This window comes from Cyprinus carpio, chromosome A6 (genome assembly GCF_018340385.1).
Source record: "Cyprinus carpio isolate SPL01 chromosome A6, ASM1834038v1, whole genome shotgun sequence".
Classification (NCBI taxonomy): Eukaryota; Metazoa; Chordata; class Actinopteri; order Cypriniformes; family Cyprinidae; genus Cyprinus; species Cyprinus carpio.
In genome coordinates this window covers 22,070,936-22,215,114 of record NC_056577.1, presented here as the reverse complement: position 1 = coordinate 22,215,114, position 144,179 = coordinate 22,070,936, and the positions used below count along the sequence as shown (strand labels likewise).

Here is a 144,179-nt window from a genome sequence, read left to right as displayed (position 1 = left end):
ATTAATGGCAAATAAATTTTCAACATTTGTGCTGAGTGCATATATTAGATTAGATTAGATTCAACTTTATTGTCATTGCACATGTAAGGAACAAGGCAACGAAATGCAGTTAGCATCTAACCAGAAGTGCAATAAGCAGTAAGTACAGAATATACAGTGTCTACAATATGTTACAAATGTACAATAAATATACAAATAAGGCAGTATTATGGACATAATTTACAGATTTTAAATACTATCAGCATGATATACAGATAGGTGAACTATGAACATACTATACAGATGGAATATGTATAAGTGTATGTACACTATAAGCAGAAACTATGAACATATGAACATCATTTACACTAGTGCAATGGACAGTAAAAGTGCATAGAAAATATTTCAGTGTGCAAATGGATTACTCAGTATTCTGGATGAACAGACAGTAGTAGTAACAAGTTAATAACAAGTTTACTGTTTTTTGCTTGTTTGTAAATATATGTCTGTCTATTGTATAAAATTTCAAACATTCAAAAACATATTCCTTTATTGTCATTAAAATGTATAATAAATGATGAGAGGGTTAAACATACTGTAATGTAATTACTGGAACTTTTTAATTGTTTTGTTTTCAAGGACTTTAAAGCGTTTTGTGTCTGATTTGAGCTGAGGATTGAAGAATGAAGATCCCTTTTACATTTTTCCAAAATAATGCTCTAATATCATAGTTTAATGATTACATTAATAATACATGATTGATATATCATTATAAATGAGTATTTACATTACATTTTTATATTTGAAACAGTATCCGATTATCGAAAGCAACTTACATTGCACTCAAAAAGTACATTTTGTCAGTTCACTTATTGCCTGGGAATTGAACACTTGATCGTGGCTATATTTCTGCATTATGATCTACAGGTTGTGCTTTTGGAATATTTAAAGAACACCTTTTTAAATTCAAATCGACAAAAACACAGTTTAACTAAAACAAATACAGAACATATAAAAATAAAATCTGATTCAAAATAGTTATAAAAACTATAATCTTATCTCAATTAGACAAAAATAATACTGTCTCATTCGCTCATATAAAAACAGTATTCAACTCCATTTTGAGATATTATAACAACACATTGCATACCTCAGGTTAAAATGAAGAGCAATGTTTTGCCATCATTAGAATGCCTCTAGAATAGTTTACTTTAATAAATAATACTATTTTAAGAAATGTGAGGTAAAATGTAATTTAAAATAGAATATGATCATGTGTGATGGAAAAATACAAACTAGGACTTAGGATATGCAACATTCCAGAAAACAAGTATCCTTTGTTCAAGGATGAATCATTCTTATCATGATAGTTCTGTCATTTGGAGGACACAGAATTTATGGTCTGAAAAAGAAGGCTTACAAATGTGAAAAATTTGTTTGCAGCTGCCATTATAGCCTACTTTCCCAGTGTGTTTCTTTAACTCTTATCATGTTAAAATAAATAGAATGGTGCTTTCCATCCTGAGATAATTTCAGAAATCAAAAAGAAATATTCATAATGTGATGAATGTACTTTGATCATTGTGTCGTGTGAAGACTTCTCTTCATTAACATTAAAAAGTTAGCGGTGTCCTGAGGTAAGACTGACTGACTGTGTCATATAAGGTGCTTCCTATGGATTGCACCTTCTCTATTTCCTGTTCTCATGGTGCAGCAGTGGGATACTCACTATCATCTCTATGAAGAGACCCAGCAAAAGGGTTTCATCCTGCCCTACCCATTGGGACATCTCTGTGGTGGTGTAATTGCCCTTATGCGAGGCATATTATCTAGAAAAAAGAAAAAACAAGCAGCTTATTTTCACCTCTGCATGTCTTCCATATTTCTGAAAAATTGCTTCCAGGCATTGGGGTGAAATTGAATGACATCTATCAGAGCAGACGCAGAGATCTCAAGGCCAACTGATGGTGGAAGTTCCCTTGTCCTCATACAACCAGGGTTTTGGTCTTTCATATCCAGAGTGTCATGTTGGGCGAGAGAAAGATCTTTGTGTCTACTGACATCCTAAGTTATTGATCCGAGGTGGGATTCCCTCAGGTACTACATCTTTCTGGGATGTTAAACCTATTCAAATGTTCCTCGTTCTGTGCACAGCTTGAACAAGTTAGGTACAGCTGTCCTGATTCGACTTGTGGATCAATGAAGCGAGACGTTTGACTTCACTGGACTTCACTGGATGAAAGGAAAGGAAAGGAAATGTTTTCTATGTTATGTAACTGTGTTACATCACAGCATGACTATTGTGCAAACAAAATACAAATTGTGCCTATAGTATTAGTAGTAATAATAATAATAATAATGTTAAAATTAGTGCTGTCAAACGATTAATCTAAAAACATAGTGTGTACAACAAAATAATGACCAAATATTTTGTTTTATTATCTTTTTATTTTAATAAGTGCTGTCAAACGATCGCAATTAATCACATCCAAAATAAAAGTTTTTGTTTACATAAAATATGCGTGTGTACTGTGTATATTTATGTATATTATACACAAACATACATGTATATATTTAAAAAATATTTACATGTATATACAGTATATTTATTCATATATAATTGATTTTATATATAAATATAAATATTTTATATATAAACAAATCATTTTTCTTAAATATATACATGCGTGTATGTGTGTGTATTTATATATACATAATATATAAACACAGTACACACGCATATATTATGTAATCAAAAACTTTTATTTTGGATGTGATTAATCACGATTAATAGTTTGACAGCAATAGTTAAAAAAAATAAATAAGGATAATAAAATATATGGTCATTATTTTGTTGTACACTATGTTTTTAGATTAGATTTAGATTAGATTTTTTTCAAATTTTCTCCCTCTATATATTATGCTGTAAGGCACTTTAGCTTACAAATGCTAGTTATATATAAATATATATATATATATATATATATATATATATATATATATATATATATATATATATATATATATATATATAGAATGAATGAATGAATGAATGAATGAATGAATGATACATGCATGCAATATCATGCAGTAAGATACTTTGGCTTATGACTACTAGTTTATTCAGTAAGTATATATATATATATATATATATATATATATATATATATATATTATATATATATATATATATATATATATATATATATATATATATATATATATAACATTAAAGTTATTCATGTTGCTATAGTCTTTAGTCAAGCAGTGATTTAAAAAAGCATGATAGAGAAAAAAAAATAAATAAACAAACAAAAACTGAATTGAATGAATATGCAAATCCAACTTGGCATAAGTATTGCTTATATTTATTTATTTATTTACAATATGAAAGCCTTCAATGAAGGTTACAGGTTGCTAAGATAACTGTGACAGGTGACCACCAAGATCATCCGCAGGAAAATACATTTCTGGTAAGTCACGAACTCTGCTACTCATCATTTGACCAACATCCCTGCAAGATTCAGAGTTGTTTTTATTTATGGTTTTCAAATAATTATGTTTCTGGAACACTGTGTGAGCAGTGTCTAAAATGACCTAAATTTGGGCACTTACAATAACCACACTTGTGAACATTACCATCACTGTGGACTTTCCTGCCTTTTCACATGCTGATTTCACTGTACACATAAATGCACACTACACAGTACATTAGCTGAGATAGAACTGGATCCTTATTGGCTGAGAGGAGAGATGACACTCTGCTTCCTGCTCTATATAAACTCCCTGTTCCCTTACTGCAGACACACTGCTGATAAATTTCACATAGAGATCACACTGCACTATGGATATTTACTTCCCTTCTAGCTTTCCAATGTGTAGAGGAATAACAGGGCTGTCAAACAATTGCCTGGAAAGGTACGATCCTCATATTGACATTTTAAGGGTTTTATGTGCTTTTTGTACTAATAATTTATGCATGTCAAATCATTTGAATCTCTACTCTTTTATATAATACCAGTAAGAAAATATTTTTTAAATCTTGTTACAAAAGACTGTGTATATTACAAAAGTGTACATATGCTGTGTGTTAAATAAATGCTTTTCTAATATCAGGGCCAAAAGATTAAAGGCATGCGTTGGTGGATTTCTGCAGAGACAAGATTTAAGCAGCCTATGTAAATATAGAAAACCAAGGTAAGTACAGTTATTGAATGCACTGGCTTTTGTCTATTTCATAATGTGTTGCTTTTTGTATGATAAAGCGTTTTTAGTTTTCTATGGTTTCTCCTCTGACTGGCTGACATCTTTGCAGGTTGACCTTGGAGGAATGTCTGATGTGGAAAGAGTCTTTTGAGAAGCTTCTGACCAGCAAACGTAAGTTCACACTGATAATTGGTGTAGAAACAATTTTCACTCAGAAATTGCTAGTAAATTCCACAAATAATTACAAAGAATCGACAAGTAACACATTGTAAATGTGAAATTTTGAAGCAGAAAGACTGAAATAGTATGTTCTTGTGAAACGTACTCCAATAATCTTTGTTATTTACAAATTTAAAAAAGATATTTTTACAGCAGTCATATTTTGCATTGTCAAACATGACCCCATTTTATGTTTATTATAATTAAATGATGACTATACTGTAGAAATATTATATAATCAAGTAAAAATCTGCCTCAGTAATGAAAAATTGGGAGATTGATTTACTTCGAAACAATTCCCTTCCATTGCTAATAAATTACACAAATAACTAAGAAATGGCAAGTACATTGAATTAAGTGTGACATTTTGAGGTAGAAAGACTGAAATAGTATTTCCTTGTAAAACATACTCCAATAAGTTTCATTAACAATTTCAAAAAATATTTTTTTTACAGTGCATCATAATATAGCATGAAAAAAATGTCCACGAGACTATGGTTTCAATCCAGATGCTAGAAATAGGACTGCAGTGCACAGATGTGTCTGTCCTGCTGTCTGATCTGTGTGGGGGGGGCTTTAATCTGATGAGACACGTTGCACAACTAATCTCTTCACTAACCCCATTTTTTTCTCTCTATCAGATGGACTATATGCCTTCAAAGCTTTCCTGGTATCTGAGTTTAGTGAAGAAAACATTGCCTTCTACCTGGCCTGTGAGGACTACAAAAGCACAAAGTCTGCAGCTAAGATGCCATCCAAAGCCAAGAGGATCTACGAGGAATTTATCGGAAGTGAAGCTACTAGAGAGGTAAATATGCAAATTAATCACCATATCCCATGGCTTTGTTCCTAAATTGTGGATGTTTGAACTCACTTCCCATTTGCTTTCAGGTTAACATTGACTATGAGACTCGAGACATCACTCAAGCCAACTTGAAAAGCCCTACGGCATCCTGCTTCGATATGGCCCAGTACCGCATATATATTCTCATGGAAAAGGACTGTTACCCACGATTCCTGCGCTCCACTGCCTACAGAAATCTAGTCAACCAGCTCACAGTGAAGAGCGCTAAGGCAAGAAACAAAAAGGCCATTGCAGCCAGACCACCATGTGAAGAAGACGAACCAAAATGAAAAACGGAGGTGCATTTCGGTTCTGTGAAAGATGGAAGCTCGGGCAGGAAGTAGAAAAGACCGGTGCAGATCCTAAAAAGGCTGCTTGAGGCAGTCAGAGTGCCATGAGATGAAGAAAACTGCATAACGGAATCAGAGACACTGCATTCCCAGACCCCTTTAATATTGTCCATGAGAGGGAACAGCAGAGCTACTGGTGAAGAGAGATGCATCAGTACGAACACCTGTACTCAACACAAAGGAGATGCAGACTTTACTGAAGTATGCGTGGGCTAAAAAGCACATAGCATACTTTTCAGAGAGCAAATGATGTATTTTGTAAAGTTTATAAAATGGAGACAAGTGTTTAAATATTTCATGCATTAATTTCTTTAATTTATTTATGCTTTATATATATATATATATATATATACAGTATATAAATAACCCCTTACAAAAAAAAGTATTGTGACCGGTACCATGAAAAAAAAAATGGTGGTATCTTATTAAAATAAATTAATTAATTAATAAAAATAAATGAATAAAATAATATTAGTAAAATCATCATAAAAAAAAAAAAAGAATGGTTTTAAAATGGAACAATTAAAAAAAAAAGATGACAATCTGCTTGGACTGCTAAGAATGTTAAAAGTTGTGTGCTAGCATTTATTTTAATGTTTTTTTATTATTATTATTATTGTTTTATAAATGTTTTTGTTATCTCAATTTTAAATTACAGTTATTACAGTTTGCATTAAAGTAATAATATGCTTTCACGTCTCCTGTGTGTTTTTTTAGACTTACAAGTCAAACTGAAAAAAAAGATGTAATGGTTATAGATTATACATATTAGATGAGATACTGTTATTATTTTCTAATTTAAATTAATTAATGTAATTTTTGCTTTTTATATTTATCTACATAGCTTTTATTCATTTTTATTTCAGTTTTAGTTTTCGTTATTTAAGCACATCAAGTTAAACTAAATTAATATGAGAAATGTTGCCTCAGCAACCAGCTGATATATATATATATATATATATATATATATATATATATATATATATATATATATATATATATATATATATCTAATTGAAAATTTAGTGCATCAAGCTAATTGAAAACTTACTGGTTTGTTCCTATTAAAGTATGTAGCTGTTTTTATTTAATATGAACAGAATGAAAATGTAAGGCCCCAGCGCCCAGATTTATCACAGGCGCTTCACTGTGAGGTAAACAGGCTTGTTATGCACATGACTGGACAGACTGAGCTTGTGTTTCATATTTAACTATCAAGGCCCACGAGCAACGAACAGCCTCAAGTGTAGGTTTACACAGTTGCCAAGGCAACCATTTGGACCCGGTTGCCAAAGCTGTCCACGTTATTCTCTCAGCTCAAGATTAAGCCACATCATTCCTGATGACAGTAATGAGAAGGTTCATCACCCAGTTAGAAAATCAAATACTGCAGGTCAGAAAGAGGAAATACATTTGATAATGTCTTTGCACAAGCAGCTATAAAGATTTGTTAGCTTTTGTATTTGTTTACACATGTAAATGAAGGTTTTGTGAGAGCCATTGATTGATTTGTAAATCATGTCATTGTTGCTTTCACACTAGACTATGCATTAAACTATATTACATCGCCTAGACAATAAACGCATATACATTCTCATTAATCCACAAAAGCAATCACAATTTGTTTCACGGAATATGATTCTACAATGAAACATAAGCAATGGCTGAATATTTTAATTTCATCAGCCAAATGGGGGCTACAAGATAGTCCAGGAGATATAAAGCATATAGTCAACACAACATTAGATACGGGTATCTCATCCTTCAGATGGATGGTCCTGTTGATTAAAGAGGGGATACGTGTACCTGAGTGTTGCACTCTAGTAGTAATTTGATCTCAGACTTTGATTATAAAAAGATTAATGGGCTAAAATGTTATGCAAGAGTGTAGCAACAGTGGGATAGTGGGGTTTACATTCCAACACAAACACCCAATAATATATAACTATATAATAACTATATAATAACTATAATTAAAATAATAACTATAATTATAATAAATAAATAAAAAACATTAAATTTCAACATAGTAACCATAATAAATAAATCACCTCATTTAAGTTTAATTGTATGAATTATTTTATGATTTATTACTTTTATTAATTTTAATAATTATTTATTTTTATATTATTATTTATCATCATTATTATCTTCAACAACAAAAAACAAACAAAAACACACACAACACTAAAAAAAAAAAAAACAAAAAAAAAAAAAAAAATAAAAAATAAAAAAAAATTAAAAAATCATTTTATTTCAGGTAGTTTCCAAGGACTAAACATTTTTCTAATTTCTCATTTTTGTTTAATTTAAAATAGCTAAAGCTAAAAACTAAAACTTAATAAAATCTATACAGACATATTTAATGAATAAACAAAAATTACAAAAAAAAAAAAATGTTTTTACTAAAATTACTACAACTTTAGGTAAAACTAAAATGAAAACAAAATAAACAAATTTAACTTAATCTAATCTAATCTAATTTAAATATTAACAACCACATACACACTATACTGTACATATAGCCTATACACACACACACACACATACACTCTCTTATATAACTGTATATATATATATATATATATATATATATATATATATATATATAATATATATATATATATATATATATATATATATAAAACTAAATAAGTAAATGCACACATAAGGTTAACGCATTCAGATATAGCGTCTTCCTCCGTTGACTTTTACAGCTGCACTTCATAATTGTTGTCCTTTGCAAGCATTGCTGGACGTGTGATAGCCTGATCTACAAACTGAGCCCGGAATTCATTGTGAATGACTGCATGACTATGTATTTAATTCAGTCCGTAAACATGCCACCTTGTTCGTCAGAAGTGAGAGCCAGCGTTAGCAAGCCCATTCATAGACATAAAGTGCATCCGACCTCAAAGCAAATATTATCATGTTTGTCCACCCACGTCTTCAGAAATCTTCAATAAAACAGTGCGCGTGGTGAGTCAGACAGCAGCATCAAGGTCAGTGCATGCATCCCCCACAGCCTGATGCAGCTTTTCTCACATATTTATCAATATATGCATTGCATGTCAACATGACAAACTCTAAAGTTAGCATTTGGCTTAAATATATTTTTAATTTATTTGTACTTACAAGAAGTAGAGGAATTTGAATCCACTTTCTTTCCAGTTTGTAATTAGTTATGAAACATTGCCTCCTAGTGGGCGATCAGCATCAACACACCAACAGAATTGTTGCGTCAACTCCACTGCATAAACACAGATCCACAATGATTTTCTGAGCCCTTTTCCTCACTCTTGATATATACAGTTCTTGAAGGGTGCTCCCTTCAAAGGGCTCAGAAAATCACTCTGGATCCCTCACATCCAAGCCGCTGCTACAGAACACCAAACACCAGGACTTGACAGGCACAAGAAAAGTTTCTTCCCCCAGGCAATCTACCTCATGAACAGTTAAATGTTCTCCCCTACTGTTCCATGAGAAGATGTGCAAAACCACTTTTGTTGTATTTTTTGTTGTTGTATTTTCTAATGTGACAGCTGTAGCTTGTATTATTGTAACATCTTTAATTCACCAACAAGTCTGATTTGAAACATGTATCTTGCATTGTTTGCTACTGAATGAACTTAAGTACTAAACTGAAAGAAAACCAAAATTAAACCAAATGTTCTCATCACATATTAGAAAGTTCTTGAAGGATTTTAAAAATGTACATATTTCATGTGAAAATAGTGGGGGGGGGGGCATGAAATATAGGGTACTTATACACTATAAAATCAAATAATGTAAAAATTGGCTAAATGTATTGTACCAAACTTCCATTTTTATTTATTTTTTATTTTTTATTTTATTTTATTATTATTATTTTATTATTTATTTATTTATTTTTATTTATTTTTTTTTTGTAGCTGTATTTTGAATTTTGCCCTTCTCTGTGTTTTGCAATTAATGGAAATATTAAAAAAAAATAAAAATAAAAATAAGGGATTACGTCCAAAAGGTTTTAAAATGTATGTCAGCAGAGGGCAGCATCTTCCAAAGACAGACAACAGTACCATAGCGCCACAGTAATCTAATAATAATTAGGGGCACTCATGAGCCAACATGCCATGAACACAACATTCAACAGCTGCTGAAGACAGGCAACCCTTAATATTTGGTCAGAAAATATTTGAATTTATTTATTAAATAATTTATTTATTTTTTTACCTTTACTTGTTTCTGTTCCATAATTACACCTGAAATATAAACTGACAGTGTAAAAAAATTGATTGAACATGCCTATGACACTCACTATGAACCTTGTCAAAGGAATGCAGTCACTCTTTTGATACATCCTCAGATGACCCTATTATGAGCAGGATATAGAGGGACACTGTGAACACACGCTGAGAAACACATTCCCTTGGTGCTGATAAAAATGAGAAGCTATTCCAGGAAGATGTTACATGTCAGGCACTGTTCGTCCCATTATGATGCTTGTGTTTATGACAGAGATGCTCAGCTACTGGATCTGGGTCATTTGTTCCTTCTATTCTGTCTACATCATCAAAAATATTCTGGCTGGTTGAGAATATATTGAGCAGTTTATGTTTAATTCTCTATAAAACTCTATATTTATTACCTGGGGCTTGCAAAGATCACTTTTTAAATTAATTCACAGTTCTTGTATATTATAATCAAACTAATATTTAAGGGTCATCCCTCTGTTGATTTAAACTCCAAGCATGGGAAAAGGCTCACTGCTGTTCCCCTGTGAAAAGAAAAAACTGTTCTGTCCACTGACCTTGTTCCTCAGGGCTTTGGAGCTTCTGTCTCCTGTGAATTAGAGCTTTCACAGTCAGCCCTGTGCATCAGCTGCCATTTCTCATTTCTGTTATGTCATATTTGGGTCCTTACTGTTTTCATGGGAATGTTAAATATTTAGATATACAGTATATATATATATATATATATATATATATATATATATATATATATATATATATATATATATATATATATATAGATATATATATATATATACTGTATATGGACTTCTAAACCATTTTTTACATTTTCTTTGGGCAGGGATTTCTTTATTTCCAAAAAAAGTTTAGCAGGGGTATTCCCTTCTTACCCTGCTGGACTCCCCAGTATGGGATAGTGGTGTCCTGATGCCCCAAACAGGCTTTCTTTATTATAAAAAAAAAAAAAAAAAAAACTGCTGGTCCACCAGCATTAAAAATCATATGGGAATTAATGCTGATCTTTTCAGCAGAGTACGATATTCATAGTGACAGCAAGGGGAAATAAATGTAATATTACATCGGTACCCATCCATAACTTTGTGTAAAAATTGATTTCATACTGCCTTTGGAAATTGTGCCCAAAAGAGGGGAAAGGGACTAAAATGTGGTACGGTATACAGATGCATTCAAGATGTTGTTAGCCTTTCAAACCCAGAGGGGTGCAGTTCTGTCTCCATTACTGAATGCATTCTAAATAATGTCATTCTGCACTGCAATTTCCACCTTTAAGTATAGCACGTAGTATTTATTACCTCACCTTTGTTCTTACCTGAAATACAAAAAAAAAAAAAAAAACTCAGTACAACACACAACACACCATATTTGAGCTGAAAGCATGCTGATCTGTTCATCAGAACTGATGCAGAAACTTTGGACAACATGGAATGTTCAACCTGTTTTGGCCTCAGGCAGCATAATTGAGAACACATGCTGTTTGAAAAACAACAGCTTTAAAGACATGCTTCATCATTATAATGGTAGCATGAAAATTGAGTGTTTTCAAGTGGAGCTGTATGAGCAGAAGATGAAATCTCACGTATGCGGGAAATCACATCTTACACTCATATTTAGGTTTTAGACTGCATGATTATAACTGAAGAAAAAAAGTCAACAGAGCATATTATTTCTCTAGCATTAACAGCTGTAGTTTTGTCATTTTCATTTAAAGCAATAGTTCACCCAAAATTAAACAGATGGAAGTTTACTCTCAGGTCATCCAATATGTACCTGTAGATGAGTTTCTTTCTTCATGAAAACAGATTTGGAGAAATTATCATCACATCACTTGCTCACCAATGGATCCTCTGCAGTGAATGGGTGCTGTCAAAATGAGTCCAAACACCTGATAAAAATGTCACAATAATCCACAAGTATTCAACACTTCAAACCGTAGCTAAAATTGAAGTCCTCTATCCATAATATTACTTCCTCCAATAAAACAGTTTTAAAGCAGTTAAGACTCGTCAGAAATATGCACAGATCAAGCAATGATTACAAGCTAGAACAGCCCAAAACAAACATGTCAGTGGATTTTGATGTGATTGTTTTTTTTTTTTAATGAAGCAACAGTTTAAAGTAAAAATGTCTTTTATATATATATATATATATATATAATTTATTTCAGTAATTCAACTCAAATTGTGAAACTTGTGTATTAAATAAATTCAATCCACACAGACTGAAGTAGTTAAAGTCTTTTGTTCTTTTAATTGTGATGATTTTGGCTCACATTTAACAAAAACCCACCAATTCACTATCTCAACAAATTAGAATATGGTGACATGCCAATCAGCTAATCAACTCAATACACCTGCAAAGGTTTCCTGAGCCTTCAAAATGGTCTCTCAGTTTGGATCACTAGGCTACACAATCATGGGGAAGACTGCTGATCTGGCAGTTGTCCAGAAGACAATCAATGACACCCTTCACAAGGAGGGTAAGACACAAACATTCATTGCCAAAGAAGCTGGCTGTTCACAAAGTGCTGTATCCAAGCATGTTAACAGAAAGTTGAGTGGAAGGAAAAAGTGTGGAAGAAAAAGATGCACAACCAGCCGAGAGAACCACAGCCTTATGAGGACTGTCAAGCAAAATCAATTCAAGAATTTGAGTGAACTTCACAAGGAATGGACTGAGGCTGGGGTCAAGGCATCAAGAGCCACCACACACAGACGTGTCAAGGAATTTGGCTACAGTTGTCGTATTCCTCTTGTTAAGCCACTCCTAAGGCGTCTTACCTGGGCTAAGGAGAAGAAGAACTGGACTGTTGCCCAGTGGTCCAAAGTGTTGTATTTCATTTGGAAACGTTGAGTCTGTAAGAAGGGTGGAGAAGCTCATAGCACAAGTTGCTTGAAGTCCAGTGTTAAGTTTCCACAGTCTGTGATGATTTGGGGTGCAATGTCATCTACTGGTGTTGGTCCATTGTGTTTTTTGAAAACCAAAGTGACTGCACCTGTTTACTAAGAAATTTTGAAGCACTTCATGCTTCCTTCTGCTGACCAGCTTTTTGAAGATGCTGATTTCATTTTCCAGCAGGATTTGGCACCTGCCCCCAAAAGTTGGTTAAATGACAGCAAACTCACCAGACCTGAACCCCATAGAGAATCTTGGTGGGTTTTTGTTAAATGTGAGCCAAAATCATCACAATTAAAAGAACCAAAGACTTAAACTACTTCAGTCTGTGTGCACTGAATTTATTTAATACATGAGATGCACCTGTGTGTGTGTGTGTGTGTGTGTGTGTGTGTGTGTGTGTGTGTGTGTGTGTGTGTGTGTGTGTGTGTGTGTGTGTGTATATGAAGCAACAGTTTAAAGTTAAAATGTCTTAAATATTTTTTCTGTATATATTTAGTCCACATAATCAATGTTTAAAAACATCTTTCTAATATTTGATGAGAACATTTGGTTTAAAAAATCTTTCTAATATTTGATGAGAACATTTGGTTTAATTTTGGATTAACAGAACAGTATATGTTTTTTTTTTTTTTTTTACAAACACAATGTTTCACTTTACAAGGTGCTAATTCATAGACTGTAGTCGTGTGGATTACTTGTGGATTATTGGGATGTTTTTATCAGCTGTTGTGGTGGGGAAGTTCTCTAGACATTAATCATAGGTCATATGTGTCCACCAAAATGCCATTTTACAAATAAAAATGACTGGCTAAAACTAGTCTATTCCCCATTTCCTTCCAATTTCAGCCAAAGATCGTAGATTAGAAAGGTCCATAGGGTGGGATATATTTATGGTTCCCACAGTGAGGTTATTACGCAAATATAAGCCTTCCGTTTGCTGGCTATCACTTAAAGATCTAAGAAGTGCTAAACCAGACAGCACAGATTTTCCATGATGGATTAGCTTCAACATCAAGTTTGGTTTGGCATCTCTTTATCATGCAAATTTAAGACTTTTGCTTGCATAGTCACATTATCAGAAGGACATTTGCAGTCTGCATCAACTGCATTGTCAAAAGTGCAGATATATTACAATTCAGTGAGAAATTTCATAACAAGCACTACACTAAATAAATTAGGTAATGTATTTCATGCAGATTTTTTTTGTCTTTCTTGGTAAAGGACTGCTAACATTTGTATAAACATTTAGTTTCAGTCTGACTTTGTTATTTATGCAGCTTTTCTCAGTTGTAAGTAATTTGTTTCTCTAAGGAGGGGACTGGGTTTAAGGCCACATTATTTGTCCTTTTTCCACTGAATATGTCGTTATATAATGACTCATATTAATTCAAAGCAAATATATTAGGCACAGGACTCATCCCTTATTAAGCCAGGGTCCTCCGGAAAAGCCTTAGCAAATAAACGATTTAATGTAATCAATTTATGCTGCTGTGGGAACATTGTTTTAATTTCCTCTCAAGTCACTTGTGCTGGTGTGCTGTGTGAAGACAAACTCTCAGCCTATGCACTGCATCATGTCAAGTTTATAATGATGGAAGCTGCCATAAAGATCAGAGCAAAGCTGTTTGGATGGTTTGCATGTGATGACCCTTTAAGCTGTCTGTCGAAGCATGTTCTGTTTTCCATCCTAAATACAAACCAGAACATGTTTTTCGAAAGGACTAGTTAGACACTTTTCATAAGATTTTCCACTGATTTTCAGTTCTTCTCCAGCTCTGATGTGGCTCACTAGTACAGAGCCTGACACCCACCAATATCTGAAATGATTTTGACCCTGATGCTTTTCAGCTACAATCAGCACCAATGATCACGGCTGGCCAGGTGCTGGCTTTATTACTTGGCCTTGTTTTGCAGCATCCTGTCAGTGGACATTTGTATCAAAGAGTATTATCTTAATAGGGGTCAATTCACTCAACAGATGCACCACTTTTGCATGTGAGCATTATTTATACTGTCATTCTTTTCAGTATACAACCATGCCTTTTCTATGAAAATTAGACTGAGAGACTGCACCTTCTATTCACAATAGTGTGCCTAGAGATGACTGTGTGCATTTTCTAATGATTATGCCAGCTATAACTCATCAGATAATAATCATATGGCAAAAGAGCATTATAACCGCCATATATCTGCCACATTGAGGTTATTGGGCAAACATTTGCTGGCTATCACTTGATCGAAGAATCTCTAAACCAGATATGATGGATTAGCTTTAACGTCATGTTGGGTTTGGCATGTCTTTATCATATTCCATGTTCTGAACATTATCAGAAGATCTTGGCATCATTTTCATTAAAAGGTGCATTAAAAAATGCTCTACTGTTCAAAAAGAGGTCAGTAAGCTTTTTTAAATGTTTTTGAAACAGCCTCTTATGCTCACCAAGACTGCACTAATTAGACAAAAATACATAAACATTTGCAATATTGTGAAGTACTATTACATTATTGTGAAGTACTATTACAATTGCAAATAATGTTTGAATATGTTTTAAAAAGTCATTTATTTCTTTGACGGCAAAGCTGATTTTTTAGCAGCCATTACTCCAGTCTTCAATGTTGCATGATCTTTCAAAAATCATTCTAATATGCTGATTTGATGCTCAAGACACAATTGTTACTATTATTATATGCTGAACACAGTTGTGCAGCTTAATATTTTTGTGGAAACCATGATGCATTTTTCCAGGAATCTGTTATAAACTGAAAATTCAAAAGGACCAAACTTTTCAACATTAGTGTACATATGGCATGATTAAGTATACAGAGCTCCAGATGCTACACACAACTAGGAACAATACAAGGTTCGGAAAACTTTCACATATTTTATCACTAGTACTTCTGGTGATCAGGAATAATAATATCTTATCGTATTCTGTCCTTTTGTGACTGCAGCTTATTTGCAGTAAAAATGGTTTCAAATGCACTTTCTCGCTGTGAAAGATTCTAAAAGTATGTTCTGAACCTTTTAATCTCAAAAGATCAAAGACAGTTTGATGACACCTCAAATGCACAATTTAAGAATTAATTCACTTACAATTTGGAGTACTATGGTTCACATTTCTTTATTAATAATTAGTCCTTAAAAAAAATTGTATGGATATTATGTAACAAGGGTTGTAGCTGTATTAAAACAGTAGTGATTATGGTTCAACCATAATCGTAAAATCATTGTGAGCCAGCTCCTAGAACAATGATATGAATTTATCAGTTCCTTCCGTTGTGTGATTTTGAAGGAAATGACTTGCCAAAGCATTAGCTGCAAGTCTAAACAAACTGTTTGGACTGAGACAAAAACCTGCGATTAGGTGATAATAGTGTTTGCAGAAAATCCTGCTGGCACATTAGAGAAAAGCTTTGCTTGTTTTCCTGTCTGGCAAGCATGTCTATTATAGGTTATAATTGTTTAATTTTGCTGAAGTCAAGAGTAATTGTTGTACACATGCCCAATCATTGGACATAAATGGTATCCGAACATGATACACAGCAAGTTGAGTTTCTGATATGATTTTTGCACAGGGAGAGAGCCCGTATATGGAGTTTTGATCAGTACAATGATTACCCCCCAAAAAAGATCCATTTTTATAGTAAACATGTCAACAACCAAAATAGCTAATTGAAATAGTCACTCTATACTTAATGCACTTATACTTTGTAATATGGAAGCATGCTTCTGCCAAGTAATAAAAAAAAGGTCATTGTAACTTTTGGAATTTTTTAATGCACTGGCCTTTTTTGTTTTTTACAATTCACAGTTTATAGAATTGTGAATTTTTTCCTCGTACATCTGGTAATTCTGACTTTTTTCTCTGAATTCTGAGTTTACATATGCAATTCTGTTTAAGAAAAGGTAACTGAGATTTTTTTATCTTTTAATTCTGACTTTTGTTCTTATAAGTTCTCATAGTTTATATCTCACAATAATAAGCACATATATCTTTTAAACTAAAGGATAATAATATAGAGGTTAGATTACAAAATAGTTTAAACTCAAATTTGATGTCCACTGTGACAATATAAACTCGTCTGAGGGCTTATTTTGGGCATTTATTTTGCACTCCAAACTGACATTTTTATTTACCTTGTATTTAAGGGCGTAGGTTTGATTTTAATATTGGTGAGGACATAACAGCAGACAACAATTATTATTACTGACAACAACAACAACAATAATAAATATAGCTGCAAGCAGCAATTACGGGGCCAAGCACTCCAGCGGCAAATTGAGGAGCTAAACATGGCATGGAGCATCAGACCAAATGCAACAATGAGCAATAAATGCAATTTTAGGATAATTGTAATTGTAATGGTGGAAAAAAATTAAATACAACCTCTAGTAGCATGATTTATTGGCTTATCAAGTGTGACCAATAGGTGGCGCTGTTATCAAATTGATGTGGTGTGTTCTGTGTGAGTTGACAATGACACACACAAAAGTTTAGGGTCAATATGCCAAAGCACTGCAGAGATACAGGTACAAGTGCCATTTTGGCATCATGCCTCAAATTCGTTGCTGTGGTATGCGAAAAACGGTTATGTCTATCGACACAAAATCCATAACTTTTTGTCAGCACAGTCTGAAGATCATCTGGCTTGATTTTTGGTGAAAATTGAACTAACCGTTGATGAGGAGTTCGAAAAAGTAGGTTTTCAACATAAATCAAAATGGCGGAAAGGAAGTTCAGCTTAATCTGGTATATTTGGTATCTTTGTTGTCAACATAAGCCATGGAATATTTTGAGACCAGTTTCATTGCAATAGGCTAATGCAATCAAAAGTTATTAGCATTTTTATAAATGTAATTATTAATGGTTAATGAATGGTTTATTACTCTTGACCAATAGGTGGCGCTGTTACCATATTTATGTGGCATGGTCAGTGTGAGGTGACAATTACACATACAAACTTTGGTGCAAATATGTCAAAGCTTTGCCGAGATATAGCCTCAGAACCATTTTGGCACCGTGCCTAAAATTTGTAACGGTGCTGTATGAAAACAGTTTTGTCAATTGACACGAAATGCATAAGTTTTTGTCAGCACAGTCTTAAGATGATCTGATTCAATTTTGGTGAAAATCGGACCAACAGTTGAGGAGGAGTTAGAATAAGTAGGATTTTAACATAAATCAAAATGGCGGAAAGGGAGTTCAGATTTTCTACTAAAAAATTGATATGTCTGTTGTCGGCACGACCCAACGAATATTTTGAGTCCAGTTTCATTACAATAGCCTAGTGCAAACAAAAGTTATTAGCATTTTTGGAAATTTTACAATTAAAGGTTAATGAATGGTTTATTACTCTTGACCAATAGGTGGCGCTGTTAACAAATTGATGTGCCATGGTCAGTGTGAAGTGACAATGGCACATACAAAGTTTGGTGTAAATATGTCAAACCTTTACAGAGATACAGCTCTCAGATGCAGTTTGGCATCTTTCCAGCAAATTCGTTCATGTGCTAAACGAAAACCGTTGCATGTAGCAACACGAAATCCATAACTTTTTGCCAGCTTTGTCTGAAGATGATCCGAGCCAAATTTGGTGAAAATCAGACCAACTGTCTAGGAGGAGTTCGAAAAAATTATGTTGTCAACATGAATCAAAATGGTGGACAGGAAGTTCAGCAAATATTGGTAAAATTGGTATTGGTGTACTCGTCATGATCCAAGGAATCTATCAACATCAGTCCGGTTACAATAGGCTACTGTAAGCAAAATTTATTAGCATTTTTCTAAATTTCATCATAACTTTTGACCACAAGGTGGCGCTGCCACCAAACTTTTTGAGTAGCTTCAGGGCATGGAGCCAAACATTTTTGTAATTATTTTCATAGCGATACGATAATGCGTTCAAAAAATACATCATTTTGAAACATAATTCAAAATAGCCGACACCTAAAATGGCCGACACGTGAAAATTGGATATCATTCGACTTGACATGACCCACCGAATCTAATGAGACCAGTTTTGTGATTTTTGGCCAAACCATTCAGAAGTTATAAGCAAAAACATCCAGTTTTCATATCTCCTGACCACTAGGTGGCACTGCGTCGAAACACTGCAGCAAGTCTCAAGTCGTGCTTGTAATAACACACACCAAGTTTGGTCTCAATACGCCCAACCGTTGCGGAGTTATAGCCTCACAAGCATTTTTGCGTGCTTTTCGTAGAATTATTTCGCGTGGTAGTCGAGAACGGTTGGACGAATCAACTTGAATTCCATAACTTTTTGCCAGCATTGTCTGAAGATGATCTGAGCAAATTTTCGTAAAAAATCGGACTAACCATCTAGGACGAGTTCGAAAAAGTAGGTTTTTCGAACAATTGAAAATAGCGAAAAAACTAAACCTTGCGATTTTTGAATTTCGGGGTTAATTCGACTTGGCCTGAGCCAAGGATTCAGAGGAAAAAAGAATTTTCGTTTTGTGGCGTACGGTTCAAAAGTTATTAGCATAAAGATATTGAAAATTTGGACAAGTGGTGGCGCTAGAGAGTTGGAGTTAGAGACTCCAAATTTGCTATGGTTAATATTGACACTGTCCTCTATCAATGTGCCAAATTATACAACTTTCCCGCAAGCGGTTCTATGGGCTGCCATAGACTTGCGGCAGAAGAAAAAAATCACGCTAACGGATACAATAGGTGCCTAAGCACCTTCGGTGCTTGGCCCCTAAATACAGCTACAAGCAGCAATTTCGGGGCCAAGCACTACAGAAGCAAGCATCAGACCAACTGCAGAAATTAATAATTTAAGCCATTTTAGGATGATTTTAGTCAAAACACCTGAAAAATCATTGATACAACCTCTAGTAACATGATTTATTAGCCTATCATATTTGACCAATAGGTGGCGCTGTTATCAAATCGATGCGGTGTGTTCTGTGTGAGTTGACAATGGCACACACAAAGTTTTGTGTCAATATGCCAAAGCATTGCAGAGATTTTGGCATTGTGCCTCAAATTCGTAGCTGTGGTATGCGAAAACGGTTTTGTCTATCAATACAAAATCCATATTTTTTTGTCTGCATGGTATGATTCGATTTTGTTGAAATCGGACTAATGGTCTAGTTAGAATTCGAAAAAGTAGGTTTATAAAGAAAATCAAAATGGCGGACAGGAAGTTTGGCTGACTATGGCAATATTGCTATCACTGTTCTCAGCATGAACTAAGAAATCTATTAATACCAGTCTCATTACAATAGGCACAATTCACAGAAAGCTATGAGCATTTATTTGAAATTTCATTATATCTTTTGATCACATGGTGGCACTGTCTCAGAACTTTTTGAGTACTTTCAGGTCATTGTCTCGATGGTACATACAAAGTTTCGTAATGGTATACAAATGCATTCATAAAAAATAATACTCTATTATTCATAATACTCTATTATAGTCAGAGGCAATTTCATGTTTTGTTCAATTATTACGCCACCAAGAGGCACAATCCCACCAAATGTTTTATGTGTCCTTAGAGTGTGCCCATAGATATGTGTGTCAAATTTGGTGAAAATATCTAATTTTGTTTTGTAGTTATAGACATTTTTATATATGAGAAAAGAAAAAATGGCCGATGACTGGTGACTAACATGGGAAAATTGGGTATCATTCAACTAGGCATGATGCACCTAATCTAAAGAGACTAAGAGTTTTGTGACTTTTGGCCAAACCATTCAGAAGTTTTAAGAAAAAATATGCATTTTTCATATCTCCTGACCACTATGTGGCACTCCGCCAAAACACTGCAGGTAGCCTCAAGTCATGCTTGTTATAAAACACACCAAGTTTGGTCTCAATACGCCAAATCGGTGCGGAGATATAGCCTCACATCCATTTTTGCATGCTTTTCGGAAAATTTGTTTGCTTGTTATTTGAGAACGGTTGAATGAATCAACTTGAATTCCATAAATTTTTGCCAGCATGGTCTGAAGATGATCTGAGCCAATTTCTGTGAAAATCAGACAAACCGTCTAGGACAAGTTCGAAAAAGTAGGTTTTTCAAACTATTAAAAATAGCAAAAAAAACCTAAACCTTACAATTTTTACTTTTTGGAGTTCATTCGACTTGGCATGAGCCAAGGATTCAGAAGAAATAATTTTCCTTCTGTGCCTTACAGTTCAACAGTTATTAGCATAAACATGAGTGAAATTTGGACAAGTGGTGGTACTAGAGAGTTTGAGTTAGAGACTCCAAATCTGCTGTGGTTAATGTTGAGACTGTCCTCTATCAGTGTGCCAAATTTCACAACTTTCCTGCAAGCGTTTCTATGGGCTGCCATAGACTCAGTGCAGAAGAAGAAATGGAAGAAGAAGAAAAAAAAGAACGCCAAGGGATACAATAGGTGCCATTGCACATACGGTGCTTGGCCCCTAATAATCTCTTTTCTAGACTGATATGTTTTAGTACAGATAAAAATGCAAAAATACAGTTATATGTGCAAACAAACATGTAAATGATAACATGTAAATACTGTTATGACTTCCTTCCTTCCCTGTGACAAGCAAGTAAGCTGCTCACTGCAGAGCAAATGGGAGGAGATGACAAATGGGAGTAGCTCCCCCTAGCAAGACATCCAGCGAGGAGGAGTGAATGTAATTTGTGCCTAATGGATGGAGCTAGAATATCCAACCACATCCTAACCCTACCCTAACAATACCCACAACTCTATCCCTCCACCTCATTAGACATGCAGAGAGGACGCCCTGATAGCACACATACATCACAGAGATGTTTATTTGACGTCTGCATTTACATCTGCAAGACATGTCTTTTTTAGTGTTTGTGCATCTGCAATATGTCGATAGGAAGTTTTATATGTCAGATGTCAAATAGACTTAAGAAGATATTTAGAAGATGTTTAAGATTTACAATGTATGTAAAACTGACATCTGAAAGATGTCTATCAGATGTTTGTACACAGCAGATGCTTTCCAGATGAAGCGATCTTTAACAGACATCTTGTAGACATTTAACTTAGCAGTGTACCACTTTTTAAAAATTGTACTTGCAGGGCTGGTTTGTGTAGAGGGGTGACCATGGTAACAACTGTATTTCTGCTGTTCCATATGCGCCACCTCCTGTCAGAGAATGAACTTGCATTTCTATTCAGCCTGTCTGCTGATTTTCTTCAGATCAATGTTAAAATAAGAGGGTTAAGGGTAAAGAGGATAAACTTTATCATTCAGCTGAACTGTACACATGTTTTAAACATTTTTGCTACCTTAAATGTTCTTACTCCGCACATGTATTAAATGCATGTCCTTCAAAGCGCACAGTTTTCTAGGGTATTTACTTTAACTTCTAAGGCAATATCAATGGTATGACGTATTTCAGATGTGGCTGTAATTACAACAACAGTAGTTACATACGCATATATTTAATTGTTTGATCAATTATTGCTAGTGACAATTTAGTAGTTGCTGGATATTGGTAGGGACATGTCACTGCTCCCTAAATTCTACATCCTTGCTTGTATTCCATGACAATCTTATTTGATTGCACAAGTGCTTGACAGAACAGAGAACATTATTTTCTGCATTCAGTGATGACAACACCTGTAATGATAGGCTATCCACCTTATTCCTAAGCCCTTGAAGCTTTGTGCGAATTATGGGTATAACTTCTTTAAGCTGTAAACAATCAGTGAAAGGCTCGCTCTATGAATGCAATAATACATATATTATTATATAATACTTTTTTTTTTTTTACTGGATACGATGAGATAATAATCGACAGATATAAAATCTATTTCAGTATTCTCAGTATCTCAATATCTCATCTATATTTCAGTCTTTTTGAATGGAAGTTCCCCAAACCTGAAGTGCCACCCATAATTCAAGAGGCAGGAGGACTGTCAAGAATAAGGTGGATAATAAGATCACAAGTTCTGCAATGAAAGTGGCTTAACTTAAGCATACAAACTCTTCGCCTACCATCTGCTCTCTGTTTGTCCAATCCATGAACATTACCACAGGCCACGTTTGCATTATTTAGCAAAGCATAAACGAATAATAACATTTATTCCACACTAAATATATCTGGAAACAAAGAGAAAACGTTTAAACATTGCTGTAGCGTGACGCTCCTATTCTTACACTTTGTTTATATTTCATAAAAATAGATGTTGTGGGGATGTTATGAAAGCCACATGCAGGCCATATGCTATCCAGATAAAAAAAAAAAAGAATGCTTCATAGCATAGCCTGTTTTATTGATGACCTATTATTGTGGCATGACAGCTTGCTATATGGTTTAATTCTGATGAAAACAACATTCTTTAGTTTACATTACATGCCGTAAATCAGGTGGTTTGGTCGATCATAACTGCATTTCAGAAAAGACCTTCAAAAAATCCAATGGAAAGCAAATTATGATACAGTTTTAAAAATATAGTTTGCTAATGTATTGTTTATGAATGTATGTATGCATTAAAACAGCTTTTTGTGTTTCTATAGTAATACCAGGTTCAATTGTCTGTGGATTAGCATAGATATTTATCTAATGTGCTATGTACTCATGTTTCAGTGTTTTGTCAAGTTTAAAATTTTCTCTCTTGTGTTGATTATCTCCAGAGCTCTCTAAGCTTCGATTGTAATTGTGAGCCAGGGCTTGATTGGCTCTTGAGTTGTTGGCTTTGGGCCAGCAGACTTTCTCCATATAAAAGCGGGAAGCAGGACGACAGCTTCTAAAAGAGAAAGAGCAGACAACAACTCATATGGTGGTGGAATAACTCTGAAAACCTAAAGTGAACAGATCAGAAAATGTGTAAAGGATTAGCTGCCCTGCCCCAGACATGCCTGGAAAGGTAAGATCTTTAAATCATTTTAGCACCATGGATTAACTTAAAATTCACTCCATGCTACATTAACTACGTAAGTCGCTTGGCAGCCTCCTGTGGGAAACAGTGCTTGTGTATTTTGCAATATCGGTGTATTCTGGAACAGCTGGGAATTCTCTAAATAAAATAAAAAGTCTGTATGGTGTTTTGTATGAGGTTTAGGTAGTGAGTATTGATCACTGTATATAGGAAAACGTTATTCATTATTTGGCCTTAGAGTCTTTTGGTTAAATCATTTCAATTATTCAATATACATTTTATAGAATCTGAAGGATTGTACATGTTGTATTGTACAGTACATATGTATTGTATTGTACATTTTAAGTAAATCATATTTTCCACTTAGATACAATTCTTTTATTTATTTATTTTTTTTTTTTCTTCTACTTCCTAGTTTTATCTCTGAAAACATCAAGGTTCCAAAAACAACATCAGTGTTACCAAAAACCAAGGCACCCTCAACTTTGTTTAGTTCTGTTCATAACAAGATTTGGAGCAGAATTCCTGAGAACAGACTACCATAGAAGAATAGCAATTAGGATATTTATTGTGACTATTGGGCCATACTCTGATCAAACAATTTGTGCTATTGGCTCATTCGTTGTGTAAACATATGTTTATCACTGTTCTCGGCTTTGGTCTCAATGCCTGGCCCGGGGCCTGGAGTACTTCTGAAAAGTCTATCAGAAAGACAGTTTTATGTTGGCAAAATGAGGTGGTTTATAATGTTGCATTAGATAATTGAGCCATAATTTTAATAAATGGTCTTTTTAAGCTGAGAAATGTTTTTATTGATGTCAGTATTTTAGATCTGTGGCAGCAAGATGTTCAACAAAGTTTGTTGACGTCACTTCACCCACAGTCATCTGGGAGGAATATGTTTTTTTTAACATACAAAAAGGCTATTGCATCTGTTTTTAACTCTACAGGGAGTGTGAAATAGTCTTGAATAGGTGTGAAAGGAACACCTTCAACACGTGTTGTTTTATTATGTCATCTGTCAAACTGTAGTAATTACTGTACTGATAACAGCTGTACAGGTCAATAATAAGCACTGAAGAAAAGGTTTCTATAGCTGATGTGCAAAAGGATAAAAACTACATGGAACAAATGATCATTCTCTGAAAAACAATATGTGTACTTTGAGGGAAGAAAATAGATGTATATTTTAGATGCTACAATAGATGTAGAATATTTTATAATCTGTTGACAGGTATGGAAATGTCCTAAACATTTGTTTTGAAATTCAATTCATATATCACTCAAATCATTTATTAGTGTATGTTAAATGTGCTAATGGATATCTGTATGGATTTGTGTTTGTGCTGTCTTCAGGGCTAAGGAGATCAAGACTAAATTGGGAACTCTGCTTCAGAAGCCAGAGAATTCCATCGACTTTATTATCCCCTACCAAGAAAAGCCTGAGAAGAAACCAGAGAAGCTTCAGAAGTGAGTTCCTGTTGGCTCTGTTCACTTTCCCTCTAATGTTTTCTCTTCCTCTCTCTGTTTCTTTTCCTTACTGATGGGGACTTCAGCTCTTCAGTCTCCTCACATGCCTCACATACTCATTTAGACCAAAAAGTCTGTGTATAGAAAGAGCCCCTTTAAACATAAGTCACTATTAGTTTAAATACTGTTATTTAAAAACAAAAAAACAAAAGTAAAATAAAGCTGAAATGACCTTTCGAAATATTCTGTTTGCAATTAAAGGTGGAAATTTCAAGATGATTGTTTTATGTTTTCAGGTGGAAATCATCCACTTAAAATGGGGGAAATCAACCGTGATGTTTAAAGGTGGAAATCATTTCAGGGTGTTTTTTTTTGTTTGTTTTTTTAGGTGGAAATCATCCACTATGATGTTTAGAGGAAATCATTGACAGATTGTTTGATGTTTTTAAACAGTCACCCTGAGATGTTCTGCATCTTTAAATACAAAAAGGCCTACAGTATGTTCCACAGGCAATAGAGCATCTTAATGTTGTTTGCCAAGTACATTTCAACATTTCAAACCTTCTTCAGGGTGCAACCTTCTTAGTTGCTGTTGTTCACCATGCTTTGCTCACAAATAAAAATCTGATTTTTTTTATGTTTTATATATATACAGTATATATATTATATATATATATATATATATATATATATATATATATATATATATATATATATATATATATATATATATATATTGTTTCCCATGTGCTCCTGTAAAGCCGAGGTGATTAAAAGACACCTGGAACTCTACTTTTAACCAGTGCAAAGATATTGCATTGCTCCTAACTTTTTAAAAGAAATAGTGCAGACAATGGACAAGGATGAATAATATGAGTTGGCGGGTGGGGTTTCGGCGATTGGCCCACCGGGAAAGTTCGGGAGCTGCCATCGGCCAATCAATCTAGGCCTATTTTTCATTTCCTCCATAACCAGTCAGGGGAACCTTCATTGCCCGTACCCTGGGGCTTCAGCCCCCCCCCCCCCCCCCCCCCAGTTCGTATGTTAGGCCCTTAACTATTTTTAAGTATTGTACTGTAGAAAATGATGAGGTTCTAACATGGTAAGCTACAGCAAAGAAGCAAAGTTCAGTGTGAATTAAAAAAAAAAAAAAAAAAGCATGAGAATAGAGCACACTGACTACCTATTCATCTATTATTGTCCATAATTATACAGATTATCAAACATAACTAAAAGGTGGAGGTGTGGAGAAAAGGGCTGAACAGTAGATAGCAAGGGAGTCAGAGAGAAAAAAAAAGGAGGAAGGCCATGTAAGTACATTCTGTGATGGAAAATGAAAACTGTGAACAAAAAAGCCGTAAAAACATTTACAGACCACTTCAGCTCCCTTTTACTTACGTAATGCCTTATATAAGTGTTGTTAATGGGGTTGTATTTTTCAAGCAGAATTTTTTTTTTTTTTAAATATCCTAATCACATAAGACACGTGTATAGAAAATACATCAGTAATCAAGTTAGACTGAAAGACTCGTCTAAGAACTGGATCAGGCACGTGCACACAAAGACATCAAAAGGGGCTTGAGCACCTGTCCTTTTTCTCCTCGAGAGAAAATGCTGTTGTTGTTTTTTTTGTTGTTGTTTCTGTTTGCGCACAGCTTTCCCTGTCAAACAAATAAAAAATCTAAATATCAGGTCAGGTCGGGAAATACTGAGACTCTGTCAAGTTCTGATGCCTTTCTAATTATTCAAAAGACAAAAGGCAAATAAAGTTAATTTGTCTTGCTAACAGATTCATGGGCTACAATAAGTTAGCTAAAGTTTAGCTAAGGCAATATATCATGGCCATACAGGCTAACTTAATGGAGAAACGACAGCTGAATACAGTAAAATTAATAACGTCATCAGAATCGCCACATCGATATGCAAATCAGGCGTTAAGTAATTAAAATGTACTAATTTGAATTCATATGACACAAGGCATTGCAGATGAATAGGATAAACAAATAACTAAAGCATATCACCACAAAACTTCCCCAGTTATTTGTTAATGACTTACATCAAGAGTCTTTTCCTTTAAAATGTTATGTTTAAATATGCAGACAGCTTATTTAGGTTAATTTAGGAAGAAATCTTCATAAGCAAACAGATGAGGGTAATAGGCTTAAAACAAACACCTTAATTTGTATTTTGGAAATTTCCTTTCCATCAGAGTGAAAGAAGACATGGAAGCAAAATAGACCAACATCTCAAAATTGAACAGTACATAATGTGTCCTGCTTTAAACAGTAGTTTATGCTTTTGTGTGTGTGTGTGTGTGTGTGTGTGTGTGTGTGTGTGTGTGTGTGTGTGTGTACATGGCATGGTGAGTGTGAGGGAATTAAAATAAATTGGTAAGTAAGTCAGAGTTGTGTTGATAAATTTAATGTTTTGTTTAGAAAAAAAATTAAAATAAGTATGAGAAGTGTCCTTTTTTTCCACTTGAGTGCCTGCCCCTCAAAATGTCTGTGCATGTCCCTGAACTGAATAAGAACTATTTTGGCAAGAAATGTGGAAATTTAATTAGACAGTTTCTTTGACAGAACATTATATTTACTGTATATACTGTGTGTGTGTGTGTGTGTGTGTGTGTATATATATATATATATATATTTATATATATATATATATATATATATATATATATATATATATATAGTGCTGGGTATGTTTAGTTAAAGTATATTACATTTAAAACACTTGTAATTTACATATTCACACAATAGCACTAAACAAAGCATAATTTATGGATTCTCCCTAATTCTTCTTTTTCATCTTTTAATTTTTCTTTATTCATTTCTAAAATAGCCTACCAATTTTCATGGACATTCACACAAATGTTTAATGTAATGGATTATGTTACTACTAACTAGAATTTTTGTCATGTAATTTGGAATCAGTAACAGACTACAATTTGTAGGTAGTTTACCCAGCACTGTAAATAACGCCCTTTTCTTTCTGTGTAAGAACCATATTTCTCAATCACATTTAATTTTACATGTAATGTAAATGATTATACCATTGACTGTGTTTGGAAACTTGTTGGCCATATATAAAGAGGAAAATACTAAGTGAAGAAATCTGCTTGTTTTGTTCAGACCCACACCTGAAGAAGCAGCCCAGTGGCGTGAGTCCCTTGATAAGTTCCTTTCCAACAGCTGTAAGTATGATGTGTATCTTAATGGCCATTCGGTTGCATTTTACATCCTAAAAGTTCTTCCAGGCATGACCAATCAATGGAAGGTTTAGTTTATCAATTGAGTATGTAAAACACATTTTTAAAATTTGTATACAGTATATCTGTGAGTTTAGAACCTCTGGAAATCTATGAAGTTGTACTAATGCAGTTGATTTGGTATGTGTAAAATAGCTTGTGCTTGAACGGACACATTAACCTCACATCTATGAGTTTAGATCTACAAAAAGTAAGAGTTACAAACACACATAAGCAAACATTTTCTAAATCAATTATAGACTTCTAGTGTTTTCATGTGGAACTAACTATAATTCAAAGAAAACTTTTGCTTTATTTATTGTTTTTCCAACTGAAGATGTCCTCATGAGGTTTTATTTTATTTTATTTATTTATTTATTTTTTTTCAGATTTTGTTAAATTCTAGGAACGTTTCAAAGTATAATGCACACACCTAATTCTATGACCATCCTTATTGAAATTAAAGCTGAACTACATAACTTTGGCCTCTCAATAGCCACCTCTGGTTGAAATAAAAATTGCAAGGTTGTCACTGCTCTTCTCCGTGGAATGAATCTGATTGCAAGAAGAAAGTCCTATAAGATGTATATTTAAAACATCTGTAGTCTGAGCAAGTAGCATATGTGCTGCTACAGTACCCAGACCTTATTTACTCAGTTTACAAACACACAAAGACGAATGGGGTAAACCTGAAATATCCCACCAAATTGAACTTGACTGCTCAAAATATAAATTGTCATTGTTGGCTTAAGGCTTGTTTACACCGAGGACGATAACTAGTAGAGTCCATAACAGCAGAGTCCACACCACAACTATAATGATAACTGCACAGAAGAATAATATTGTTGGAATCACTTTCAGAATGATTTTGTTCAGCGGATGAACGATAAAAACATTGACTGCCAATGAGAATCCACTTGACTTTAAGGAGTTTGAGCATTTAAAGTGGCAGACATGTAGCACATGCTTATAAGAAACAGAACGTTATCATCCAATGGTGTAAACACTAATATAGTTTTCATTATGGTTATCGTACTTGGTGTAAATATAGGCCTTTGCCGTAATGAAGTTTGAACAACAATTGCTTCTGTAGCGTAACTGTATTCCTTCTCAGCAGTAAATTATCTAACTTTTCTTTATTTATCATTGTAAAACTCATTTTCTGACTCGCTGTTGGTTCTTCACAAAAAACAAACACAAGCAACCCTGTAAATAAACAAAATGTCAAAAAAAGATCCTTTGTCTGCACAGAAGGGCTGAATTAGTCAGTTTAGTTTGGGGAAAAAAATCTGTTACTCCTTCAATTATTTGTTTCAAGGCCCGTTTTTTATGTTTAAATATAGCATTTTTTTCCTTGGAAAATGTGTTCATTTTATTTTAGAGTTGATTGTTTGCAAATGAGCCTAATCAGTCCATACTGCATTTTATATATATATATATATATATATATATATATATAATTATTATTATTATTATTATTATTATTATTATTAATTTATTCAAATATAAGAGCATTTCTTTTGGGTTGAATCTAAAACACCCTTCCTACATAAATAATTGCAAGTGTGAATACCACAGGCTGTTATACAACATGGACTCTTGAGGGATTGCATTAAGGGCTGTGTGCCCTAGGCGTGCATGGCAGTAATGTTTGGATAAGGATGTTAAGAGCTGATGGGACCGGGGTCTCGGGTGGCAGCTTGTCGCCAACACATTAGCACAAAAAGAACACACAGAGCTGTACTCACTCTAATAGCTTTTCCACATTTTTAATTCCATAGACGGCCTGGCCACCTTCAAGAGCTTCCTCAGATCTGAGTTCAGCGAGGAAAATATTGAGTTCTGGGAGGCTTGTGAGGACTTCAAAAAGACCAAGTCCCCCCTGAAAATGGCCATCAAAGCAAATAAGATTTATGAGGACTTCATTCAGACTGGTGGGCCCAAAGAGGTTTGTTTGGTTTGCCATTGTTTTTTTTGTTTTTTTTTTTTCACACTCAGATTTACCGTTCAGATAAAAAGTACAGTGCTTCAGAGGTAGAAGGAAGCACTTCTCCATCAGAGCCATTATTCATCTCCTGTGAAAATATGTTTCATAACAGTTGTTTATATCACTGTACTGTATAAACGCTTAGGCCAATGTTGTCCCCCCTAAATGTCCCCAAGGAGCTATAAAAATTTGAAAGTTCCATTAAGCTACCGCTCCTTCAATTTTTTTTTTTTTAGGTCAGCATAAGCTTGTGTTCTGCATCTGAAATATATCATTTAGGCATATTGTTTTATCTACATGATTATTGGTTACTCATATTTGATATTTAAGAATCTTAAGCTGGATATAACCTAATGAAAATGCTGTTGTCCACTCAGGTATTAGCAAGGTCATTTAATGTATAATTTTTCTTACAGCCAAAAAGGTTGTAGGTTTTAACCCTGTGCCACTAAAACCCACAATAAACTCATGCTGCCCTTTGGTTTAGAGTTTAAAAAATAATTCAGTAAATGATCTTGTTATTTAAAAAAAAAAAAAATTAATTTGTATCAGGATGTTTGCACAGCCGTGTGCTGAGGTTTAAAGTACCTGTTATATAACAGCCATTAGACAACATACCAAATTTTGATAAATGTAACAAAAGCCATTTGTTTCTTAGTGACCATGCAAACTTTTCTAATTTTGTGATTGTTTCCGCATCAAAATTTCTGCATGATATATTTTAGTTCTGTTCTTTCAATATTATGATCAAACACTTTGATTGTGCATATTACAATAAAACAAAACAAAATCTAAATACATTTAAATATAAAACAATGATATAAAAAATAAATGGATAAGACATTCAAAACGGAAAAAGTCGTGCACACTGTTGCTGCTTGCAAAAATGTAAGAATTAAAAAGTCAATGACTTTTGAGGCATTTCTGATTATGTAAGGAAATTGATACGATCAAACATGATGGTCAGGAAAAAAATTCAAATTAATCCAATTCTCTAATCCAACCTGTATTCGTAAAAACTGCAGTCAAATTGTCTGAATTCGTTCCAGAAGACAGATTGCTCACCAGCCCTCCTAGAGTGCTGAGACACTGTCAAAGTTGAAATAATGTGTTTCTCACTCATTATTTTTGTCCAATTTGAAGAATTTTGTTACTGACTTTTACCCACTTCCTCCTTAATCACCAATATCATGCTTTTAGGTGAACATCGACCACTTCACCAAAGATGTGACTCTGAGGAACCTGGTGGATCTTTCTCCCTCCACTTTCGAGCTGGCTCAGAGCCGGATCTACACCCTGATGGAGAAAGACTCCTTCGGTCGGTTCCTGCGGTCTGAGCAGTACCAGGAACTCCTCAAGTAAACTGACTTGTCCAGCTGCAGGGGGACTCAGCTCTTTGGTCACAAATTCATATCATTTTACTCAAACTAACAGTCTTTAATATACATTTCTGACACTCATTAAACTCATTAAACAATACCACAGTTGTTTATTTGGTAAAAGTGGAAAACACCAGGCACAGTTGCAATGTCTCCCTGCAGCTGACTGAACTGGCCCACTGCTAACAAGAACATCTTAATATAAATTGTTCAAATTAATATGATTCCTGCCCAGTGCTCTGAATGTCAAAGTCAAGAACTTCAATAAAAGAAGTGGATTAGGGCTTAAGAGACAGTATGCATTGCTCCTTATAAAAATGTGATTTGTCTTTAGCAATCATTTAATTTGTACAAGTGCAAAATCCAAGGGTTTTAAGCGCCTCTTAAAATATTGTATATATAATGTCCTATTAATTGGAATCATACTCTTTTCTGATCCCTGTAGGCTAAATAAAGACTAAAACTGATCCCGGCTTGTAATTTATGGCTTTTCGGATAAGTGCAGAAGTGGTTCATGTACTTGTGATGAGGATGTTCTGACGCAAGCATCTAAACAGCAAGGGGAAGAGGCTAGGGAATGGGAATGGGAGAGTGTGGGCTTTTTCTTGGAAATGTCTGTGTTGACATTAAAATGCCCAAATGGTAAACCAAAGGAAATCATTGTGAAACAACCCACTAAGTACTGAAAGCTTCACTGTAAAACAAAGCTAACAAAAAAAAAAAAGTGTGACGTTAAGATTCACTCCAGTCTCTGGGAACTTGTTGTTTGGGCTACCTTTGTTGAAAGTTGCTAAAATGGGAATATCAAGTAGGAGGGAATCTCTATAAAGCACTGGGCACATAATCTTTTATTCTAAAGGAAATGTTTATTCCCATGCCACTTTAAAAGCAGAACACATTTAGATGAAGTCATCGACTTTTTCAACTTCTTACAGCAACCATTTATCACAATAACATAAATATATACACACTGTAATACCTATAAACTATTATACTCTAAACAAGAATGATTATGGCAAAATGTTATTGAAGTTAACATCTATTATTTGCCCTTAGCATGTGCAGACAGTCGTGAGTTGTAAGTCAAGTTATTGCAGACAGAACGGCATATCAAACATATGTAACCCACAAGTGTGATATTCAGTGTCCTTTTGCATGTTTTTATTTAAAGTGTGTTTCACAGAAACATATACTTTTGCATGTTTCTTTATTATACTGTGTGTAGCTATGTCACTAAATCTAATTACATTTATTCTTATTATGAGCAGTGGTAGGTGCCTCCAGAAGTCCTTACTGATGTTCCAAAAACAAAGTGTTTTGGACACTGCAAGACAGGTTTAGTATAATATGGCCATCAATAACTGGACATCACCAACTAAATTCAAGATAAACTGAATTAATTCCACAAGAATTTTAAGAGCAGTAACAGCTCTTTAGTTCATAAAAAATACACATATTTTAAAAATCAGATTTTTTGTTTTTGTTTTTCTTTTTGGCTAAAAAAAATAAGGGAATTGTCAAAATCATCAGTAGGGACTGACAGAGTACCTTGCTTATACAAGAAATCTGCATAAAACTATATGCATGTATGTTTGTAGTTGATCATATAAAATCAATAATCACATTAAAGTTCTGAAGATTTAATTTTTTTTTTCGATGTACATATCAGCCTTTTACAAATGACTTTAATTTATTATCTTTAAGATTGCTTGTCTGTTTGTTCAATCTTCAAGGTAAAAAGTACTAAGATTAGACTGTGTCCTTTCTGTTATTTCTAAAAAAAAAAAAAAAAAAAAAAAAAATTGTAATTTTCTTTTCAAAAATCAACAAAAGTAAATCAAACACTTAAAAGTTAAGCTTTGTTTTTCTCCTCTCTGTATTATAATTGTTCTGAATCATCATGGAATTACTCAACATTGTTTAATGGTACTCCATTTTGGCAAGCATGGTATTTCAGTAATATCTGTATTCCCAAGAGAACGTTTTAAAATGCCAAATTTGAATAATAATGCAACTGCTTCCTGACTTCCTGTACTGCAAGCTCTCTCATCCATTTCATTTAGCCACTCGACCAGAGTGTTTTATTCACACAACCGTGATAAGATAAGTGGATATATGTGTGAAGAATAGAAAGATATAACAAGAAAGACAGAGGAAGAGAGAGGTGGAAAATTGAGATGAAGCAGATGGGCGATGGGAGGTTGCCAAAATAAACAATGTCAGACGCAAACATGTTCACATTCATTACCACTCTCATTCCTAGAAATAGGCGTAGACTCGTGACTACTCGGAACTGTGAGACATTTCTTGAGTTGCATCAAATATGCACCCTTTTCATAAATGCCAAACAAAAGAGCATCTCCATTTTGCTTTGTCCAGACTGTAGGTCAGGATCATCAAAACTGTTCTTTATTAAATTGTTTTTGTTCTGCTGCTTTTATCAAAGACATACAAGAACATAACTAATTTCATTTAAACAGCAAATGCACGCATCCAATTAATCTCTGCTTAAACAAGGTTAAACCCTTTTGAACATTCTATTAAAAGATGACTCATTACTCTTTTACTGTCACTACTGTGATGAATAAAACATTAATAAAATGTATAATTAAAAAAAAATGCTTACTGATTCCAAAGTTTTACACAGCTGTAGTGTATGAACCAGTGAAATGAACTAAGAACATTTTCTTCTTCATTTTTAACAATATACTGTTTTATAATTTCAATTAACTTCTTATTGTTAAATGTTTTGCTTGAAAATTATGTTTGTGCTATGCTTCTTTAAAAAATAAATGCGACAGGTTTTGACATTTTGTTATAATGCAAATAAATTCATACATTATGTGTTCAAATACGTTTTATGGCCACTGTATATCTGTATATCCTTTCACAAATAGCCTGTCAGTTCAGATGCCAAATTTATTTTTATGGCAGTGCTCATTCGACACAATTGTGGTGGTGTTACCTCAGTGCTGAAACTGTGACCAACAGTTAGTTTCTTTCCATACCTGGAAACAATATTAATATTCCAAACAATATTAAATCTTATCCAGGTATTAATACAAGACTTACGACATTACGACTGTGTGTGTGTGTGTGTGTGTGTGTGTGTGTGTGTGTGTGTGTGTGTGTGTGTGTGTGTGTGTGTGTGTGTGTGTGTGTGTGTGTGTGTGTGTGTGTGTGTGTGTGGAACAAGATACTAATCATGTCCTTATGGCACAATAATACTGTGCCTGCTATTTGCGCATGCACACAAATGGAAACAAATGTGGCTCGTACACACAAAAACAAAACCAGAAGCCAGATAATGACTGTGCAGAGCTCAGATGGAAGGAGCGATAATGCTCTCTAAATGCTCACTTCATATGGTCATTTGTGTAGTAAAACCAGACCGCTCTCATTAAAGAGACAGCTGTGAATTTGCTGTGTTTTTGATGGCTACCAAGATTTACATAGGTTAACAATATTTACATAGGTTAATGTACAGTAAATTCTAGGAAATCGAAATACTGAACTGTTAAGTTTGGCTTATAAAACTGTTTTTTTTTTTTAACAAAAATATCAAAATAATGTTGTTATATTGATACAGCTATATCCTTAATGCATTTCATACACTATCAGAAAAAAAGTACAAAGCTGTCTCTTAGGTGCCCTAAGAAAAAACAGCTACATCTTTGCATCTTACCCATAAATGCTATGTATAAGTAACTTAAAGGTAAATATTAGTACTTTAAAGCAACTGTAAAAAATTTTTTTACCTTGAAATATTAGTTTCAAAATCATTCTTATGGTTCTCTGACGTCTTTTTTTGGGCGAGTGTAACACTCCGTCTGAAATCGCATACTTCCCTAAAATACAGTATGTGAAAAACAGTATGTGATGCAAGTACTTTGATGACCTACTATACTACTTCAGGCGTGATTCTGAAGTTTGCATACGATGGACACTTTATTGTCCAATGAAGCCAAGCGAGAGAATTTATCAAATAGCAGTGAAGTGATGCAACAGACATTGGTAGGTCATGTGACAGTAGCAACATGGCGGATGCAGTAAATTCAAATTCAAATATAGTATCTACTCAGACAGTATGCAATTTCGGATGCACTGCATTTTTGATTAGGAGTACAAATTTCCATTTAAAGGATGGATTGCTTTACGGCAACAACGAATCCAGTAATTTCAACAATGGTATATTTATGCCAGTGAATTCCACTCACGTAACTGTAGGGGGCTCCAAAGTCGCAGAAATACACGAAACTATATTCAGCTGCTTTAAAAGTACATCAGTATTTCAAGTGTATAAGTGTCCCTTTTCAAATGATACATTAAAGTTGTGAGTCACAAAATGACAATGGCTGGGTCTGAAATCGCATATTTATTCCCTCTTATTGTGGTGAATTATGGGTTTTGGGCATCCCATGAACTATATAAGGGGATGCAGCAATTTCTAGGGGAAGCCTGTTTCTGCCAGAATTTCAAAAAAAAAAAAAAAAAAATAACAAAGGTAATAGCGACCTTCTAACTCACAATTTAGACTTTTTTCTTATAATTCTGACCTTTTTGTTATACACCCAGAATAACAATATATGACTGTTTTTCTTGCAAATTCAAAACTTGTAATACCGAGTTTACATCTCGCGTGTTTATATCACACAATTCTGTGGGGGAAAAAAGGTCTGAATTGTGAGATAAAAAGTCGCAACAGCTTATGACTTCAATTAAATACCGTTGGGAAGCACTAGACTTGCACCTGCTTAAACTACTAGACTAGAGGTGCTCAGTCAGTGCACTGAAAACAAACTAGGTTAATTCAGCCTCTAGTGTTTCCTGATCAATAGATTTTGAGATGCAGAATACTAATATGGCCTATTCTTCTTTGGTTCAAGCAAGTTCATTGCTGTTCTGTGTGTGTCTGCCATTTCAAAATCTGCCCACTTCAATAACAATGATCAAACAGGCACTCCAGCACCTGAAGCGCCAGAGCAGAGTGTAATTACATCAAGCCCTGTGCTGAGCCATAATGAGCAGCCTGCTGTCCTGCAGCAAAATCCTGCCACGAAACAGAGAACACAGAACTGAGAACAGAGAGAGAAAGAGATAAATGGGTCAAGAAAAACAGCCGGTTCTCTGCTTTACCAGACGCTTATTTGCTCCTCTGTAACTGTGGGCAAAGGCAAAACATGTCAAGTCAGTGTAGTCGAGGTTTGCTGAGAAGTCATACATTTCTTTGGGAATCTAAAACAGCTCTGCAGATGGTTATTGAATTGTTTTTGTAGGTTGTTTTTAGCAAATGTGAGTGAGCACATAATAGGACTTGAATAACTTTGTAAAATGTTTACCTATTATATTAAAAGCTGGATTGTCAGAAACTGCAGCAATAATGGCAATGTCCAAAATGACCTTCACTCAAAGTCATCAGCAATATCTCAGTTTCACTTGCATTTTCCTTTGTCCTGAATTTAATTGAAAGGGAAGCATATGGTGCAAAGGGACTGAAAGGCCCTCGGGGGCCCTTTTGAAAATGTTTTCTTTCCCGAAAGCACCACCACAACATTTTCCTAAACAACAGTTTGTTGCTAAGCACTGCAAAATATGACTTATACATGTTCACTTACTTTCAAATTTTATAAATAATAATTGTAATTTTAAATAATAATAATAATAATAATAGCAATAATTTAAACATAAAAAATAATATTATTATTGTTATAAATATCTAATAATTTGAACATGTACTTATATACAGTTATTTTAAAATGGTTTTCAGTTTTGTTCGAAATAATTAAATCAATGGTTTTTCAACAATTAATCAAATTGTTTGAAGTTGGACACTAATTCAACACAAGATCCAATCCACTTAAAAATGCCGATATAGTTGACAGGCAGGAAGATGGAGGATGCCTATACTGAAACAAATTGTTTTCCATAAGTGAGGGAAAAAATAGATTTGTTTTGAAGCAGTTGCAAAGTGGGCTCAGTGACTGTGACAGTCACAACAGAAAGTCATTTCTGAAACATGCCTTCAGCAGTGTAGCTGTTAAATATACATTGTTTGGTTACTAAAAGCAGGGAAAGGCTTATTGTTCCAATAAAGAGTGTTCAAAATGATCTGTAAATTGTTTATCATTTACTGAAGTTGTTATTTAGTTGTTGTTATTATATTTATTTGATTATTTTACTCTTGTCCTATGTTTATTGTCTCAATATCAATATAAGCTCCCTTTGTTGCCTTTATTTTGAAATAATTTTCAGTAAAGCGTCTTTAATCATTTCTTTTCACAGTTGCTGCATCAATCATGTTTTCAATAATCATACACTTTGAAAATCCTTTCCTTTGTACCTCTGTGTGAGATGTACAGCAATAATTGACATTAATCATTTTCACTCATTACTCCATTTGTATTTATGTTTTCATTTGAGTGTAATACGCTTTTGAAGTGTCACATCATTTGTTTACATCCCTAGATTTTCTGTTTCTCACTTAAAAAGGGAGGCACGAAAGACATCAGATCAGAATGTTCCAACCCCATCCATGAATGTTCCAATCTTGCAAAGAACCCATTCCAGCTCAGCCTTTTTGCACACTTTTTACTACATAATTTCTCTCTGCATTGTTTTAAAAATAATGAGAGATGAGATGAGACTAGACAATATATTCCATATATTCAAAAAGAGTATTGTCTGTTCTCTCACAATATTTCAAACATCTTCAAACACTCCTGATTAAAACCATGTGCTTTCATGTGAGCTAGGTCACTTTTAACTTTGCCAAGGTAATCTTTTAAGAGTTTGATTTTAAACCATTCTTTATCAGTGTACCTAAGGAAGGAGAAATATTGAACAAATTGTTTCTGGTGTAGCTACGAAAAGGATACTTGATGAATGTATCAATATAAATCGTTAATAAGTAATCTTACTCAAATGGACAGTTACAGTCTTGCTACATAGTTTTCTAAGGGTCTCTGTAATTTTAGGACTATCTGAGAAAAACCCATGAGAGAACTTATAGTTTTTGAGTTATCTGAACTTCCTGTACTCTTTTACTCAATGTCCTAAACATCCACATACAACGTGCAATCCTCAATTACGTCACACTCAAGCTGGGTGCTCATTATCGTGTTTTGAGAGATAATGGTTATTGACATGAAGCTTTAAAAAAAAAATGGTGGAAGAAAATTTCAAGATTCTGCTTTCAGTAATGAGATATAGATACAGACAGCAACCAAATGCATTTCTAAATTGAAATACTATATACTAAAAAAAAAAAAAAAAAACTACAATTTTTATTAAAAAAAAACTATTTTCTTTATTAATGGCAATTTTATTTATCTACTTACTCATTTATTATGACTTATTTTCTGAAGATATATGAGTGGCTGACTACCCAGTTTTGAAGTGTCAAGAATTACTCACTTTGTTCTCTCTCTTTCTCTCTCTCCTTCTCTCTCTCAGAAAAGAAAAATATATAAATAATACCCATTTAATATTATATATATATATATATATATATATATATATATATATATATTATATATATATATATATATACATATATATGGGTATACAAAATCTTAAGAATGAATCTTCAATTGCATGTTGTTTTGAAATGTCAAATTGTCAGTTGTCTGTTGGATCTATTAGTATTTTGGAGACCAAAATGATGGAGACAGTCATAAAATTAATTTTATGATGTTGTTTTATTCATAAATATGAAAAAATAAATATGGAACCAGTAAACAAATATGTAAACACCTCACATTTGGCCATTTATTCTAACAGGAGCATTTGTGATTTGATATGTAAAGTCTGCCTTACAGCCAAGACAAAGTTTCACTACAGAACGCATCCTAAATCATTGGCAGTGACAGGTAATACATTGCACATGCACATTTATCACATTCACTTCTCATTTTGTGGATTTTGAAGAGCGGCCAAAAATAAAAAGAAAATGCTGGAAATTTCACATTTGAAGTAGAAAGAAAGAACATCACCTTTAAAGTTAAGAGAGCTTATGCATAAACATATGTAAATATATGTATTACAGAGCATTACAAGAGTAAAGAGAATGCAATTGGTTATTATTAGTGATGTTAATGGTCCTATTCTCATCAGAGCTTTAAAAAAAAAACCCTAAGCAAAAAACATTTTCTGTCTGTAACAGTCATTTAGGTATATTGTTTTCCCAAAGCCAGTTCAATGGAATTTCAAGGTTGTCTGTAAAAACATTGCCTGCACAAAACCCGTTTAGATCATGCTCAGGCAGTGAAACTACACACTTTCAATGCTGCTGCAATGTTAAAGGTGTTACAAATACAATGACTGAACTATTTAATGATTCGTAGTTTGGCTCTGGAATTACAACTCCACCATTTTACACTTAAACGTGAACAAGCTTTAAACAGCTAAAATGAGTGGAGGTCACATTATGGCAAAGTTCATCATGTACTTTGTTCATCTGAGATGGTTCAGATTAGGCATAACTAGGCAAGCACTGACTGTAGTCAGAAACGTGTCGTTTTCCTTTCTTCTCTAAACTACAGGGTTTGTTGTCCAGCAGTGGATGAGACAGTTCCAGGAACAATTTGGATTTCAGGAAGCGCCTATATGAGTCCTTTTCCATTAGGGTAAAGATTTTGCTCTGAGCCTCCTCAAAACAGGATGAGTCACATCTTTCCAGATTCTTTCTAGTGAGTTCTCTGGTGGCCGAATCCAAATTCACCTAAAAAAATAATAATAATGAAGATTTATGAGTACATTTTATATGTAATAAGGGAATAGACCTACTACAGTCAAGCAGCACTCTCACCTCACTAGAGGAATCGACTTCAACGTATCGCTCAAATATCTTTCTAGCTTTCACATTCATCTTGTCCACTGATGTCTGCTTGAAATCTTCACAGGCATCCCAGAATTCAATGTTCTCTTGACTGTACTCAGACTGTAAAAAGGAAGCGAAAGCCTTCAGACCATCTGAAAGGAAAGAATTTCAGTGAGACTCAATGTACTGAAAAAAACAATAAATTGCATTATATATTCAACAACATAATATAATATCCAAATTACTGTCAGAAGCAGCATTATTTAAGTATCCTTGAGATACCACTGTAGTTTCTGTTGTTAATATTTTTAAATCAAATTTATATATATTTCATGTTCGTTTTAGTTGTAGTTTTGGTCTTATTTTATGTATTTTTGTTGTTGTTGTTTTTTTTAAATGTTTTTGTTTTAATTATTTTATTTTTAGGAAAGTATCTGTAATAAAAAAAATAAAAATTATTTTTGTATATTTTATTTAAGTTAACATTTATTTAATTTCAAGTAAGGGTTTTTTTTTTTTTTAGTTTTAATTTTAGGTAACTATAATAACCCTGGTCCGAAGACATTCTGAACTCATTATTATTAGGAAGCGGATGCTGAGGAGGTTTTGGAATGAAGAGGTCAGGACTTTGAGTCTGGGGGGATTCTCTAAAGACTGTCCTAGTGGTTGATGACCCCTGTAGCCCTGCAGAGCAGGACACTCAAGCTCTTCAGGGGCCACCAGTGCAGTCTGCGGACACGTAGCACACACTCTGGGGCATGAGAAAAATATGGCCATGGCCTGTCAGGCTGACAGAAACATATTCTCCTTTAACAGAGACATTAATGAGGCCAAGGGCTCTTTGACAGCAAATACAAGGCTAAATAAAACAAGGGTCAGTGCAGACGTCTCAGGCTCTCTTAATAAATCATTACTATGCTGCAACCTGTTCATCATTTACACATGCTGGTTTCTAAGATTTGATCAGGATGCTTGATTTTTTTTTTTCTTTTTTTAATTTCATAACCAAATAATCTTGACACTTACCTTCATTTTTAATCAGGTTGTTAAATGATGTTTTCCATTTTTCAATTTCAGCAATAGGGACTCTAGAATAAAAGAAATTAATATAAAACAAAATATAAATGTTAATGTAAATAAGATCAGATAAGCTTCAGTAATGGTTAAATATTGTACTATAATATCTAAATATCATTATATATATAATTTATAAATAATATTCATTTAGTAATAATATAATAATTAATATAATATAATATAATATAATATAATATAATATAATATAATACAGGGTGATACAAAAAAATACAATATAACAAAATACAATAAAATAAAAAGTAAGCCATGTTGGTCCAACCTTACCTGTTGACCACAGTGACCTTCTCCTTCTCCTTCTCCTTCAGAGTCTTCTGATCTTGAGGTGGATCTGGCTTTTGAAGCAGGAAGCCAATCTTATGCTTTATGTCTTTGGCGCTGTTGGAGAAAACATATAATTAAATGAATCTTTTGGCTTTAGAGAATCAGTTACGTAAACAATTCTGAAAAACAAAAGCTGGTTTTGTGGAACTTTTCAAAGTAGTTTATTTTCTGTTAAATATCTCTCAGATGACTGCTTCTAATTTATCACAGGCATAAAAAAACCCCATCATTTTCCATTACTCCAAGCAAATTGTGATATCTTGAAACCCAAACTTTGCTCTTAGTCCAGTTTAGAGTATACAGAGTATGAAATCATATATTGTCTTAAACATTTAACTAAAAATAAGAATATCGCTTATAATTTCTAATGAAGTAGTTCATACCTTTTCAAGCATGTTGCTGGGAGGGCAGCGAGCCCTTTACACATGGTGCTGGTGCGTGATACAAATCCAACGCTAGAGAAAAAGAGTCTTGAGTGTCACAACGCAGGTCCTCACAATCTCAATGAAGTCTCCTCCTACAGCTGTCCTTTTATACAGCCCCAGCCCTCACAACACAAGAGCCATCCAATCACAGCAGAGGCACAAACAAAGCAGATACAAAACCAAGGTAATTTCCAAAGATTATTAAAGGAAAGAAGTCACATTATATCCATGTGACAGAGTTTGAGTGGTGTACTTTCTCTGCACGTTTTACATGCTTTATGTGCTTTTGTGACATGTGCATGTGTGCAATAAATAATAAAATAAAATAAAATAAAATAAAATAAAATAAAATAAAATAAAATAAAATAAAATAAAATAAAATCGAGCTTGGTAAAGGGACTTGTCAGGTATGATTTCTTGCATAAAGAAGCCAAAATTCCTAATAAAATTTATAGTGGTTAACTATAATTTATATAGCTTTAAATGTACTTAGCCTCATTTAATGCATGTATAGTTTTATTTTATTTTATTTTTTTCACCCATGTAGAGTGCATTCTTTAGACAAAACCTGAATGTACTTTCCATCTTCTTGGTTTTTTAGTTTTTATTTTTCAGTGTAAATAATTTCACCTGCAAATGTCACGTTTTTCATGTCAGAAAATGTGATAATATTGCCTTTGTTCACCAGAGCGGTTTGAACAAGCAACCACAGCACAAAATTTATTTGAACTCCATGACACCATGCAGCCCCTAAGGTCACAAAAGCAACATTCTCTGAGTTGTCAAATATTTGTGGTCTCCATGCTCGGATTAATTTGTTCATACCCCTAATGCCCTGAAGAAATGAATCTGTGGCAAGAATTAAATGTTTCACATTAGGACTGCTACAAATGAAAAGAAAGCTGTGCTCAAAGCACCTGAACATTTTGTTCTGTCCAAGTAAATCTCAGCTAAACCTTAAAGAAATACTTACTTTATGTCAAGGCCCCTTTATTATTTTGAACTGATCAACTAAATCAAGGCACAAATCTCCTCAATGGAAAAATAGAATTTACTACAGTCTAAAAGGAAAAGGCAAAAGGCCAGTTCTGTAATGTTCTAGAGACAGGAACAGATTCCTAATCCCCAGCTGTAATGTAATAGCTGTCATTACCCTGATTAGCATACAGTATCAGATCATGTCAGGTCTATATTTAACAGAGTGTAAGATCATGAATTACCCTCTCACAAAGAAAATGCATTTTATGTTGAATTTATGGGCGCATGGAAATCCTGCTAGCAATAATTGTGTGAAAAAAAGACACTGTAATTCAGTAATATCAATAAAATTTCACAACTGCATTTGGAATTAGTTGAAAATTGCATATTATAAAACATTTCTTTATGAAAAATGTAGAAAGATCACAATAAACTCAATAATCAGTTTGCATCAGAAAGTATGAAAGTATAAGTGATTCAGTCACATTTCATCTTTCTCCTCACATACTAACTTCATCCACAAAACTTTAAAAACACATCTCTTCTCACCCTATCCATTTCAATCGGTTGACACATCCATGCAAAGTATTGAACCAATCCTATCAATAGTTCTGGTTAGTCAGATGCCTGGAGAGATCTAAAGACAAACTTCTGACATCAGAACCAAAGAAACGAAGCACGTCTATCAGTTCTAGTTCATACAGCTGCATAAACTATAGGCCGTATAAGGTACATAAAAATGAACAATAGTTTAAACCAGGGCAGAGTGAGAATGTGATAACTAAACTCAAATGAGGTCAAATCAAGGGTAAAAGTCACCTCCACCTAGTATTAGCCCACACTTTTCTTCTTATCATAAGTTACCTGGTCCCAGATGTGGGGATGTGACTCAAAGCATGTGTGTCTTTCAGCACCATTAAGCTTTAACTAGATATTGGAAACTTCAGAGGATTTTTGCTGATTACACATTCAGTGCAGACTCCTGCAGATAAATGATTACTAGATTGCAAGATTAATCTGTAAACAGAAACATAAATCACTTTCATAGCGAACCACAAAAGAAGCAAAATAAAAAATTATTACATTTATTAAATTATTAAATTTATTTATTCATTTATTTATTTATTTATTTATTTATTTATTTGTTTATTTATTTATTTATTAATTTATCAATTTAAAACGTTATTTGGGAAAACTGTATTCATATATATATATATATATTATATATATATATATTCTGACTTCATGTTCGTTTTAGTTTAAGTTTTGGTCTTTTTTAATGTTTTTGTCATTTGTATTGTTTTTTTGTTGTTTTTAAATGTCTGTAAAAAAAAAAATTATTGTTTTGATTATTAATTATTATTATTATTATTCACACACAATTAAATTGTTTATTCAGTGCAAAGCATGACCATCAGGTGGAGTTTTGACATCTCCTTCTAACTGCCTGCCAAAAAATCTGACTGAATTGATGTGGTTTTGATTAGCATGTTGGAAAAGAGCTAATATTACATACCTTTGACTGTGTCTTGAGGCTGCATGTGTAAATGTTTAAAAGCTGGATATGTGCCTAGTACAGAATGTGCAAGAGCAAAACTACAAAATAGGGCACTTTCTGAAAATTGTCATCTGATGGTAACGTTCACACCGGCGTACGGGCTGATTATGCAGACTTTTTTTAGACTGTAGCCCTGACTTCTATCTTTTCTCCTGCGATTAATTTGCCAGGGCCTTGTTGTGACTATGATTGTTACCTTAATATTCCAGGCTCAGCAGAATTTGAATCAACAGCATTTGTGGCATACAGCAATGCTGATTACAAAATAAATTAATAAAAATAATAAATCATTGTTTTCATTAATATATATATATATATATATATATATATAGGGATAAAGAAATGTGAATATTATATATATTTTTAAAGCACTTACATTAATTTGTATGCAAAGATGAGCTGTAAAATCATTGTTTTGACTGTCATTTTACGGTTATGATGTTTTCTTGGCAAAAAAATTGATAAATAATGTTGGTCATAATATTACACAGAAAATTACAACAGAAAGCTTTCTTTACTAAAACTGTCAACATGCATCTTGTTTTTGTGGCTTGTTCATTTCCATTGTAACAGCCTCATGTAACCTAGACTTTAGCTTTTTTCCAATAATTTTCTAAATATAATCAAGATAATATATACTATGCCACAAGTGCTGGAAACTGACCTTAACATGTACCTAAACCAGGAAATTCATTTAAACAAGGAACCACTGAACACTTATTGTGTGCAATGTTTACACTCAATTTGAAGTGCAGTAGGTTTGGACGGGATTCAACCCGTGACTCATTTCACATGAACGAACTAGACTCCTTCAAGCTTAATATGTCATACATCACCTCATAACCCTTCTTCATACTTCATACTTCAGTTGATGCAGATCGGGCGTGTTGATCAAATAACCAGTATCCAGATGATAAACAAGCCTGTGAGGTGAGATCACCCCTCTTGGCTCCACAGTGTTTAATGTCACTCTATATCTCAGTATCAAATCATGGGTAAAAAAATAAATAAATAAATAAATGGTTCACCTATGTCATATCAAATCAGTTCCAGCTGCTACGTTTACACAGGAAATGGAGTCATGGTGGCCTTAGATTGTCAAGGTCATTTTTCACCATAAAACATTCATAAAAAGAGGAAACAGGATTGTGATTCATCAGGGTCAACGAGACAAATCACCAAAAAATAAATAAATAATAATAATAATTGACACAGTAACAAAATAAAAATTTAAAACAATACAAATATATTGAACATTCAAAAAGGTAGCCATCTTATTCATGCCACAATCTAATTTCAATAATTTGAAACAAATTGTAACACTGTGCAATAAGATTCCAGAGACAAGCAATTTGTCTGTGCACCCAAAACGTGACACGACTGCGAAACTCAACACAATCAATCAAATATACCAGCCAATCAGAAGAGTGTAGGCAGACTCTTTCTGCAAACATACTGCACTTACAATGAAATGGACAAGAACATAATTAATAAAATTAAACAATTTCAACATTATTAAAAATACATTGTGAGTGAGAGAATCTTTGAAATAGATCAGACTTTTTTGTTTATATTCAAATTTTTAAGCATTCTTGTTTGCTTTAATTTATTTCCAGGATCTGAGGACATTTATTAATTGTTGCTTTCAATATGGCAAAAATGATATTCAAAGTCACATTCGAACCTTTAAACATGAAATGAACCATTTAATCAGTACCTGAGATTATCTTAGTCTTAGTTTGTATGCTGTTGTTTCAGCCGTGACATCCCAGAATTAGAAACTGTTTCTAGAATCCCCTGACACTTGTCACATATCTGTGTTTAAAACTGTTTAAATGGTCTTTTATTCGTGCATCGGGGCTGGTTCGGACAATCTAGCAACACATGATGTACAACATATGTATAACGCATTGTGATATCACTGGAAAAAAAATACATTTAAATTGGCAGATAATATTTTGTTTAGAGTGAACAATATAAGTAATACAGTTTTTATTTAAAAGTGAAATTAGTATTTGTGTGGAATAATATTTGTGTGTTGTGTTTTTTCTTACAATATCATGTCACTAGCTTACCAACATGCTAAAAACAAACTCTATCAAAATTTATTGTGTTTTTCAAAGTTACAGTTTATCGTGATTAGCAAAAGTTGCATGGCTTTGCTGAGTTCCTGCCTATGTAGAGTGTTCTAGATTGTAACTTCCATGTTGATGCCTTAAGGTGCGGTCATATTTACAGTTGCGCATTCATTTTCATTAACAAAACTCAAAGTGTTTCAACCTTATGTGAAATTCCAGATCGCATAAATTCCTTTAGAAATGACTTGAGTCCTTTAAACTTGACTATGAGTTTTCACCCACAAAGATTTGAAACTTGTTCAAGTTGGCGAATGACCAACAGAAAGCTGCTTGGTTTGAAAGTGACTTCTGTGTGAGCTGTGCTTCATGCATCGCTATGCTATTGACAATACACAATGGATCTTATTGTCCACAAAATTTCACCAACATTTTGAAAATGATACTGAACATTTAGAAGTCACCTGTCTATGTAGGAAGCTTAGTTTTTTTAAAAGCACTTAACAGTGCAGCAGTTCAACTGTGTTCCCGCCTTCACTTGAATCACATCCTCCTTTCTTATGCTAGAGTTAATCCATCAGCACTGCTTTTCCGCACTACCTTCAGTACACATTTCTGCTTGAATGAGGGCAGGTGCTATTCAGGAGTTTAGTCTTATCGGCCCCAGATAAACTGGGAGAGAGAAAAACAAAGTGCTCAACACTCAATCAAAGTCTGACTGAACAAGCTCAGTAAAATGTTGCCATGGCCAGACATCATAACAGTCTTGTCAGTCAAAAATTTCATTGAGCAATCTCCAATGTTCTGGCTTCTCAGATTCTTCTGTATTTACATAGTGTATCCAAGCCAGATTTTTGGTCACTTCTGTTATAGATTGTACATTTTTGTTGCAAAAGTAGCTTTAGAACGATTTTCAGTATCATTTTTCCTGTCAGATGTCAGTACCATATCATCACAAACACACACACACACAAAAAGCAGCAAAGACGTCATTCTATTCTTGCACTGTGAGCTCAGTTACAGTATATGTTATGACAAAGCAATCGTGCCCCTTTGCTTTATGAAAACAGAAAATATTTATACTACAACAGGTATTTTTAGTCATCATTGTTCAAAACCCACGTAACAGACTTTCTTCCTGCAACACTAAAGGTGAATTTTTAAAGAATATCTCGGCCACTGTTTTAATATAATGAAAATAAATGAGGTCTGGGACTGTCAGACTCAAGAATATCAGATAAGGACCATAAAAATGGCTCATATGAATTATGCAAGTCTTACAATAGCTTTGTGGGAGAAAAAAAACTGAGATTTAAGCATTACTTGGACTGAGGGTTCATGACAGAAGCAGTAATATCCAATTCACTAACAAAACATTCAAGTTAGGTCTTTTCAATGAATCAGTTCATTGAATCTAGTATTAATAATTCGTTCCCGAATCTGAGAGATTCAGTTCTCAAGTGACTCACTGATCGGGTTGTATAAAAATCTTCCATAACTGGAATTATATTCATGATACTTTATGGTGATTTGGTGTGCTTTTTGAGGCTTGACAACCTCATTCACAAAGAACAAACACCACATTATTCAAAATGACCATTTATTTTTCAGTGCACTATTCTTAAGCATACAACTGGTTAAAAAAAACATCCCATCTGAGCACATCCGAGTCCAAAGTTCAGCTGTTGGTTATCTGTTGTATTTCAAAGACTGATGCTGTAACTCAAGACAGAAGATAAATGTATTATAAAACAGGTGCCACAAAGCTTTCTCTATATCGCTCCCAGGACTGTGATGTTTATGGCCATTTACAGCCCTGTTTCTGAATGGAAAATGGATTGTAATATGAAGGTTGACCTCTATTCATTTTCATTTTCTTTTTAAATATTGGCTTGATATTGATATAAAGATGTTTTCTGGCTGAAATTCTGAGTCAAACTGTTACCTTAAGTTGTTTAATACTGTTGATGTGAATGGATTGTGTAGTGTACTATTCCAGTAAGCATATCATCAGATACTTTGTGAAACACTTAAATAATGACAATCAAACAAACCCCTTTGTCCCCAAACTGTGTGAGGAAGTGAGAAAGTGTTTGACCCACGTAAGGGAGCATGTGTGAGGAATTAATGTGGCCGTGTCTGTTAGCGGTAACATAAATAAACGTGGGAGCTACGTGCCAGGCAGCACAAAGAGAAGTAGATATTTGGCCAGATGGTGTTTAAGGGCTCATTGGTCCTTTCATCACAGACTGTTTATGCATGCGTGTTTGTGTTTGAAAACCCGTGCACTGAAAGACTGAAGAGATTGTTTCCTTAAATCAGAATATCTTCAGCACACTTTAAAGCTTCTGAGATAGAATAAGGTTACGACAGATTGGGTCTTCATCACTGCTTGTTGCTGATTAGGCCTGTCGACAGAGTGAACTTCAACCCCAGTGTTACGAAATTATAGGACATGGTTTCTCCACACATTGTCTCATCAACGAATTGCACTGTATGAGAAAGTAAAATTTGATTTCAACTTCTCTGATTAATGTTTTCACTGTGAAATCAAGTCTGACAAGATAACAGAATTGTTTTTCATCAATGAGGCGGTTCATTTGATGAAACAGTCCATTTCTATGGGTTGCAGTGGTGTGAATTCATTTATTGGTTTGAAATGAACAGAGGCTCTCTGTTTTGTGGCATGTATTTTAGTGCATCATCTTTCTGGCCCCTGGCAGTCGCTCCCTCCATTTCATAGTAATATAGTCCTTTCTGGTTAGCCGAGTGAACTGAAATGGCAGCAAATGCATCAGATAGTGAATGATATAGAGACTGGAATGACCCCCTTTTATACTTGTCCATTATTTTAGCCGATGTCATCCTGAAATTTCTATTGGAGATTTATTAGAGTGACAATAATCTAATAAAGTTAGTTTTAGCTAGTAAGTTGTTAGCAATCCTTAAAGTAATGTGCATAATATGATGCCTTTACTGATCCAATCAAGTGTTGAAAAGCTGTAGGTTTTAGTTAGCTATATTGATATTTTAACATTCTTTTGCATTATAACTGTCAATAATTTATATATATATATATATATATATATATTTGATGGTGTCAGTAAATGTGGTCATATCAATAAAGGCAACAGTGGCAAGGAACACAAATTCCATCAGGTGACAGAAATGGAGGGGAAAAAAAAGTCTTGGGAGAAACCAGGCTCAGTCGGAGAACCAGTTCTCCTCAAGCCTAAATTAAATAACACTTGATATTGATCAAGGTATGTCTCACTGGCGTTAAGTGGGGAAAGATGAGTTGTAGCCTGTCCAGCAGGTAGGAAAAACATGAAGATAAAGCTTTCGTTGACCTTGAAGTCAAAAAGGTTGAAACTACTGATTCAGGTGGATTCTGTTAAGAAGTTCTTTATTCTTATGTTCTCTTAAATGTCAACAACATTGTATGCATTAAGTCTTAAAGACTAAAGTATAAGTAAAGTCACACAAAACATGAGCTCATTGATGTAATCCAATTGGTCTGCCATTTTATTCCAGATGTTAACTCTGGTTGGAGGCTTCTATAAATATTTGGTTTAAATGTAACTATGTATAATAGAAACGCACAAATATTTAGTAGATCTTTTGTAAATAGGATATAACTTACAACTGGTGAAAATAAATCAGAAATATGAAATGCAAATGAAAAGATATTTTGTGCTGCATGTATTTCAGGCTCTCATACTAAATGTCTTTTCCAATTATAAAACAAGAACATTGCAGCCACTGTGCGTGTCATATGTTCCATATGGAACACAATTATTTGACACAGGGAGCACTGGATTCCTGACCCTCAGTGGAGGTCTTTGGGGGATCTGCAGTCCAACAAATAAGCCTCATCTGTGGGAGAGGGGCTGGAAAAAGATCTCTCTGGATGCAAAAAGGAGCGTCAGGCTGGAGCATGCACACTTACATTGTGAAAACAGTGGATGACGCCACTGCTCCTATCACCCTGTAAATGTCAAAAAGACATTCGTAGCCTTGGGTCATCAACCAGGGTACTTTAAGCAAACAAGGTTTTACGGCACAGATGTGTCATGGATTACGTAGAAAAAAAAAATGCAAGATTGGTGCGCATCCTATCAAGAAACCAAAGATGAGCTTCATTACATAAAAGACTGCCTAATTTAGGGCTTGGTGCCAAAGCTTTTTGAGACAAATCAGTAGAAGAGAGTAAAGATGAATAAAGATTTGACATTAAAACTATGGTTTAAAGGCAGATTGAATTAATTAATGTGTTGTTGTTGTTTTTTACATAAATATTTACCTCAGCTTGTACTGCTAGTAATTTAGGTGAGCCATGAGAGAACTTGTCATGACTCCAACCTTGCCATGACTCAGATACCTAGTGTTTGTTGCCGCACCATTAGTGTTCATGTAAATAGAGACAAGACACCAACATTGAGAGTTTAACAACATTACGCTCCTTTGAAAGGGTATCATTCCAAGAAATGTTGCTGTATTGTAGAAACTGTCATTACATCAGTGTAAAAATGTTTTCATCCATTTAACTTTAATCCATTTAAACTTGTAATTTATACTCAATTTTTCAGTTTTCAGTTTCAACCCAATTTTCTTCATCAGTTATACTATTTTAAGATGGTTTTAAAAGTGCAACGAACCACTTAATTGCTATAAGTGCTTTGTTGTGCCACCTTTTTATGACATATTCCATTCACTTGAGGGATAAGTTACAGTGTCTATGCGATTATGGTTCATTTGAGCCTTCAAAAAAGCTCTTTCAGGATATAAATCAAATTAAACAGCAAGACAACAGTGACGCTTAGTGGTTAAGCAGGCAAATGCAGTCTCTCAGTCCAGCGATTCCAGATTACCTAACCCAAACACACCAGTAAATCTTGAAGACTGTTTAGACGTTTGTCCTTGGCTAGAATAAAGCATCTGGTTTATTAAGGCCATGTTGATAAAGCATGTCATTGCCTTGAATGGCCTACTTCTCTGCTCCAATGAAACCAAACAATCAGCTAGTGACCAATAGCGATGAAATTTTATATCAAGGTCAATATGTCAAAATTTGACAGCTAAAATTTTTTTCATGGGCCAAATTAGCCTTGATATGTCCAACCATAGATTAATGATCGTTATTGTGGTGTTTGACAAGCTTGTTATAAAATAATCAAGAAAGAAACCGTGTTCAACCACATTTGCCTTGAGCTTGGCCTTTTACCAATTCACAGGCTTTCAGCATGCAGAACGAACACAGAAAGCATAATAGCCAGACAGTAAAACTGACTGTTATCAGCGATAAATCACATCAAATACTTTGACATAACCTGATGTAATTGATTACAATCTGACATACTTATTGTAATGTAGGTTAATGGCACAAAGAACAAAGAACCATTTGTCTTTTTTTATGGTCTTAACAGTAGCAAGTTATCAGATGACAATATGTATTTGTTCCCTTCATCCATTATTGCCAGACAGGATTGATAAATAAAAATAAATTAATGTATTTTACAAAGGTGCACTATAAAATTTTAGTTGTAATACAGTTATTTATATAGAGGACAGAGGTGGACAAAGTACAGAACTCCATTACTTCTGGTGAAATATTAATTTTTTTTAACATTACAAGTGAAAGTTATAAAGACAGATATTTACTTAAGTAAAAGTACAGAAATTCTCCTTATTATTAAATTATTGAATTGTTGTAAATAAATATCACATTTCCAACTAGTCAGTGTTTAAAAAATGTTTCATCAAATGAACCGTCTCATTGTTGAAAATCACTTCACGTAACCCTAGAAGAGTGATTACTGACAGGCTGTTAAAAAAAAAAGTTACATTTCAGAGAAGAAAAAAAATATCACTGACTTTCAAAGCTGGTACATAGTAACAATTTTCTACTTTGAAGACCTTGATAGAAATATAGTGGAGTGAAAAGTACGATATTTGTCTTTTAAATGAAATGAAGTTAAAGTCAAGAGTTATCAGAAAAAAAAATAGTACTCAAGTAAAGTGCAGATACTCAAAAAGTGTACTTAGTACTCAAGTAAAAGTACTTTGTTACTGTCCACCTTTGATGGGGAATGTTAACATAAAGATTAAAACTCATTTCAGATAGTTCCATAAGTGCTGAGTGACTAAAGAGTTCAAATCTTATTTTATTTAAGAGTGTGATAACACAGCAGTACGGTTTGAAAAGCTTACTTGTAAACAATAGACTATTACTGTTGCTACATTTTTGACCTCCAGTTGCTTATATCTTGCACTGCAGTGCCCCTCTGTGGATTTTTATTTTAGTTAAATAACTTCAGATGTGCTAGTTTTTAAGGTTGTAAAGGTCTTGCAATTATAATTTATTTCAATATCAGTAGGATTTGCAGAATGAATGCAGAATATTGTTTTAATGTTATCAGAACCAGTAATACATCAATGGCCTACATAAAGTGTTAGTTTATCCTTGTAAAAATAACATTCTGAATGACCAACAGGCATGAACAAACAAATATGTCCTCAGCTGCTTTGTTGTTTTTACAAGAGTGAGTTTACAGTGGGATCTTCACATCCTGTTTCTGCAGCTCCTGTGCCCAATATTTTTGGGGAACCATAATTATTAATTCAGATTAAGCAGCTCATCTGGTGATGAAGGGGTTCATGCTCAGATTTTTAAGGATTTAAACGTAAGAGCCAGTTTATCTTACTACTGACCACCTGGACAGCTAGTTTCTTGGCCACATTTTTTCACTGAAATTATAAAGTGGCACAGTTGTTTTGTGATCACAGAGCATGACATAGATCCAGTCTTCAAACTGCATATCTTTGCATACAATTTTGATTTTCAAATCAGGTTTCACTCAGCAATGGAATCACCCTCTGCTGCAACTGCTTTAAGATCCCCTTGATGAATGCATCTTTTAACTCAAAATCGGGTTCAGGAAGTTCAGATACTAAAAGTCCAGACTCAACCTCAACCATTCGTAAACCATTTTTTTTTAAATATCTCTAACAATTGAAAAAAGCAACACTTTAGAAAGGTGCCTCTTTATGACATCTTTCTAACTGTTCAAAAGGAGTCACCAACACTGACTGCAGCTCAAATGAGGCACAATTTATTTTTTCTTTTAGTCTCCCTTTTTGCCTTTCTCCCCCATCATTGTCTACTACACCATCCCACCTTACATAAATCACTCTCCCAGTAATATCTCTCTTTCCTTCAACACACACCAGTAGTTCACACAAAACGCCCTTCATTCTTCTCTGGAGAGCCATAAACTGTGTTGTAAAAAAAAAAAATAATAATAAACTTGCAGTAACCTGCAACACCTGTGCTCACTAATTAGACCAATCCACATCAAATCAGCCCATTAGTGAGTTGTACATCCTCAAAATCACCAGGAGATGGTGAAGGAGGGTGGAAATATATTCTATTCAATTCCGATTTTACTTTAGTACAGTCTTGAATTTGCAAGCTACTTAATAACTTTAATGTACTACCTCACAAAAACAAATATTTGTATTTCCATGAAACTGGGATATAAAAGGCATGATGTAAGTCTCTTTTATTAAATAAACAGAGAAAATAATACTGTACCGTCAGGAAATGTACTTTATGAGTCAGTAGTTTCTGCCTACACATCTCCCCAATTACTTTGTAACATCAACAACTTTTCCAACTTTTTCCCTCTGCCCAAAGCAATCAAACATTTTAAAAGTAGAAAGATTCCTCCTTTAAAGTCTAAAGTCATATTCAAGGTTTGAGATGGCTGAAAGGTTTATTTTTTCATTGCTGAATATAAAAAATTGCAGCATTAGAAGCATACTGTGGATTATGTTAATGCGTATAATATGCATTTAGCAGTGATAATGTTGGAAATATCCCTGGCAGAAAGTATTTCTTATCTAAACGTCTTTCTTAGAGGTCGCCTTGCTCAGCGTTGGAGAGGGGTGTATTCAGAAACTAGAACTGCAGTGTTTATATTGGCGGAGGTTTCAGGAAAGCAAGTCGTAAACTAGAGCTAAGCAACTATATCACAATAATTCCCAGATAAGAACATTAATATTAAGAAAGAATTACCATTATTAAAGAACATAAAAGCATATTAATGAAAGACCACCATCAAAAGGATCACTTTATATCAACGAAACAATAACAGTAAGTCCACCGATATTACAGCAATATTGATTGTTATGATGTATTATTCAGTGTCATTCTATATTGTATTAATACAATTGTTTTTTTTTTTTGTTTGTTTGTTTTTGCCCTCCCCTGTGATTATCTAAGCTCATAAAAATTAAAAACCAATTAGTAACTAGACTGTATGCATTCTGTTTCACTATGAACAATCTGTGAAAGTAGTCCATTAAAACTAAAGACCGATAAAAGCAGACCTTTCCAGACTCTTCAAGGTCTCTGTATTGGGCTTCTTAAAATTGATGGCTTTTGGACCCGAGTTGGAACATTAACATTATTTACAGTTTCTTGTGCCATGTTTGCCCATCTGTTTGCAGTTGTTCGGTGTTCAGAGCTGACAGAGCCAGCGGGGCACATAATGCATTGTTATACCACCTGAAGGGCAACTTCCAATCCAACTTCCACTACCAATCCACCTGAGAGACTGTCTTGATGGAGCGAATGACACTCGACTTTTTTTGTTTGTTTGTTTATTTGTTAAGCCAGTAGTAAGTATACATTGCATTTTAAATATTTTTGGAGTTAAATGGCCTACTTTGTCTTGTTAAGGCTACTGTAATTGTACCCAATGAAAAGCGGGGAGAGAAAATAAAGAAAACTAACCATAGTTTAATGAAAACTAATTAAAATAATTATAATTAATAATTATAATAAATAAAATGTATTTCACTATGTCTAGAATTTTTATGTTTTTATGTTTTAAACGGTATAATTATTTTTTATAAAGAATTTTCATCGCATACAATTGCAAGTCTGGGTCTGGGGCATGCAAACTAAATGTAGGCCTATACATTTCGATAAAAAGTTATAAATGAATTAAAAAATAATGGGATCATCATATAACAAAATGAAGAAAAAAAGAAATAAATTACACTGGACTGGCAAAGCTGAAGAAACAATACCAAGTTTAACTCTTTAAAATAGGTTAAGCCGCAGATAAGTCGAAAGAGTATCGTTGTGGTATTACTTAGAAATTATCTACATTTTGATGTACTTGGGGAAGCAACATGAGGTTGAAATAAAATGAGTTGTCAACTCCCCTCAACTGTATCCACTGTGTACCGAAGTCTGCCACTAGATGTCGTTCTCCGCTCTCCATGAGCACCATTGTTGGCTGCTGAATGTGAAGCGAGGTGTATTTCTCCTCCTCCAAACCTGTAATGAAGCCGTGTTCCAATGAAAGCAGGTGGAATTCCCCCTTTCAACCAATGGCGCTCTGCCCTCGCAACAATCCTTTCGAAAAGGATGTGTGGGCTCGGTTATGGAGCTGGCGTGAAGTTGTAGGAAAAGGACAAGCCCAGGAAGCAGGATTTTGGCACTACTACACCAGCCAAAGCTTAGGGCTGCCCGATTGAATGGGAACAAGTGAGCAGACCATTCATATTGGGTCAAACGTACACCTTGGGAAGCCACTTCGGCGACGTCGATTTGAAGATAAGTGATTTCTACAAAAGTTCCTCTGTCAAAAAAAAAAACCAATGATAAAAAAAAATAGACCTAGTTCTAAAAACAAAAAACAAAGGCATGGATCGCAAGAGTTAGACTGAGTTCTGACTCCCCTCGAGCTGTTTGTGTTTTAAACTGAGGAGAAAGACGCAAAACAGTCACCATGCCTGCCAAAACAAAGTACAATTTAGTCGATGATGGACAAGATTTGCGGATTCCTTTACATAACGAGGAAGCATTCCAACATGGGATTAATTTCGAAGCAAAGGTAGGCTTCTTTTGACATAAAGACATGTTTTTCAGCAGCATATTTTGTTTACATCCTACTGCAAATCTTGTTTTCAGTCCCAGGAATCAATGAGAGTTGTTTTGCCAGTGTTGTTGCCAATTGTTTACATTCGGTATTGTCAATTTAACTGAGCGCGTGAATTCTGATACCACATTTAGTTTACTAAACCCAACGTGTCGACAGGCGATCTAATATTTCATCTCGTATGCTTTGATTTCCAGTACATCGGTAGTCTGGATGTGGCTCGACCCAACAGCCGTGTGGAGATTGTTGCGGCCATGAGGCGGATAAGGGTGAGTTTTTATGGAAACAGTTTACTTTTACAGCTTCCTAAAGTCGAGTTATCTTACAAAGTGTACAAATGGGATTCTTCTTGGGATTATATATAGAGCTACGACGTGATTCAGCCTCTGTTCCGCGCGGTGGTCTTCATGTCTCTAGCAGCAATCAAAATACAAAAGCAGGACAGATCAATTAGCAAATTGCTTACAAAATGAAAGGGTGGAGATATTGATAGCCCCGTCAAAGTTGCTTTGATACGCATACACCGGTCCTGTATGTTACGTCGCCTTTGGCAACCACAGTGTAACGTTATGTGGATTTTAATGTGTGTAAACAGAGAAGAGCTCTTTGAAGTGGATGTCTTCTGTGTAAAGCACTTAAAGGGCCAGTTTTGGCGCCCACCAATCATGCGTGATGAGAATGCATTGGCTTCCTGTGTGGCTAGACCCCCTTGATACAGATATCCTACATGTTTTGCTGTCATTTTATTTGTGTGTGTGTTTAAACGCATTTTCCTGTTGGTAAATGGGTTAGTTAATTTAAAGTCTATATGTACATGCTACATACTGAATCAAAGGGCTCCTATGTTTGTATGTACCCAGAGCTCCTGAAAACCACAACAAATTCCTTGTGTGTTTGTGCACACTTGGCAAATAAAACTCATTCTGATTCTATGTAGTGTTTACTGCTCCCTATAGTCTACACTGAGTAGGGGATATCTATAAGTTTACTTTAGCAGTACATTATCACATTTGAAAGCCCAAAATAGTTGTCCTATTTAAATTAATGACGCTAATGTTCTCAGTAGTATGATATATCTTATTCAAAATGTGTTTTATTCTCCTTCCACTTCCACTCTTTCCTCACAAAAATAAATAGTATTGATAACTTTTCATCCCCTACCACTGAGGTTTTTTGAGTGTTAAGTGTGATCTTCAGACCAGCTTGTTGTTGTCTTTTAGCTGCATTCATGGCAGGTTCTCAAACATTCACTGCTTTATTGCTTGCAGGGAGAGTTGTTTTACCTGTAGATAACTACTTCCTTTTCCTGGTAAATTTTGCATTGTGTGTCTTGGCTGTTGCTATTACAGTGAAACTTAATTCAGGGAAGTGTGATGTAAGAGGTGGTTTGAATGTAACAATTGAAAGGCTTTTTTTTTTCCTCCCAACATCCTGGTTTCCAGCATGGCAGCAGACACCAGGTGTAAATGAGCCTATTAACCTTTTCAGTGTGCTGGACCCCCTGCTATGGTGTGCTGGCTAACAGGCAACCATACATGCTTTTAAAGCAGAGAATCGTTGTGTGTTAAGGCTCAAACACAAAAGTTACACAAAACGAATCATGCTGTAGTGACCAAGCAGTTTTAAGTTCAAGTAGTGACTGCATTGTTTGAAGTTAACTTGTTTGAGCTTGCAGTAGACTGCCCTACATAGACAACATGCATACAAAAACTGACATTTTTCACATTTAAAAACAAAAAAAAGTTAAAATGTAGTTAACCTATCCTTCACTGGATAGATTTTGTCAAAACTATTGATTAATAACTTTTTAAATCGCATTAAACTATTTTTTTCAGCACAGCACATTGTGCGTAATAGTTGCTTAAATAATACTTAAAAACCATATATACATATTTTGCTTAGAATATGGGGAATATTGAACAGTTGCATTTTGAGGGACCATTTTATGCAATAATGTTGACAAAAGAAATCTTGTTTGGTTTCAACTCCCATTCACTGTAATTTATTTGGCAAGCAGCTTCTCTGTATTGTTACTGTCTGCCTATTGTTTATTGCTCACTGTTTGTTGCTAATTTGAGTACTACTTTTACAAAATACCCATCATGGCATATGATAATATGTTCCAACATAGGAATTTCCATCAGTCCAAGGAGTCATGTAACATCTCTAGAATTCTTCATTGCTGTTTGCAACTTTAGACTGGTAATGTCAATGTGAAAGCTTAATGCAAAGGTTGTAGTGCATAAATATCTAAATGCTTCAGTATAGTGTTAAATATAATTCTGGTTTCGGTGCTTTCTGTTCTCAGGTATTTCACTTTGTAGGATCATATGATGTGGTATCTGTAAATGAAAGGAGAACCTTTCAATGGCTGTCAGAAATCGTTTCTGTTTAATCTGCCTTTGATCTTAATTGCCATCACCACAATCAAGGAACATGGGATGAAGAGATCCAGTGCATTTATTAGGTCTAACTTAAAGGGATAGTTCACCTAAAAAAAAAAAAAAAAAACATGATTTATTCACCCTCAAGGCATCCTAGGTGTATATGACTTTATTCTTTCAGATGAATCCAATCAGAGTTATATTTAAAAGTGTCCTGGCTCTTCTAAGCTATATAATGGAAGTGAATAGGTTTTATTTTTCAATAGTTCAAAAGAAGTCCAATTAAGTGCATCCATCCATCATAAAACATGTCCCACATGGCTTTGGGGGTTAATAAAGGCCTCATGAAGCGAATTGATGCATTTTTGTACGAAAAATATCAATATTTATAACTTTATAAATAGTAATTTCTAGCTTCTATCTGTCATACGTGCGTTCACATTAGAACACCTTTCCGACGGATCGACCAGGGCATTTTTTTAATATAACTCCAATTGAATTCTTCTGAAAGAAGTAAGTCATATACACCTAGGATGCTTCAAGGGTGAGTAAATCATGGGGTAATTTAAATTTTTGGGTGAGCTATCCCTTTAAATGAAATAATGTAGAAGTGGAAATATTGAGTTGAGATCAGGTGCCTTAGACATTTTGGTAAATAGTTGCTTTAAACACACAAACACGCACACACACAGACAGAGACAGAGACGCTCTGTTTGTGCAGGAAGGGGTGATTTAGAGTCCATTGGGGAATTAAAAGCTTGAAGCCTACAATAACTTGCAATTTTCACCACACCCAGAGTCTGAAATGTTTATAGCCTGTTGTCATGTTTTATTTGGTGCAAAGAAAGTTTGTTATTTTAATCATCTAATAATAGAGATTTAAGTGCGTAGATCCCTTATAACAGCTTCCCTTATGTCCTGAAATGTCTGAACAACAGTTTAGTTTTATAGTGGGTTATGTAGGCTGCCAGTTTCTTAGCTGTTTTTTTTTTTTTTTTTTTTTTTTGGAGCATCACAATAAATGACTTCAAATCCACTTGAGCCTCAAGCCTTCCTTGACTTTTTAAGCCTTTGTAGTGTCAAAGGTTGAGATTTACTTAAGCAGCAGTAGTGGTTTGTTTTACACCAATGTGAGACAAGTGCCTTCATGGAGGACTAAATTATAGGCCTACCTGAATGTTTACTTTAGCTTCATTGATTTACAAGATCCTTAACAGACACTCATAAGAAAGAACCTGGTTGTGACATTATCTTTGTGGAGATGATTAGCTTTGAGTAGCTGTTGCTGTCAGATTTGGAAAGGGGAATATTTATAGTCTTGCAGTCCTCCCGTAAAAGCTTTCAGACTCATTTGTGTAGCCCAGCGCATTTTGCTCTTATTGTTGTGCCTCAAATTTATCGCATTATGTAATGTTAGCTTTAAGATGGCCAAGCCTCACTCTTTACAAAAATTGGTGAACTGCACTTTAAAATGGCACCTTAATTAACTTAATTAACCTTAATTAACTGACTAATTAAGAGATGTTATGAATGAGTTCTTTTGGACTGAGATCCTTCCTCCAACATCATGGAAGTGAAAATGTGTACTTATAATTATGAATAGCATTTTTATTTTCAAGGCTTTTTCCTTTATTGATTCAAGCTAAAATTAGGTGATCTTGGCCTGCTGTGATTCATTGCTGTTATATCTGGTGGATACCAGTCCCAGCTGAATCCTGTCTGCAAAATGAATTGCCTTATGTTCATATTGCAGCATAATTTTAAGGACATTACCTGAATCCAAATGTGAAATCCACAAGACTGTAGTGCCTCATTCCTCTGGCTGTGCGCTCTTACCAAAACCATATTCTCTTTAAAATAAAGGTTACATGCAATAAATGAACCATTTTGGCCTCCCCAAAGAACCTTTCAGTTACTTCTTACAGGAACCACTTTGTGTGTGTGTGTGTGTGTGTGTGTGTGTGTGTGTGTGTGTGTGTGTGTGTGTGTGTGTGTGTGTGTGTGTGTGTGTGTGTGTGTGTGAGAAGAACATTTTAATAATCTGAAGAACTTTCCTCTACTATAAAGAACCTTTTGTGCAATGGATATGTTCCATGGATGTTAAAGGTTCTTAATGGAACAATCAATGGCAAAAAAAAAAAAAAAAAAACTTTAAATCAATGGATTTTTTCTCTACAGGGTCTGGTAGAGGTCTAAGGGCAACTTTTGGGACAGGGCCAGTAACTCTGATGTTGTCACAGAATAGATGTTTTTCTGTTCTCCTTTAGTTATCTCAGTTGAAACAGAAAGGTCACAAAGAGTGTTCTAATGGCCATTATTGATTCTCCCTTTCTGTTCCCTTCTATCAAACCCCTTTTGGAGGGAAAGAGTTTAGTTTGACTGTGACTGCTGGTTAATGTATAACTTTGTTTTTTGAATTTAAATTCACGATAAAACTGAAGCAGCAACAGATCTTTTCTTCCATATTGTGTATCTGAGTCCTGCATACGTCACCAGAAGGTACGCTTATGATATTTTGTTTAAACATTTACAAGGTCAAAAAAAAAACATCCACATGCACAGTTGAATCGTTCACAATAAGATCTATAACATGCATTTAAAAAAAAGGGTGAATTTTTAATTCATGCCAACTTTAAAAGTTAGTTTTTGCTAAAATAGGCAAGTATTTCCCAATTTTCCTTGCTGCCAATCAATTAAACTGGATGATATTTTGAATGGCCTTTACAAGATCCAGCCATAAGAAAGGCTGTTGGCCAGGATCCATTCTATTGACGTGCCTCATTTTATCTCCAAAGGGGCCACTTTGGATTTAGAAAAGCTCTCTATTCCCTCAAGAACTGAACATCTTCTGTGTAACATTGACTAGCGATAGAACAACAAAGCCATAGGATACTCGAGCTCGTCCCCTTCTTAACCATAGTAACGGAGAACAGTAAATTGACTCATAACTCTCTTCCTTTCTCCTTGGAGTGTCTTTTCCTTGTGATCTGTTAGATGGATTGTTTTGACCCCCATCAACTGTACAGCCAACTTTAATCTTAAAAACATGTTTTTGTTTTTTGTTTTTTTCTCCTGTTTTAAATACATCCCTTTTTCTGAGACCTTTCATTGTAACAAATGAATATTCTGGCCTAATGTGAGCCTCCTTTTTAATTAACATCTCCAGTGGCTCAAAGGTATAACTCATTCCTTGTGATTTTTTTTTTTTTTTTTTTTCTTTTTTCTTTCTTTCTGTGAGGGTAAAAAAAAAAAGTCATTACGCATCTCTGAGATAAATCCAGCATCCAGGAGCTGGATGCCATATTTATGCATATATTATATATTTTAATTTTTTTTAATTTATTATTATTTTTTTTTAGCCAAGGCGAGTGTGATTAATAATGTCCTTGATGCTAAGAAATCACTTGATACATTAAAAATGTTCAAGGAAACGCCTTCACATGATTCACATGGTTTATTCAGTTTTAATAGCCCCAGTGCAGTGATCGCTGTAATTCATTAATAAACTCCACATCTATTGATCTTCTAAGTTTAATAGTGAATTTTTTTTTTTTTTTTTTTTTTTTTTTTAATCCAACCTGAGTTTTTACTTTTTGTGTGAAAGGGGTTCTTCAACAAAGTATGCCCTACACTATGACAACTCTTCTGCTGTGTTTCAGTTGATTCTGATTTAGTACTGTGATAAAACTTGCTTCTCTCTATCTTTATAGCTGTCTTCTAGCATTGTGTTTAACCCACTTCCTACCCTGGAGTGATTCATTTTCTTTTCTTGTTTATTTGAATCTTTATAGCTTGTGTACGGTATTTGGTTTCTGATCAAAGATGCAGGTTGCCTCATCAGGATGACTGTGCTGCAATTTGAAGAAGGATTGAAAAAATGTCAAAATTATGGTAAAAAAAGTTTGATTTTGAGAAATTGTGAGATTTCAGTTTAAAATGAACATTCTGTGGTGTATTTAATGTGTTGTTAGATCTATAAATACATTTTCAAAGTATTATTTATTTAGATTTGGCAACCCTTTCATTTTTAATGCCCTTATATAATAGCCCACTTTTTAAAATTAATTTTTCTATGGCCTATACCAGTTGTTCTTAACCTTTTTGACTCAAAGGCCACCCATTGAATATTTGAATAAAGTTCTGGCATTTCTGCTGTAAGTGACAAGTTACTTGTTTTCTTTTTCTTTTTTTAATATAAAACTAAGAGGTGTTATATGTTTAAGTTCCCAATGATTTTAACAATATTAAATAATTTATTAAGGGAGGGGGGGTGTGTCTTTAGAATTTTAATTTAGATTAGCTACAATTTGATTATTTAAATAATATTTTAATAATTTACATATTCATAAGTCATCCTGTACTATTTTGTATGTTAATTTGACCAAGGATTGTTTTTTTTTTTCTTAAAAGTTTCTGTTTGTGCGATAATTGGTATGTTGATGTTGAAACCAATCAAGAAAATTAGTATTCTGTATATAAATGTATTAATCATTGCATAATTAACTGTGAGTGCTGTTGGAGTCAGTTTGCTGCTGTTGGATTAGGTTGGCTGCATGCTCTAGAATTTCAAATTGGAAAAGATATCTCATGTTCATGTCCAAAACCATTCTGCCAAGCAATTTTTTCACGTCAATTATTGATCAAATGGACAATTGTGTCATAAAGCGTTCATGCCAGTTAACGGTCAGTGGGCCAGTGGTTACAAATCAATACTCACAATGATGTGAATTTTCTCAACCCCTTGGTGCTGTTTCTCAAAAATAGAAAGCTAAAAAATAGCCATTTCCAAAGCCTGTGGTTTTACAGGCCAGTTTTGGCCACCTTCATAGGAAAAAAAAAACGGCATAGTCAATGTTGGCTATACAGGAATACTGCATTAATATGCACATTTGTAAAAGGCAGATGAATTGCATTACTTCACTTGATAGATGTAATTGCTCGATGAGTATCTTTCAGCCCAATGAGTACCTACAAGCTGGACTTTCCCCTCCATTTATTGCATTTCTCACTATCTTTCTTGGCTGCCTGATATTTTTATTCATGTGCTGATTTTATGAGGAGATTGTAGCTTTTGTGTAATGTGCAATTGATTTGATGGTTGTTCATCATCTGAATAACGATGAATATTATGGTTAACGGGCAATTGTGGAGTTATGCAGTGCTGGGACTGACATGCGGTTTGTGCTAGAGTTGAGTTATGGAGTGGAGTGGATTTACTGGATTTAAGCCAGTTGGGTAAATGTGCTTTTTGCCTAATTTCACCTTGAAAGGGCCAGCCAAGAGCTATTATAGTACTAAATTATAATCTCTTATGATCAAACCACCAGCAGTTGAATGCTTTGATGCATCTACTGATTTTGTTTTCCAAGTCATCAAAAATAAGAATAACGCACATAAATATAGGCATTATGTGGTGACAAAAATAATCGTGTCAATTAAATTTTTAGATTTTTCAAAGTAGATAAATTGCACTGTCTGGTTTAACTCATTCAGTTAAAAATAATAATATGATTGTATCATATTCTTAGGTATATGTGTGGTTGTGGGTGTGTGTAGTATACAGAAGCTTAGATCCACATTTGATTTGATATCATAAATTATAATTATAAAGTATTTATAAATTATAAGTTATAAATACTTTCAAGCATTAACTATATATTTAATTGGTTTGACTTTTTTGTGCTTCATTCAGTTTTAGTTGTCTAAGCCTACATTAAATTAAAGGCGTAGCCTAGTTCATCTGGAAGAATTAAACAACGGTCGTCATTGTATTCACCATCATGTTGTTCCAACCTGTGTGACTTTCTTCTGTGAAACACAAAAAGGCGTATTTTTATGAATGTTTATACCCAAAATTTCAATATATAGACCAAAAATAAATAAAAAAATCCTCAAAATATTTTATTTTTTATCTCTCTTTCTGTCATACACATATACACAAATAATAATAATAATAATAATAATAATAATAATAATAATGATAATAAAATCCATACAGGTTTGGAACTACATGAAGGTAATTTTTGGGCAAACTATGCCTTTAAAAATGTCACATTATTACCATATATAGTTTTTATTAGCCTTAAGTAAAACACTTTGATGTCCATTGAAGCCAGAATAGTAGCGTGATCACCCTTTGTGTTTAAGCAGGTAATGACATTGGCAGATGCTCTCTGATTTATTACAGAGTGGCATGAAACTGTAACCACCCTCCATTCACAAATCCCAGCCCCCAAACCATATGCTCATATAGCACTCGTAGAGGCCTGGGGTATATGAACCATGGCAGGAAAGCTTGACAGCAGAAAGAAAGTTAAAAAAACAATAAGACAAACCGTGCTGAGATGAGGGATGGGGTGTATATGTACATACAACAGTGTCCTGGGATGGTTTGGCCAAAACATTAGGCCTGTCAGGAAGGGAGGAAGCGGATCCATGGTTGGTCAACACTTTGCTTGTGTGGATTAGGGCTGGGCGATATGTCAAAATTATCTTACCGATAATCGTCTTAAAAATATTGCGATATCCGATAATATCGTCTAACTACCAAATAATAAAAATAATTTCATTCTTGCATCCAAAAAGACCTGTATGGTGACTAAGGTGGCTGTGTAAAATATTTACTAGGATTATAATTTGTAATTTTTTTTATTTAATTTATAATTTTTGTTATTTGTAATTTGTAATTGACTGTTACCTGACTGTTGACATGGACATCGTGATGCTTATGAGACATCATTGATATATGATAATATCATCATATCGCCCAGCCCTAGTGTGGATACACCAACAATAGCAATGTTTGTAGCATTTACGGTACTAAGCATCACAGCTATGTCTATATAACCTCTTATTCACTTTCATATGTGTCTGTACCTTGAATTCCAGAAATGTCTAAAGGCTGTCTTTTTCTCCAGTTATGTACTAGGACTCTACTAAGTACAGTGCTCACTGAAGTTGAAAAAATTTGCCCTCACAGAGTAATTGGTTGAAATGAGGGATTACTGCCCTGCCAGAATTTATTGCATGTCATCTGGTAAGGTAGACAGCCTCTCTGACCCCTCAGGGCATGTGTCTGTATTTAGTCGGCTCAATAGACAGGGAAATCACAGGCTCCTCTGCCAGTTCAGGAACTAACGCGACCTAAACATTTTAATGATGGGAAGCTCCTCAGCTCTGTGACACACTGAGAGCCACAGGCTAGCAAGTAATTGGTGTCATTTGCATGGCCTTAAATAAAAATCATGAATTTATGATAATATATAATAACATAAGATCTTAGGAAAAGTGTTTCAGCTTCTCGTATGATGAACGTAGATGTTAGTATTAGTACAAATTTTATATACTACCGTTCAAAAGTTGTTGTTTTTTTATGTTCACCAAGGCTGCATTTATTTGTAAAAAAAAAAAAAAAAAAAGCAGTATAATGGTAATATTGTGATATATCATTACAATTTAAATTAACTTGAGGATAAGTAAATGATGACAGCTTTGAGCTATTCCTTCAGTAATCTGAAATAGAGGCCCCATCTCATTCCTGTCATTGCCATGTTTTTTGTGACTACAGCATGGCCTTATTTTCCTCACGTACTGTGAGCGATCAGAGGAGGCAATTTTTGCAAGCAGTGTAACTAAATGAGCACAAGCCGCGTAGGCTCTTTTATGGCCATGGCAGATGCAGCCCTACATGTGCCTTCTGGTTTCCCTCCAATGCTAATTGATTATATGCACCATTGAAAGTCTCTAAGCCACAAGAACTTCCCAGTGTAGTCTCTTGCTGAGGCCACAATTATTAGAATGATATGGGCTTGGTGTTTAACATTGATCTTAAGTTAATTGGGGAGAATGGCAGTGCGACCTATGGCTTTCAACCATCGCTGTGATTAATGCCTCCTTATTCTCCCCCCAGCGTACGCTTTCTGCACCAAAGCCTCATTTACTTATAATTATTTACACTTAACTCATGCTTGACTTGAACTAATAATCAAATCAGTGAACCACATCTTGACACATTTTTAAAAACCACACTGATATTGTATTTGATACTATTATAATTGTTTCCGGGCTCGAAAGTCTCTAACTTGATTTCAGAGCTAGGCAATTAGGGTTGATAAACTGGAAATCATTTTTGGTGAAAATTATTCCTGATCTGGGAAGACAGAAACCTTTTGCGTCTTATAGTAATTTTTCCCCTCGTGGTGGCATAAATAGTTGTTGGGAGACTTTGAGGGGATCGTTTGCTTTCTGGCTAACAAATAAACTTAACAAAGCCAAACTTGCAGGGGTATTGGCAAAAAAAGCTGAGATCAAACTACAAAATCTTTTTTGCTGTGATGTCAACTCTTGCCTTTGTTGTTTTAGTTTGGCTTGGATTAAGCTGTTAGTTATTTTATTACAAACTTCATACACATCAAACTACAATCTAAAACATAATTTGGTCTCTCAGGACTTGTGTAACATATCATTTACCCGATTAAAGCATTGTGAGGTTTGTACTAATTCTGCATTTTTGGTAAGGCCATAAATGTAACAGTAGCCAGCCACTGTTTTGGTTATCATTCTCTCTCTCTTTGTCCGGAGTGCTGTAACGGTGTATTTGAAAATAGCTTGAAAAGAGAAGCCTGCTTTTGAACCTGGGCCACTATAACAGTTGATTTCCAAATCCTGCTGAGCCACTGTAGGGTTTGCAACCAAATGTTTGCAGTCCAAAGGGTTTAAGTTGGGTGGTCACTTAGCCCTTTGTGGAGTTTACAGCATAGACAGGACAAGCAAACTCACCAGGAACACAATATTGAGTGTTTAGGACATATTTTAATTGATCTGTCAAATTTGTGGTAGGAATCTGTGACATGACAGTGTTTGTGGTGTATTAAAAATGAATTCATTTTATTTTATTAATGCGGAAAAGTTTTAATTGATAATTTTGTTTCATGTATTTTATTTATCATGTTTGCGATTTCATTATTAATTGGAAATGCAGTTATTTACTAAAAAATGCTGACTTGTTCATAATTTATATAGTCACTGTTATGGGGATTTTAGCCTAGCTTGCAGCATTGCCATTGCCTAATACTTAAGTTTATAGTAATGGTTAATTTATTGATGACTCGAACCCTGTTTGAATACTAAACTCTTTATAGAGAAGATAGTTTATTATAATGATGATAATAATAATAATAATAATAATAATAATTTAGTGTTTTGGTCCATTTTACTTGGTAGAAGAGCACTGCAGGAGTCCTATGTTATTTTCAATTTAAACAATTATTTTATGTGTTATTTTAGTATCATTAATATATTTTCAGTTTTCATTTTAATTTAAAAGTTTTTGTGATTTTTGCCTTTTTTATACTTTATTTCAGTTAACATTTATTTCAAATGTTTTTCAAGACTTAGCATATTTCTGCCCTTAGCCAGTTGTACGCTGTCCACAATTTTCTCCTCGCTTGAGCAGCTGTAGAGACAACAATGTGCCGTAAGCAATGCAGGTTGTAGTTGGATGTAAAAGTGAACATAAGTGTCTTAATTTTTTCCCGACATCAAAGCCACCGAGGACATACACTCTAAAAATAAAGGTACTTCACAATGCCATAGAAGAACCTTTTTTGTCTAAATGGTTCCTTAAAGAACCTTTAACATCTAAAGAACCTTTCTGTTTCACAAAAGGTTCTTTGTGGTGAAAGAAGGTTCTTCAGATTATAAAAAGGTAAGAAAGAGATGGTTCTTTAAAGAACTTCTTCTATGGAATTGCTGTGAAGAACCTTGTGAAGCACCTTTATTTTTAGTGGATTTGTTTTGTGTTTGGTGGTAAAGCGCCACTGAATACACACACACACACAAAAAAAAAAAAGAGAGAGGAGCGGGGTGAGTTTAGCTCATAGGCATTTAAAGAGACATGCACTGAAATGGGTCTCTATGAACGGAGTTGTTTTTGACAAGGTAAAAAGGGTGTTGTTTTACAACCATTGAGGCATTTTGACCAAAGTTTGTTGCAGACATTTCATGAAGAACCTAAAGAATCATACTAACTTGTAGAAAATGGGCATCTGATCTCCCCTTTAATAGATGTATTTGAACTAGCTTCATACACTCAACAGTATGCATCATAGCCATTGTTCTCTTGTAGTTGTGCTGTATGACAAGGCATAGAATTAAAGAATAAATTGTTTTGGTTTTTTTTGTGTGTGCGTGTGTGTGTGTGTGTTTGTACAGCGGTGTACTGTACATCAAATGAGCATTTATGAATACCCACAAATGCATACATGAGAAACTTTGGCTAATACAAATTTCCTTTTTGTAATGGTTTCTCTGTGGTTGATATTTTGTGACTACAGGGTTCAGGAGGTATTGAAATCTAGATGATTATAATGGGAAATGGGGAGTAACCATGGAAACCTCACAAAAGTCTGTAGAATAACAGTAGGAGTTGTAGAGAACAGTGTGGAACAGCTCAAGCCTCTGTTGATTAACTCTCAAGGCAGAAACATCATGCCTCTTGAGTAGAGCGTTTATTCAGTAAATCTGTATGGTTTCCTCTGAAAGGATCTCTATTCAACCGCACATGAAATAATCTCACATTATAGAATCACTTGAACTTGAATTGCATTTTACAATATTAGGTTCTCAATTATGATTCTCACGTTACAGCCACAAGTTTAGTATCTTTATCATTGAAGCTTAACTTGGTGACTTTTGCTCGTTTAATGTAATGGCTTCACTTGTTTTTTTCATAATCAACTGTTTTGGTGACTTTTGAAGGACACTGAGCAGAAAATGTGTGTGTATTTAACACTGAGATAGCGGTGGCTCTTAACACTGACTGAGTGTCAAGAGAACTGCTTCATCCGTTTGCAGCAGAGTAAATCCTCCCTGCTTACTTCTTTGATACATTACTCACTCACAGCATCGGGGGCTTTGAAAAGTGCTCCAATTACATGGTTTCCATTTAGAGGCTTGCATATCTTCACGCTATGTCTGTTGTGCACTGTCAGGGCTCTGTTTAGGGGAGAAGTAGGACGAGGGAGATGAGGAGAACTGGGTGACAGTATAACACCACTGGGGAATGTCGGTTGCAACTAGTAGCTTCTCAAAGGAATTTACCACCTCTGGGGTTTTGCCAATAAAAGTTTGTCACTTTAAAATCAATATAACAAGGTCCAGTTAAGTGAAATTATATTAGCCAATGTTAAAATTTTTTCATGTAGAAATAGTGATTCAATAGTTTTTAACTTTAAATTGATTTGATATGGCTAAGATTTGGTAACCTTTTTATTTATTGATTTGTATAATTAGTAGAATGTATATGTCTGTTGTAATCATATAAGACTAAATCACTTTAATAATTTTTATAATTTTACTTTTTTTTTTACCAGAAATTCTTTAAAATATTGATATCTGGAATATATTTTACATGGAGAAAAGTTATTCAATTTGACTGACTTTTTACTTCTTTTCCATGTTTGGCTTCATTCCATTTATTTATTTTGAAATGATAAATAATACATTTATTTTCAGGATACTAAATCTTTCAGCGCCAATTTGCAGTGATTCTGTCAGATTCTGTTTTTAAGATGTTCTTTGTCACTTAATTAAGTTGTTAACTCTATAAATGAAGAATACTATAAAATTGAAAAATAAAAATAGAACATTCTGTTAACAAAATATGCTACGCGATTCATTCACACAGTGATGGCTGGGACATCACAGAAATCACAGAAAGTTTTACACAAACTGTAGTATTTCTCTGCCTGACAGCATATTGATTTTTTTTCATTGCCAGTTTGGATTTTAGCAGCCAAACCCTTTACATGAGAGAGAGATTTCTTCAAAGATCTTGTCCTACATTCATTGTGTTTCCTATGAGAGCCTTTTGCTGTATCTCTCTTTAAGTCAGATAAGCTTGCAAGTGAGGCCAGTCAGCTTCAATAATAAAAACGCCAGTTTCTCTGGACCCAGAGGGACAGGGAATGCTGTGGTCATCACTTTCATTCCCACAGCAGATCCCCGTGGTTTTCGTGGTTTTAAGTGTTTGATTTGATTTCACAGCAGAAATGTGGAGCTGTAGCATTGATGGGCCCTTGCTAACATTATGAATTGCAGTAAGCAGATTGCCAATAGCCATCTAAACTCCAAGCTAATAATGGCTGTGGAGACACTCACAGCCTTTCTGCTAAAGGCCAGATTTATTTATCCTGCCTTTTACCACTCAGTGATAATACAGCTGTTGTCACAGTACCAATATATCAGTATTTGACACAAACACACTGAATTGGAAAACATTGAGGACATTTTTATTTTTTTAAACTGCTTACAAGGAATAATAGACAGCTGCAGGTCTGTATTAAGAGACAATATATGTTGTTCAATCTGTGTTGAACTGCTGTTATAACCATTTTTAATTTAAATAATAATAATAATAGGAAATAATGGAGCATTATTGTAGCATGAAAACAGTAAGACCATAATGATTAGCAAGAAATATGCCACTAGATTATTGGGTGTGCAATATAAAGCTGAAAGTGGGCACTTTCCTGAAGTGATCTCATCTGCTTTATTACATGGCACTTTTAAAATGCATAACAATAGAACCTTATGTTTTTTGTCTCCCAAATAACACTTCATCATCTCCCTTTCAGTGGAAATTGAAGGCACTATATATTCACAGCTGTTCAAAATGAGAACTCATTCAGCTGAGGAGGCCAACTGAAGGAAAGATAATGGCCATTCAGATAGCAGATGAGAGCAAGGTTAGAGGAAAAAAATGTAAGATTTCATAAGTTTTAAGGCAGAAAACATTTACGAGATTATGCCTAGAGCAAGACTGTGCTTGTTCTCCGCAACCATGGTCAAAATCTGGTGTGCATTACAACTCCCACACAAGCAGAAATCCCTCTCCCAAGTAGCTTTTAATAAGCTACGCAATGAAGGGCTGTTATGCTGACCTAGGGCCTATTTAAACAATGAAAGGTCAGGCTTTCTTTATGTAAAATCAGAAAAATGATCAGGAGTGGCATGCCACTTACAAATTTATTTGGAGTGTGTTATGAGAATGAGATGCAAACAGAAGTTGTGCACTCAATTTTATATATATATATGTATATGTGTGTGTGTGTGTGTATATATGTGTGTGTGTGTGTGTGTATATATATATATATATATATATATATATATATATATATAATATATATATATATATATATATATATATATATATATATATATTATAAAGCCAAAAATCAACATAGAAACAGAAAAATCCTTCACACTATCCTCAGTTTGTGAAAAGTGTCAAAAATGTATGATTTTGCAAGCTTGAGTAGTGTTTGTAATATTTTTCTATAAAAAAAAATACAAAAGGGCCAATATTTCTGAGAGCAGAGTATATTGTGCATTCCTACTGGTTTTGCTTTCTGCTGTTTAACATTTATTGGCCTTGTTGTTTATTTTAAGACTATCGCTTGTGTGTCATTAAAATTTCTTCATATTCAGTCATGATATAGTGGGTAACTTGACTCAGTCATCTCATTATACAGTCATTTCAGTTTCCTGTGGTCTTGGAAGATTCATCTTGTTTTTCTTGCAGAAGTAGTGATTCACAGCACTGCAGCTAAATATCATCTTTGCCTACCTGTCAGAGACTGTTTTTCTGATTTTCCTTTGAAAGGAAGAGGTGTGAGAGCTGCAGTTCTTCCTCTTGCCACGTATATTCAACTTTCCACAGATTTGTTGAGAGGCTTGCCAGTCCTTTGTTTTTAGCAATGAAAGCAATCAATGTATTCTTAAATGTTACAATTATTAAAAAAATGCAGGTCAAGCTGTTTAAATCAGTCCTCACTTAAAGTACATCTTTTTTCCTGCACAAAATAGAGCACAAAGTACACTTAAAGTGGTCATATGACGTTGCTAAAAAGAACATTATGTTGTGTATTTGGTGTAATGCAATGTGTTTATGCAGTTTAAGGTTCAAAAAACACATTATTTTTCACATAATGTACATTATTGTTTCTCCTCTATGCTCCTCCTTTCTGAAACACATCAATTTTTACAAAGCTTATTGTTCTGAAAAGCGAGGTGTACGCTGATTGGCCAGCTATCCAGTGCGTTGTGATATGCCGAATACCTCAAGCGCGTGACAGAAATGTTACACCCCTTAACATACTGTGATGCCGTCTCCCAGCACGACTTGACAAACCAATAAAACCCATTATATACGAGGCATTTGTTGCATCCAGTGGGGACATAATTAATGATTATAATGACTTGTACTGTGTTTATACGCGTTGCGTATCGCGCTGCGTAAACATAAAACCATGTCTGCATTTGTGATTGGAGAAACGACAAACAACAAGCGCTACTCTACACTGCTCAAAACTCTCGTTTGAATCATCAGTGGCAAATTCTTTAAATATAAAACATGTACTTGCAGGCTGTGAGTCAGAAGCGCCACACTGTCCTTGCGAAGTTGGAACTGCCCCACTTTATAGAACAGCCTTTGAGCACAGACCAATTGTAGGCTAGTCTGCAGGTTCAGGAAACAGTCCTCCGTAAAATGCGTCACACATTGCGGGCTTGAGTGAGGAATGGCTGGTGGATTAGGGAACGGCGCGGCCGGCGGATTCAACGAAAGACACATGTGACGACCCCGGGCTAAACTCCGCTTCGTCCTCGGTGAAAGCCGATCCGGTGATCCACAGCGCGAAGATGATGTATTTCCTCAGCAACCAGCACGGTTCAGCTGTAGGCATGACAAAACGGATATCGTCCTCTTTTGGAAGGCCAAACAAAGTAGTTTCGCTTTCACAATGAATCACACACACAGCATCTACACAACAGTGGCGGCGGCAGCAACAATACTACAGCGAGAATCAAAGTTCTTTCTTTGCATGCACTTTTGGGCGGTGTTATGGAAATCTTCCCACACAGACGTGGACGTGGGGGCGGTTTAAACGAGGCATTTTAGGAGGCCGTGGACAAGTCTTAACTTTTATAAAGAATATCTCTTTGGATTTGAGACTTTGGTCTTTGCAACTTTACAGATCTTCCTTATTCACCAAGAGCTTGTAACACTCTGAAGAGAAAGGAAAAATTTAATCGCATCATATGACCCCTTTAAATTATTGCGTTCCATTTTGTTTATTTGCACATGATATTTCTATGCATTTTTGGCATGTTTAGCTAAAGACATGATGCCAAAATACACTGATAAATGATTCTGTGGTGAAGTAAATACTACAGAAAAACAAGTTTAATTTCTACAGTTAGTTCAGGCAATAAAAAAATAAAATAAAAATGTTAATTCTTTATTAGTATTCAATTCAAGCTTGTAGAAGTTAAAGCATAAATATCAACATTATAAAATTAACGAGTAAAACCAACTTAACTTTTCTGATACTGGTGTTCCCACTATGCACTGGGGCATGAATAATTGATAAGTTACTTATGCAAGTAGATTTTACTTAATATTATATGTGAAATCAAATATAATTATGTAATGTTTGCTTAATTTCTTTATGAATGTTAAGTTCAATGGCAATTAGATTTGTACAGAGTATAGCAGTACAATTTACTTAAAATTTGTTAATGCAAAGTGTTATGAAAGTTTTATCAAGTAAATCCTACAAGTTATTTTTTTCAGTGTATTTCTGTGCATGTACCAGACTGCCAGTTAGTGTTAGCTTTAAGTCAATGTTTATAATGAGAATTGTTTACTCTCAATAATAACATCACTACCACACACTGTCTGTTCTGCGTTTTTCTGTTTAGCACTGTTATATTGGAAAAAGGTAACAAATGCTTCATTCAGAGAGTACGGGAAGCAGTTTTATTTATTTATTTATTTTTTAATGCTTTTAGCATTGGTGCTTTTAAACGAGATAAGAGACTTATCAAACACACCGAGAAAAAATATTTGTCTAATCAGCCTGTCCATTCAGCTACTCAGTTATTTGGTGAAACATTTTGAAAAATAAAAATTATAAAAACATTTTTCAATCAGAAATTGCTAGTAAACACAATTCAACACATTGAATTAAACATGAAGTTTCTAAGTAGAAAGACTAAAAGCCTAGTATTTTCTTGTAAAATGGACTCAAATAAGTTTTATTTACAACGTCAAAAAATAATTTTTACAGGGTTGACTGTGCTGACCCAATCGTTTAAATGATCATTGAGATGAATTATAATTAGTGCTAATCTAAACTAGAAAATAAAAATGGCCTATTTGTATAAAAATATATTTGACCAAATATTTCCCATTGCATCATTGAATCCCAACTATAAATAAGCAATTTTTTTTGTGTTTATTTAATCAAAATATGTAAAGAATGTGGCTCTGTTTTGCTTGGAGAACATTATTTGTTTGAGCATCTCAATACAACAACATTTACTTGACCAGTTGTGTGAGTTTGGGGTGGGACTATCTGCTTGCTTAAACCAATGGCAAACAATGATAGTGTTGGAAAGCTGTTTGAATATAACTTGCATGATATCATTAATGCTAGTATTGTGAAATTACTCACTTTGAGCTTTAAAATGAAGTCGAGCTTTGTTATTGTGTAAATGAGGATAATTTTAATGCATAAAAAAAAAAAAACATCTGGATTTTTATGTATTAGTGCAGTAATTTAATAGCAAGACCAAATTGATTTCTTTGATTATGTTTGGGACTTAGCTCTGAGGCACAGATTCATCTTGGTTGTTTTGGATTGCTTCTTAAATTGCATTTGCTTACAGTGATGAAATGGGCAAGATGGAGTGAGAGTGAAGTGTTTTCCGCCCGCAATGGTATGCCATTGCTTCTGCAATGATACAAGCTTTTAACTGTAAGTTCCAACTGCGAAGCAAGGCTGTGCTTGCTTTCTATCTCATTTTCATCTCCTTGGGTCTCTGACAGTGTAAGAGGGAGAAAAAAGAAAAGTATGAATGTGAAGAGGCTGTATTCCCCAGTGGGCTTTTATACTGAGAGGCTCTTCACAGCCAGTCTAATTATAATATTCAGAGTCATTGTGTCATTGTGCCCCCTTCCGCCCGTTTTCAGGGAAAAGTAGCTATGAGCCAGAACCAGTGTTTTCATGTTTTTAAAGGACTGCTGATCATGTTTTATACATAGAAATTTTATGTGTGATAGTGTGTTGCATTTATTTATTTTTATGTAGGGATCGGAATGTCATAGAAATTGGTGGGCTCTTTTGAGTTGGGCCAGTAAACAGCCACCTAGTAATCATCCTCAATAACCACCCTTAAAAACCACCCAAAACCACTTAGCAACCACAACACGCCCTCAAAACTCTAAAATTGTGGCGGAAACTTTTTTTGTGTCGTGGAAAATGTATAATTTAGTATCATGTCATTTATTCTGAAGAGGAGCAGTATATCGCGTTCTGCTTTTCATTTAGTTTCATTGTGATTGTCTTCTCATTTTAGAGCTTAATGTAATCATCTTTTGAGACGTTAAGAATTTAATCTTTTCAAATCCGTGAAACTTGGTTTACAGATGACACAAACTGATTTTGTTTCCCATATCTCACTGGAAGTTAATGCTAGACTAAAGGTTGGTTACTCTGGGATAATATTTCAAGATCAGGTTGTCAGAAATCATCAATTTATTTTCAACAATTTGCTGTCCTTCTGGATGCCTTGAGGATATCTTTATTGGTTGCTATGGGAACGCCATCCTTGATAGTATCTTCTGTAGCCATGGACACTGAATGAATCTAAATGTTGTTTCAGAGCGTGTCCATGTCTTTTGGTATCATGGGAAAAAAGCGAGTTGACAAAGTCAGAGTTTTTCCTCAGCTGTAGCAGTGAAATATAGGTGTCGTATATCATCTGGATGTTGATTAAAGATTACATTCATGACCTATTTTCAGTTGTTGTTGTTTTTTTCTGTTGTCTGCGTAAACTTGCAAGACAGATGTGCTTCTCTCCAGCAGGATATGTCTGTTTGAGACCTTTTTCTCCTCTCTTGAGCCTCTACTTTTTGATAAGCCACAGAAATTGTCTCCAAGATCCACCATGTCTGATGATTAATGCTGACACATTGTCTGTCCCATTGTGCTGCTGGAGGATTGTAGATACGGACAGCCCTGTGACTCGCTCACTCTCTAGAATGCAAAACTCTATCAAAAGAGGAGTGGTAAAAGAGCCACGAGATAGAAGTTGTGAATTCTGTTACCCTAGAAAGTACAGAGTGCATTGAATTCTATTCTGTCCTTTCAGGAACGGTCCGATTTAGACTTAACCTCACCTCACACAATATCATAATATGTTTAGGCATCTGCCTAATATTATTATATTGAAGCCCTAAATACAAAGGATTCGCTTTGACTTTGAATTATGTTTGCAACTAATAGGTATTTCATTGGATGATCCACAAATGGTTAACCTTATACTGGCCTCATTCTGTCTTTGTAGTGTTGTATAATTTTTTGTTTTTATTCATTTATAACAAAATAGTAAGTTTCAATTATTTTTTTTATTTTTTTGTGTGTGCATTTAAACTTACCTGATTAAAAAAATAAAATAAAAATTTACTCCTGCAGTAGCTTATTCACTACTGTTCAAAAGTTTGGAATCAGTAAGATTTAAAAAAAAAAAATAAATAAATAGTTTTATTCGGCAATGATGTATTAAACTGATAAGTCACAGTAAAGACATTTATGTTATTGGAATATTCATATTTCAAATAAATGTTGTTCCTTTGAACTTTCTATTCATAACCTTGAAAGAGATGTATCGTGGTTTCCACAAAAAAATAAAATTAAGCAGCTGTTGACATTGATAAAGAAATTATTCTTGAGCACCAAATCAGTATATTAGTAAGATTTATGAACAGTGAATCAGTGAATGATGTGACATTGATATTTAGTGTGTTTTAACTTATTTTATTTCATGACAAGCAAGTTAGTCAGATGAAGCTGCTCTGACGGATTCTGTGAATTCATTCAGTGAAGGATTCATTCGGTAACAACTGAGTCATTTTGAACAGTTCATTAAAAGATTTGACTTCTAAAAGTCATTTTCTTTGCAAATCAGATCAAACTGAACATGCTGTAAAACAGAATTCCTGCCACTGTAGATTTTTGTTGTTTCATGAAACACGAGCAGAATATTTCTGTGTAAATTATTGTATATAAAAAAAAGATGATTTCTATGGAAATTGTCGTATTGATTTGACTGCAACAATTTATGTACAAATGGATTTATGAAAGCAATCTGCACATTGAGATTAACGGAAATGTCAACGGGTGGCCTTCACCAGATGTGTTTCCCATGCACTGTGCAAAAACTAATTGATTATGAAATTCCTTATTGACTTGAAGATCAAATTTTAGTGATTAGTTGATGCAGCATTATTTTCAGTTTCACCCACATGCATGATCAGACTATCAAGTCTGCTGTATAAAAATTGTTATCTAGGGACAAGACAAAAATAAAGTGCCGCCTATGATGGAGGGTGTCATTATGATGGATCACACTATCCCGCTGGGTGGTTCAATAATCAACCCATAATCTTACATGTTAAAATGGAATGAATGTGTCAGATTTAGTAGTGTAGTAATGTTATAAAGGAAGTCATTGCCCCAGCCTGTGTACATTCATGGAGCTGTCACGAGTAACGCAGGATTTGATTTGTAGATTGCTGGCAATGTACCCCACTGAATTTCCTGATCCCAGGGGGTTACTAAAATCATAATCTCGCCTCAACAGCGTGTGAATGTCATTCTGTTGAAAGATGTCATTTCTCAAAGGTGACCAATGTAGGATATTGCAAATGCTGTTGGATTGAGCAAAATGAGGCTGACATTTTAAAGGTGCCTTGTAGATCAAATAAATGGTTTCTGCTTGGTTAGTTGTGCATTATTTTCACCACCTCACCGTAGAGGAATCACATCATTGCTGTTTATGAAGTGTATACTAGAAAAAAGCAATTATGATCCCCTAATTTTTATAGCATAATCAACATGACTTTAGGAATACAATGGGATCTGTATAATAGTTTGCCTGCCATATTATTTGTAAAGAATGTTCATTGTAGTCCCAAGTTGGAAGCTTTTATGCAGTCAAGCTATAAACCATTTTGAACACTGGCTACTTGAACCACTTTTTTTGACTGAGGAACAATAATTTGTCCAAAAGATAAAGTGTGTCCTACATGATTTTTCCACGAGTCAGACATTTGGAGACAATTCATTAAAGAAGTCAGTCATCTGACGTATTCATTCTATGATCAACACTAGTGTTTCCCAGATATGCACTATACTGTTAAAAAAAATTGGGGTCGGTAAGACATATATTTTAAAGAATTTAATAGATTTTTTTTTTTTTTTTTTTTTTTTTTTTTAAATGTGAAAAAGATTAAAGTCTGTGCGATTAATCAAAATCAAATCCCAATCATGATTTTGAGACGTTGCGGTTTGCTAATCGCAAAGCCTGCGATGCGGACGCAGTATTCTGTTCCAGAGCATATTCTTGACTGCCAGTCTTGAGTGACAGTCTTACTAACCAATAGAGTGAGCGAACCTCCGTTCTCCCAAATCAGCTCTGCTCTAGCCAACTGCGTAAACCCCACCATTAAAAAAATAAAATAAAATAAAAACAATCCGAAAGCGGGAGAGAGAGAGTGTGTGTGATTTATGGTGTCTGCAGGGTCAGATCGATAGTTAGGCAAATATTAATGCTAAAGAAAAACTTATGTAATATGAGATTGCTTCGGCTTCGAAATGACAGAGACCAAACAAAAAAGGTAATGTTAATTTGCAAGAGCTGTGTCACAACAGATATCAAGAGCTCCCTTATCAGTCCTGCTTTCAGTACTGGAGAATAAAAGATAGTCCTACATTCTTTGTATGTTTTTATATGTTTTTATAAGTACATGAACGTTATCGCATATTTTATCTCCTCAACAGATTCTAATTTGAAAATAGTTTATAATGCATGTTCGCTGTTCCCAATTCAGAAGACTGCACACACAGCCTGTGTCTCTGAATCCTTCTCATACTCGCTCCTCTCTGCCGCATCTCACGGAGGAGCCGTTTAAACTTGTCACACATGCAGTCTGTCTCTTAGTGCTCAGTTATACTCGCACGCGGCTCCACGAGCGCATCTGGCAATATGGACGAGGCTAAACGCATGCGCGCAACCTGTCAATTTGCGCCTGGCTCTGCGTTTAAAACAATTGTAAATTCACTCTAACTGCTTTGCTAATTTCACTTGGATGAAATGAAACATTCAGCACATTTTCCAGTTGTTCTTGAAATCCCAAATACTTAAAAATGAATAAATCAGCCTATGTAACCTATGTAATAGGCACTGAACCCCCAGTTGCTCCCCGGGCGCTGGATGTATAGCTGCCCACTGCTCAGGGTGTGTGTTCATGGTGTGTTCACTTCTCACTGCTGTGTGTGTGCACTTGGATGGGTTGAATGCAGAGCACCAATTCCGAGTATGGATTACCATACTTGGCAAATGTCACGACTTTCACTTCACTTTTCACTTCACTTCACTTCACTTTAATAGGCCTGCTTTAATAACTGACTAAAGTAATACAGTTCTTTATTTACACAAAATAAACTAATCTTTCCTGTGAAATTAAGTAAATTATATAATTAAGTAAATTGTATAATTGTAGGAATAGGGGGGGGGGGGTCGAAATAATTTGACAATGGATTAAAAAATAAATCTGTAAAGTAAACATACTTATACTTTAGATGACTAAGTATTTTTCACCAATAAATAATTTAAGAAAAATAAATTAAAAAGGAAGTAAACACTGTAACCAACAGGGCACTCAGTGTTCATTGGGAATCATATTTTTCAAATAAAGCAAGTGTATCACTCATTTTACATACAGCACACAGAGAAAATTACATGAATATGACAGTGGGCAAATGCATAAAGCGCAGCATAATTTGAATTCATGAGTTTAAAGCATTCTATTCACACGAACCGACCGTCACACAGAGAACACACAATCATGCTGGATAAAAATAAACACTTCACAAGATCTCACAGCTGGATTTGAATAAGTTTGCAAGGTTTGTTAAATTAAATGTTCATTAGTCATTCAAAGATTTGTTTAAATTATATAAATGTGTATTTGCTTGAATGTGAGCACTCTGTGCACAGGCGCTGCCGTTCTCAGCGCCGTCAAAATAAAAGTCTTACCTCGAACACATCGGCCAAGCAGAAAAAACGTATCGGCCTTGTCGATATATTGGTTCACCACAAATTAAGAGGCACAACAAAAATATTAAGAGGCACAACTGTTCACATCGTGACATTGATAATAATAAGGGATCATTCTTGAACATCAAATTAGCATATTAGGATGATTTCTGATGGATCATGTGACACTGAAGACTGGAATAATGGCTACTGAAAATTTAGCTTTGACCTGATTTTAAAATATATTGAAATAAAAAAACAACTATACTAAACTGTAATGTTACATAACAATATTATGGTTTTACTGCATTTTTGATCAAATAAATGCAGCAATGGTGAGCTTGAGACATCTTTCAAAAACATTAAAAAATCTTAGTGACCCCTAACTTTTGAACAGTAGTATATTTACAGTATATCAGTGTTCCCACAAACATTGAAAAACTTGTAAATATATTATTTAAATTGTTTTTTGTTTTTTTGTTTTTTCAGGACTAAAAGTCATATAAAAATTTTCTGGTTTTGCTCTAAAATGTTTTGTTAGATATCGAGATCTAATAAAAATTGGTCACAAGCTGTTGTGATGTCCAATTTGTAAGTGATTTATTTTCAGTTCAGTCAGTTCTTTTCGGTAATTTGATTTACAAACCTGTCTGAATAATCCCTTAGTGAATAATGTTGAAAAAGTAATAACAAGCGTCTGGAAAGGTGTGTCTGTATCTGCAATTGTGTAACTTTTAAGTACATGTTTTCATATCAACAAACTATTTCATTTTGTGAAGTCAGAGTTTCACTTTCATCAACCGTTACTCACATTTACATCAGGTCAATACAGTGAGTTCTTTCAGTGGAAAATTTCTTAATTTGTGCATTTGAACAATTTAATAAAAGAATATGTTCATAAATCAGACTACTGTTGGTGCTGTGATTATATTGCATAACTCAAATCAAATAATATACGAATCCTAGCCTATCCCATTTTTTTTTTTTTTTTTTTTTTTTTTTTTTTTTTTTGGTTCATTGATGGTTCAGTACAGGAGTCACTGCCATATTTTGCATTTTGAATGATATAGATTGTTTTCTCTTGCCTTGTAAAACATTCAGGTTTTGCTCTGAAAGCATTCTGAAAGCATGGTTAGTTTTCTCATCGGGTTGTTTAAACTTTGCTGTGACCTTGTTCAGCTCAGAGAGGAATTCAAGATAAGCTCAATGCTCCTCATTGTATGAATTTGAGTGTGTAGATCTCAACTTCATTCTGTTTTCAACACCGGTGTAAAGTTTTGCCATGCCCTTAATGCGCATCTTGAGTTCTTTCTTCAGTATTTAGTACACAAGATCATTTTCAAGTAAATGTTGCAGAATTAAACAGTAGTCACATTTCATCATTTCATTTTTGTATGGTATGAAACTGAAAAGGATGGTTGGATCACAAAAGTTGTTATAGGCAGGTTTTAGGTTCTGATGCCGGTACCATTAAAATCTTTAAATATCTATTAAAAAATAGTGGTAAGGAAAAATGCACAATACTCAACTACTCAATGCTCATTACTGTTTATTACTTAATGTCAACTTAATTCAAAGGTTGGCAATGTCAAAATTCAACATATATATTACAGTACACAAATTTTCCGGTTCCGATTCAATTTAAATGAACAATTATTATTATTATTACATATATAAATATATATATATATATATATATATATATATATATATATATATATATATATATAATATATATATATATATATATATATATATATATATATATATATATGTATGTTTTTTTACTATTTTACCTTCATTTAATGTAGTGTTGCCGGAAGGTAGTAAGTAATGTTGAGTAATGCTAGTCCATCAATCACATGTGCTTCAAAGTTGATGTTTTTTACACTCTCAATAACATTTTGCTTTTCAAGCAGAAATAAGCTGGTTGGCTAAATAGTCCCTTGAGGGCTAAGACACTTGTTCATTTCCCTAAATTAATGAAATATACACTGTTATACTTATACCATGTATACACACACACTCCATAAAGCCCCCAATTTACAAATAATAATGCAGTCAGGAGATGGTGTGATGCAATGAGTGGTTTCCACATTTTTAAACATTTAAAATGCACGAAAATAAATATTTTCTATCACTTTGTTTATCACTCTTGAAATGATCTGCACACTAAATAATCTAACCCTCATACTTGCATAATTATTTAGTGGTCCAAGTTGAAGTCAGTATATTAATGACAATACGGGACAAATATAATGTAATTTAGTGGCGGCAGGTGCTGCAGGTACATGTACAGTCAGACAAAAAGTACAATCACACAAAACGTCATGCACAGTTATCAAAGGCGCGAGTGCGCGTACAGTCGTGGGAAACGTGTTCGGCAGTTAAAGACACGATGTGGCGTGCGCATCTGTGGAGTGTGAGTTATTAGAAACAATGTGCTCAGTAATTAAAGAGGCAGGGCGGCGTTTCTGTTATTTGGTTTGTGACATTCTTCATGGGAAACGCCGAATCATCAGAACACTGGCGCAAAGCTGCTCCCAGCGCTTGGTCACGTATCGCACCAGAACTGTTTTCATAACCGAAACTTAGAAATTGCTCACGCTTCCGTTTCTTTTAAAAAAAACAGAACCGATACTGAATAATAGCCAGTTCTCGGTTCCCAACCCTAGTCAATACTAGATGAAATTTCACTCAGCACCTGCTGAGAGACAAGAAATGGGCTCCAGGTGGCTAAAAGAAACTCAATTAAAATGAGACAAACAGGACGGCGTTACTGCAGTGAGGGGGAGAAAATGGAAAAGAGTGCTAAGCCTGCCATCACCTTGTTAGTATTAACACCTAGGTGCATGAGGCAGCCTTGACAGCTTTTTTATTAATGATTGTTTTTAGTTTTGTGGGAAATATATTGCTGTGCTGAGCATCCAATTATACTGAATGATGATTGGCCATTCATTGTATAATAAAGATCATTAAAGGCACAATATATAAGGTTTCGCCGCTAGCGGGTGCTTATTCAAAAAAACAGAAAAAAAAAACTGATATAAAGCCGATATAATTTTTTTTAATTATTATTAACAGGGCACTAAGTATTCTGAGAAGTTTGTGTTTGGGAATCATATTTTTCAAATAAAGCCAGGGTAACACTCATTTTACATACAGCACACAGTGAAAAGACATGAATATGACAGTGGGCAAATGCATAAAGCATTTTTTGAATAATAAAAAAAATTGAAATCATAATTTGAAATCACGAGTTTAAAGTTTAAAGCATTCAATTCACACAGACCGACCGTCACACAGAGAACACACAATCATGCTGGATAAAAATGCACACTTCACAAGATCTCACAGCTGGATTCAACTAAGTTTGCAAGGTTTGTTAAATTAAATGTTCATTAGTCATTCAAAGATTTGTTTAAATTATATAAATGCGTATTTGCTTTATAATACAATCGTTATAATACTTTCTGTATACTTTAATTCCTTTGTTTAACCATTCTATCGGATTATTAGACAGACTTCTATCCGTATTAGACAGAACTGTTAACAACGACAGTTAACAAGAGGGAGAATGCGAACACCGGGTGCTCAGGGGCTGCCGCTCTCAGTGCAGTCAAAATAAAAGTCCCGCCTTGAGCACATCGCCCAAGCAGAAAAACGTATTGGCCGATATTTGAAAATTCAAACTCTATTTGCATTCTCAAAAAAATGGACATCATGGAGTATTTTACTTTGTGTAAGTGCATGTTTAGTGACTTTTCTTTTTATTATTAAATTTTTAAATTTATGATTTATTCAAAATGTCTTGATGTTTACATGTATTTGATTTATGTTAGATCTACTATATTTATACTAAATTTTGCAACTTGGTTTAAACATTTTGTCTAATAGTTTAAACAACCCAAAATGGGTCATGAAATCCCCTTTTTTGTTATAAGCAGGAAGACACATAAGAAGCAAACTTTCTCTTCAGCATCTTCTCCTCATTATTTAACATTAGCTAGTGAACAATCAAGATGCAGAGCAGCTAGAAGGTCTATTCAGCCATCTTTTCTTGACGGTGTAAAAATTTCAGCATGTTTTAAAGAATGTTTGTATATGTATTAATGAAACTATAGATTAAGCTTTTCCCCAATGGCCTTAACCAACTTAGTCTACTTTTTAACGATATTGTGTGTGTCCATATGAATTTGTATACATGAGTAGGAATGAAAAATGAGGACATGCTGCTTTTCATGCTGTCCCTGTGGAGACTCTTGTTTACTTGTGTAAGAGTGTTTGCTCACAGTCGTTTGTACTGACACCCACGTCTATACATCTTTAAGCAGGCTAATGCCTCTCTGAATAGTGGAAAAGTGCAGCATACATCATAAAGTTAACTCAGAGCTGAGAAGCTATAGAGAAACCCATTTACTAGAGAACTCGATTCTTTCCAGATGCACTTCGAAGGCTTTGCTGTACCCTTTCTGATTTCCACACTGTTGATAACAAGCACTTGGCTCATTTAAAAGTTCCAGTCTTGCATTTAATTTGTCGAAATGTTAATGGCATTTGAGCTCGTTCTCTGCAAGGGCATATACGCCAATAAAAAAGGGTGAGGTTATTGATGTTTGCAGAGGATGGACCGCATGATATCTATTTAAATGGGGTCTTGGATTGAATTTAATTAATAGAAATATCCTTGGGTGTCCTCTGGAAGAGTGAAAATGAATTGCTCTGTATTGATATTTCTTCCCATAATGATCTTTATCTTTCCTCTCCTCTTTACAGTATGAATTTAAAGTGAAGAATATCAAAAAGAAGAAAGTCAACATCATTGTGTCCGTGGATGGGGTCAGAGTAGCACTGCGGAAAAAGAAAAAGGTAAACTTCTGTTGTATGTTTGTTAGTTATAATGTGTTCAATTTGTTTGTTTAAAGGTGAGACCATATTCAATCATTTATTCATTCATTTTGATTTATTTATTAATTTATTCATTCATTCATTTTTGATATACTGATTCAGTTATATTCATTCATTCAGTCATTATTTATTAGTTCATTTTTTAATGCACAAAGGATGATGCACATTAAGTGCACTAGGAACTCATATCAATATTTTATTGTGTTTGAGACCATAGAGAACCTTTTTTATGAACAAAAATACTGTGCTATAAATTGTGTTATTGGGCTGTATTAGGGATAGATTCATTGTAAGTGTTAACTTCCAATATAAACATGTTACATAACACAGGATGATGGTAGCAATCTAGTGTAAGCTTCAAGTAGTCTGAGGGTTTGATCCTGAAGGTTTTTTTTTTTTTTTAGTTCAGATGAGAATAACACCCATCACTGCCCTGCTCTACTGTGTTCACCCTTTGGCAAGACACTTTGCCTTAAGGTGGTTTCCTGGATGATTTTGTCCTTTAGCAAGATGCTTAGCTCAAAGTTAATGGGTACAGTCAGTCCCTGCAATTTCTGCATCTTAATTCGCCTTGTGCTGTTCCTTTAAACATAAATTATTGATTTACACAGGTGCTTTATCACTTGGTTTAATTTGGAGCTGGAACTTAAATGAGAAAATTCATAGAGCAAGCTTCTGCCTCCGGTATATTATCATATATTAAAGCCTAGATTGTGGTGTACTGAAATGATCACTTTTGTTTCCTGCAGAAAAAAGAATGGACCTGGGATGAAAGCAAGATGATGTTGATGCAAGACCCAATATACAGGTGCGCTGCTTCATAAAATGTCTCTTTTATTTTAACCGCATTCAGCACTTGAGCAATGTAGCTGTCAGTCCTGAAAGTAAGTGAGTAATGAGTCAGCTCTCAATGGGACGCTTTCAGTGGGAAAGGAGAATAAAATGATTGTCAGGTTTGCCCCTAAACTGTGTACCTAAATATATCACCTTCACACTCACAGTGGAAATGTTCACACAGTCAGTGTTTAAGATTGCCAGCCGTTTTAGTAGCAGGTGTGAGTCTCAGATTGTCTGTACAACAGCCTGTTATGATAAAATTATGTCTGAATGTATGGGTTACTATAGTCAGTCTCCTTTTCTAACTTGAATGTTATGACCTTAATAATAGAAGTGATGGACATGGTTCTTTTAACGTTGGTGTTTTTGATTTACATAAATATTCATGTCAGACGCAGATGTTGCACCACATCCTAGTTTTTTCTCCTGCACTTTACACCATAATCGCACAGTATCAAGTTTTGAAAATTTAAATATGTTCATCTATAATTCCTTATATATTTTAAAATGTCTATGTCTATGAAATATCTGTTGGTTAAATAAAGATCCCAACTTCATTTTCTTGTTTAGCACCCCATACTTTGCTACTGTTTCAAGTTATAAATATTTAAGCATGGCCATGCATAAATTTGTATTAATTTGTAAAATAAAGATCTCAACTTGTCATCAAAAGGGGTTTTCTCCAGCTTCCATCTTGTTTTTACTATTTTGCTTGAATTCTCTCCTCTGCCCAAGCAACATTTTGCTTTACAGCCACAAAACACCCCTATGTTCTTTTATTTCATAACCTTTGAGAGTTGAAGGATAGGTCACCCAGAAGTAAAAAAAAATTATTATCATTTACTCACCCTCATGGCATTCCGATAATCTTCTAATAATAAAAGAAGTCAAACAGACACCCAAATGAAACACATAGTCAGATCGACATACAGTATCTGACTTAGAATTGTAAAAATGCTTCAGTTACTGACCAGAACAATTTAATTGCACTCCATTTCATTTATGTAATTAGACAATGGGAGACTCAGTTAACACTGGGATTAGCTTTTAATTATGCAAATTAGGACATCCAGTGTTTTGCAAAAGTGGATGTATATTGCACATTCTACTCATTTGTATAGCAGTGTATTGTAGGCAGCCTCATAATAATGTATTCTGGAGTCTCTCAAGGAGAATATAAGTGAATTTTCCAGAGCAGATCAGTGTGCATGCTGTTTGCCGACTGTGTCTGTCAAAGCCCGGATAATGAGATGTTGTGGTTAGAGTTCAAATCTTTGGATTACATTTACATTTATGCATTTAGCAGATGCTTTTATCCAATGCGACTTACAGTGAATTCAGACTATACATTTGTTTTTTGTTTTTATCAGTGTGTGTGTTCCCTGGGAATTGAACCCATGACCTTTAGCGCTGCTAACGTAATGCTCTACCACTGAGCCACAGGAAAATGGATTAGACAAAAGAAAATGTTGGTCTGAACTCTTGTGGTGTCTGTCATGCAGCTGGGACAGCAGACAAGGTCATTGCTACCTTACAGCCATTTCACACACAGCCACTGACTGTGTTCCTGTAAGCCTAGCTGTAGAGGATGCAGGACCCAATTTACCAGTCGCTGACAGACATAATGAAAAATGAGAGGACTACCGCACTATGTCATGAGTATTAATCTTCGCTTGCACTTACGCCCTGATACTAAGCGCTGGGCTGATTCAAAGCTGGCGGGGAACAACTGCATTGTCACAAAACTACTAATAATGCTATCCACAGGACCATCTTCTGAGACTTGAAGTGAAAAGCTGACAAGGAGCATGTTATAAAGCTCTAAACGGTATCAGACATGACTGGTTCACAACCTGATGGCTGAGATACAATCTTTTTCTTGTATCCACAATACTGCAGCTGCCTGGAATATGAGTATTTTATCTAGGATTCGGTTGATCCCTGTAATTCAAGGGCATTCAGTGAAATGTGGTCAAGTTGGTGTGTCTGTAAAAGAGAAATAGAAGTACAGAGTATAGAGAAGATGATTTATACTTGTTCTTTTGAGAGTCTGTTCTTGGGTTGCGAGCAATTTGAGACATTATTTTATACATGAAGTTAAATAGAGAGAGAGAGAGAGAGAAATTTAAGCCCTTTATTTCCATTTGAAATTTTTCAATAAATTTAATAAATGCAATAAATACCTTTAAATAAATTCAATAATAAATACAGATTTTTTTAGGTTAATATTACTATTTTAAATACTTTGAGTTTATATATAATAAGTGTGTATATTTGTTATATCTATATGATTGTGGTCTGTAAGATTTGAAATTGTGGAAATTCTAGGAAAAACAGTGCAAGTACTATTAATTCAGTATGTCCCACAAAATGCAAATTCTGTTATTGCAGTATGTTACTTTTTTGTTTTTATTATTTGTTTTTATTCAAAGCGAATTTAATATGCTCATTTATTCCATGGGAATCAAACCCATGACTTTAGTGTTGTTGGCACCAGTCGCTACCTTTTTAGCTACAAGAACACCTATTCAGTATGCTGGTTTTGTATCAGACTTGTCGCAGTATACATCATTCAGTATACAACGATTTGCAGCAGTCTTAAGTGTATGTATTTCCTAACTCTTAAAACGTTTCCAGTGATTGCAATGCAACGTCCCTGTAACATCAGTTTCAAAATCATACTTTTGCTGTTCATATAGTTTGGTGATCAAACCTAGCTGTAAGTACACTTTAGTACTGAAGTCTGCTTACTAAGCAGATGTTAAAAATCAGTCTTAAATATTAAGGCATGCAGTAATTTTGTTCATCAACACTTCATCTTTCCTGGATCTCAATTTTGGGATTGTTCCAAAGCAGTAGCCAACATCTACATCAGCACTGTTGCAAAAGCCCTAGAATGCATCATCTCCCAGGCAACAAGTGAGAACAGCATCCCCATTAGAATATGAAAAGCTTTCTCCACCGTCCTTGCTCAAGGGTATTTGTTTGAGCACGTGTGCATCTGTTTGTGTGTTGAGGACACACAAACCATTAGTGATGTTTTATGAATCCACTCCCATTAGTGCCAGAGTATCCACACAAGCAGACGGTAATACATGACTCCATGATTAAAACTAACTCGATCATGATGGATACCTCACATACTGGCATCTTCATGTTTATGCAAGGTTTCCAGAATTGGCAGGCATGCATTAATCCCAAATGCTTCTCTCTCTTACTGCAGATTGTGTGTAGTCTCTCTTATTGTGTAGAAATATGGTTTTAGAAGATGTTTGGCAAGATAGATGTGATCATTCATCCAGATCCTCTCATTCCCTTCGTCAGTATCATCGGTGAAATACTTCGCATAGTCCCTGCAAGAGGCAGAATATATAACAGTATGTACTAGGCGAAAACCACAATCTCAAGATAACAAATAATGAGTGGATGGTTTTTGTACTTACAGGCTCTGATCAGTGTGTTTTTGAGTCTACCACCTTGAAATGTTCACCTAACTCATATAGTTTGTGTGTGTGTGTGTGTGTGTGTGTGTGTGTGTGTGGCTGACTGCCGGTTTAAAGAATAGAGCAGCATAAGAATCAGGCCACCCGTCTTAATTATAAATAAGAATCTGGCTAATCAGAACAACACAGAGACTACATTCACTGTTTGTACAGCAAACACTGAAGGCTGCATGAACAGCTTACTGCACAGTGGCAGGTTTTAATATTTCCTGCAGTGTTGAAGAGCTTACCTTAGTGAGGCATAACGTGGATTTTATGTGATGTCAAGGTTTTAGTCCAGTATGCATTCCTTGGGAGTTTTTGTCTTCAGGTGGAAATTCTATAACTTGCTCTGTACAATTTAACCTATATAATTAAGGTCTCAATGCACAGCAAACAAAACCACTGTTTGATTTTAAACTGCCTGTCTAGTTGAAATCTGGGATTTATATTTGGATGAAAAGCTCTTTTAATATAAAAACAATGTCACTACCATTCAAAAGTTTATAGTTGGTAAGATTTTTATTTTATTTTTTGTAATGTTTTTGAAGAAGTGCCTTATGCTCACCAAGGCAACATTTATTTGATTAAAAATACAGTAAAACAGTAATATTGTGTAATAATGTTTTAATTTAAAATAACTGTTAAACTATCAAAATGAAAACTATTGACTATTAAAATAATTGTTTTCTATTTTAATATATTTTAAAACCGTATTTATTCCTATGATGACATAGCTAAGTGTCACGCGATCCTTCAGAAATTATTTTAATATGCTGATTTGGAAACATTTATTTTTATTATATAATGCCGAAAACAGCTGTGCTGCTTAATAAAAATCAATAAACAATAATTAAATCAAATAAAACAAAAAATACTTAAAAATCAATTTTTAATAGTCAAAACATGAGTTTAAAAAGAAAAAAATATTATTTATTTTTTTTATTTTTTTACACAATAACACAACACAGTGGTACTGGTATCTCATAACAGCACATAGAGACATATAAGCTATATCATCTATATCAAAAACAAAATAATAATAATTATAATAAAAATAAAAATACAACATGGCATATCAACGTAAATAAGTAACAGGGACATTTTATATACCAGTAATTAAAAGGATATATCAGTCACTAAGCATCTTCCAGAAAGTTCCACAGAGAAGACCAAGTGCACCAGAAAACATCAGATCTTTGATGCAGATTGTAAGTTAGTTTTTCCAAAGGTAAAAGAGTAGCGACCTGACTCATCCACATATTAACTGAGGGTTGACCATAGTAGTAATACACATTTTTTTTTGCTAAATATATACAAAAGTTCAGCACACTTTCTTTGTCACAGTCAAGGTACAGACAAGCTTTACAGTTCAGAAGGTAAACATTTGGAGACAATGCAAAAGTCTTGCAATACTCTTTTGAATAATCATGTGGATCTCTTTACAGTAACCTTTGATTTTATCACAATCCCAAAACACATTCATCACTGTGCCAATGTCCGACCTACATTTGAAACATAATTGAGAAGAATTGGGGAATATTTTATGAAGGCAAACTGGAGTTAGATAAGTCCTGTGAATGAATTTATAATTTTGTTTGTGGGCTGAAATTGAGACACCTTTGGGGAAAACAGATAACCCAAAGGCTGGTGGGCCCCAAAAACCAAATAAATTTTTAAAAATGGTTTAAATTTTTCGGGCCCGGCGGTTTTAAAGTCCCCGGGGGGGCTAAAATCCGTTTTAAAACAAAATTGTTTTGGTTTTTTTTTCCCCTTTCCCAAAAAATTGTAATTCAAAAAAGGGTTAAATAAAAAGGCAAAAAAACCGGGGGGAAATCAACCCCCCTTTTTTTAAAATTCCGCCCCAAAAAAAGAAAACGGGTTTTAAAGCCAATGAATTTTCCCCGCCCTTACAGTTTCGGGTTTAAACCCAAATTTTGGGTAATGGTAAATTTGAACAGGGGCCCCCCCAAACCAGGTAACCCCAACCACCCCTTTTTTAAATCCCAGTTTCCCATGGAGGTCCCCTGTTTTTCCCCCGGGGGTTTGGGGCCTCAAAAAACCCTATTTTTTAACGGTCTCCCAAAAAACTTTAAACCCGGGTCAGTTAGGGGTCTTGAGTTTAAAAAATTGGAAAAAGTCAGGGGGGAACGGTTTGTTTGGAAATTCCCCTTTGGAAAAAAACAACCCAAAGTTGTTAAAGGAAAAACAAAAAAACCCCCCAAAGAAATCCCCTTTTCGCCCGGGTTTTCCCCTTTTTGGAAAATTTTCCCAGGAAGGTTTTCCGGAAACAAACCTCCCAATTTTTTTGGGGCATAAGGAAAAAGGGGCCCCCTTCAAGGAAATAAAATCCCCACCTCCCCCCTTTTCTCCCCCGGGGCTTCAGGGGAACTGTTGGTTGTTGGGGGCCCCCCAAACTTTTTTAAAGGGATAGGGCCCGCCCTTTCCATTTTTGGGTGCCAAAAGGCAAAAAACAGGGCAAAAAGGGTTTTCCGGATGAACTTTCCCCCCTTAAAAAAGCAACCTTTGGGGGGAAAACCCCCTTCCCGTTTTTTTTTTCCCCTGGGAGGTTTTGGGTTTGAGCTCTTTTGTTTTCTCCTTTTTTTTCTTTTGAGTGGAAACAACCGTAAAATTTTCAACAGGCCAGGGGGAAAAATTTTTTCCCCCCAGCCCATTTTGAAAACTTGAATTTTTGGGCCCAAAATGGGAGTTCGAAGGCCCCCTTCCTTTGGGCCCCCTTGAACCCCGGAAAATTGGGGGGCAAAACAAATTTTTCCCGGAAAGGAGAACCCCCAAAGTTTTTTGTTAAACCCCTAAAAGGTTTGCTTTCCCCCTTTTTTGATTTCCCTTGGGTTTTTCTTTACCGTAAAAAGGGGGCCGTTCGGGGAAACCGGGTTAAATTTTTGGGGCCCCTTTCCAACTTTTGCCCAATTACCTAAATTCCTGCCCAGAGGACCAAAGGGGTGCCCTTGTTTATGCCCCCTTTTTGGGGTAAAAAAGGCCCCGGGAATTTGAGGTCCCACCGGTGCCTCGGAATCCTTTAACTGATGGGTTCTTTTTCCCGAAAGTTCGTTTGCGGGGGGACCCATTGGGGTGGTCCCCAAATTTGCGCCCACTTTGTTGGGCGGGGAAAAAAGGGTAGTAAGGGTTGCAGTTTTCCTGCGGGTTTTTTGGTGTCATTTAAGAGTTTGACACTTTCACACCCTCCTTGACATGATTTTTGACATACCGCCCACATGCCAGACCAGTAGGCAAACGTCCTTGTATCCCTTTTATACGTCATTGAAATTGCCAGATGATGCCACTCATGGGATTAGAACTGGTAGTATTGGAGAATTTTAAGGTACAAGGCTGCGGGTAATGACCAACCCGTAAAGGTAATGGAAGTCGACCATCGGCCAGATGAGTGTGTGATACAATTTGTCTTCCAATACTGCATATTGTTCCTTCACATTGAGTTCGTCCTTTGCTAACGCATGAAATATTTTCCTAAGTTCAGGATCCTGATGTTGTTCTTCCCAGATACTTTCAGGGGTGATTGGAAACTCTGCCTCCTCTTCTGATTGGTGTACAACACCGCATTCCCGGTAGGTAGTACCTTCGTGAAAGAGCATCCGGTGCTACATTCAACTTCCCTTTTCCTATACTCCATCACAAAGTCAAATCTTTGTAGTCCCGTAGAGCCCACCGGATGAGTCGACTGGTTGTTTTTTTGTGGAACTCATCACCCATTGCAATGCAGAATGGTCAGTGATTACTGTGAACAGTCGAGGTTCCAAGTAATGCTGCCATTTTTCCAGAGCCCACACCACAGCAAGACATTCCTTTTCGGTGGTAGAATAGTTTTTCCCTCAGCTTTTATTTAGAGTCCTACTGGCATAGGCGATCACTTCCCTCACCTCCTTGTTCTTTCCCCGCTGAGTTAAATACAGCGCCCAAGCCGATGTCGCTTGCGTCAGTGTACACTGTAAAGGGTAGTTGGAGATCAGGGTGTCCAAGGATAGGTGGTGATGTAAGGCAGGATTTTAAATACTCAAAAGCTTGTTGGCATTGTGACGTCCACTGAAAGGAGTGTCCTTTCTTTTTTAGTGTGTTGAGAGGCTCAGCGATCCTGGAGAAGTCTGGCACAAATCGATGGTACCACCCAGCCAATCCTAGGAAACGCTGGACTTCTTTAAGGTTGCGTGGAACAGGATACGTGCGGATTGCTTCCACCTTACTGGGATCAGCGGGTAATTCCCTTTCCGTTCACTACATGACCAAGGAAGTTGATCTCCTGTCGACCAAAACTTGCATTTTTTTAGGTTTAATGTCAACCCAGCTGTTTGCAACCGTTGAAGGATGCTCTCAATGTCAAGGACATGCTGGGTCATAGATGGTGAGTAAACAATGATATCGTCAATATAGACAAAACATCTTTTTCCAAGCAATTCTCTCAGGACTATCTCCATCAGCCTTTGAAAGGTTGCTGGGGCATTCTTCAGACCAAAAGGCATGACATTGAAATGGTACAACCCCCCTGCGGGTGATGAAGGCGGTCTTTGACTTGCTCTCAGGATCCAGGGGTACCTGCCAATACCCACAGTTAAGGTCTAAAGTTGAAAAAATGGCTGCACCAGAAAGCGACTCTAGGATCTCTGTGATGTTAGGAATTGGATACGCATCACTCTCGGTGAGAGCATTGACCTTTCTATAGTCAACACAGAACCTGAGACTTCCATCTTTCTTGGGGACTAAAACAACTGGTGATGCCCATGCTGAATAAGAGGGTTCTATGATGCCAGCTTTTAGCATTTCTTCAATCTGGTCCTTCACTATGGCTTGCTTTGCAGGTGGGAGCCGATAGGGCCGTTGTTTACTGGGTACGGGATGACGAGTGTACAGACAGTGCTGAAGAACCGTCGTACGTCCGGGTCGACGAGTACACACCGTCTGATAGGACTCCAAGAGGTGGTGTAGCTGAACTTCTTCATTGTGGGGTAAATTTGCTTCTTTTACAGCATTGTCAATTAATACTTGATCCTCTGTAGCGGTAGGGTCTGCATCTCGAGATGCCCGTAGAGGTTGTGGAGGAGGAACAGAACTTAGTATCGAAAGATTTTGTTGGGAACTCCTAGATTTCTTTGGTTTTCGTTGGCATGGATCTCTACTGGCAGGTATACTTGCTTGTCCCAGTTGGAAGTAGTATTCCTCCTCAGGAGCACATTTGAAGGAGTATTTCCTGTCTGCCACATTAAGTTGGAGGCCGCTCAGGAAAATGAAATCTAATCCCAACACTGCTACATAAGTCAGGGATGTGGAGGTAAGGACTACAGCCTGCATAGAAATATTTGCATTATGCAGGGTAATCTGCACATTTATCCACCCAAGGGGAACTTCAGCCTCGCCGTTTGCTAGGTATAGAGGCCCTAAGGTCCATGGATGGAGACTATCTTGGGATGTAAGAGCCTTCCATAACCTCTCATGTATAAGAGTATAGCTAGCTCCAGTGTCCACAATAGCTTTACCCTTCCAGGTGCCAATTGTGATAGGGACTACTAGCTGTTGGGGTACTGTGAATTGTTTGTTGTCACTAACCTGGTTCGTTCTCAGACTGGAGTTGATAGGTGATGCCGTCGTGGCTGAGACAGTGCTGTGGGAGGGTAACCCTCCCTGTTTTGGATTTTGGGGAGGTCGTTTGTGGTGAGATGGTTGAGGTTGATGGGATGGCTTTGAAAGAGATGAAAAATAAGGACAGTTCCCTGGGGAATGGTGTCCTTTACACCGCCAGCACTGAACTTGGGACTTGTCCATAGAGCGATTAACAGGAGGTCGGGGCACTATAGACTGCTGTTTAGGGTATGAGCCTCCATCATACCGGAGTTGCTGCTCATAGTCCTTTTCTAATTGATGACCTAGCTTCACCAAGTCTTCCACTGTAGACACACGACTGCGAAGTTGACTGGCAAGATGAGGTTTAATATTTTTTAAAATCATTTTTACAATTTCACATTCTGTTAATGTGCTCTTCCACCTCTTGCACAATGCTCTGTAGGAAAAAGCAAAATCTCTAATAGGTTCTCGTTCTCCTTGAGTCCTAGTCCTGACTCGCTCAGCCAACTCGTCCTCATAGTCCTCTGAGAGAAACGCAGAGAGGAAAGCTGCTTCGAATTCTGTCCAGGAGAAAGTGGAAGAGCGAGCAACCTCCCACCAGTCACGTGCAGTTCCATGTAAGACTGTGCGAAAAGTAGCCAGAAGATCCACATCTGATAAGGGGTGTAATGCCAAAAAATCCTGACATCGAGTTAAATAACTTAAAGGGTCTGGGTCATCAGATGGCCTTCCAAATGTGGGGAATGTTAGTCGAAGATGGTCACTTTTTGCTGCCGTAGCAGTGGAAGATGTGGTAGCGTGTACTTCTGGGCTAGGGGGTTCGGAAAAGGAAACGGGTGTCGATATGGATACCTCTTTTGGCTGATCAATCTTCTCTTTTCTTTCAATTTCAAAATGTTTTGTCAAGTCTGATTGGAATTTTTGAAAGTTAGTGCTAAGCTCATCCATTTGCTTTTTACACTGATGAAGCTCTCTGCTGAGTTCATCTTGACTAGTCTGCAGGTTCCTGTGCATGTCTTTAAGATCCTTTTGAATTTCTACCTGAAGCTGTTCCACCAAGAAACGTACCTCAGATACAAGGGCAGTCTTCACATTTGTCAGTTCATCTGCGATCATACATTTGGTAGCTTTGGTCCATTGATCCATCCCGCTCTCTACATGTTGTTTATTATCAGAGATGCACTTGAGTAATTTCTGCTGATTGTCCTCCATCTTAACTACCATATTGGAAATGTGTGTTGCATATTGAGAAGACTTGTCCTTTACCTCCCTGGTAAGTTGAATTATTGCACTCTCCTGTTTCTGGCTAGACTCTTTTAAGGAGTCCAAATCTCCTTTAACTTGTTGGGTAAGTTGTTGAATGCCTCTGCCCGGTGTGGGAAGTTCACACGGCAAATCCTGCAAATCCTGCTGTCCCACAGAAGATGGAGGAGAAGATTCAGGTGATGAGCAAAGCTGCATATGGTCTGCACTGGGAGGATCCCTGGGGAGGGTTTGTAATGGAGTGCTAACCGTCAAGGGCAAAGTGGCAAACCGCACACTGGTTCCCAGGGGACCAGATTGAGGCATAATGGGGGTGTAAGGAAAGGGGGTAATGGGGACTGATGATGTCCACATGGGAGTGTCCACTTCGGGGACTTCAATATCCACACAAGTGGATGGAGATGGAGAGGGTGTGGAAGTCATTTTTATGTAAGTATGAACTATGTGTACAATACAAGTCAGTAATGAGTCTGTCAGTTTTAAAAGGAAAGTAAACCGGGACAAAATAATAAACTACCAAGTTCAATAGGGGCAAAATAATAAACAACAGGGTTAGCATTTAGCAGTTTCTTCAGAAGTTACACACTTTTCCAATTTGCTCACACAATTGTTTCAACCCAAAAAGAAAACAAAAACATTTAAATAATTTCACTTGCTAGAACAAGGATAACTCCTCACAAATGAGTTCAAATTATAATTTCAACAGGGTTTTGTTTCATATCAATCCACCCACACACACACCCAAATCACAATGAGCATATTTCCCCCGTTTAACCCATGAAATCAGAGAACAAAATCCCCACCAACATGGGCAGTCTTTCATTTCACATACAACCTCAATCTCAAATATACATAATACAGTTTAAATATTAAGAAGGATTTATGACCTATAACCATATACACATATAATTACAACACAGTAACGGTGGTGGGCCCCAGAAACCAATTTGCACTGTAACGGTGGTGGGCCCCAGAAACCAATTTGCAGTCAAGATTTCAATCAATAGTTTAATTCAACTTCTTTCGGGCGCCAGACAGGTCTAAGCCTGCCAAAAAAAAAAACCAGGATAGCTTGAAATAACCACCTGTTACATTCAATAAACTCAAATCATTCACAGTCTTTTGTCTCTTTTTTTCCTTCCAATCAAAACTTGTAATTAACAACAATAGATTTACTCAAAACACTGCCAAAGAAAGTCTAGTTTGATCAACACCAAACAATAAAAATAAAAAATACAGCCACAAAACAAAAAAGAAAACAAAGATTTATAGACAATAGAATACTTCCAGACTCCACTTATTTTCTCTTTGTTCTGAGTATCTATTTTTAACCCATAAGATATGTCAGATGTGTCACAGTTCGTTGTAACAGGGCTTTCAGCAGTATATTCACATGTCCCTTTTTAATCCCAGTTTGCTCATGTAGGTAACACCCAATGAATAATAGTTCGTAGGAGTAAGAGGTACAAACAAATCAACAAAACCGTATATATCAATCAGGCTCGATCAACGAGGAAAACTAAATAAATTGAAACCATCGGTGGTGCATTTGCATAGCACGTGCGTGTGTATGTGCGTGTGGGACTGAGTGCGCGTGTGGGACTGATTGTTTGTGTGAGAGAATGGCTTTGCGTCACTGACCCAAGTGTAGCATCTCACAAGGATTATGAAGAGTGTCTAGAGACCGCCGGGGACTCAACGATGATCCTTTTTACGTCCGGCTTTCCTATTTGAATTACTGAATAAAGCTCATACGTGAAGGTACTTCCCGCCCGTTCACGAACTTCAGGGTAACCAGCATGTCTGGAAGCGTCAGGTCGACAGGAACACGAGCCGCCCTCCACACGGTAACTCCAACTCAGCTTCTCTCCCACAACTCTCACGAGAACTGTTCACTGGTGACGTCCCCTCTCTCCCGGTGTGTGAGCCTCACCCCTATATTTACTTCTCCCATTAATTGATATGCACGCCTCCCGTTACGTCATTGAGTTGTGAAATCAAAGTGAAAGTAAACACGTGGCATACAGAGTTTTCCGTTCTGCCACACCACGTAGTAGAGAAATTAATCATTCAAGATGCTGCTTTATGCTGCTTGTTGAACCATAACTGTTCTAATCAACTACAATCATGACAAAGTGTGCAATTTTATATGCTTGAGCTCATTTTGTGCAATCATAAGAATTAGAAAGTTGACCCAACATGTATTTGCAAGAATTTGGTCACATTTTACGTAGAGATACTGTAATAGCAATTTTATACCTTTACATATTAACCAGAGAAAGCCCTGGGGAAATGAATCTGTTTGTATGTCATGTAATTCAGGCTTGTAATTCAAGTCACAGTACAAAGTGAGTTCGGTCAGCGTGTGGCTGAAGGACACCCAGCTTGTTGTTGTGAAAATGAAAATGCTGTTGCTTTTCATTTCTGTAGATCTGCAGAAAATGCAAATATTGTATGGTAATCAGAGCGGCAGCCAATAAGCTACAGGAGAAAGTGCTTAAAGTGTTTGTTCTTTGCAAAACCTTTTAGCAGCGCAGTTGTTCCTTATGTAGACGCTGCTGATGGTAACAGAATGAATGTGCGGTTTATAATCCTGTTTGGCTGTGTGTCCTCAGCGAATGGAGAATCGCATGAAAGCCTAAACAAAACACATTAATCATCTTCACCAAAATTTGCTGCTTGAACTTGACAACATGCCCATGCAATCCCCAGACTCACTGGATGAGGCAGCTGACATGTCAGGACAATAATTATTTTTATCTGGCAGACCTGAAACCAGTAAACGATTGGGGTCTGTTGGCCCTCTTTAATGGAGGCATTTTGTTTTAAAACATTTCGAGTTGGTTGAGTACAATGAATGAAAAAAACAGTCACATCCTAAATCATTTCAATGAAGATAACACTTGAGTTTGACTCCAATTTGTGCCTAGTTAAGTGATTTCAATGATTTTTGCTTTCCAACAGCCTGCTAAACCAGGAGCAGCAACCCCAGGAGGCATTTGACAGCTTCTGTGAGTGTGTTTGATTGAAAGCTGAAGAGACTGAATCATGTGTGTATGGGGGCTCTCTTAGGATGATGGGATTGGGGCTCTGAAGCTCTGAAGGTGTGAGATTGCCTGTTGTTGCCCCCTTCTGAAGAGCAACGGTGACATTTGTGCTTCTTTATTGTCGCCCAGAGCATAAACTTGGCACCAGGAGCAGGGAGAACTGGCCTGCTGTTATTAACAGAGGTATAATAAGAGGCATCAATAATTCAGATCCCTCATTTGTATTAAAGTGCAGAGGAAATCATGGCTCCTCTATACAGTCCTCATGACTGCACTTGCCTGTGTAGAAACATATTGAAAAATTCATCAGAGGGGCAGGGGAGTTTGGAAGTGATGTAGGTATGTAGGCAGATTTGTTACTTTAATAAATGCCGAATGGAATAACATTTTGAAGAATTGGTCCGTTTTTTTGTTTTATGCCTTTAATTTACATTTATTGTACAAAACTTATAATGTTAGGGTGTTGTCATGCCATTTTGTGGGTAGCTGCAATTGCGTTAATAATTGCTGAGGCGTTTCTGTGATTCCTAAGGTGTTTTGGGTGGTTACTAGGGTGTTTCTAGATCTGTGGGGGCAGTATTGGAATAATGGATAGAGTCGGTTTTGTAACCCAAAGGTCGTGGGTTCAAGTCTCGGTACCGGCAGGGATTGTAGGTGAGGGGAGTGAAAGACCAGCGCTCTCTCCCACCTTCAATACCACGACTGAAGTGAGACCCCCAACTGCTCCACGGGCACCGCAGCAAAAATGCTCTTAGGTTCTACTTAGGTTGACTGTTATGAGTAATAATAATAATAATAATAATAGTGATACCTGAAAAAATACAAATGTGCAATGTCCTGCTTCTGCATATGACATTGAAAAACACATTTTTAGACAATCCAGGCATCCCTAAAAGTCATCACTACTGTTTTTTTGGATGAATTCTTTGAGATCTTAATGCTAATTTATCATCACTTTAGCCTATTCTGCCCGTGTTAAATGGGCGCTTGTCTAGAATATAGAAATAAATGAGCATAGCAGCACTTTGCCTTATGGTAGATATGAAATGCTCATTATATTCTTAATCAGACATTTCTCAAGCAGAGCAACCAGTTAAATAAGGCTACATAATGGTTGTGGAGTAAAATCACTCTTTCTATTATGATGGGTGATGTGGTATGCATTACATATACTCAGCAGATATTTCAGCTCTTCATTCTGCTTTCAGACTTGATGAATTAAAGTGGCGGGGGAAAAAGCTCTTAAAAAAGCATGTGTCATCTGTGCAAATCGCTGATGCGGCATGTCTCCCTGAAATATCAACAGCAACGAGGAGAATTCACTTATTGATTGGGGTTTCTCTTAACCCATCTGTACAGCACCCCTGAGCAGACTAGTGGATTAATATAGTTGAGATGATTGTTCTTTAGGTACATCTTCCTTACAGGGTTTATTCGATCCCTTTAGCATCTCTGCAATCTTGTATCAGCAAGCTCTGACATTTAACATGCTGACATTCTCAGTAGTGTGAATATTGGATCCATATCAATTCTGCACTGGTCCAAATAAAGACTGTAGTGAATCGTAAATATCGTAAATAAATATTTCCCAAGCTAATACAACAATAGCTTTTAGAAACAGATTTCCTCACTGTCAAGCTTTTATCACAAAGGGTCACCCTGCTCTTGCTTTCCAGTGGTGAGATCAATATGGTATTTAATTTCTAATGTCTCAAACAATTAGAGGTGTGTGATGTATATCATGACTGCATTATTCAAAGATAATTGGGAAATGCATACTGATAACAGTGACTGGTGAAATTACTTTCAATAATTGATTATACATTTGCCTTACCATTTTTTTCCTCTCTGAGACCCTGCAGTATAGTTTTTGTTTGTTTGTTTGTTTAAGGGCAAGTTAACATGCAATTAATACTCTGTATTTTGTTTGGGGTCATTTTAATCAGGATCATCTACTTACAAATATGTCATTTTCCATTTATTTTTCATTAAGTAAACAAGCAAAATGCAACAACAACAACAAAAAAAACCTAGCTCTTTATATTGAGGACCATTTTTACACATTCCGATGATCTGACTGCAGAACTATGTACCCGTGCATCTGGTGAATGTTTTTGGACACTGTCACACATCTGTGATTTTTCTCATCTCAGTGAGAATTTTGTTTTGATGCGGTGTCAAATTTTTGAAACATGTCTTTTCTATTCAGTTGAGTTGTTTGAAATGTGATGGTTGTGTACATTTCAGCCTGATGAGCAGTTTTTGTTTGATTTTTGTTGTTCCATTTATTGATTTGTTGATTAAAGGTACTATGCTAATTAAAGTAAAATTCATAATCTGTTTCAGATGTTTCAAATTACCACACAGGACAAGGTATTTATAAAATGGTGTCTGTTAGGAACTGCAGTGTATATACAGAAGGATGCACACTGTTTCCATATGCAGCATTTGTCTAGCTGCTTTACAGATATTGTATGACATACACCACATGACCTTCCAATCTGTGTGATGATTTTGCAGCTTCATATAAGTCACATTCCCAGCTCTAATTGTTATGACAGCATACAGTATTCTTTGTAATTAGAGAGAATGAAGAGTCTCTGGGGGACTGTTATGTTTTTTGTTTTGTTTTTTCATATCCATAATGTCATGATTTCAATGTCGATTTAGGCATTTCTGCTTCCTGCTGCCAGTTATTCTCTCTCTGACAAACCCACTGAAATAATCTAAGATTTTTTTTTTCTTTGTCTGTCAAGGTTTAGTGAATGACAAAATACATAGTATTCCCACCAAGCCGGCACTCACCAAACCAGCTTGCTTTTTCTTGGTGAATGTGTCATGTTGTCTTGCAATCTAGCTATTTGTCTATCTTTTCTTTGGCAATTTTACATTTGAGGTTCTCTGTGGATGTGCGTGAAAGAAGTTGCATTTGACATTGATGCATTTTATTCATCTGCGATGAGACTTTCAGATTTTTCCGCTCAGGATTTTCCTTAGTGCTTTCTGACAGCTGCATTGTCATTTTATCAAGCTCTGAAGAAAGTGCTCTACTCTCGTGGAGGAAATTGATCTGGATTTGCATGGTGTCAATTATTTATCTTTTGGTTTATGTAGTGTTTTATTCTCTGGTCTGCATTGCTACATGTCCTGTTTGCTTTGGTGTAAATGCACTCACACAGTGTCACAATAGAACTGAATTTGACTTGTGTTGTTGCTTTTTTTTTGCTACAATTCAAGCACCATTATTTGTTTTGATGCCCAACAAAAACACACAGGCAGAGGTCATTTCTAAATGTCCTTTCCACACAATATTAATGGATTCCATATTAAAGGGTACACAGTGGTGGTTTGGACCAAAATATTGCAAGAAAAATTAAGCTAATGCAGGAACAAAGGTGTTTCCAATGGAATCTACTGTCCTTAACAGTACTGCACACGTTAGATTATAAATCTTTTTTTTTTTTTTTTTTTTTTTTTTTTCAGGATATTCTACGTATCACACGACTCTCAAGATCTGAAGATCTTCAGTTATATAGCGAGAGATGGACAGAGCAATGTGTTTCGATGTAACGTCTTCAAATCAAAGAAAAAGGTAGGCATTTCTTGAGCGTGTCTTCTAGTCAGGACATTGAGTACTGATGGTTTTCCTTGGACAGTACAATCCTGTCATTAAAGCTGAATGAAGACTACTGACAGTTCCTTCCCTCTTCAGCACTCTTCTTTTATTTAACTTCAGGGCATATAGTTGAAAAAACCCATCAGAAAAAAAGAAAAAAAAAAAAGGGAACAGCATCCCTTGGCCATGAAACTGAAGTGCATTTTTAAGAATGGCTATGTTTTTTCTTCTCAGTCGATCTAGCATGCAGAGCAGTACAATGATTCAGCAGTGGCTCATGTAGATGATATACTGACAGGGCATGCTTTTAGTTCTTAAAGCTGTCGAATTCTGATCTCTTTCAAGCTTCTGCACTGGATTTGAATAAGGCAAATTTGAAAGCTAAATAACTGTTTAAAGACGCCCACCACCTCTGAGAAAGATTTGACATCTGAATCTGTTTTTTCTCTGCTTGACTGGTTTAAATATTTATTTTTAATATTGGCAATTAATCTACAATGTCACGAGAATCAAAAAAAAAAATTTCATAGGGAAAATACTTTTTTTCTTTGCAGAACTGGTGGCTACACAGTATAAATATAGAGAGGAATTCATGCTAGTGTCACTATGACACATCACATTACATTATCACAGGAGTTTGTCTATACAAGGATCTCAGAGTGCTAAGGGCTTGAGAACAGACTGTACAAGCAGTGTATGTGAAGGTACATGACATCAAATATAATAGGCATAGGCATATGCGTACTGTATTTGGACAAATACAGTATGACTGCATTGTCACCACATCATCTGCTGTAGTTTTTTTTTCCTCTCTAATACACTGTAAAAAGAATATACTGTTAAATTTATGGTAAAAAGAGGCAGCTCCTCCAGAAATTCACTGTATAAAATATTGACAATGTTTCAAGTACTACAGGAAAGCAAAAACTGCATTTTTATTTTATTTTTTTCTGTCGAATTAACAATGATTTACACATCAGAAAATTTGTAAAGTTAAGACCTAAATGCAAATTAACATATACACACACACACACACATATACAGTATGTGTGTATATATATATATATATATATATATATATATATATATATATATATATATATATATATATATATATATATATATATATATATATATATATTAGTTTTTTTTGTTTGTTTTTTTTCTCAATTAAACCAGTTTGTTTATTGTTTGTTTTATAAATCTGAGCAGATATTTCACATAAAAGGCTGCGAAAGACATAACAGACACTTACTTGAATACATTTTTCTAGTCGAACGTAACCTGTCTTTGTAATTTTTCATGCCTCATTCTTCTTTAGATGTGTAATTGCAAATGGCATACAAAATGTGCACACTGTAATGAGATATTAAAAATATTAAAAATACTACAATATTAAAATCTATGTAGCATAGAAAACAGTTATTATGAAAGCCTGACACATGGACTCTGTATAACCATGTTTCTCTCATCATAAAAAATGTGGCTCGTCAATAGCTATAGATTATACTGCAGAAGTTTGGCCGTGTCGAAAGGCAATCAAGAAAAAAAGTATTCTTTGTTTAACAAAGATTCTTTAGAAAGAAGTCACTCATTTGAGTTGAAAGCTCCGTCTGGCCCATATCACTGTTCATTACAGACCGAGCAATGCAGAGAGCTCTGGGTAATTGTACATCAACTGCTCAACTGTTCTCTCAATAAACTGGGAATAGATTGACACTTGATAATTTCACTTTGTACTGACTAAACAGTTTAGCTGAAATAATGTTGTCGTTCCATTTTCGCTATCACCTATCAAAATACTGATAACAGATCTTTAGTATTTTGTGGACTAGGTAGTTTTTGTTCAGTAGTCTTACAGAGTCTGCAGACCGATGGTTGTATCCAGTGTTCAAATTAACTTGAATTATTATTTTTTTTAACTCTTAATGGATTGTCACACAGCTAACAATTTACACAAGATGGCACTAAAATAGATTTATTCCATGGAAAACTGAAAGTTAGTTGAAAGAAATTCCATCGGGTTTCAATTAAATGTGATGTTACTGCATTGCTTTTGTGACAAACTATGGTGTGTAAAAACGTCTTATGGTCAAAGCTTTAGGTCATTTTGAAGTTTTAACATTTAAATTTGTGTTAAACTTTGAAATTCCTAGTTTCGTTTGATTGGTTGGCAGCATTCCTGTTTTCCATATTTGCTGGCTAACAGCACCATACCATCTGATTATAAGTCATAACAAAGAATTTCCCTCACTTAGTATCAGATTTGGACTGTAACTTTCAGTTGCAAAAAAAGATAGACATCCAACATTGCAAATCATCCAAAAAGAAAAAAGGTGGCATTCTTTCAGATTCTTCTGGACACCCTGGCCCAGAAAACACAGACCCCATCTGTGGCCCTCATCTGACATTCTGTGCTAATGTGATGAGTAATATGCACACACCACTGAGGGCTTTGCTCTTAAAACTTGTGTAATATTTACCTTTCAGTGCAGCATGTCTTTTAGTATTATTATTATTATTATTATTATTCTTTATGAATATCTGTCTCTCTATATCTGCCTGTCTATATATTTGTCTATCCTTTATTCATTTGCTCATTCATTCATTCGCATATTTATTCGCTTGTGCTTTTATGTTTACTTTTGTATTTATATTTATTTGCTCATTTGTTTGAGTAATTACTTATTTCTTTGCATGTTTGCATATTTATTTGCTTAATTTATTATGAAAGAACATTGTTACTTGGTTATCTAATATTTATGCTGGATTTAAAGAAAATCCAGAAGAAATTCATGTCCTGTAGGTGGAAGTATACAATCCAGGTGTACATAAGGAGTATATAAGTGCATGGCCATCCATTAATTTCTAATAAAAGTCTTTGTATTATTAATTTTGTGTGATAAATATTAGCATTTTCAGTTTTGACTTACAGAATTTTAGTATCAGCCAAGAACTTTGATTTCAGTGCATTAATAATACTAAGCGCTCTTTCATTTCTCTGCAGAGCCAAGCCATGCGAGTAGTGCGGACAGTGGGTCAGGCTTTTGAGGTCTGTCATAAACTTAGCCTGCAGCACACCCAGCAAAATGCAGATGGCCAGGAAGATGGTGACACTGACAAGACATGCACAGATTCAGGAGTACCAGGTACTGTAATGAACTCTATCCTCTTTTCTTCCCACTTCTTTGTCAGTGTAGTCATCTTTCACAACAGGTTTTTATTCTTCAAACTACCGGTAATTGATTGTCTTTCTGTGCCTCTTGAACTTGGAGTGATGGAATTACAGATGAGTGATGTTGCTGCTGATCTCTGACACACTTTGATTTAGCAAAGGGAAAATCCATGTGGTTGTTCCAGGTATTTTTGTGCAATCCAGCACAGTCTTTGTGAGCCTGGGCTTTGATAGGCAGAATGGTACAGCACCTATTTATGATTGCTTGTGTCTGAGGGGCAGATCTCATGGTGCATGGGCCATGGGTTCAGGCTGATCATCCTCCCACAGCTCCCTCCGGACAGGTTTTTCTTTTCAAATGCAAATGAGCTCTCATTCACCCACACACTGCATCTAATCCGCACAGGATTCCCCAGCACCAACACGCTGCAGTGTCACATGGATAGGACTCACTATAGGGCCTTTCGCATAGCAGGAACCTTGTCATAGTACCAGAAAAAATTGTGGAACTACCCACTTTTGGGCGTTTTCGCAACCCAGGAACTGGGTGCTATTTTAGTACCGGACTGCCTTTTTTGAGAACCAAATTAGCACCATGATTTAAAACGCTGTGTAACATACTGTGTCAACTTATTTCGCAAGTATGACGAACAGCGATAAATATACGGACGCTGAAGTGCAGGCAAATGTAGCACTGCCAGTTGTCGTTGGAGATTCTTCCTCCTTTCCGTTCTTTCAATCGCTTTACGTATACCTCGACATTCCACATGTCCATTATTGTGAAACCCGCTAGACACAACCAAAACACAGCTCCGATCACAGCGTCCTCCATCCTCCTGATGTTAACGCTGTTCTTCTTTGTTAACGATGTTGAAAGCCGCGCACAAATGACATCGATTTCGACCGGCTTACGTCACATCCTAGTACACACTTTCGGTGCGAATGCAACCCTTTAAATGGTACTGGGAAACAGTTCACGCAAAATTGTCTACTTTAGTACTGTACATTTAATTCTGGAACTAAAGCAGTGTGAAAGGCCCTATTGTCTAACAGCTCCACTGCTGTCCCAGTGTTAAAAAGGGAGACCTTAATAACCCCTTTCCACAGGAGGAACAACGAACCGTTCTCAGAACTGACACTTCACAAACAAACAACCGTGTAACTGCTTAAATTACTTCAAAACCTGCTGACAAATAAGTATAGTGCATCACAGCCTACGTTTATGAAGTTTTAAAAACATATTTTAACATCCTGTGTAAGTTGCATATGCTAACAAGAGGAGTTTTTGATATAGCTAAGTTACAAAAAAATCACCAGATACAGATTTTTTTTTCTTTTTTTTATTCTTCTTTTCTCAGCTTCCGAATTGCCTTTTAGCCAGTGGAAATGGCAGTGAAGATCTGTGGAGGACTGTGTCTCATTACTGTACATGTAGTTGAGTGTGGAGTAAATGCCTCTGACCTCAGTACTACTTCCTTTTTTAACTCTCGTGTTATGTTCAGTAACACAATACACTGTTTATGATATGGGTTAAACTGTCACCCTAAAATAGTTGTTGTTATTATATATATATATATATATATATATATATATATATATATATATATATATATATATATATTATATTCAGTTTAGTCCCTCAATTAATGTAATAAAAAATCCAGAGCATGATAAGTAATTACAATACAAGAATGTTGTTCAGAATAGTTTTACATGTAGTATAGCATGTCGCACCACAGGAAACGGCAGTCACTGCTCACAATGTCATGTCAACTTGTCAACTATCCATTTCTAGAAATACAGACCTGCTGCACAGACCGAGTGAAGGTGTGGTCATAACATTGGGCCCCATATCAGTTACACCACCGTCCCACAGGGGATCCACAGTTTACACAGACAACATCAGTTTTTGGCCAGAATAAATCTATTTGTGTACATAACTGTGTTAATAAAGACAAAAAAATAAAAATTAAATCTCACTTACTGCAAAAAAGTCCCTTTAAACTCTATAGTTCCCATGTTCCAACAACAAAACAATGCATGGCATAAACCTATAAAAAGGCTCATGCTTTCAGTGGCATTTTTTTCTCAGTGAATTTGTCCTTTAATCCCTATATCATGTTTTCCATCTCTGTAATAAATGTTTATGTAGATTAATTGTTTCTCTCTAAAGGGCGGGAGCTCACAGGGGCTGAAAAGCCGGCTGCAGATGAGACAGACATAGATGCAGAGGAGATTCCCCTCCCCGACAGCATAATGGATGAGTTCAGTCGCGGAGTCACTGACCTGGATGAGGCTAAGAAAGAGGAAGATGTCACCAAGGACATAAAGGTATCTGGCTGCAGCTCGCTTGACCACTTAATTATTCAATCCATATCAATAATTAACCACAATCTTCTATAATGTCGAGCTCTCCATGCTAAATCGCTGTATATCAGCTTTTATGCACACATCCTTTGCTGTGTATCTTCCAATTAACTTGAGTAATCAAGGGATAATTATTCAGCGTGTATTTATTGTTTTGCAGATTAGTTTTGTTTTACGCTCACGGCTGTGTTCAGCCTGGGGTCCAGATATAGTTTGCAGTGTGAAAGCCACTGTGCTGCAAAGGATTATGTAATGATACTGTGACTGGATGAGACATTCTTCAAGAGAATCATTATGGTAATGACAGTTTAGTGTTGAGGAGAGGAAAGTAAAAAAGTTACTGGAGTATTGGTTGCATTGCTTCAGATTCGTCTCTAGATAAGTTTCACCATCTGAACCATCCAAATTGACAAGCATTCTGATAGAAGATTTGAGTCAGCCTAAAAATAGCATTATTAGTATTCATTGTGTTGAATGCAGGCTTTCTTTGTCCATATAGCTTATTTGTTCTACTTCGCTGATGCCTATTTATCTTTCCGCTCAGGCATAATTTTGTGGGTTTGTGTCTGGGGCAATGAGGCTGGAATCATGTCAGAGGCTGATAAGACACTCCTCTCCTCAGGAAATTATAATGTCAGAAATGTTTGGGTTGTCTCAGATGATTGTTCCATGATTTATAAGCCAGTCAGAAACTTGTACTCTGTGCCAGAGAAAGCTCCCATACCAGCCTCGGATGTACTGATTCCTTATTTCATTTGGTTTCAAAGTTTTTGACCCAAATGGAAATTTTGCAATCCAGAGTAACTTAAATGAGGTGTGGTTATATTTTAATGGATACAGGGGAAGTGTGGCTCCTAGATAAACCTAATGCCTCACTGTTTCCTTGAGCGTGAGCTTCTACTCAAATATTAAAACAAATAAGTACCATAAAGATTTTTTTAAGACTATATTCCAGAGACCCAAATCTCTGGTTTTTAAAGAAATGTCATTTTTATAACTGAATTATATGTGTGTACATTTGCCACTTTTGGTAGGCAATTTAAATTTAGCATTTCAGTGAATGTCTTCATGAATAAAGCCTCTGAGAGCGTGCTGTCATACTCCTACATAAGCAGATCATTTTAGATTCTTATACACTGCAGAACAGGGATACTCATGCCATCCTCAAGGACTTGTGGAGCGGAAATGGACTGATTGTGTAGGAGTTCATGCTGTTTTTAGGGCTGGTACAAGTGTCAGAGCTGTACAGTAAGCCTGTAGTCAGTTGTGCTTGTGAAGCAGAGAGCTTCTGCCTGTCGCTCTGTCGACTCATGTGCCTGTTGAGTCTTCTGATTTGAACATGAGCTTATACTGGAGTAAATATGTATTTTTTTTTTTTTTTTTTTTTGCTGCATCAAATAATAAATACTCAGAGTTTGATACTTTATATAGTATAGCCATTAAATATGGGATTGTTGGCTTTACATCAGTTTAAAATAACATTTCCAAAGGGGAATTCTAGTGTATGTGTGTGCTTGCTTGTTTGATATGCAAAGTAGAACAAATTACCATGTTTATTGTGTTTCCTATCCTGCAGGCAGTTAATTAGAGCAGCAAATATCTGTTTCGCCCCACCATATTGTTTGTAGGAAATTGGCAGATGCTTTCTAATAAATTGTGAGGTTTGGAGTTTCTGTTTGAATGGCGTTTCTCTCTGAGCTTTGATAATGAATGGACCAGGGATCAATGGTTGCATCCCATTTTGTAAGAGACCACAGTGTGCTTTGGAGGATTTCTGTGCAAAACGGTCACTGAATAGCTAATGAAAGCAATTAGTCCTCCTCAACAATTCTGTATCTTTACCCAATCTCAGACCGCAGTACCACAGCCTGGATACTCTGTGGCAGTCTACTGCTGTGGGAATTTCACAGCAGAGGCTGAAATATGGAGAAATGAGGCTCCTGTGTAGCTCTGATCTTATCAGACTATCTCTGCCAGGCAAACAGCCAGGCTTCTACCAGGAATTAGTTCCCTTAACTTACAGGGCACATATATCTCCTGGATGCAGGTAGAATAACTCAGCCAGACCCCCGAGGAGCTGGACATCACAGACTGAAAGTGTGAAGACTGTGTGTAAATATAGCCCTGTTTTTTTTTTTTTTTTTCATTTTGGAGAAGCAGTGTCCATCCAGATTGGACTTTTCATGTGAAAAGTGTTTGATGATGGGATTTTGGGGAATGGTGGTATGGAGGCTCGCTCTCAAGAGCCCTCAGGCCTGAAATGCTAGATGTTACCCGAAAGCCAAAATTTGTTTCAAAGCAATGTCAGTCTCTCTGGATAATTCAGCCCATGTATCCGTGTAAGAGGCAGCTTTACTTTTGCCCTAGTGCTCAATTTCAGAAAATACTCCCCAATGTATTGCTGTTTGCACCAGACTGGTGTTTAGACACTTTAGAGCAGCCATAAGGATGTTTGGTGTCTCGTTTCATGTCTGTAGTAGATTTCAGTCCCCCTTCACCATTCCAATTTTTATTTTTATTATTATTATTATTATTATTATTTTTTTTTTTGCGTTTTGTTTGAGTTTTATTTTATATATATATATATATATTCTAGATGGGACTATAGAGATTTATGCTAAGGTCATGGGTTCAATTCCCAGGTAACAGATATATCGGCAAAATGTTTATTTTAAATGCACTCAGAGTTGCTTTGGATAATAAACACATATATATAGACTTTATATATTTACTTCTAGTGTTTGTATATATTATTTCACTCACAGCTCTTAGACATAATTTATTTTCCTGTGACGTTGTAGATTGTGGATTTGCCTTACCACTATATTATACTGTGTTCCGTCTGCATTAATTCCATCTATTAATTAGCATCCTCTACCTTTATTTTCCCTCTAAACACATTCATTTCATTGCAGCTGAGAGGAAACATAAAAGAGCAGACTCTAAAATGAAAAAGCTTTTTGCAACAAGAGCCTTTCCAGCCAGTTTAGTTTTACCACCATGATGTTTGCATGTATAATGTCTTGAGAGATTAGCTCATGCCCTTTTAAGTGTTTAAACTAATCTTAGAATAATATTCATTGGTCTGTAAATTTGTGCAGTTTGTTTGTTTGAAAAACATGTATTCTGGCATAACAATTCATTATACGTAATGTATTATTCATTACGAATGAAACAGAAATCGCTTTTTCTCCAGCGATTTTTAACAAAGAATGAAATAGAAAAGAAGAGATGGACCGATAGAAAGAAAATTAACACTTTTTTTTTATTTTAACGTAGTATTCTTTCTGTACCAATGCTGTTAAATGTAGGGAACCAAGCAGATATTGAATCGTCCCTGCTAGGTAACAACAGATGCCTAAAAATAGCAAACTAAAAATGAATTTCAACTGATTAACTCGACCATTCTCAGATGTGTAATCTAAATGCTGATAAAGCTTTGGCATTTCAATCTCAATGATCTTTCAGACATTATAACAAAGCCCTTTAGTCTTTATAATTCATTCAGTCATAAATTTAGATCACAATTTGAAAGGATGCAAGTTTATTCAATGCATGATTAGTTATTTCATGTGACATTTAACATTAGTTTGAATGCGTGGAAGACAATAAAAGCCAACAGCTTTATGGTGGCACTTAATCATCTTTAGTGTAAGCTATTTAACAGCTTGAACCTCTTTTGATTCTCCTTCAGACTGTGTCTGACAACTGTCCCAGCTCATGATATTTAATGCCATTTTGTATTTTTAAAGGGGCTGAATGAACCGCCACAGTGGAAAAGGATCCTTTATAAACTTGCTGTAAGATTGATTGATGTTTCAGGTCATTGTATTACTCTTTAAATCCTGACATCCATGTGGTTTTGTCTGATCTTTTTGAAGCTGTATTATTGTCTAGGGTGTACGCGTACCCTCAGGCAACTTTGTGTTACAACTATAACAATGCACGGTTTTCTCTTGTGACTTTTCAGACATTATTGTAAGTGCTCACTTACATACTCAGTGTCCTTTCTGTTAAGATCCTTCAGCATTGTATTCTAGTCCCAATGTCATGTTCCAGACCTCAGGGCTACTCAACTCAAAGGCCAAAATACCTCAAGATCCCTTTAGATAAATGAAGTGATCTCTTGATCTTTCTTATTAATGAAGCAGGTAGACTAAATGTGGAAAGAGTTCTACTGTTGGTTTATATCACGGTTAGGGTGTTTATCACATTTGAAGCACTTCTGCGACACAGTCTTCAGAGTAGGCTATAGTTTGTAGTGTTTAGTAGTTAAAGTATTTTTTGTTCTTCATGTTGAGTAGCACTGACTTGGGTAGTTAAGTGTTTATGCTTTCATTTCATTTAACTACCCTTCATATACTATGAAAGTAGTAACTTTTGCAATCTAATATTAACAAATATTTTTACATTTCATAATGTGCTTCTCAATGCAGTCACTAAAAAGCTTCTTTTCTGAGAATCCCAGAAGCAAGAAAGCAAATTTGTGTAACATCACAGTAGTTCCCTCTATACATCCCTAAAACTGTCAAGGACATCTCAGAAATAAAAAATAAAAGTCAATAAACAGAAGGCAGCAATCTGCCTAGCAGAAAGCCCTGAGCAGAAAAGCAATAAGGGCATTTGTCTGGCCACTAGCGATCTCACTCAGCCCAGCTGTGAGCTGAATATTTGCTCTTTTACCCTCTTTTACCCTCAAGGGCTCAGTGCTCTCACTAGGGTACAACAGACACTTCACATATTCAGAAAGCCTGACATATTGCACAAGTTCAGGAGACACCATGTGTCTAGTCTACAGACATGAGTTATAGCATTTTGCTCCAAAGCTTGTTGTATTTCACATGCTGCTGATTGTGTTTCGATGTGTGTCGTTCTGTGTCTGACTGGAATATCAAACAATGTTTAAAAAAAAATCCTCCTTGTTTACATTCAGGTCTTTACGTTTGTTCCTTGTTTAATGAATACGCAGAGCTGTTAGACTCATGGATTGTTTCAACAATTATAAAAAAGACCAGCATAGTAATTATGTGCTAGAGAAAGGCTTACGTTGTAATACTCCGCATATTTTCTTTTTCATGCAAGATGTGCAGACTTTCTCAAGCAGAGGTGGATTAGTTCGTTGTTAGATGTAATCCACTTTTAAATGCATTGCTTTCAAGTACAGAACATCTGCCCTGGACTATCTGAAAACTCAGCACATTTTCATCTTAGCTTTGCTAACTTTTGAGTAAGAAGTGAATTTGATACATTTTTTTGATTTACACTACCATTTAGAAGTTTTATTTCAAATGAATACTTGTGCAAGGATGCATTAATTTTATCAAAAGTGACAGTTACAAAGGATTTCTATTTCTATTTATGCAAATAAATGTTCGTTTAAAATGTCCATCAAAGAAAAAATGGTATCAACTTCCAAAAAAAAATTAAGCAGCACAACTGTTTTCAACATTGATAATAATTAATGATTCTTGACCAAATCTGCATATTTGAGTGATTTCTAAAGGAGCATGTGTCATTAAAGACTGGAGTAATGATGCTGAAAATTCAGCTTTGTCATCAAAGGAATAAATTATGTATTAAAATAGAAAATTGTAATCATGTTTCACAATATTACTGCTTTTAATGTATTTTTGATACAAATACATTCAGCCTTGGTGAGCATAAGAGACTAAAAATAAACAAACCAAAAAAAAAAAGTCTTACCAACCCCAAACTTAAACAGTAGTGTATCTGTGGGGAAAAAAGTTTGTACTTTTTATATGTGGATGGACAGAAATGTCTAGGTTGGAAGTTTTCTTGTGCAGAGGAAGCTGAAAAGTGGAAAACTTTATACTGGTTGTCAAAAGTCTGGCAGTGCAACACAAAGTCTGTATGAGTCTCATAGAATCTAAACACAAGTTTCGCAGTTAGTTTTATATACCTATACTCTGTATGACTTTCTTTAATAACAGTTGAAAAACATTTAACTTTGCCATAAACAAGAACATTTGGGCAAAATCTTTTTCAATATTGTTATTATCCACCTTGAGGTTTGAAAAATTCTGAACTGAAGACAGCTATTGTAGAAAATCCAAGACATCTGCTGTGACATTTCAGAAAATGTGAACTGCAGCACCTATTGTATATTATTATAAGGTTATTTAATAACCGTCTTCCACCAGTGGTCATATTCCACAGGCATGCTATAATCCAATGAAATATAATGAGGTCATTTGTACTATAATACCAGTGTATGCCACAGAGTGCTGTATTATTTGTTCACTTAGTCTCCCAATTTATTTCCATTTTATTTTCTCTTTATGATTTTTTTTTTTTTTTTTTTTTTTTTTTTTGCATTTTGATGCTATACTTTGAAATTAGACATGGACAATTGTATTGCATTGAAAGTCTTCATAAGGAATCTTTTCGGCAACATCCACCCCTAACCACCAAATGAGAACTGCTAACTATAGAAACAAGGGAACTTGTGCGGCGATTTTACCACTTCACAAAGCATCCCGTGTGAAATGAACTTTAGGGAGCTGAGTTTGTGCAGCATGACAGATGTTTACATATACCTCCTCTTTGACCTTTTTCTGCCACTGTAGGTCTATATATGACCCAGACCAAACCTCAGTTGTTCATGGATCCTGGTGATGATTGCTAAAGCAGCACTACAGGCTTTTAGTAGCTGCTGTTGATTACACATCCATCACATAATCACAGATGAAACTAATTAGGTTTTTCTGCAGTGGTTAATTGAAAGCACTCAAATGACTGCTGTTTCCCTTTATACCTTTTAACAGATGTGTTTTCTTCAACCATTTTCCAAAAGCTTTTCTGCATTGTATTTCCGGTTACACAGCAAAAAAAAAAGTACAGATTTCAGAACAGATAATAGTGTAATTATTCCCTGTGGAGTGATGGAAACTTTCCAATAGCCATCATAAATAAGCTATATTTGCATTTCTACGAGGAAATGCTGGTGCTTGCTAAGCAGCAAAAGCTTAAACACTGCATAGCCTAATTAAAATATCATATTACAAGAGTCATAAAGTTTGTTGCTGTCTTAATGGCTTGTGTCTTGTTTTCTGTTGGCTGTGCATAATAATCCAACACTGAACATGGTTCCTGTGCCAGCTTTCCAATGTAAACAGCTTTAGATGATTAAATATATGTAGACAACAGATCTCAATTCAGTATGGAAATAAATGCAACAAACACCAGTTGTAAATATTATATCTTTGTTTTTGGTTTGATTTTGAATAGCAAACATATGTACTTTTGCTTATGCCAACCCCATTACCCATATTGTAAATAAATGGGTCGTTTTATTTTTTTAGATAATTTGACTCTGTTTAAGCAAAACGCCAGGAAAGAATGGCTACTGCATACAATAAATGTTGATTTAAGTAGAAAAGATTTGCTTTTGGCACCATAAGCTATCAAAACTGTGAGATTTTTTTTTTTTTTTAATCTGTCGATGACAATTCAATAGATGGAGCTGAAAATCAGTTTTAAACCATCCTGTAGTATCATTTTCTTCTTAATCGTAGTTGAATAAAGCTTATGTTTGTAAAATGTACACTCTTTTAACATCAATCGGTCAAGCATTATAATATGATATTATGATGATCAAGCATCATTTAATGATAGAGCTTTAGTAATTAAAATTAAACCTTGGTAACCATGCATGAAGAGCATATTTGTGATTTTAACTGAACTTAGGACTTGTCGTGGTGCTTAACCATATTGTTGGTCATTCAGTGTTTCTGTAAAAAAAAAAAAAATAAAAAACACAAAAAATAATAATTCTACTTCTAATAACAATATAAATAACAATATAAAATGCACTAAGGATTAATGAGCTGCTGGGTTCATGAATATTAAACACGTTGTCTGCATTCGCTTGAACTGATTTTTTAAAATCAAAACCGGGAGGATAACAGGTGAGCACCAGCCAATGAGATTTCTGTTTGTGCATTACTTCCGTCCACTAACAGAGAAACAACAATATCTTATGGTTGTTCTTAAAAGCCGAAGAATTCCAAATTTATTTGGAATTCTTAAATTCCAAATAAATTTGGAATTTAAAAGCCGAAGAATTCCATGGGGGAGTCGTGGCCTAATGGTTAGAGAGTCGGACTCCCAATCGAAGGGTTGTGAGTTCGAGTCTCGGGCCGGCAGGAATTGTGGGTGGGGGGAGTGCATGTACAGTTCTCTCTCCACCTTCAATACCATGACTTAGGTGCCCTTGAGCAAGGCATCGAACCCCCAACTGCTCCCCGGGCGCCGCAGCATAAAATGGCTGCCCACTGCTCCGGGTGTGTGTTCACAGTGTGTGTGTGTGTTCACTGCTCTGTGTGTGTGCACTTCGGATGGGTTAAATGCAGAGCACTAATTCTGAGTATGGGTCACCATACTTGGCTGAATGTCACGTCACTTTCACTTTCACTTTCATTTACTCTGTTATCTTGACAGGAAAATCCAACAAAGAATGTTGTTTACATGTAGCGCATCAATTCTGCATGGTATGTAAGACTCTCTTGCTCCCTCTCTTTCTTTTTTGCGTGCGTGTGTCATGCGCCTTCATACTAAAGTTTACGGTACATAAAATACAGGTACACTGCACATCCATTGAGATGAATTGAAAAATAGCACAGATCACTTGACTGAGAGTGAAAATATATCTGTGCTTAACTTATACTTTGCCTTCAACTCTCACTGGTGTGTAAAAATCTAAGAATTTATTAGCCAATGGCTAATGTTAGACATCATCTAGGCACCCAGAGTGAAGATTTAATCACATTGTAGAGGGTTGCACACACAGCATTTGATGAGTTGCATCAAGAAAAACACATTTGGGAAGAAATAACTTTTATTTCTTCTTATCTATAGCCAGTTTTGTCTCACATATTAGGGATCTGTTTCTGCAGCATTTGTTGAGCTGTGCTGTACAATTTGAAGTCTGTAAAATATATTCATCAATGAATCATTTATTAAGAATGTGCTGATTAATTAAGGAAATATTAATTAAGCCCGGCCAAACTTCTTCCTGTGGTTCTTTTTCAGACACTTTGCAGTGTCCAAGTGATTTTGTCCATGATTTATGCTCTGTGATATGATGACTTCAAACTTGCACAGCACAAAAGTATCAAATATTTTATCAGCAGAGTTATGCTTATCTTCAGTTCTTTAGCTTATATGATAAGATGAGCAGTGATACAATTCACAGAACATTTTCCCCGGACACACTGCAGATTTTTCAAGCTATGAATTCAGTGGATGTCACTAAACTCTCCGGCTGAGGTGGATTCACTGTGAGGCGTCTGTGAGAGCAGGTGTTGTTTACAACATGCCATTCTGCAGTGCTGCCCAAATAAACAGCTGTCAGTAGACACACACAGAAGGAAATCCTCACCAGCCGACCTGAACCACCGCTCAGCCAATATGAGAGAAATGAGAAACATGAGAAGCCGAGGTGAACATCTTTTCCAATAAACTGCCCTCAATCTTATTTGACATCAATCTTAAGTAAAAGCCCCGTTCACTGGATGCATGGTTTTCTGGGAATATAAAAAAGGAGAAAGAGTAATTTTGGCCATTTGTTCTTGAATTTTTTAAAGTTTAAATGTACTTTCTCTGCCACTAGGAATAATAGGCCTCATTCACTAATACCTTCACACAATTTTATTTAAAATTTAAGTCAACAAAGTTCTTGTTCCTGTTTTATTTATGTCAATGTCACAGCTTGCAGACTGTCACTACGCAAAAGCTTTGTGTGCTCATGACTCTTTAGCTCTGCCCACGGCACGCTTCCAGGAGCTTGACTGTTTTCAGAGAAAAACGTATAGCTGTAACAGTATTTTATAAATTTGATAAAACTTAAGACTCTTATAATAAATGAAGCACCCAATACCAAAATACACACACTATTCATTAAAATGATAAAAAAAAACTAAATTTAAATAACCAATTAAAAAACAATTGTGAACCAAAACCTTTAATCAGTAATGTATATTATAAAGAAAAAGTCTTAAAAAATTGCTTGAAAACTACAAAATCTTATATATACACAAACCCCATATTTCCTTTCTAACCTGCTCCGTTTTCCATCGTTTGTACAATCAGGTAATTTGTTGTTAGACCACTTCAAAAGCATTGGTTTGAAGCACAATCAAATCAGCATTCTTGTCACATTAATCTGGAATTGGATAACATTTTCAGGGAAAAAAATGATGCTTGAAATGCCTTAGGGGGTCCATATCAGTTTTATGTCAGATGCTTATGGTCACCTCTTTTTTTTTTTTTTTTTTTGTCTCAGATGACTGAGGTCTGGTTTGGTGTGTCTAGCCATTCGTTTAGTGATTCAGCACCAGGCAATGCCTGAATATTTCAAAGGGCTTTTTGCAGCACATCAATCTCGGTCAAAATCAGTCTTATCTCTGGCCGCTGCTGCTGAGGCTTTCATACTCAGTCCCTCATTCTGTACGTGGAAGGGTCAATATCTCACAGCTGGCATTACCATATTTTCATCCCGACTGGGGTATAAATAAGTTGGCCATGTAGGGTAAAACTAATAATTTGTCACAGTTGACTGCTTCGCACCCCTCTGAACTCTGTTTTTTTGCACAGCAGCACAGACTGGGAAATGCTACTGTAATTAATATCTGAGCCTCAGTAGGGGCCGGCAAAGAGACATCTTTGACCACAGAGCTGGTCAGTACAGTGCATTGTATCCTAATAGCAAGCATGCAGCACAGGGGCTGAAAATGGAGCTGGTCGTGCAGTAATGACTGCTAAACTAGTTTGTATTGTTATCATTGTTAAAAGCCTTTGTCAATAATCTTTTGAGTTTTTAATTTCCTCTCATCTTATTCTGCTATTTCATGTTGTTCCTTAGCCTCACTCAAAGCTATAATCTTGCTTTAGAAGGCTTTTTTGATGCTCTTAATCATGAACATGTACAGTAGAAGAACTACCGATCTTAACAAAGCAACCATTCTCTCTCTCTTTCTCCAGCCCTCTGAAGAGCCCAACATCCTGCTGGCTTCCCCGAAGTTGCTGCTTCCTTCAGGCAGTCAGCTGCCGGCTGGTACTCCTCTGTCTGTGCACCACCAGCTCCAGCTGCTCCAGCAGCAGCTCACCCAGCAGCAGCAGCAGACGCAGGTGGCCGTGGCCCAGGTGAGATGGATTTAACACTGCAACATGAGCATTTAATAGACCTGTAGAAGTAGTAGGATTCTGGTTGTTGTGGAAATTTTAACCTAGTATCAAATCTGTTTACATGACCGTTCAAAAGTTTAAGGTCAGTAGAATTGTTTAAAATGTTTTTGAAAGAAATCTGTCTATGCTCACCAAGACTGCATTTAATTGATCAAAAGCAGTAATATTGAGAAATAGTATTACAAATTAAAATAACTATTCTATTTTTATTTTTATAATGTATTCTAAAATGTCATTTTTTCCGGTGATGGCAAAGCTTAATTTCAGGCACGATTCTTCAGAAATAATTCTAATATGCTGATATGGTGCTCAAAAACATTTTTGATTGTTTAATGTTGAAAACATTGAGTAATATTTTTGAAACAACTTCAAAGGAACAGCATTTATTTGAAATAGAATTCTTTTGTAACATTATAAATGTATTTACTGTCACTTTTGATCAATTGCATCCTTGCTGTATAAAAGTATTATTTTATATTAACAATAATGTTCAGCCAGTTTATTTTATTTTTATTTTTTTGCACAAAAGACACTTGGTGCTCTTCACAGGTCTGGGAATGGTGTTACAGTGGGTGGAGTATTGCTCCACGCTCCTTTGACCCACATCTTTGTGTCTGCATGTTGCTTTGAGGTGGGTTTGGGATAGTCTGGGATGTCCGTCCTGTCAGAACTCCGATAAGCAAAGGCAGCCAGTTGAAAAGAGACCCTAATTTGCAACAACACGCTCAAAGAGAAACAAGCTTTGGCTTTGCTGTGGCTGCTGTGATGTGTTCAGTCACTGAAGGAGAGGATACACTTTGAAGCACGCTATCAAAGTGACACATGCAAGTCAATCGTCGCTTATTAATTTATTTCTCCATTTGTTTTGCAGTGGCTCTCATCCTTAGGGAAAATGATCGGCAGATGAAACGATATTTGCTTTTCTGAAGTCAGGATTAGTTGTGGAGTGGGTTATTTGTGGAGGAAGGTTTTTGTGTGTTTTGGGTTTCTTTTAATCATATTCTGGTGGAAGATTCTCCTAGACAGTTCAGTACAGATGAAATGATTCAAATACATTTGGCTCCTGCCATGTCCTGAAAACGATGGCCACATCAGATCTCCCATAAATCAGTTTTATATGTCTGTACATGTGCAGATGCTTTACGAGAGCAATTCAGACTAAATGTATTATGAATCTGAGTGATTAAGTTCAAGCGCTGCTTGATTTCCACTTATTTTTTCATGTCCTTTTGCCACTTGCAATGCGGTATCTAAGGGAAAATCAGCACTGAATTATTTGAAGTAATTTGTGCAGTTTGAGAGCAGAAACAATGGAATAAACAGCCCTATAAAAACCTTGTAATGACTGCAGTGTAATGGAAGAAAAAAAAATACATTTGTGCATTGGAATTAATATAGGCATGAAAGTCTCCACTTTAAAAATGTGTGATTAAATAGATTGTTAGAACATGAATCACACAAATATACTTTTTTAGAACTCTGTAGGTTATGTCAGTGAAAGTGAATCATTTAGTGACATCCTAGTGTTATTAAATCTGTTCTCTTGAGAAAGCATGGAAAAGGGTTTAGAAAACAGTGTAAATCTGAGATTTATGGGTGTGAACATTGATCATTTCTTACCCATGTACTTGAATCCAGAAAACTAGAAGGATTGCAAGGCTCTGATTGCTTTGGTTTGGTGGTGGTGTGGTTTGTTTTTGTTTTTTTACATTTTGCTGCTTACATTTTAAGATTTAAGATGCTAAGATTCTTTTTTGTTTTTAAATGTCAATTTGGGGTTTTAAAAGTAACTACAATTTGTCATTTAATTTCATCTTAGAGACTTCAGACCTGCTTAAGTTGTTTGTGTCCTTGATGTTGAAAGAGATTGTTGTATTTACTACTTTTTTACAACAGCACTGTAGCTAATATTTCTCACACTATATGCTAATATTACTCCCAGAAATGGATGCTGATCATTCCCCATCATACAGTCAGATATATTACTGTTCTCACTCTTTTCAGTCCCAGCCATAATTGAACAGTGAACCTTTAATTGCTTAATTAGTACACTTGACAATGAAACAAAGAATAACTGATCGCAGTGGCAATGCATTGATGTTAAAACAATTCTTCATTGCTGCTTTTGTTGTTTACTTTAAAGACGAGGAAAAGAAATACTGCTTTTTTATGTCACAGAGGAATATGATCATCAAAAAATTTGGTCTCCAACATTTCCCTGACTTGCCTTGCTGATGAATGTGGCCCACTCAGATTGAGATATGACACTATGACAGTATGAAATATGAGGCTTGTATACGTTTACATCCTATATCCTTTTGAAAACAACATCTTTTGTCATGGTAGGCAGCTCTTTTCCCAAAGACAATCATTCTTTGTCAGAAAACATACACGCACATGCACACGTACATACAAGCACGTACACTCGAGAACCGATGGCAAGCGGCTCAACCTGAACTAAGCTTTCACTCCACATTTACAGTATGGTAATTTTTTTTTTTCCTCAATCTTTTGCGCTACTCCCTGCTGGCCTGATCTTGACGGCTCATTAGCTTTGTCTGGAAAATGTATTGTTCTTAAGGGCAGGCAGCAGGAACAAGCACGCTGTTTAAGCTAGGTAATAAATCACCCCGGACCCCTTGGAGGGTGGCCACGGTGGCTTTAGGAGCAAAAAGACACTTAGACGGTGCTCAGGATAAGCCCCTGGCAAAAATGGATTTGGCTGTCTGTTGCGGGGTAGAATCTTAGGACTTATGAAGGACACTCAGGTGCATAATAATCACTTTGGTAACCTTTATAGCTGGCCGTTTGTCATTAGCCGGACAACAAAGCAGTAATTCATAACTAAATGTGTGGTGGACTCTGGACTGCCCTACAGTATGTGTCTTTTTCTGGTACTAATGATAATTGAGATTTGTTAGACTATTCCAGATCATTCCTTTACTTAGGCTGATTAAAGTGAATTATCAATTAATTAAACAGCTGTGTATTTAGTGATATTATTTATCCGTAATATTTAATGGCTTGTTTATTTATTTATTTTTAATATATTTATATATAATTTTTGCAAAACGCTGCATTGTGGATTTCTGCATTTTGTAGCAGAAAAATAATACTCTGATTTAATTATAAACTTTATAACTGAATATTAAAATATTGAAATATGCAAATGTTTATTATTTTTATTTTATTATGATCATTATTTTAAACAGATATAACTGCTGTTGCCCATATCAACTTTACAAAGTTTGCCATCAATTTTTCATATTCAATATAAATGCATTAAAAATATATTAAATAGAAATGCATAACAAATTGCATAATGGGATGCACATAGTTACAGATCTTTTAGAGATGTTTGGCCATATATATATATATATATATATATATATATATATATATATATATATATATATATATATATATATGTATTAATTTCCTTGAACTCTTGAAGCCAGACAGGATTCCAGTGTGTTCAGACATACTCTTCCAAAGTTGAATAAAGACAAATTCTGGAATTAATTATGAAATAATGGATTAAAAGTTTTATTAAATGAAAAACTAATGCTTTTTATTTTCAATTTTAAAATTATCTCTTTAAATTCGCATAATGCTTTTGTGGTGGAGTTAAAAAGTAGAAAAGCAAATTGAGCAAGTTTCAGTTTTTTGTCCTTTGCAGGGGCGACTTTAGGAAAATACAGCATATGGACTGCTGCAGGTCTCTGTGGTGTTGGTTTGTTGTACATTCTACTGAAGCATGCAAACTTTGGTTTGTTCCTCAGGTTCATCTGCTGAAGGATCAGCTCTCTGCAGAAGCTGCGGCGAGGATTGAAGCCCAGGCTCGAGTTCACCAGCTGCTGTTGCAGAATAAGGACCTACTGCAGCATATTTCTCTCCTGGTCAAACAGGTTCAGGAACTGGAGCTCAAGTTGACTGGGAATGGCTCTAGTGAGTATAATTTCCTGTGTTCAGAAGGACTAACTTCAAAGACCTGTATTGTTGCAGATTTTAATTGTGCCCTATTTAATACCCTTAATAATGGAAGAATAAACATAAGCACAGGAGGTCTGTGTTTCAGTAAAGCATCTTTTGTGGATCTACTGCATTCATTAAAACATCTTTTATTGTTTTATTAGTTGTTAAAAGATAAATTAAATGCATTAAAATCAAACATACCTTTTGGTATGCAAAAATATATTTATAGTCAGTGTTGTTAGATTAAGTAGAAAAAGGTCATATAATACAATTATTCAGATTTCATTTCTAATCTACTGACATCCTCAAGCTGTGCATTTAGTACAATAGTATTATATTTCGGTTGCTTTTCACACTGCATTACAAGGTGGTTCAGTTAAACCTTTGAGCATTTCTGCAAAAGTTATTTGAGTGTGTTTTTATTAAGAATATAAAAAAACAGTTTATCTGATTTTGTTTTGTTTAAAATTATACTAAAAGTTTATATAATATATGATACATTAAATATATAATGTTTGTTTGTATAGAGTTTGTTTGTTTGTTTGTGCAAAAACCTGAATTGTTTTTGTGGCAAAAAAAAAAAAATGCTCTGATCTAATTATAATTTAAATGGATAGTTTCTAAATTAATCTCATAAATCTTAATTAATTTAATTAATCCTAATAAGTTGGCATGTTAACATTCACAGCCCTAATTTGTACTGAAATATTATTTTTATTATTAAACTGCTCAATGTTAATGTATTATTCATATAATAGTAATAATAATATGTTATTATCTTTTATTATTATTTTAAAGAGGCCTAACTATAAAAACATCCTGATAATGATGCTGGTTTTAGATTCTAACTTTCACTTCAGAGTAAAATATGGTGTCATCATAAAAGAGGATGTGAGAAGAGATTTGACAGCCATTTACAGCCGTTTCTTACAAGGTGACTTAAGTGTGACAGTCGGAACGTACAGTATGATGAGAGCTCTTTATCATGCAGGCTAATGTGAAAGACGGGACACCTCCAGGTGTCGCTGCTCTATTTGAAAGTGTGCTTTAAAATAAGCCCGAAATTAACCCCTGTGGAGTGCCATGATGGGAGAGAAGTTAAAAGGCAAATTGAAGTTGTATGTGATGGAGAGAGAGTTGGGACATAGGAGGGTCTGAGTGAAAAGACAAAAGTGGAAAAAAAGCTGCTGAAATGCATCAGATCTTTTCGGAGAGGGCAAGTGTGAATGTGTTGCAGGGGTAGGAGCACTGTTATTAACCTGCTGGACCAGAAGAAAAGGCAAAAAGTGAAGCAGAACTGACATTGTGAAGCATTATATACAGAGGTGGAAAGAGTACAAAAATATTCTACTCAAGTAAAAGTACCATTACATTAATGAAATTTTACTTAAGTACAAGTAAAAGTACCAGTCTAAAAATCTACTCAAGTAAAAGTAAAAAGTAGTTAATTTAAAATTTACTCAGAGTAAAAATTACTTAGTTACATTTTAACAGTGGGAGGGAGGCAAAAATGGGACAGGCCAAGGGTGTCAAACTCAGTTCCTGGAGGGCCTTAGTCCTGCACAGTTTAGATATAACCTTAATTAAACACACCTGAACCAGCTAATCTAATCATTTAGGCTTATTTGAAAACTACGACTGTATCAGAAAACTGAAAAATGCTTCCTTCTGAGGATGCATTCCAAGGTAGGAAGGCATCAAGGCACGTCCAAATTCAATGTTAGTTTCATTTCCCGTCTCCTGAGATGCCTTCATCTGGCCGATTTTTGAAGGCAGCATAGATGTATCCTTCACTGCCTTTGATATCCCACAATTCTGTACGTTCCATTCTGTGACAGTTAAACCAAAAAATAAAGATGGCATCTGAAAGTTGCGGTCGGTGGTCAGTTTATGTGTAAATGTATGTTTTTGATCAACGTTTTCCACTTTTTATGTCATTTCTAGCGAGAAATTAATCTTGCAGTAATTAAATATCCACATAGTTATCACCAAAGCTCTCTATATTTTGCTGTAGATCATTAAACCATTACTCTGCTTCAGAAGCCTGTCTAAAATCAGTTTCATGAGGTGCCTTCGAGCAAAAACGCTGCCTGCAAAGTCGTTGTCTGATTTGGCAGCGAGGCAGCAGGTCAGTTGCCTAAGTTTTCGGATGCAGCCACATGATATGTGTGCTGGAGCAGGGTTAGAACTAAACTCTGCAGGGCTACGGCCCTCCAGGAACTGAGTTTGACACCCCTGGGATAGGCCTATTAATCTCAAACTAGTTGTTTTTAATTAAAGTAATCAGTTATTTAGAATAATAAGACACTTGGGCTGTTACCAGGCAAATCAGTATCAACAAACTCATCTTTTCAATGCAGAGGAAATGCAGAAGCTTCATCGGAAGTGGCATTAAGATGTATTTACACTCTTTAGTGCAGGACAAGAATGCATTTAACCTGCAGTTACAAATGCATGAATAATGTTTTGATATGCAAGACATAAAATGTTGAATACTCATTTGAAATTATAAGAAATTAATTATTAAAAAAAAAAAAAATCAAAAGATACTTTAAATGTGAAATTAAAATGGCCAGTATGTGTCAGCAAATCACTGTTAATAAGTAAATCATTGCGATTGAACCGAATCATTTAAACGGTTGATTCATTCAGGAACGAAACACTGTCACGTTGCTCAGAGACGCAAAACTGTGCTTTGGTGGCTGTGTTTGCAATTATTTTTTGTTGTAGAAATAGAGCAAAAACAGGCAATATGGTGTCTAAAACGCAAGTCTCTTAATTAACTTGTTTACTGACCTGTTGTAAATATATATATATATATATATATATATATATATATATATATATATATATATATATATATATATATATATAGATATATATATATATATATATATATATATATATATATATGTATATATATATATAAAATCATGATGATTTTTGGAGGAAAAGACGGCATTCTTTGTGTGATTTTGATTTACTATATGAAATGATATAAATATGTAAATTTTCTGCCCCTATATCTTCAGTTTTGTGATCATTCTAAATGCATTTGAATACCTTGTGTATCTGTGTAAGCACTCGGTGAAGAGTGTGATTATTGTAGCCAATCAAAGACATGTCTGTTCAGCGAATCAGAGATTTTTAAGAATCTACTTAAAAGCGCTTAAAATGCTAGGGGGAAATGCTGGGATCGTCACATTTGTAAAATTTCAGTACTGATTTGGTACCGATGACAGTTCTTTTGACAGCCCTAGAACAGGACAGTATTGTGTTTCTGTTGTAATTACTTTCACACTGCATTACATTTAACCTCCAAACCTTTATGGTTTGGAGGTTAAACTATTTGATTTGTTTTTACTTGGACCATAAAAATAGTTTATTAACTTTGAATTTATTATTTTATATATATTTTCTATATTTTATTTTATATATTAAATTATAATTTAGACCATAAAAAGTTTTTGAATGTATTGTTTTATAACATTTTTTAATTTTATATTATATTTTTAATAATTGTATCATTTCTATGATTATACGCTACCATTCAAAATAACTTTTCAATAACTTTTATTCAGCAAGGATAGATTAAATTGACAGTAAAGCCATTTATAATGTTAAAAGAGATTTCTATTTCAAATAAATGCTCTTCTTTTAAAAAAAAAAGTTGCCACAAAACTATTAAGCAGCACAACTGAGCACCAAATCAGCATATTAGAATGATTTCTGAGAGGTCATGTGACTCTGAAGGCTAGATAAATGTTATATATTAATTTATTTGTATTTATTTGCTCTTTATTAGGCCTTGATACTTTTCAGTTTGCTTAAATTGAATTTGGAGCATTCAGATGTCAAAATTCATGTGAACCGTTCTCAAACCCTTGAAATAAACCAAGTGTAAAAAGACCCCAATCTCTTCTTCTCTCTTAACAGTGGGATCCCAAGATAGTCTCCTGGAAATCACATTCCGTGCCAATGTGCCCCCAATTCTGTGTGACCCCACCACCCCCAGACCAGAGGACGCCATCCTCCCTCCACTCAATGATGGGACACAGCTATCCCTGCCGCTGGGCAGTCCAATAGGTAGGAACCAGTGCTTGATCAAGTTTGAGTGTTTCCGCTTTCTTCCGGGACCACCCCTACAGGAGGAGGGTCCCGACACGCCATCCCAAGGTGTCTCGCCCTCATCACGGGACGAGCTTCTGGGTAGCCTTGAGCTGCTAAAATTCCACGAGTCGGGAATCGCATCCGAGTACGAGTCAAACACAGATGAGAGTGATGAAAGCTGGGGACAGCAGGACGAGAGCACCCTGCGTCTGCTCAATGTGCTCAACAAACACGGCCCCTCTGACTGCTTGGAGGACGAAATTGCTGTTTAATGTGATTTTGCGCACTTAGAAAAACACTGCTTGATGCTTTGCTTAAAAGGTTCAAGTCAATCAATGTCAATATTGTCAAACCGTCTACTGCTGTTTGTACTGCTGATAATTCTGGAAGACCAAGGTGACTTTAACCCATTTTGTTTGTCGCATTTTATGTCATATATTGAAAAGAAAACAGTCCCAAAGCATAGTAAATACTCTTGTCTCCATTTTAAAGTTTAGGGACACACATCATATCAGAAACTTGTATCTCTAATGGAACGTTCACACACTCAGTGATTTTATCGGTAAAGGTCACCAAGTGGATACACTGTTGGTTATAACGGCCGTCCCTACTTCTGCTGTATGTGTTAACACTCTTTTAGAGTCTTCAAGCGATTGCTGCTTATTTACAAACAAATAGTTGTTTTTAACTGCAAGAGATACAGTACATCTTTATGAAGTGAAATGTAGAACAAATTTTATACATTAGCCTGTGATAACGTATCTATCACATCAGTTGTACAGTTGCGAGTTTATTTCTGGGTGGTATTAGGCATGTTTGCACTTATATGCTCAGCTACTTAGATCACCTTTCATCAGAAGTGCTCAGAATGAAGACAATTACCCAGCTACATCTGTTTTAGCATGCACGACAGAACAGATTCTTAATTGAATGACTGTGGACTGAGGACGCTAAGCTAATTATACCCTAAGGGTAGCGAGGCGTCTAAACCGGTCAGATCTTTAACAACAGAAACCCCAATTAGAGTGTCAAGAGTTTTCACAACTCACATCCCTTATTCATTATTTTCATACAAGAGCTTGTCATGTCTGACTGCTTCACATATTAACTTTTCTACACATTTTGCATTCTTGCATTTCATTTTTTTTTTGGGTGTCTAAACTGTATCTCTCTGATAAACTACTTTGACTCTTTAACCTCTCTGTTTATATTTTCCAGTTTTCCCTATCGCTTCCTCTGTTTCTCTCTGTGTGCCCAGTGTCATTTAGAGGCAGACACATGCACACAATTAGACTGGTAATAATAGAGTGGAAAGCAAGTCTTCCCACACATAGAGGACATCAGAAGCACTTTCTGTTGTTGGTTTAGTCTTAAATGTCTGCGTTTCCCTCCATTTATGCACTAGTATCTTTATTTCTTTCAAAATTTAAGAATTTAAGATCTTTAAATCTCCTTCAGGCTTGTAAAAAATCTTCCCACAGATTCTTCGCCGCGTCTCTAACGAGGGATTCACGACCAGTCGTGTTGGCTTGCAGCAGGTCTGGAGGCCAAGACCCAGCTGTGAGCTGTGGTCTAAATCCTCCACAGGGAAACGTGTCATTGTCTGAACACAAGACCAGTATTTTATTTTATTTATTTTTTTCCCTGATTTCTCCTCTTTCAAGGACACAGTATGTTTTTATTAGTGCTGTTTGCTAAGGCGCATACTGCTCCTATTTTGATTTCAGTTTTTATTACAGGCTTGATACCTCAAATCATGCAGCCTTTTGAGGAGAGGTGACTGTTCCTTCTCTCACCAATCACATGATTTTTGCAAGTTAATGATAAAATGGGTAAAAAAAAAAAAAAAAATCCATAGAATTCTCTCTCTCTCTTCTCCATCTACATGACGTCATTAGGATCTGTCATTCAGAAGCATGGCTTTTCCTATCACTGCTACGCTGATGACACTCAACTCTACTTCTCATTCCAACCAGATGACCCGAGCGGTAGTTGCTCGCATTTCAGCCTGTCTGAGTGACATTTCTAGCTGGATGAATGACCATCACCTTCAGCTCAACCTTACTAAGACTGAACTGCTGGTGGTTCCAGCTAACCCATCGTTTCATCACAACTTCTCTATACAGCTGGGTTCGTCAACCATAACTCCTTCCAGGACAGCCAGAAACCTAGGAGTTGTGATGGATCATCAGTTAAGCTTCACAGACCATATTGCTACAACGACCCGCTCCTGTAGATTTGCCTTATTCAACATTAGGAAGATTAGACCCTTCCTGTCAGAGCAATCCACCCAACTTCTTGTCCAAGCTCTTGTTCTCTCCAGACTGGACTATTGCAATGCTCTCCTGGCGGGCCTTCCTGCATGTACTATCAAGCCTCTACAACTGATCCAGAATGCAGCAGCGAGGGTTGTCTTCAATGAGCCAAAAACAGCCCATGTTACTCCTCTCCTCATCAGGTTACACTGGCTACCAGTAGCCGCTCGCATCAAATTCAAGGTACTGATGCTTGCCTACAAAACGACCACTGGCACGGCGCCAACTTACCTAAACCTCACTAGTTCAATCTTATGCACCCTCCAGAAGTTTGCGCTCTGCAAGTGAACGACGCCTTGTGTTGCCATCCCAAAGAGGTTCAAAATCACTCTCACGGACTTTTTCCTGGACTGCTCCCAGCTGGTGGAATGACCTCCCGATCTCAATTCGAACAGCTGAGTCTTTACTCATTTTCAAAAAACATCTAAAGACTCATCTTTTTCGCCTGCACTTAACCAACTAATACTAGTACTTACCTTTTTTCTTTTCTATCATATTCCAAAAAAAAAAAAAAAAAAAAAAAAAAAAAAAAAAAAAAATCTGTATCATGAATTCTGGTACTACACTAACTGAGACTTTTCATTTCACTTGTATACCGTTGTTGTTCTCGTTGATCTGATTGTTTCTACTGTTCTCATTTGTAAGTCGCTTTGGATAAAAGCGTCTAAATAAAAAAAAAAATACAAAATACTACAGCAAGAATTAAATTGAAGTCATATCATGGCTCCAGTAATATCAAGCATAATTCAAGTTCCATGCATAGTTCAGTTATAGTCTTCATCTGTCTAACCATTGTAGTGATCAAAATATTTGAAGGATTAAATGCACGTTGCCAGTGGCGAAGTGTATACTTGCTGGACAAAGCTGATCTACAGTTGCATTTTCTGTCTATTAGTCCAACTTTGCAAAAATTGGTCTGGTATAATTTTCAGTCAGACTAAAGCGTACACATAATTTTTAGGGGGGAAAAAAGCATTATTGTTTTAATCTGACCAAAACTTCTAAAAACGGTATGAAATGAAAATTCATCTATTTATAAATGCATGTTGTTTATCCTTTGAATGAATTATCCATGTATAACTTGTTTTAATTTTCTTAGACCGCATAATTTTTAATCAAAATGTCATGATTAGATCTTCATGATTAGATCTTCATGATTAGAAGTGAAACAAAAGTGACTTATGCTGGACTGCTGTTATATAAACTGCCCCTTTGTTTCAGTCGTCTGTGTACAACTGCGCATTCAACCAATCTGCTTCCATTTAATCAACAACCGAATGATAAAACAAAGTCCCACCCTCCTTTTCTTTTTTCAGTAGTCTATTCACTTGAATGTGTCACAAACTGGAAAAAAAGATCCGTTGCTTCTCCTGTTTGACTTTAAAGTGTAAGTGTATTTTTTAGATGTTGACAGTGGGCTCTTTTGATTTAAAAAAAAAAAAAATTAATTTGCTTAGAACTGCCCTAGCAACTGCATGAAAGCCAGTAAAAACACTTTTACACAAGCATATTCTACTAAGCTTTTATTTTTACACATGAATTTTAAACAAGCATATTCTACTAAAAAGTTTTTTATATGATACTGATGCCAGGGGAAGCACAGCTAATTATTTAAAATTAATTTAGTCATATTTGGCCTTGTCCTTGAATCTTTTTTTTTTTTGTTACACTTTGTTTTAAGGTGTCCTTGTTACAGTGTAATTATACATTTAAGTACTGAGTAATATTAATTAACTACATGTACTTTCTATATGGTTAGGTTTAGGATTAGGGTTTGGTTTAGGGTTACTTGCATGTAATTATGCATAATTAATTGTTATTGTAATAGCAAGTTTATGGTAACGTGTGTAACAAGGACACCCTAAAATAAAGTGTAACCTCTTTTTTTATTATTTTAAATAATTATTCCACACAAAACAGCCTTTGGTGTCACAAATGATAAACCACCAATTGTCCCTATAGATTACTGCAGCTTTTCAAAGTATATGACTCATTTCGAAGCCATTTAAAATGAGTTGTTATTTTTAAGAGTGCTGCGGTGTCACTATGAATGTGTTCATTCAATGTGAGAGTCATTCTCAGTGAATGTTCAGTGACATGCACCAAGTTGAAGTACTGGCATTACTTCAGCAGCCTTCTCTAAATTTACACTAATTAAGTTACACATAAATCCTTTGCAAATACAGTTGATTGACTTTCCTACTTAAACTGTGGTTCAGTCATTATGCGATTCCAAGAATCGCTGCCACGCAAATGGAACCACTTCAGATGCCATATGCACGCACAGCTGCTTCAAGAAATAAAAATAACCACTAAAACATGTAGATCTCACAAAACCATCAAGTGCAGAGAACACCATCTGAATTGCTTTGTAATTTAAAGGATGTTCTGGAGCGTCCCTGTCTCATCTTTGCACGCTCAGGGAAACGAGCGGTTGCCGAATTGATCCTTCTCCCTGTGGCATAATTGAAAATATCACATCTCATTTTAGTACGGCTGCCACTTCTGAGAGAAGCTGTTGGAAACTCAGGTGCCTCTGAATTAAAAGCTGATGCCGGGGGCCCACCTGCTCGCTCTGGAGGCTTTTGAGAACATTCTTTCTCCTGAAGTTGCCAAGGTACTTTAGTTTTGAAGTGTTTAGCTCCATCTATTGTAGATACCGTAAACTCATATTCCATTTCCTTTCAGGATTACAAAATTAGACATTAGGACCTAGAAGGATAGCCAAGGAGATGTGAATTGTGAAATCCAGGGAACGGTCGCCACACTTGACCGGGAAAAAATCCTTTATGTTATAAAGTTAACTCCAATACAATTCAATTGATTTGAACTCCTTTATGCCCCACAAGGGTGACACACCATGAAATTAAAAACTGCCCTTGAAAGAACTAAATTGTGTGCCATTCCACACAGTGAGTCTAATCAGGTTAATGATTTCTTCAACGACACATGACTGTCGATCAGGTATAAAAGCTGTCTGGCATCACAGTCTACTTGCTACAAATCTCTTTATTTCATCAGTGGTAAACTTGCTGATAGCTGCATTGCATGCATGTTACTGCTTGACATTGATGTGGCGGAACCTTTGATTAATTATTGATCTGAGATTTAAAGTTGAATGAAAATGGGGGCATTGTCTCCTGTTATGTTCACTGTTATTTTTTTCTCTTCAGTAGCAGAACATTGCCATAATAACATCTCCACATCTATTTTTATGTGTTCAGTGCTGCTTTTTGGTCTCACCTTAATTGTAACACTGTTCTGATATAGTTTGAGATTTATTGCCTTTCAAAAATCAATTTTTTTTAAGTGCTGGCTTAGGTTCCATCACGCTGCTTAACATACAAATAGGTGTTGACCAGGAACATTTCCATGCCATCTACGGTTTTTGGTGGTGGTGTTTTTTTGTTGCTCTCTTGGGGATTTTTATCTTTCTGCCATGTTCTACAGTCTATCTACAGCTGGAGACTAGTCAGCCAACGGTACAGTTCAACAAAGATAAAGCTAATGGATAGTCCTAACAGTGCAGTTTTCTTGTGAAGTTCTCTGCCCTTTTCATTTAGAAGTCCTGAGACTGATGCTTTTATTCTGGGCTGCTGGGCCACTGTTTTGCTCCAGCTCATTTGTGTTGTTGATTGAGTTGATAACAGGGAGTCAGATGGTGCAAGTGCATTTCAGGTTACTCCACCTTGACCCTCTCTTCATGTGTTATCCAGGGCTAACTCTTTTTCCCATCCCCATGCCCTTGTATTAAAGATTCATGTTAGAAAGAGGGTTCAAATGAAATATTGATGTTTGACCCATCTTCTGCTGACCTGAACATCTAGGTCAGCCATCTTGGAGATAATGGGTTCAGTTGCGTTATTTATTCGTTGTTATTTTCTAATTTGTCCAAGTAAAGATAGTAGTTTTTTGGCTTGGGGTGTAAATGCATTTAATTTATTTTTTCATCAGTTAATTTTTGATTCTGTGCTGAATGATGTAGTGCATCTCGAAATATAAAATCTGGTCACTTTTCAGTGTGATTATATTTGTTTGGGTTATAAATACAGGGGTCTTGAGAGATGAGATTAAAGAGAGATGAGAGATTAAAAATGCATTTTAATGTTTTACCATCAGGGTTCCAACAATAATGAAAGAAAAAAAAATGTCTCTTCTGAGACTTCAAAAATGTATTGCATTTTACTGCAATTATAATTTAGAAACGTAGAAAGTATAATATATTAAAAAATACTTATTAATATATTTAATGTAATAGCTTTTTAATATATTATAATTTAAGGTATTGTATATATTTATATTATTTTATTATACTTCCTATAAAAATATCATCGATGTCTCGAATAGGAAATGTCTTTTCCAAGACCTTTTAAAATCAAAGAAGGATCAAAACCAATGATCACGTTGTCACGCTCACAATTGGAAGCTGACAATTTGCTATACATCTTACTACTTTCTCTCTTCCTCACTCAAAATGTAGACTCTCAGAACCATACTTGTGATTTTCAGCATAAAATCTGGTCCAGCTTCTACATGTTTTAGCCAAAAACTACCCACTTAGAGCTTGTCTGAACAACAAGTAACCCGACCAACCATAGATTGCTTTGTTTTCAGTTGCATTTTCAGGACAGATAAATCTGAATGGACTGTACAAAAATACTTTTTAAACATGATTTTGCTGAAGATGTTTTGCAGTCAGACAACCTAATTGAGTACTTTTTAGTTTTGTGTGTGGCCTGTCTGAGGCTGATACTGCTCACAAACATAATAGAATCAGTCTGGATGTTAGCAGATGAAGTAACGTGTCAGCCAGTGAAGTGGTTTGGGCATCAGTTATCTCTTTCAGATGTCAGATATCCCCAGTGGTGTGCTACCGCAGACAATCACATGAAACCGCAGACGAGTAGCTAATTTTCTCCTGCACGTTTCTCTCCAGCATGCATTGTAGCTTTTGCAGAATTCATTCAGTCTGATGATGCACGTTTTGAAGATCAGTCCTGTCAATGATTTAAGCAGGTATTGTTACCCAGTGGCATGTCTGGAAAAGAAAGGTAGACCCGTCGCAAATGGTAAGTTGTGAATTTTTTTTTGTTTGTTTTTTTGCAATTTTTTCCCCTGATTACCATGACAACAGCATGCTGTTTTTGGCACACAGATTTCCGTCATTCATCTATTTGCCTTGCCTGCAGAGCCAAGGCATTGTCAGCATCAAAATAACTTTTCTCTTTGTCAAATATTTGTGTGGAAAAGCCTCTCTAGTCTCATATGTGGCCCAGGTTTGTCGTCGGTGAGAAACTGTCACCAGCTAATAAGAATTCTTACTCCATGAGCAAGTGCTGAAAGTGTTTGAGCTTAACAAGCTGGAAATAACTATGCCACATCAAATGCCTTCAAGAGTTTCTTAAAATCACATTTGATTATAGCCAGACTAATATACAGCTTTTATTGTAAACAGCTTTGAATGGCCTAAATTGAAGCTGAAGTTGAAATAGAACAGTATGTTAGGGCCACTTTTGTTGGCAAATTGCAACAAAATCACTGTTGGTCTCCCTCTCTTCAGTCAGGATTTTTTTTTTCTTTTTTGTCTTATTCTTTTTGTTCTATTCGCATGTATGTTTTGTTACTGTAGATAAAAACAATAAATTATGCTCTCTTTGTCATTCAAATGCTAACCATGAAATAATGGTTCTGAGGTAAGAAACATGATTTCTTTTGACCTGCCAAATGCTTTTTTGTTGTTGTTGTTGTTGTCGCTGTTGTTGTTGTTTTTTTGTTTTGTTTTGTTTTTTTGCATGAAATTGTCTATTGCTCAACATTTGATGTATAAAATGCATAATTACTACTGCATAAAATTAGGGATGCATGATATCGGTGTCATTGTTTATCTGTACTTTTTTAAACGGTATCTGTTGATGGATATACAGTATATGTCAGGTAATACTGAATATTGTGCTTTTTTGTCATCATCTGAATTTAATCACATTGTGAAAGTAGTTTTCACAAATATCAAAATGAATATTCAGTTTTCATGTATTTTAGAATGTATTTTTCATGTATTTTAGAGGGTTGTCATACAACGATCATATCATAAAAATTCAATAAAACATTTAACAAAATTAAATTAATTAACAAACAATGATAAAAACATTTAATAAAATAAAACTATTCATTAAAATTTCATATCATCACATATTAAATACAGCTGTTCATTTTTAGTCCATGTTAGCTCTGGTCCATTAACTAACATTAATAGATATCATCTCTTCTTTTAATAATGCACTAATAAAACTAAGATTAATAAATGCTTTAGAAGTATTTTTCATTGTTAGTTTGTTAACTAATGTAGTTAGCTAATGTTAACAAATGTAACCTTATTGTAAAGCGTTACCAATTTATTTACTAAAAACTGTAATAAAATAATGTAATATCAGTTATTTATCAGTTATCAGCCAAAGCGTGAAAATGCATCCCTACATTTAATCAGATATTAGAAAGCATAAAACATCAAAATATTAAGTTTATGTTGAATGTAAAATGTTCTGCAGTGTTGCACTTTCAGTTTTAAACAGTCATGCATTTAGGTCTGTACAAAAGCTACTGAAGTCACAGCTCCCCTTTAAATGTTAATGTGGTATGAATCACTTTGTCTGAAAAACCTTTTTATTATTTTGTTCCTTAGTGGACCAAAGCATGTTTGAGAACTGCAACACTGTGGAACAGCCGAAGCTGAACTTTCGTCCAGCAGCCTCCACAGACACCTCTGCCCTGGCAGGATCGAAGACAGGAGGCAGCCAGCACCTAAAAAATGCCCTGAACTTGGGCAAAGCCATGGGAGCAAAGGTAAATGACCTGCTCCGCAGAAAAGATCCCAACAGCCTCGGAGACGTCGGAGTCACAGAAGTGAATAAGAACGTGGAGCCGGTGTGGTCTAGCCTTACTGAGATGGGCCATAGTACAGCAAGAAACAGGTGAAGATTTCACTCTCACAGCTGCAAACGCTAATGACCTTAATACGGTCATTATATTCAGCTGACTTCACGCTTAGAATAAAATTGCTAGGAAGTTCTCATCAGTGCTACCACCTTTTGACATTCAATACCCATAATGGCCGTACAGAGACAGATTCAGGGCTGGACTGTGTCATGTCCCAATCCGATACCCCCTCTTCACTGTCCTGTCTAATAAATGTCAAATAAACACGGAAATAAACACAATAAAGGTGGGGTGATTTTTGATCTGGTTCCAGTTCACTTTCATCCAGTAATGCTGAATAAATGTGTTCCGTCCAAGGCAAAAAAAAAATAATATTTTGAAATAATATTACAATTTAAAAGAATTGTTCTTTATTTTGATATATTTTGAATGTAATTTATTCATGTGATGGCAAAGCTTAATTTTCAGCAGCTCCAGTTTTCTGTGACATTCAGAAACATTTCTTATTATGTTCAAAAAAGTTGTGCTGCTTCATACTTTGGTGAAAACCATGAGAACACATTAAATTGATCAATGACATTAAAGACATTTATAATGTTACAAAAGATTTCTATTTCATGTAAATGCTGATCTTTTAAACTTTGTTCATCACTGTTTTCACAAAAATAGTAAGCATCACAACTGTTTTCATTAATAATAAGTAATGTTTCTTGAGCACCAAATCAGCATATTAATTTTGCTCTGCCATCACAGGAAAAAGTTACATTTTGAAATATATTACAATAGAATCCTTTTTTTTTTTTGGTCTAATTGCTCAATTAAAATGCATCCTTGCTGAATGAAAATATACCTTTAAAAAAAAAAAAAAGGTGTTTAGTGCTTTCCCACATTTAATTTATTTATTTTACATTTTTAGTTTTGTCATAATTTTGGTTTCTTTTTTAAGATTTTAAATACATTTTAAATACATCAGGTCATAAAACATTTTACATGGAGAATAATGTCACAAAAGGATTCTAAGTGAACTACAACCTTCACAATCCCAAGTTTAAAATTCAAATCAACTTCCCTGCATTGGAAATATGGTAATAAGTAAATATGGAAATAAGTTGTCTTTTGGACAATCTTTTTATTCTGCCCAAAAATGATCCTCTGAATTCAAAAGAAAGACTTGTTCTGCTGTTTACTTTTTTCCCCTTTCCCTGTAATCTTGATCGGTGCTTTAAAATTGACTTTTAATAAGATTTATTCAAATGAAATGAATAAATCTTATTGGACCACATATGCAATGATCTTTTGTGGTCATTCTATCTTGCATGATCACATTGTGTCTTTGCTGTTTCTTTCTCTCACACAGTCACATCTCCCTGGATTCCTTCCCTCGGCTAGATCCCCCACCTCCCACGGCCAAAAAGCGTCTCCCACGGGCCCTGAAGACCACCCAGGACATGATGATATCCTCTGACCCTGTGGTAGCCTCCCCAGAATCCTCCTTCGTCTCCTCACCTGACAAAATCTCCAAAAATAAAGCTGAGCTTCAGCCTGAACCAATCCCTGAAGTGTCCGGCAGTGAGAAACCTTCAGAACCCAGTGACTGTGTCGACAGCCAGATGGAGAAGACCAGTTTAGAGCTAAACAACAAGCCCACAGCTGTGGTGACGGATGTCGATCAGTCACAGCTGCTGCTCTCTGTTCCAGATCTCATTCACAAAGACAGTCTGGATCCAAAGAAACTGACCAGCTCAGAAACTAGAATGGCTTCCACCCCGTGTCCAGGAAAAGGGGGCTGCCGCATCAGCGTCACTGAGGGGGAATTTTTGGGGAACGGCACAGTGGATTACCGGACCCTCAACTTGGAGAACGAAGAATCCCACCCTGACCTGCTGTCATTGAATAACAGGCTTGAGACCCTCAAGCACATTCATTCTCCAGGCTTCCACAATGACATGTAAACTGCTTTCATTCTGCATTTCATATTTTGCCTTTATAGCAAAGTACCGCTGACTGAACTTAGTTATTTTGTAGAGATAATTATTCAAATGCTAAAAAAAAAAAAAAAATCCCACAAAGTATTTGTGGACTTGTATTCAAAAATCTATGATGAATCTATTAACAAAAACCAAAGTCAAAGCTACACTGCTAAAAAGTCTTTAATGAGTATTTCTTGACTTTTTCCAGTCAGATGTTACAGTAGATCTTCCAGATACATTTACATGAAGCAACACTGCATAAGTTCTCATTATATCTTAAATATTAGAGAATTTTGTCAAACTGCACTGAAAGATTGTTTCATTGTTTTAAGTATAAACAAGTCTAATAATGTTACAAATGATTTCTGTTTGATATATGAATGATGTACAGTACTTATGAACTTCAAATCAAAGAATACCGAAACAAATGTATTCAGAATCAGCATATTAGAATGATTTCTGAAGGATCATGTGACACTGAAGACTAGAGTAATGGCTGCTGAAATTTCAGCTTTGCCATCATAGCAATAAATGACATTTAAAAACTATATTAAAATAGAAAAGAGTCATTTTAAATTGTTTAAACTTCGCAAGAATACTGTTTTTACTGTATTTCATCAAATGCAGCCTTGCTGAATATGAGACTTCTTTCAAAAACAAAACAAATTTATATTATTGAAAGCAATTTTTATTTATGTAGTACTGTAAATTTTATTCGTAAAGATTGCATTTATCTTCTTTGAAGGATTTTTAGACAGTTTGACTGGAAGATTAGAAAAAATACTCATTAAAAACAACATTTTTACAGTCTTAATGTTATACCTCCAAGGCTGTCTTTGCAGTTTCATAAGTGGGCAGCATTTCACGTTTTATATGTTTTTTTGTTGGTTTCATATCGATTTTACAACCATGACTTTCTAATTTACTACACGCTATTGTTCTGACCACATCTCTGAGCTTGTGCTCATTGTCATAATCAGTGGCAGTATAAGCGAGCGCACATGGCCTTGGGTCAGTCAATAAAGCGTTATTCACCTAATGGCAGCAATATGTACTACTACTATGTTGTTTTTGACACTATGTGACCTCTAGATCAACCTTCCCAGTCTCATGGAGAAAGTCTAGGATCCTACCTTTGTAAGCAGTGGCTTGGCAATAATAGTCAAGGTGATGATGGCTCGAGGAATGTCAGTAAACATGAAGGTATGCAGAAGGGTTCTTATAGTCCCTGGAATGCTAGAACTCAACACTAATCTTGATTCTTTTCATCTTGATTGTGTAGACAGCCTGACTCCCATGACATTCCCTCAGGCCTTTTTATGAACTATACATATATATATATATATATATATATATATATATATATATATATATAATATATATCCCACACAGTGGATCCTCTTGAGAGATTTCGGGCTATTCTGATGCTAACAATGCCACTATTTACGCTCCCGTTATTTATAGAGATTTACCGTCATCCTATATATATACATGTATAGATCTACTGAGATGTTGATTGTAACTCAAAGCTGGGATGAAATGGTTGATATGCATTATGAAAGCTGACTTAACCAAAGTTTTGAGTTGTCATATATGTATTGGCATTATAGCATTAATTAATATCGATACTCTTTATGAATGTCTTTCTGTACCAGGTTTTGGTTACACTACCATTGCGAAACCATATGTGCAATCATGCATAATAACTTACAATAGTGTGAACACTAAAATAAGAATTGAGAGTAAACCAAATTCATGCTGATACATATGCAGATGATGAATTATTATGGACCACGTCATATATGAAGTCATAGTATTTTATGAAATACCTTATCTTATTGTTTTAGCTTTTTTAGACATTGTTTAGTGTTATGAGAAAGATTATTGATGGAAACTTAAAGGAATAGTTGACCCAAAAATTTAAAAATGAGCTGAAAATCCGCTCACCCCCTCAGGCCATCCAAGATATAAATGAGTTTACTTCATAGAAACAGGTTTGAGAAATGAGTGCTGTCAGAAGAGTCCAAAGAGCTGATTAAAACATCAAAATGTTTGTTTAGAAATGGTTTGGACTGTTTTTGCTTGTAAACAGTGCTTGATCTGTGCATATTTATCCCCTGATTCAGACCAGACAAGAGAAAGTAATATTATGGAAAGAGGACTCTCTTAGGCAGAATCCTATTTTAGAGTATTTAAGCCGGAAGCAGCGGTTTGAAGTTAAAAACTTTGACTTCAAAATGTTAACTGATGGACTGGAGTCGTATTGTGATATTTTTATCAGCTGTTTGCACTTTCATTCTGACGGCACCCATTCACTGCAGAGGATCCACTGGTGAGCAAGTGATAAAATCTGTTCCAAAAAAGAAACAAACTAATCTAATCATCTTGGATGGACATTTTAATTTTTGAGTAAACTATTCTGGTAACATGACAGGAATGTTATTTCTAATTTTTCTGAGTGATGATTCGTGTATTTTAATTTCAAAGTAGTCGCGTCAGTCACAGTTTGTTTGAATGAAGAAAAAAGAATGTTGAAGGAAAAACGCATGTATATGAAGGTTTTATGAGTGCACTGAATTGTATTTCAAGAGGCTGGGTATATTAAAGTGATTTCCCATTATGGTAACTCTATTTGTGATGAAGTTTGGGTCTGGGTGCCTTTATTTTCAGTAAATGGATCTTATGCAACTTATTTTTCATTCAAGGCAGTTTATAGAAAATAATTGACAGGGTCTGCACCACTAAATGGTCTGCTTTATGACATGACAGTAAAGTAGAAATCACAGGATTGCTGTGATTCCTGCATGAGGTTGAACCTGCAAATTTTGGTTTACCAGAACTGATTCTTAACCATGAGGTTACCGTCACGTCACCCCGAATCCAGACAAAACTGTGTATTTCAATCCACCCTGCCAACCATGTTCAACTCAAGAAATATTTCTTAGATTCATGCACATGGACATTTCATAGCATTTTCTGATCACCACAATATCACGTGAATTTAAAGCTGCTTTAATCATTTTCCTACTATTTATTAGCTGCAAAGTTAGCAGTTTTTAACTACATTTTTAATGATTTTTTTCTTTCTAGTTTGTACACTTCCTCTACTTACATTTAAATGTTTGAAATTACTTAAATTTTTAATTCAAAATCATTTCATCTGTCACTCCAAAACCCTCAAAATATGAAATATTGAACCTTAAGTTTTATCTTTTATTCAGCCTTTGTTGAACTCAAAAATTACTTTAGAAGCAAGCCATTAGAAAAACATTTTCATAGTGCGTTTGGGGCAGTGGGTGGGATCTTCATCCTTTATCCTGTTCAGTGACAGTCTCAGTGTTTATTGTAGTCATATCCTGTTTTACTGTTTCTTTTCCTAAAATATAACCTATTTATCAATGCCAGCCAGACGTTCTGTTTAGACTGAGTACTTAAAGCATGAAGGTAGCTTTTAATCTGGAAAAAAAAAAAGGTTTTGCCATATGGGTATCATTGTTACAGCAGCCCACTTCACTGTAAACATTCCTCACTTGTTACTGGTGTAATACACCTAAATATACTTGTGATTCAGTACATTATGAATTAAAATTTGATTCAGGCAAATTACATTCTGTTGCATTTGATTTATTTGGACTTAAATTGGACTTACATATATGTGTGTGTGTGTGTGTGTGTGTGTGTGTGTGTGTGTACGTACGTGTACCGGTTCTGATAACCATTTGCATTCACTCTGCCATGTAGCTGTATCCCCCAAACCATGACACTTCCTCCTTCACCTTTCACTGACTTCTTTACACACTCAGGCTTCAGTCTTTCCCCAGTTTGATGCCAAACAAAATGTTACCCATCAGACCAAAAATAAATTAAACTTGCTCTCATCACTAAATTGAACTTTGGACCAGTTCTCCTCT

At 35.4% G+C, this 144,179-nt stretch overlaps 4 protein-coding genes across 6 annotated transcripts; 3 read left to right on the top strand and 1 right to left on the bottom strand.

Annotated features, from left to right (window-relative positions):
- Window positions 1–3,374: 3,374 nt before the first annotated feature.
- LOC109091452 (regulator of G-protein signaling 5-like) lies at window positions 3,375–5,588 on the top strand. The gene is made up of 5 exons (XM_042758463.1): window positions 3,375–3,897; window positions 4,096–4,176; window positions 4,295–4,356; window positions 5,046–5,212; window positions 5,296–5,588. Exons 1-5 carry the CDS (start codon window positions 3,824–3,826, stop codon window positions 5,536–5,538), a joined length of 627 nt encoding a protein of 208 aa, XP_042614397.1. The 5' UTR covers window positions 3,375–3,823; the 3' UTR covers window positions 5,539–5,588.
- Window positions 5,589–23,447: 17,859 nt separating this feature from the next.
- On the top strand, window positions 23,448–33,343 carry LOC109091454 (regulator of G-protein signaling 5-like). Its single transcript, XM_019105217.2, has 5 exons — window positions 23,448–23,601; window positions 24,970–25,083; window positions 28,218–28,279; window positions 30,115–30,281; window positions 31,521–33,343. Exons 1-5 carry the CDS (start codon window positions 23,558–23,560, stop codon window positions 31,680–31,682), a joined length of 549 nt encoding a protein of 182 aa, XP_018960762.1. The 5' UTR covers window positions 23,448–23,557; the 3' UTR covers window positions 31,683–33,343.
- Window positions 33,344–39,377: 6,034 nt separating this feature from the next.
- LOC109091059 (regulator of G-protein signaling 4-like) lies at window positions 39,378–42,461 on the bottom strand. Its single transcript, XM_042758462.1, has 5 exons — window positions 42,320–42,461; window positions 41,880–41,990; window positions 41,544–41,605; window positions 40,506–40,669; window positions 39,378–40,418 (listed from the first exon to the last, which is right to left on the bottom strand). Exons 1-5 carry the CDS (start codon window positions 42,361–42,363, stop codon window positions 40,170–40,172), a joined length of 630 nt encoding a protein of 209 aa, XP_042614396.1. The 5' UTR covers window positions 42,364–42,461; the 3' UTR covers window positions 39,378–40,169.
- Window positions 42,462–56,273: 13,812 nt separating this feature from the next.
- nos1apa (nitric oxide synthase 1 (neuronal) adaptor protein a) lies at window positions 56,274–140,827 on the top strand. Of its 3 annotated transcripts, XM_042758459.1 has the most exons (12): window positions 56,274–56,880; window positions 57,123–57,194; window positions 86,250–86,342; window positions 87,131–87,189; window positions 104,086–104,194; window positions 107,226–107,367; window positions 109,567–109,724; window positions 120,762–120,923; window positions 124,748–124,913; window positions 128,877–129,026; window positions 138,045–138,333; window positions 139,656–140,824. In XM_042758459.1, exons 1-12 carry the CDS (start codon window positions 56,776–56,778, stop codon window positions 140,248–140,250), a joined length of 2,100 nt encoding a protein of 699 aa, XP_042614393.1. In that variant the 5' UTR covers window positions 56,274–56,775; the 3' UTR covers window positions 140,251–140,824. The 3 variants fall into 3 exon arrangements, with proteins under 3 accessions (XP_042614393.1, XP_042614395.1, XP_042614394.1); XM_042758461.1 differs by lacking the exons at window positions 138,045–138,333; window positions 139,656–140,824 and having other exon boundaries at window positions 128,877–130,246; XM_042758460.1 differs by lacking the exons at window positions 56,274–56,880; window positions 57,123–57,194; window positions 86,250–86,342; window positions 104,086–104,194 and having other exon boundaries at window positions 139,656–140,827.
- Window positions 140,828–144,179: the final 3,352 nt, after the last annotated feature.

Coding starts and splice junctions, on each gene's coding strand:
- LOC109091059 (XM_042758462.1), bottom strand. CDS start 42,363: ATGTGTAAAGGGCTCGCTGCCCTCCCAGCAACATGCTTGAAAAG. Junction 41,606..41,879: donor AAGGTCACTGTGGTCAACAG/GTAAGGTTGGAC, acceptor CTTTTATTCTAG/AGTCCCTATTGCTGAAATTG. Junction 40,419..40,505: donor AAGTCGATTCCTCTAGTGAG/GTGAGAGTGCTG, acceptor TTATTTTTTTAG/GTGAATTTGGATTCGGCCAC.
- LOC109091452 (XM_042758463.1), top strand. CDS start 3,824: ATGGATATTTACTTCCCTTCTAGCTTTCCAATGTGTAGAGGAATAACA. Junction 4,177..4,294: donor TGTAAATATAGAAAACCAAG/GTAAGTACAGTT, acceptor ACATCTTTGCAG/GTTGACCTTGGAGGAATGTC. Junction 5,213..5,295: donor GAAGTGAAGCTACTAGAGAG/GTAAATATGCAA, acceptor ATTTGCTTTCAG/GTTAACATTGACTATGAGAC.
- LOC109091454 (XM_019105217.2), top strand. CDS start 23,558: ATGTGTAAAGGATTAGCTGCCCTGCCCCAGACATGCCTGGAAAG. Junction 25,084..28,217: donor AAACCAGAGAAGCTTCAGAA/GTGAGTTCCTGT, acceptor TGTTTTGTTCAG/ACCCACACCTGAAGAAGCAG. Junction 28,280..30,114: donor TAAGTTCCTTTCCAACAGCT/GTAAGTATGATG, acceptor TTAATTCCATAG/ACGGCCTGGCCACCTTCAAG.
- nos1apa (XM_042758459.1), top strand. CDS start 56,776: ATGCCTGCCAAAACAAAGTACAATTTAGTCGATGATGGACAAGATTTG. Junction 57,195..86,249: donor CGGCCATGAGGCGGATAAGG/GTGAGTTTTTAT, acceptor TCCTCTTTACAG/TATGAATTTAAAGTGAAGAA. Junction 120,924..124,747: donor CGCAGGTGGCCGTGGCCCAG/GTGAGATGGATT, acceptor TTTGTTCCTCAG/GTTCATCTGCTGAAGGATCA.